The sequence below is a fragment of the Bubalus bubalis genome, chromosome 4, assembly GCF_019923935.1.
Source record: "Bubalus bubalis isolate 160015118507 breed Murrah chromosome 4, NDDB_SH_1, whole genome shotgun sequence".
Classification (NCBI taxonomy): domain Eukaryota; kingdom Metazoa; phylum Chordata; class Mammalia; order Artiodactyla; family Bovidae; genus Bubalus; species Bubalus bubalis.
Window position 1 is genome coordinate 16,606,710 of NC_059160.1, and position 139,693 is coordinate 16,746,402.

At 48.8% G+C, this 139,693-nt stretch overlaps 6 protein-coding genes and 1 pseudogene across 16 annotated transcripts in view; 3 read left to right on the forward strand and 4 right to left on the reverse strand.

The window, feature by feature from the left end:
- Nucleotides 1–1,119: 1,119 nt before the first annotated feature.
- Nucleotides 1,120–9,273, reverse strand: LOC102412971 (complement C1r subcomponent-like). The gene is given in 10 exon segments (XM_025283128.3): nt 1,120–1,203; nt 1,503–1,581; nt 4,233–4,255; nt 4,257–4,354; nt 4,462–4,609; nt 4,888–5,084; nt 5,174–5,320; nt 5,655–5,847; nt 8,220–8,448; nt 9,178–9,273. Coding segments are annotated over 10 exon segments (1,266 nt in total). The 5' UTR covers nt 9,261–9,273; the 3' UTR covers nt 1,120–1,134.
- A 24,571-nt stretch (nt 9,274–33,844) lies between these two features.
- LOC112584474 (complement C1r subcomponent-like) lies at nt 33,845–37,511 on the reverse strand. 2 transcript variants are annotated; one of them, XM_025283129.3, is made up of 4 exons: nt 36,967–37,511; nt 36,644–36,799; nt 35,150–35,224; nt 33,845–34,710 (listed from the first exon to the last, which is right to left on the reverse strand). In XM_025283129.3, the coding sequence occupies exons 1-4, from the start codon at nt 37,235–37,237 to the stop codon at nt 33,932–33,934; spliced, it is 1,281 nt and encodes a 426-aa protein (XP_025138914.3). In that variant the 5' UTR covers nt 37,238–37,511; the 3' UTR covers nt 33,845–33,931. The 2 variants fall into 2 exon arrangements, with proteins under 2 accessions (XP_025138914.3, XP_045021203.1); XM_045165268.1 differs by lacking the exon at nt 35,150–35,224.
- A 7,708-nt stretch (nt 37,512–45,219) lies between these two features.
- Nucleotides 45,220–55,341, reverse strand: C1RL (complement C1r subcomponent like). Of its 3 annotated transcripts, XM_025283134.3 has the most exons (8): nt 55,020–55,334; nt 54,766–54,900; nt 54,426–54,506; nt 54,002–54,281; nt 49,965–50,187; nt 48,294–48,419; nt 48,084–48,158; nt 45,220–46,460 (listed from the first exon to the last, which is right to left on the reverse strand). In XM_025283134.3, exons 1-8 carry the CDS (start codon nt 55,070–55,072, stop codon nt 45,688–45,690), a joined length of 1,746 nt encoding a protein of 581 aa, XP_025138919.3. In that variant the 5' UTR covers nt 55,073–55,334; the 3' UTR covers nt 45,220–45,687. The 3 variants fall into 3 exon arrangements, with proteins under 3 accessions (XP_025138919.3, XP_025138921.3, XP_025138920.3); XM_025283136.3 differs by lacking the exon at nt 49,965–50,187 and having other exon boundaries at nt 54,022–54,281; nt 55,020–55,341; XM_025283135.3 differs by lacking the exon at nt 54,426–54,506 and having other exon boundaries at nt 49,965–50,151; nt 55,020–55,317.
- On the forward strand, nt 48,015–108,024 carry CLSTN3 (calsyntenin 3). Of its 5 annotated transcripts, XM_025283131.3 has the most exons (20): nt 48,015–48,148; nt 53,773–53,862; nt 63,946–64,017; nt 80,817–80,939; nt 81,402–81,597; nt 83,034–83,242; nt 83,499–83,648; nt 84,114–84,299; nt 85,439–85,720; nt 86,513–86,625; nt 89,712–89,874; nt 90,743–90,799; nt 91,488–91,645; nt 91,770–91,918; nt 98,614–98,840; nt 99,122–99,292; nt 100,308–100,453; nt 100,723–100,858; nt 106,865–107,067; nt 107,161–108,024. In XM_025283131.3, exons 2-20 carry the CDS (start codon nt 53,847–53,849, stop codon nt 107,299–107,301), a joined length of 2,898 nt encoding a protein of 965 aa, XP_025138916.3. In that variant the 5' UTR covers nt 48,015–48,148; nt 53,773–53,846; the 3' UTR covers nt 107,302–108,024. The 5 variants fall into 5 exon arrangements, with proteins under 5 accessions (XP_025138916.3, XP_025138917.3, XP_025138915.3 ...); XM_025283132.3 differs by lacking the exon at nt 63,946–64,017; XM_025283130.3 differs by lacking the exons at nt 48,015–48,148; nt 53,773–53,862 and having other exon boundaries at nt 63,627–64,017.
- Nucleotides 65,013–76,992, reverse strand: RBP5 (retinol binding protein 5). Of its 2 annotated transcripts, XM_025283141.3 has the most exons (5): nt 76,865–76,992; nt 76,277–76,357; nt 75,793–75,971; nt 72,542–72,643; nt 71,259–72,087 (listed from the first exon to the last, which is right to left on the reverse strand). In XM_025283141.3, exons 2-5 carry the CDS (start codon nt 76,347–76,349, stop codon nt 72,034–72,036), a joined length of 408 nt encoding a protein of 135 aa, XP_025138926.1. In that variant the 5' UTR covers nt 76,350–76,357; nt 76,865–76,992; the 3' UTR covers nt 71,259–72,033. The 2 variants fall into 2 exon arrangements, with proteins under 2 accessions (XP_025138927.1, XP_025138926.1); XM_025283142.2 differs by lacking the exons at nt 71,259–72,087; nt 76,865–76,992 and adding an exon at nt 65,013–65,075 and having other exon boundaries at nt 76,277–76,477.
- Nucleotides 108,025–113,254: 5,230 nt separating the features above from the next.
- On the forward strand, nt 113,255–113,781 carry LOC102393641 (annotated as a pseudogene).
- Nucleotides 113,782–134,050: 20,269 nt separating this feature from the next.
- PEX5 (peroxisomal biogenesis factor 5) overlaps nt 134,051–139,693 on the forward strand; it is a 17,518-nt gene continuing 11,875 nt past the window's right edge. For 2 of the 3 annotated variants that reach the window (XM_006065864.4, XM_006065865.4), the window contains exons 1-5: nt 134,927–135,083; nt 135,705–135,867; nt 136,168–136,203; nt 136,518–136,650; nt 137,081–137,212. In XM_006065864.4, coding sequence (XP_006065926.3) covers nt 135,721–135,867; nt 136,168–136,203; nt 136,518–136,650; nt 137,081–137,212 — 448 coding nt within the window. In that variant the 5' untranslated portion in view covers nt 134,927–135,083; nt 135,705–135,720. Of the gene's footprint in view, nt 134,188–134,926; nt 135,084–135,704; nt 135,868–136,167; nt 136,204–136,517; nt 136,651–137,080; nt 137,213–139,693 lie in introns of those variants that run through there. The other variant, XM_025283143.3, reaches the window with a different exon arrangement.

Genomic DNA, 139,693 nt, shown 5'->3' on the forward strand with positions numbered 1-139,693 from the left:
TGGTGTCAGTGGGCATGGCGGTGGGGGTGGAGATGGAGGTGGCTGTGTGGGTATGAGTGGCGGTGGGGGTGGTGGTGGTGGTGGGCATGGAGGTGGGCGTGGAGATGGAGGTGGCTGTGTGGGTATGAGTGGCGGTGGGGGTGGAGGTGGCGGTGGGCATGGAGGTGGGGGTGGAGATGGAGGTGGCTGTGTGGGTATGAGTGGCATTGGCGGTGGCTGTGGCAGTGGGCATGGAGGTGGGGGTGGAGATGGAGGTGGCTGTGTGGGTATGAGTGGCGGTGGCGGTGGGCATGGAGGTGGGGGTGGAGATGGAGGTGGCCGTGTGGGTATGAGTGGTGGTGGGGGTGGCGGTGGCGGTAGCGGTGCCAGTTGAGCTGGGGGTAGGGGTGAATGTGGCTGTAGAGGTGGCAGTGGGGGTGGAGGTGGGGGTGGCGGTGCTTGTGGGAGTGGGCGTGGGGGTCGCTGTCAGAGTGATGGTTGCTGTCAGGGTGGCAGTGGAGGTGTTGAGTGGGGTTTGGGTGGCAGTGGCTATATGGGTGGGGGTGTAGGAGGTGGTGGAGGGGGTGGTCGTGATGGGGGTAGTCCGCGTGGTGGTGCGGGTGGTGGTGCGCTTTTGGGATTGGGATATCTTAATGGAGATTGGTGGGAATCCTAGTTGGATTATTGGTAGGTGTAGGGCCAGTCTTCGTGGTCTGCTGGTGGGAGTGGTGGCGGTGGTGATGGGGGTGTTCATGGGGGTGGCAGTGGAGGTAAAGGTGGAAGTAGGTGTGGGGGTGGTGGTTGTGGTGGCGGTGGGCGTGGAGGCAGGGGTGGGGGTGAGGCTAGGAGTGGGGGCGGCAGTGCGGGTGGGGGTCGCTGTGGGCGTGGCAGTGTAAGGGGTGGTGGGAGTGGGGGTCGTGGTGGCGGTGGGGGTGGTGATGGAGGTGTTCATGAGGGTGGTGCTGCTGGTGGCGGTGGGGGTGGAGGTGGCAGGAGCAATGGGAGTGGGGGTAGTGGTGGGCGTGGTGTTTGTTAGGGTGGCGGTGGCGGTGGCAGTGGCGGTGGAGGAGGTGGTGGGGGTGGGAGTGGGCGTTAGGTTGTCAGTGGGTTTGGGGGTGGGAGTGGGATTGGTGCAGGGCTCGCAGGTGAAGCTGCTCAGCTTGGTCTTCTGGCCTCCAATGTTGCCTGACCCCTGTTCCTGGCTGTGAACTGGCTCTTCACACCCTGGAAAGGAGAAGATGGGGGTGGAGAGGGAAGTCAGTGGGAGGAGTGGGAGCCCACAGAACAAGCTGAGAGCCTTCAGGAGACATGGCCAATGGGGGCTCTCCTGATGCACCAGAGTTGGATGGGATGAAACTCAGTTCTGGGCAGAGCTCCTCATCTGCAGAGATGAGGGCCGACTGGTTCCCAGTGGGCTGGAGCCTTCAAAGGACAAGTCAGGGGAATGGCTTCTGGGGGCAAAGCTTAGGCCTGACCCTCTTTTCCTTCTCATGGGGGAGACACATGCTTGAGTTGCAACTTACTCCTGCACCTGGGTATGGCACGGTGCCATGTGCCATCATCCTGGCAGACAGCTGTGAAGGACAGTAGCACCTGGTTCCCCTGTTGGAGCAGAGGTGGAGCAGCCATTAGTACAAGGAGGCCCTGAGGCTCCCTCCTGCCCTTGCCCACAGGGCAGCAGTAAGGATGCAAAGTCAGCTCTCAGCCTTTGAACCTCAACACCTGTGGTCGTGTCTCCTGGGCCCTTTTTCCTAGCCGGTCCTCTCAAACCAGACTGACAGATGGGTGCACTGAGCCACCCAGCAGGAAGTCAGAGCTGGGGACTTGCCTGGTGGTGCAGTGGTTAAGAATCCACCTTGCAGTGTAGGGGACCCTGGTTGGAGCCCTGGTTGGGGAACTAAGATCCCATATGCTGGAGAGCAACTAAGCGCAAATGCTGCAACGGTCGAGCCTGCATGCTGATGCAGCCAAATAAGTAAATAAATAAAAAGTTTTTTTAAAAAGCCAGAGTTAGGGCTAGTTGTTACATCCAATAATCCCCTCTGTAGACTCTTGAGGGGATTTCAGGAGTTTCCACTGAGGTTCAGTTGAACACCATAAATTTATTTTTTAAAATATTTATTTATTTTGGCGGTATCGGATCTTAGCCGTGGCACTCAGGATCTTTGATCTTCTTTGTAGGATCGTTAGTTGAGGTATGTGGGGTCAGGTTTTCTGACCAGGGATTGAACCCAGGCCCCCTGCATTGGGAGTGCAGAATCTCAAACACTGAAACACCAGGGAAGTCCCTGAACATCACAATTTTAAATTAAAAACGAACAAGTCACAAGCCCAGTTGTGTTTTCTGCATTGAAACAAAAGTCTCTGCCCTGAAGTAGGGCCATGTTTCTTCCCTCTGGACTGCCCTGCCAGGTAAGCCCCGTATCACCCCATTGCCCCCAAACTGCAGTCTCCTCAAGGCTAAGGGCCTTTCCTAAAATACTAGCGCAGCCCAGCCACTTTCAAGGGGGCTCAAGATGCTGACATATGCTAGGTGCTGTCCTAGGCCAGCAGATGGCAGGGACAGGACAGGAGATGGTACCCTCCGAAAGGAAAAGTAACTGGGCAACATGAATGAGTTTTATTAACACCAACAATCATCTCAGATTGTTAGCCCTGGAACAGACTGCAAGAGAATGTGTATAAGAACTGGGATATCTGAGCAAAATGCAAATAGTCGTATCGTCCCTCAGTCGTATCCAACTCTTTGTGACCCCATGGACTATAGCCCACCAGGCTCCTCTGTCTATGGGATTTCCCAGGCAAGAATACTGGAGTGGGTTGCCATTTCCTTCTCCAGGGAATCTTCCACTCCCAGGGATTGAACCCATGTCTCCTACATTGCTTGCAGAGTCTTTACTGCTGAGTCACTGGGGAAGCCCACATAAAAAGTAATGTGAGATAAACTGTGTGACTAGGTTTAAACTTGATGGTGTGAATGATAAATGACAAGGTAAGGGTGCTGATGGCATAAGATGGGGTGGGTTGTAACCTAAATGGTGGAGACGGGGGAGTGCCCAGGACACCCAGTTCTTCCTGGACTAACTAGCAGTGATCTGGCCGACTCATCTCCAGGCACCATTTAAGGGAAGCTCCATGAAGCCTGTGTGAACAAGTGCATTTCTTTTTACTGTACTTTTTACTGTACTGTACAGTACTTTGTACTGTACTCACCTCAAGAACACTGCCTGTCACTGAATCAACACTTAAAATGTTTGTTGGGTGAATTCACCACAACAAACTGAAGGTCTCTTCTCTGATTCAGGGTGGGTCTTCCAAGGGGACCTACTGGACACGGATGAGATGTCCAGTCCCAGGTCTCTGGCCAGGGCTAACTCCAACTGTATCTTTTTAAAATAGCATTTTATTTATCTTTAATTATTGTTATTATTAATTGCCTTCACTGGTTCCTCACTGCTTTCGGTAGTTGTGGCACACAGGCTTAGTTGCCCTGAGACATGTAGGATCTCAGTTCCCCAACCAGGGATCAAACCCATGCCCCCTGCACTGGAAGGTGGATTCTTAACCACTGGATCACGAGGCAGTCCCGAGAGAAGCATTTTAGTTTCTCAGCTTTTGTGAGATTAACCAATGGAGCAATGACCATTTGACCAATGGACCAAACCGCATTCTTTCCTGCAAAGCTCTGGACAGGGTGGTGGGTCTGGGGTAAGACCACTGGTGGACATAAACAGAGGCTCTTCTGATTGTTCGATTGGGAATGCTGCCCAGTTCATGAATCATCAAGTAAAGCCAGGTAGGACTTAAAAACAAAAACCGAGAGCCCTGGAGCGAGAGCCCTGGAGCAAGTGCCAGGGGATTTGTTGCTGGTCCCTGCTGCACACAATCCCAGTGATGTTGAGTGAGTGAGGCCTCACACTTCAACTCCACCCCCGCCTGTTTGGTTCCTCACTGCATAGTGAGTTATAGAGCGAGGTCCTGTGGTTCTTAGACTTGGCTGGGCATTAGAGTCACCGAGTAACTGTAGGTAATCCTCATACCCATGGTCCCCTCCAGATCCATGGACTAGTCTCTAGCAGGGGACATCAGTATTTAAAATCCTTAATGTTTCCAGTGTGCAGTCAAGTTGGAGCAGGCCGGGTAACCCTTCCAGCTCAAACATGCTTATGTTTCCATGTGGGGCTGAGCTACCATCTACTCTGGGCCTGAGCGTGTGATTTACTCCAGAAACCACCCTCAGCCCTGGGTCTTACCTCCATGAGCTGGTAGCCTTCTTTGCAGGTGGCAGTGAAACGGTCCTTGAAATGATATAGAGGCTGCAGGTCCTGAATGATGGTGCATGAGTCCAGGGTCTTGGGCTGGGGGCACGTGATGACTGTTGGGGAGACCAGAAGGCATGTTTATTTCCAAGACACTGTCCTTCTTTCTACCTGCCTTATCCTGCCCCCTTTCTGGCCTGTGAGGGGTCTCAGACAGCCTTACCTTCACTGGTGTAGTACAGCTTCCAGCCCCGGCTGTCCCCTGACTCATCTGTGAGGAAGAGCAGGTCCACTGAGTTGCTCTGGGTATCAATGTGCTCAGGCCTTTGCTTTCCACAGAACTCACCAATGTTCTTCCCGCTGACATAGATCTGTGGAGGCGGGGGAACGGAGGGAGTGTCATGTCTCCAATTCAGACACAGGGCCAGGGCGGTGGTGCTGGTGGTGTGGATCCTGCTTGGTGTATGTTTTCAGCTGGAGGGGGGGAAGCCTCCCAAGGACCCACCTGCCTGGTATGTAGGACAGCTCGTGTGTGATGTTGGCTGTTTCTGTACCTGAGGGCTAGACGGTCCAGTGGGGATGGGGGGTGGGAGGAACCATATGGGGATGGGAACAAGAGGATTTCTCTGTGTGGGTGGGTTGGCTGTACCTGCAGCTGGTCGTAGGGACAGTGTATTTGCTGGTGGTCATCGATTTCAAAAGGCTCCAGGAACTGGAGGTGGAGGGTGTGGCCTCGCTCTACTCGGATACTGTAGTTGCAGCGCAGGTCAGGGGGGTAGGGCCGGGGGTACTCCAAGCTGGAGATGTAGCCTGAGGGCTCCGTGAACAGCTCGCTGCTGCATTCGGCTGGGAGAGCAGAGCGGGAGCGGGTCACCCAGCGAGCCCCACCTTGCTCAGTCCCTGCCTCCTCTGAGACCACCCAGGCAAGACCTCACCCTGGCAGGAACGCCCATCCTGCTGGAGCTCATAGCCTGGACGGCAGGAGCAGAAATAGCCGCCGACGTAGTTGTGGCACAGGTGCTGGCACCGGGCCGGGGGGTCCTCCTCGACTGAGTTGAGCTGCAAGGCACATTCATCCAGGTCTGGAAGAGATTCCAGAAGGAAGGATTCAATTCCACAGAAGCCAGGGTGGGGGGCGGGGCAGGGACCTGTGGAGGCGCTGGTCTCAGCGAGGTCACTCATCAGAGGCCTAAGGACAAGGTTATCTCAGGCCACCTGGAACTGCCGGCCCCTCTGACCCTTTCTGGGACCTGCCCAGTGGGGACAGGGCCCTGGTGGATAGCTCTCTCCTAGAAAAAGCTCTCTTGGGAAAAAACAAGAAGGCCAGGCAGGCTTCCCAAATCTTTGGATTCAAGAATCCCCTTTTCCGGCTTCCATTCAGTATGAGCCCAGGAGACCAGCACAGGCACCACTCACCCACGGCTTGGTAGTACCCCAGGAAGCCCTTGTAGAACATGATGGTGCCATTTTCCTCATTGGAGAAGTCCGAGTGGAAGGTCAGCAGCATCTTGTTCCCTTGGGACATGAATTCCTTGCTTCCTGGGGGGTTGCCCAGGGGAGAACCCAGCTGCCCACAGAACCTCCCCATGGTCTTCTTATCAGCAGAAATCTGTGGAGGAGGGACAGGCGGACAAGCTGTTGAGGGGACATGTCCCATGTGGAAGGTTATGAAGATCATCCTTCTCTTGTCCCAGAGAGGGGATCCCGCCCCACTCCCGACCCCCCTGGATGGTCTCCAGCTGCTCTCTGCCTGCTGGGCTCTGGCTGTTCCAACTTCCCCAGAGGCCTTTCCTCTGTCCTGTATCCCCACCAACTGACCTTGCCCGTTATCCTGTGTCTGGGACTCGGCCCTCCCTTTCTATGACCCCCAGCTATGACAAACCTAGACAGCATATTAGAAAGCAAAGACATCACTTTGCTAGAAAGGTACATCTAGTCAAAGCTATGATGTAGTAGTCATGTATGGATGTGAGAGTTGGACCATAAAGAAGGTTGAGCGCTGAAAAACTGATGTTTTCAAATTGTGGTGCTGGAGAAGACTCTTGAGAGTCCCTTGGACAGCATATAGATCAAACCAGTCAATCCTAAAGGAAATCAACTCTGATTGTTCACTAGAAGGACTCATGCTACCTGATATGAAGAGCTGACTCATGGAAATGACCCTGATGCTGGGAAAGAGAGAAGGCAGGAAGAGAAGGGGATGACAGAGGATGAGATGGTTGGATGGCATCACTGACTCAATGGTTGAATTCAAGCAAACTCTGAGACATGCTGAAGGACAGGGAAGCCTGGGGTGCTGCAGTCCATGGGTTTGCAAAGAGTCTGACACGACTTAGTGACTGAACAACATGTGTCAGACCTTTCTTTACCCCCATCTCTTCCCGTGTCCACCTCCCACTGGAATCCTGGTTGCCTTTACCTGGTTTCTATCATTCCTTCATCCCTAGAGGCTGGATGGTCTGCTTTACCCTCTGTCCTGTCCTTCCACCTGTCTTGGTCAACCCATTCCTGTCCAGCCATGACTCCGGATATTCAGCTGAATGTAAGCATCTGGGACCTGCCAGCTTAGAAGGTATCACTGAGATCCCTTTACTTCTTCCTTCACAGACTCCTTCACTCCTGCAAACCAGAAGACGTCCCTCCTCCTATCTCATCCCCACTTTGCCTGCTACCAGGACCCTCCCTACCCACTCCAGTGTTCTTGCCTGGAGAATCCCAGGGACGGTGGGGCCTGGTGGGCTGCCGTCTATGGGGTCGCACAGAGTTGGACACGACTGAAGTGACTTAGCAGCAGCGGCAGCAGCAGAAGGACCCTCCCTACCAGCACTGCTGACATCCCAAGTCCTCTGGGCTGGGAAGATACGGCATTTTCATGGTGTGCTTTTATACCCTCCAGGGGATCTCCTGGAAATAGTAATTATGGGTTGTGTGTAGGCTCTATCTGAATCCCGAATCAAGAATCTCATTTTTTAATTTTTATTTTATTTTTAGGCTGTGCTGTGCAGCATGTGGAATCCTAGTTCCCCACCTAAGTTCCCCAGGAATCAAGCCTGGGCCCCCTGCCTTGGGAGCACAGAGTCTTAGCCACTGGACCACTGGGGAAGTCTCCAGGAATCTCATTTTTATAGGATGTAGAAAGAGGGACTGAGACGATGCCCTTGGTGGTGACAGAGGAGGGGACTGAGCCCACTGTCCTGGCTGGAGACCACCCTTGAGCCACCACCACACACATGCCGCTTGCCCACGTCCCTGTGTTCCTGGTGAGGAGGCAGCCACGGTGACACTCTCCATGGCAACAGGGAAACCGAGGCATGGAAGTTTCCAAAATCCTCCGGGCAAGTAAGCAGACAGGGAAGGTTTTTCTTTCTTTTTTTTTTTTTTCATTTCTTCCCAAATGTTTAATTAGAGTTCACATTTTTCACTGTGCTCCACCCTAAGGGGCCCTTCTGGAGGCAGCTGGAGATGGTCAAAACCAGACAGGCAGGCACTGGAGTCATGCAGGCTCTAGTTGAGAGACAGACTAGTCTCATCTCCTCTTCCAGCCTCAGTTTTGCACCCGTAGAGGGGGTATGTTATTGTTTAGTCGCTAAGTTGTGTCCAACTCTTTTGCGACCCCATGGACTGTAGCCTGCCAGGCCCCTCTGTCTGTGGGATTTCTCAGGCAAGAATACTGGAGTGAGTTGCCATTTCCTTCTCCAGGGAAGGTTTTTCTGACTCCTGTGGACAGTGCATTCCCCAAGAGCAGGGCCTGTCCCCTCCCTCTCTGTTTCTCCCCTCTGTGCTCCACGAGGGTCTCTCAGAGCAGTGGCCTCCCATCCTCGACACCCCTGGACTTCCAGAGCCCCACCTGGCCATCAGCTTTCACCGGCTTGAGGCTGTGTCCCCAGGCAGGGTGTCCTAGCCAGGCCGGTCAGAACCTGGGTCCCCCGGTTCCAGAGACACTCAGTTCTCCCTCTGCCCACCCCCCTAATCTTCCCCTACCTTGACATAGTCATAGAAACAACCTTGCGAAGGCTCCAGGTCAAACTGCCAGAAGACAAGCTTCACCTTGTACCCCGTGGGTACTGTGATCACAGTGGTCCTCTCAAAATTGTTAGGGTAAGGCTTGGGGAACAACGGGGACATCACCTCCCCGTAGAACCCCTGAGAGGTGGGTATGGCACCTCCCACCCTGTAGAACAGGACTGGCAGCAGGAGGTATAAGAGCCACCTGCCAAAAGGAAAAAGGTGTCTGTAGGGCAGGAGGGGTGAAGAACTTGCTGTCTGGTAGGGGATGGGATTGCCGTACCGCTGGGCATTTTCCTCTCGGTCCATTCTAGATCTCAGGGAGATGTCCTAGGGTGGATGGGGAGGATGCAGTGGGGAGGCTGGTCTCTGGAGCTGCTGCACTGGGTGCACCTCCCTGGGGCAGTGTCCAGTTCAGAGGTCATCACAATCCCCCCACCTCTCTCCCCAGCCTCCTCCCTGCCCTGTTGCATCACTCTGCTCCCCTTTTAGGAATCAGGCTGGCTTGGACCAGTAAACTGAGGGTGAGGGTTTCCAGTCATGGTCTCTGAAATGGCTCCCACATGCTCAGCAAGGCCTCTGGGAGAGACCACCTATGGAAGAGGGTCTCAGACATAGAGGCTGACTGTCTAGGCCGAGGGAGGGACCCCCCCAGGGACCCCCACCAACCCCCACCTTGCTGCTCCCTATGAGCTGGAGGAGGAAGGCAGTTGGCCTCACCTCCTAGGTCTGAGCCTCCTTTTTCCTTGGGAGGAGAGATGGGGCATGCATTTGTGAGCGTGCACGTGTGGGCACACTGGAGGGATAAGGTTTATGGGGAGGGTTAGGGTGCTCCCAGCTCCCTGAGTAAGTCTGGGCACAGGAGGCCCCCTGAGCACAGGATTGTCCCCTCTGGTTTCTCCCTCCTTCCTTGGTCCCCACCAGGCTTACTCACATTTCTCCAGGGGCCTGTTGTTGGATCCCTGACTCTCGTGATAGCATCTTCATCCACTCTGTGACCAGGGAGAGCAGGATCATGCAGAGGAGGGAAGGGGGTGGGAGGGACTCTGGAGGGGGAAGGGGTGACCTTTCCGGGAGGAAGATTGTACAGAATAAACTATTTGCATATAAAAACCCCAAATGGAAAATTCTGTTTGCACTTTAGGTTTCGTTTTGTAATGCCCGAAGCTGCTGCCACCTGCTAACTTGGAAATGTTCTAGAAAAAGTGCTAAAGGTTGCACAAATTGTGAACGTGCGAAAATGACTGAATTGTGCAGTTTAGTGATTTTTATGTTATATGAATTTTACATCACACACACACACCACTTTAAAATGCTAGGCTTTCAGGCACTATAGCATCAACGTAGGGAAATATTTGGGGGAAGAGAGCCTGTCTGTGTATCCTTAAAGCAGACCATGTCAATAGAGGGTTTTCTCTTATTTCAGCTCATCTGTTCCTTTTTCTCTTCCATTTTCCATGAACTGTGGTGTTGGAGAAGACTCTTGAGAGTCCCTTGGACTGCAAGGAGATCCAACCAGTCCATTCTAAAGGAGATCAGCCCTGGGATTTCTTTGGAAGGAATGATGCTAAAGCTGAAACTCCAGTACTTTGGCCACCTCATGTGAAGAGTTGACTCATTGGAAAAGACTCTGATGCTGGGAGGGATTGGGGGCAGGAGGAGAAGGGAATGACAGAGGATGAGATGGCTGGATGGCATCACTGACTCGATGGACGTGAGTCTGGGTGAACTCCAGGTGATGGTGAGGGACAGGGAGGCCTGGCGTGCTGCGATTCATGGGGTCGCAAAGAGTGGGACACGACTGAGCGACTGAACTGAATTGAAGTTCTGTCTGGCTTTTCCTTTCCGGGTGATCCCTTGACCCTCATGAAGAAGGGGTGGGCTCCTTGCTTCTCCTTTTCTGGGCCTTCTTGGTTCCCCTTTCCTTCCTCACTTTCTCCCTCTCCTTCCCCCTTTCTATTCTAAGGCTGCCGTCCGGCACCCACAGGCCCATTCGCAGCTGAGGCCCTTCTGGTCAGGAAACTAAAATCCCGCAAGCTACATGCTGTGGCCAATATCTATATATAATTTATGTATTTTTAATTGAATGAAAAATGCCAACTTTAAAACATTGTGACTATTATGCAACACCCCCCCTCCCCACAGTATTTATATTCTCGTGGCCTTGAATGTCTTAGGAAGAATACCCAGGAAATAGAGAACAGGGAAGGATGTGAGACTGGTGCACTGGTGCACTCAAGTAGTTATTCATTCCTCAGATACTCACAGGACTTACTTCTTTTATCCAAAAAATATTATTTTATTGATGTATAATTGATTTACAATGTTGTGTTAATTTCTGCTGTACAGCACAGTAATTCAGTTTTATATATATATTCTTTTTCATATTCTTTTCCATGACAGTATGATAGGATATTGAATATAGTTCCCTGTGCTACACTTTAGGACCTTGTTGTTTATCCACTGAGCACTGTACTTGATTGCAAGAGAGAGAAATCAACTCTGGTAGATTGTGGCAGAAGAGGAATCTATTAAAGGGGTCCTGGGATGCTTTTAGAAGTGCCAGGAGAGCTGGGGAGCCGGGTGTGGACACGTCACAGCAGGAGCAGTGGACACAGTGTGGCTGCCACTGCCCCTGCCATGTCCTGGTCACTTCACCTTGCGAGGCTCACCCACTGGGGCAGGCTGCTGGGTGCTGCCTGCAAGCCCCAGCTCCTCCTCCATCTTAGGGTGGCTACCACTGTCCCCAGAGGTTCTGTAGGGCCTGCTTCTTGGCGTTACTGCTTCTGGACTCAAAGTCTAGACAGTGCCTCTGATGAACAGAGCACGAGTGTATGGCTTCCTCCTGAGCTGACAGACTGCTGAGGGACCTGCTTCCTGCATGTGCATCTTCTCTCCGGGGAGATGGGCTCTGTTCCCAAGTCTCACAATGAGGAGCTCCCCAAATGTGGTAAAGATGTTTCGATGCTGGGCAGCCAGAGGAACACCTAAAGGTCCTTTTCCCATCAACTGCGTGAATGATGCAGCTAGACATGGAGCATGCAAAGGTGAGTCACACCTAGAACCTGCCTGCAGACACCTCACAGACTCAGAATTCCCTTCCTTTCAACTTGTAGGTATTTGCTACCACAGTTTGCAAAGCCCTCTCACTCTTTGTTTCCTTAGGTCGTTCTGACAGACAGGCCGTGTAAGGTAGACAGAACTGACATTCTCTCTATCTCATCCTTGAAGAAGCTAAGAAGTTCGATGATGAGCCCAAGGTGCCTCTGCTGGTGAGTGGCAGAGTGGAGACTTGGCTTGTCCTCTGATTCCAGGCCCAGTGTCAGCCAGAAGCAAGACGTGATCACAAATAGGGCATGTGGCTTTCCCTCTGCAGTTTTTTTTTTTTTTTTTAATGTGAACAGAACCAGCCTTCTTTATTTATTTTTAACTTTTCATCATACACATTTTCAAAGATACACTGAAAAAATAATATAATAAATTCCCACTACCCACCATTTCAATAATTATAACTGAAAGGTCGTGGCTACGAGATGTGAATGATGCTGGAATTCTTGGCCTCTGGAGAGGAGGAATTCAATCCGGGGCTAGTGATAAAGCTTGATCACTCAGAACTTTTTGTGTAATAAAGTTTTATTAAAGTATAAAAGAGATAGAGAAAGCTTCTGACACAGGCGTCAGAAGGGGACAGAAAGAGTGCCCCCTTGCTTGTTTTTAGCAATGAGTTATATACCTATTAGTTCAGTCGCTCAGTCGTGTCCGACTCTTTGTGACCCCATGAATCACAGCACACCAAGCCTCCCTGTCGATCACCAACTCCCGGAGTTCACCCAGACTCACGTCCATCGAGTCAGTGATGCCATCCAGCCATCTCATCCTCTGTCATCCCCTTCTCCTCCTGCCCTCAATCCCTCCCAGCATCAGAGTCTTTTCCAATGAGTCAACTCTTCACATGAGGTGGTCAAAGTACTGGAGTTTCAGCTTTAGCATCATTCCTTCCAAAGAAATCCCAGGGCTGATCTCCTTTAGAATGGACTGGTTGGATCTCCTTGCAGTCCAAGGGACTCTCAAGAGTCTTCTCCAACACCACAGTTCAAAATCATCAATTCTTCGGTGCTCAGCCTTCTTCACAGTCCAACTCTCACATCCATACATGACCACAGGAAAAACCATAGCCTTGACTAGATGAATCTTTGTTGGCAAAGTAATGTCTCTGCTTTTGAATATGCTATCTAGGTTGGTCATAACTTTCCTTCCAAGGAGTAAGCGTCTTTTAATTTCATGGCTGCAGTCACCATCTGCACTGATTTTGGAGCCCAAAAAAATAAAGTCTGACACTGTTTCCACTGTTTCCCCATCTATTTCCCGTGAAGTGATGGGATCGGATGCCATGATCTTTGTTTTCTGAATGTTGAGCTTTAAGCAAACTTTTTCACTCTCCACTTTCACTTTCATCAAAGGCTTTTTAGTTCCTCATTCACTTTCTGCCATATAGGTGGTGTCATCTGCATACAAATTTGGCCTTGGAATACGAAATGAAGCAGGGCAAAGACTAATAGAGTTTTGCCCAGAAAATGCACTGGTCATAACAAACACCCTCTTCCAACAACACAAGAGAAGACTCTATACATGGACATGACCAGATGGTCAACACTGAAATCAGATTGATTATATTCTTTGCAGCCAAAGATGGAGAAGCTCTATACAGTCAGCAAAAACGAGACCAGGAGCTGACTGTGGCTCAGATTATGAACTCCTTATTGCCAAATTCAGACTTAAATTGAAGAAAGTAGGGAAAACCACTAGACCATTCAGGTATGACCTAAATCAAATCCCTTATGATTATACAGTGGAAGTGAGAAATAGATTTAAGGGCCTAGATCTGATAGATAGAGTGTCTGATGAACTATGGAATGAGGTTCGTGACACTGTACAGGAGACAGGGATCAAGACCATCCCCATGGAAAAGAAATGTAAAAAAGCAAAATGGCTGTCTGGGGAGGCTTACAAATAGCTGTGAAAAGAAGAGAAGCGAAAAGCAATGGAGAAAAGGAAAGATATACCCATCTGAATGCAGAGTTCCAAAGAACAGCAAGAAGAGATAAGAAAGCCTTCTTTAGCGATCAATGCAAAGAAATAAAGGAAAACAACAGAATGGGAAATACTAGAGATCTCTTCAAGAAAATTAGAGATACCAAGGGAACATTTCATGCAAAGATGGGCTCGATAAAGGACAGAAATGGTATGGACCTAACAGTAGCAGAAGATACTAAGAAGAGATGGCAAGAATACATAGAAGAACTGTACAAAAAAGATCTTCACAACCCAGATAATCATGATGGTGTGATCACTGACCTAGAGCCAGACATCCTGGAATGTAAAGTCAAGTGGGCCTTAGAAAGCATCACTATGAACAAAGCTAGTGGAGGTGATGAAATTCCAGTTGAGCTATTTCAAATCCTGAAAGATGATGCTGTGAAAGTGCTGCACTCAATATGCCAGCAAATTTGGAAAACTCAGCAGTGGCCACAGGACTGGAAAAGGTCAGTTTTCATTCCAATCCCAAAGAAAGGCAATGCCAAAGAATGCTCAAACTACCGCACAGTTGCACTCATCTCACACGCTAGTAAAGTAATGCTCAAAATTCTCCAAGCCAGGCCTCAGCAATATGTGAACCATGAACTTCCAGATGTTCAAGCTGGTTTTAGAAAAGGCAGAGGAACCAGAGATCAAATTGCCAACATCCACTGGATCATGGAAAAAGCAAGAGAGTTCCAGAAAAACATCTATTTCTGCTTTATTGACTATGCCAAAGCCTTTGACTGTGTGGATCACAATAAACTGCGGAAAATTCTGAAAGAGATGGGAATACCAGACCACCTGACCTGCCTCTTGAGAAATCTGTATGCAGGTCAGGAAGCAACAGTTAAAACTGGACATGGAACAACAGACTGGTTCCAAATAGGAAAAGGAGTACGTCAAGCCTGTATATTGTCACCCTGCTTATTTAACTTATATGCAGAGGACATCATGAGAAACCCTGGGCTGGAAGAAGCAGAAGCTGGAATCAAGATTGCTGGGAGAAATATCAATAACCTCAGATATGCAGATTAGCAAGCTGCTAATTAGAGAAAGGAAATGCCTCAAAACTGAGAAAGTCGCACCAGGCCCCTCACCCACAACATGCATTTTGAGATAGCATTGGCACAAGGTGACTCATCCCTGGGCTATAAAACATTTGACATGAATCTTGAAGACAGGCAGATTTCCAAGAGTGTACATAGTTTATTTGTATTTGCTAAAACGCAGTGGTTAGCTCAAGGTTTGAGAGAAAGTTAAGTTCCAGAGGAATCAGGTGTCGCCATGACAACACAAAATTAGAAGAAAAAAAAATTGTCTGCCACTTGGAGTTTTATTTCCTCCTGCCACTTGGGGACCTCTGGCCTCCCTACCAAGGATATTAATGCTCTCATTTTCCCATTTTCTCTTAGGAGAATTATGTTGCCAAGGGAAAGGGGCGGTGTTCTCATTCCATAACTGCTTCTGAGCTGGTAAGGGGTGTTGTCCCTAAATTACTGAGGCAACATATTCTCCTATGGGGCTTCCCTCATAGCTCAGTTGGTAAAGAATCTGCCTGCAATGCAGCAGACCTGGGTTCGATTCCTGGGTCGGGAAGATCCCCTGGAGAAGGAAATGGTAACCCACTCCAGTATTGTTGCCTGGAGAATCCCATGGACAGAGGAGCCTGGCAGGCTACAGTCCATGGGGTTGCAAGAGTCAGACACGACTTAGCAACTAAAGAGATACTCCTAAGCCTTCTATTGAGGGTCTCTGATGCAGGGACCCAAAGTAATAGTTGGAGGAGGCTGTGGCACTCGCAGGAGACTGAGTAACCCTGACTTGATGCAGCTAGAAACAAATCCAGCTACACAGTTACAGGTGCAGGGAGCAAACAGCAAAAACAGGACGATCAGCAAAGTTAAAAGTCACACTATGTCCATAAAGGTACAAAGGGTTACACCAGTCCATTTTAGGACTGTTAGATGTCATTAGATTAAGAAGAGACATCACATATGATTGTTGTTGGCAAAGGTAGTCGTGGACTTGGAAAAAGTCCTTTCCCTGACGTGGAGATGTCTACCATGGGAAACCTTCCATTGATGAGGAGGGGAGCACTCTGCAGATCCAGCAATTGGACAGATTGTGGAATGCGGTGTAGGAATGAGCCCAGGACAGGAAGGCATTGTCTTGAGGGTCAAACGGCAAACTCAGGATTTTTGGAATCAGCAAAAGCAGGCCCACATAGATTACGAGGCCCATCTATTGCAGGAAGGGGGACCCCTTCCAGGGCCCGAAACTGGGCTCTTGTCTGACACACGGAAATGAATTTTCTGAGGAGACACATGTGCTGACAAAGCAAGAGATTTTATTGGGAAAGGGCACAGGGATGGACAGCAGTAGGGTACGGGAACCCAGGAGAACTGCTCTGCCGAGTGGCTCGCAGTCTCGGGTTTTATGGTGATGGGATTAGTTTCCGGGTGGTCTTTGGCCAATCATTCTAATTCAGAGTCTTTCCTGGTGGCACACGCATCGCTCAGCCAAGATGGATGCTAGCGAGAGGGATTCTGGGAAGTGGACGGACACGCAGTGTCTCCTGTCAACCTTTCCTGAACTCTTCCGGTTGGTGGTGGCTTCTTAGTTCCGTATTCCTTATCTGGATCTCCTGTCATAAAACAACTCATGCAAATGGTTACTATGGTGCCTGGCCAGGGTGGGCGGTTTCAATCAGTGTGCTTCCCCTAACACATCTGGTAAGGGCCTTCTCAGAGAGGCTTGAGAGATTGCCCCTCAGGTCCCAATGTCTTTATTATCAGAATCTTGGTTCCTGGCTCAAACAGCATTGTTTGACTCAGAGGCTGGGTCAAGAGTCACCTCCCAGAGTTCCTGTAATGTCTGTTGAAAAGCTAAAAGTTGAGTTACATAGTTAGTTAATTCGAAGGCTTTAGGAAAACTCTGGGTGTAAGCCTTTAAGAATTTTTCCATGAGCCTTTTCAGGAATTATTAATCTTCCATCCTCAGACTGTATCCATCCTTTTTCAGTAATCTTTGCTCCTCTTTTCTTTATCTTTTTAATTCTTCTTCTGTATATTGAGATTCTTCCTGTTCAACCAGACCTGTCCAGAACAAGGGTATCTGTAGTGAAAGGGGTTCCTTCATAAATGAGTTCAAAAGGGGTTCAGCAGGTAGCCAGCTGATTACCCTGGGCTACTTTACTTCCATCCTATTTGTGCCCTTTGCAATGCAGAACAGCTACTTTCTTAGGCCATCAAAAGTCTTTCAATCTGTTTGAAATGTTTGATAGGTTCTCCTGTTGCTTTTATTCCATATTGCAGCAGGAGCCTGTAAAGTCAAATAAGCAAATGCAGTCAGTGTAGATATTTACTCGCTAACCTTTGCTCAACTCTAGAGCTCAGGTCAGAGCCACAAGCTCCGCTAACTGAACATTCATCCCTGGGAGGTGGGGCGGGGGGAGAGAGACTTTGCTTCTAAAACCTGTTCAACTATCACCATGGCATAACCTGTTTTCCATTTCCCATCCCGCACAAAGGAACTGTCATCCAAACATTAACTTTAGAGCTTGAGATTTCACTCACATCAGAAGTCAGTACAGTGAGATTTCACCCATTAATAAACAGAAGAGCTTTAGGCATTAGCAAAACAATAGTAGCAATTACCCTTAAAAAACGTGGCCATAGCCTTTTTTTCCCCCAGTAATGGACTTAACTCTGATCCTGTGGGCATGCTCAAAGCCGGAGCCTGCAGAAGAGCAGCTTGAAGAGCCTTAAAAGCCTTTTGAGTCTCTGGAGCCAAGCCAGCTTGTTGGTTTGGGCCTGCTGAGTTTCAGTTATAAGTTTATATAAAGGGCGGACAAGTTCCCCATAACCCAGAATCCAAATGTGGCAACAGCCTGTGACGCCCCAAAATACTCTAAGTTGTCTTAAAGTCATAGGTCGTTGATGATTAATATAGGCTTAATTCTCTTGGGGCCTATGGCCCTCGTCCCTTCTAGAAAAGAAAGCATCTTTCACATCAATGACTGAAGAATATTTGGCTCATTTAGGAATTTCAGACAATGCAGTACAAAGATTAGGTACCTCGAGGTGTAAAGGAACCACAGCCCCATTTGTTATTGTGACTCTTGAACTAATCTCCATTTATCATTTGACATTTTTATAGCCAAGATAAAAGCGTGGCATGGACTGTTACAGGGAATTAATTGTCCCTGCTCCTTTAAATTCCAAGCGGTGGGTTGTAACCCTTTCTTCATCTTGGGTTTCAGTGACTACTGCTTTTGATGTGGAAATAGGTGAGGGTCTTTGGGCTTGACAATGACAGGAATAGCAGTCTGTGCTTGACCCACAGTTTTTCCATCAGCCCATACTCTAGGATTTACATTTTGTCCAATTAATGGGAGAGAAAGAGAGGGCTCCATATTCAGGAAAACAGAGGCATGGTGCTTGCTCAGTATATCCTTCTCCAAAGGGGTGAGGGACACTCTGGCACAATCAGAAATTTGTGTGGAAATAGCAGAGTTGCAGTTGCAGCTCAGAGGACAACTGAAATAACAATGTTTGACTCTTCCAGACAGCCCCATTACAGTAGTGGATCAGGGAGAAAGTGGGCCAGGGGCTTCAGTAAGCATGGAGTAAGTTGCCCCAGTGTCTAAAAGGAAATCGACTGATTTGCGCCTCCCCCCATCCCGACCCCAGCCCCCCACCCCCAGTTATTAATACCTGTGGTTCCTCATGTGTAATTAGGATAGGAGCTTGTGTGGGGACCACCAGGCACCTCCAGTCATGATTGTCTTTCGAGTCTGATCCCTGGGGCCCATGCCTCAGAGGGCAGTCTCCTCTCCAGTGTGGCCCTTTGAAGACCTGACATGGAGCTGGGGCGACTTAGACACCTGAGAGCAACCTCACTTGAGAGGCCTCTCCTTTCCACAGTAATAGCAAGTCCATCGCTTTTCACCTGGGTCCCTCTGGGCATTTTCCTCTGGCTGTTTTAGAGCAGATCTGAGAGCCATTGCTCAGGCTTCAGTCTTTCCTGGTCTTTTTCTGCCTCTTCTCCTCCTCCTACCTGCCATAACAGACTGAGCTACTTGCAACAGGTTATCAAAGGCTGATTTGGTTCATACGCCTGTTTTAGGAGCTTAGTGGATATCTGGAGCCAGCTGAGTGAGAAGTCTCTCTTTTAACATCATTCTTCCCTTTGCAATTTAGAGGTCAATCTCAGTGAATCTGTGAAGGGCTTCCTGAAGTCTATCTAGGAAGTTACCAGGAGCTTCCTTCTCTCCCTGTTCTGTGTTAGTCAATTTGGCAAAAAGTCTTAGCGTGCACCCACTTGAGTCCTGACAAGAACACATCTGACAAAGTGACTCTGGTCCCCATCTTTCTTTAGCCATGTTATAATCCCAGTCTGACTCTGTTCTGTTTTGGGGACCATCTGATTCCCAGTAGCGAAGGTGGCTGTCTTGCCCTCTCCTTTTTCTGCTGATTCATTACCAAGCCATTTATCTCCATAGGCAACAGCTTTTCCTCCAAACTCAAGTTTTGGAGTTGGGAGTTAGTGTCTGTACCAAGACACAGATTATGTCTCTCCAGGTAAGGTCATAAAGTAAATTCCATAAAGGCTTCTATATACTTTTTGGATCCTCTAAACAGTCTCAACTGCAATTGGAACTGTTTGAATTTCTACTGAGACTGAGGCAACCCCTCCTGGAAGGGTGTCCTGACTCTCAACTGGCTTAGTTAGGAGCCCCAGAAATGGGCAAAGTAAGAGGACAGGAGGGAGCTGAAGATTTCACACCCAAATCTGCGCCCTTAAGACACAAGTCTGGTATGTCTTGCAGAGAGAAAGAGCAATACATATGGCACTTCTGCCCATTTTTCTTGTTTTTTTACAGAGCCAGTCTAACTGTAAAACAGTTATTATAATTAAGAGACCCTTCAACTGGCCAGCATCCCCCATCTTCCAAAGGATACTGTGACCATTCAGTATCACAGAACATAAGGCATGTCTTTTTAAACTCTGGAGATCTAATTTGTTCCAGTTTTTTAAAAAATACATTTTAAAGCAGGTGGTTCTGGAACTGCTAGCTCCCATCTGTAAGAGAGAAAATAGTGGCATCTACAGCCTTGGCTTTTTTTTTTTTTTTACTGGAGCCATCCCTCCCTGCTCTAGATGGGGGTGGAGACTGACTTTACCCTGAAGCTTTCCTTCCCTGTCAGATTTAGTTTGTCCCTTACCAACACAGGCTCCTTCCTCGCCCCTCCTGGTTCTACCGTCAAGGTGGGGTGGAGATGCACAGGGGTAGACCTGATGGCATCCAAGATTGAAGTCCAGTTCCTCACCATTAAAACCTTTGCCTGATTTTTTTTTTCTTTCTCTGATGCCACCTGGCGTGCAACAGAGTAGCCTTCCAGAATGCCTCCCAAGCTGGGACTCCTGGGGGAAGTCTGCCCTCCGTGTGCAGGTGCACATTTCTGAGCGCATCCTGACTGCAGTAGAAGTGGTGAGTCATAAGGGAGTGAACAACAGCCAGGATGCTGAGTGTCACCACATCAGTACATGTGATAGCAAAAGAGGCGGTGATGGCCAGCCAGCGAGAAAAAAGTGATTTTTGTTCTCAAGCTATTAAGGCCAATCCTTCCAGTTCATTCCACAGATTCCACAGAAAGAATACTTAAGGAGTTGAGACAAAAGCCTCCAGAGAGCCTCCTCTGGTCCACTAAGAGCTAGCGCTATCAAAGGAAGAAGCCCATTGCACTTCCGAACCGACCAGACCCTGGGATTCCCGATCTGTGTCCTCCAAACCCCATGATCACCAGCAGTGATTCTATCCACATAGATTGGAGGGACAGCCATGGCAAAGATTCACTTTTAGGTCACTGGACCCCTAGGCAGGCAGCCAAAAGAGTGACCTCTAGCCTGAGGGACATTCCTGGAGCTAGAATTCTGCCTCGTTCCTTAATATGTTCTTGTAACTTACGGTTCCTAGCAAGGCTAGGTGCTTCCAAAGTTGGGATCTAAGTAAAAGTACATAGTAAGCATAGATCACAAGTCCCTTGAATGTCTATAATCTGACAGATTAGGTTAGTACTTCTAATTCCCAGGCAGTTATGAAATGGTCAAAGAGACCAGAAAGTTTGACCAAGAAAGGAGAGTTCAGTCGACATGCTTCATTCATCTCTGGCTGCTCCCCCGGAGGAGTCATTGGGTGCCTCTTGACATTAGCAGGTCAGTATAATCCTCCAATGATTCTGCCATAAAGCGTATGAGGTTGCCACAGAACCGCAGATTAGGACACAACTCTTGCTTCACATTTGTTTGTGCATTTCTTTCAATCAGTCACACACATGCACACTGTACGTTTAGCAAAGTAAAGCACAAAATGTGTTTACTAGGAGAATATAGAACTAGAGCTCTGAATGTCTTTACTTTGTCCTGAAACCAGACTAGACCCCAAGATAAAAGGTTGCTGCTATGAGCCGTGAACAAAGCCAGGATTCTTGGCCTCTGGAGGAGAGCAATTTGATCTGGGGCTATTTCCTCCTGCTGTTGGGGACCTCTGGCCTCCCTACAAAAGCGATTAAGACTCTCATAACCTATGGCCAATTTTGTTTCATTGATAATCCCCACTCACCCCACCTCCATCCCTAGTAATTTAATTTAATTTAATTTAATTTTGCAGAACGTCCCTGACCAGGCATTGAATTCATGCCCCTTAAAGTGGAAGAAAAACATCTATTTCTGCTTTATTGACTATGCCAAAGCCTTTGACTGTGTGGATAACAATAAACTGTTGAAAATTCTGAAAGAGATGGGAATACCAGACCACCTGACCTGCCTCTTGAGAAACCTATATGCAGGTCAGGAAGCAACAGTTAGAACTGGACATGGAACAACAGACTGGTTCCAAATAGGAAAAGGAGTTCATCAAGGCTGTATATTGTCACCTTGCTAATTTAACTTATATGCAGAGTACATCATGAGAACCGCTGGGCTGGAGGAAGCACAAGCTGGAATCAAGATTGCCGGGAGAAATATCAATAACCTCAGATATGCAGATGACACCACCCTTATGGCAGAAAGTGAATAGGAACTAAAGAGCCTCTTGATGAAAGTGAAAGAGGAGAGTGAAAAAGTTGGCTTAAAGCTCAACATTCAGAAAACTAAGATCATGGTATCTAGTCCATCACTTCATGGCAAATATATGGGGAAACAGTGGAAACAGTGTCAGACTTAATTTTTTTGGGCTCCAAAATCACTGCAGATGGTGACTGCAGCCATGAAATTAAAAGACGCTTAGTCCTTTGAAGTAAATTATGACCAACCTAGATAGCATATTGAAAAGCAGAGACATTACTTTGCCAACAAAAGTCCGTCTAGTCAAGGCTATGGTTTTTCCAGTACTCATGTATGGATGTGAGAGGTGGACTGTGAAGAAAGCTGAGCGCTAAAGAATTGATGCTTTTGAACTGTGGTGTTAGAGAAGACTCTTGAGAGTCCCTTGGACTGCAAGGAGATCCAACCAGTCCATTCTAAAGGAGATCAGTCCTGGGATTTCTTTGGAAGGAATGATGCTAAAGCTGAAACTCCAGTACTTTGGCCACCTCATGGGAAGAGTTGACTCACTGGAAAAGACTCTGATGCTGGGAGGGATTGGGGGCATGAGGAAAAGGGGACAGATGGCTGGATGGCATCACCGATTCGATGGACGTGAGTTTGAGTGAACTCCGGGAGATGGTGATGGACAGGGAGGCCTGGCGTGCTGCGATTCATGGGGTCGCAAAGAGTGGGACACGACTGAGCGACTGAACTGAACTGAACTGAAGTGGAAGCAATGAGTCTTAACCACTGGACCACTGAGAAAGTCCCATGTTCATCCCCAGTGTTTTAAAGTAAATAGAATTCCGTAAAAAATGGGACTGTAAACTTAATGATTACACACATCACATATTGTTTCTCTTTCATCACCTCACCAAGACACTAGATATGGTATGGCATCATTTTATGCCAGTTTGAAGTAGCACAACAAAGTCTCAGTTTAGATGCTAATTACAAATTATTTTTTAAATACCAAGAATTGTGTCATTATTAAAAATTGAATAATTTCAGAGTTGGTGAGCAAGTAAGTCTCTTTATGTTTTTGTCACCACAGCTGCTCAACAGAAATGCTGACCCAACTTCATGATCATTCCACTTGTATGGCTTGGAATGGAATAATTTTCGTGACTATTTTTCAGATTTACACTTGCCATTATTTTAATGTAAAACTGTTTTTAATAGCTCAAACCATCCATCAAGTACTGACATTTATATTTAAAAACTCTCTCCCGGGGACTTCCCAAGCTGTCCAGTGGTTAAGACTTCGCCTTCCAGGGAAGGAGCGTAGGTTCAATCCCTGGTTGAGGAGCTAAGATTCCAGATGCATTGTGGCTAAAAAAACCAAAACATAAAACAGAAGCAATATTGTAACAAATTCAATAAAGACTTAAAACGTGGTCCACATCAAAACAAACAAAAAAACCAAATGAACAGAAAAACACAACTCACTGCCATGTCAATAACTCTGGAATAGATGTTAATGTGATAAATTGCTCTGAAGAAGGCCAAGCCCCAGAATATCCAGCATTGTTTGTTTATAACACTTCTGAATTTGAATGCATCTTGGAATCAATGATATGGGACAGTTTATTTGGCAACTTAAAAAATTCCTAGGGGTATGTCAAATAAGGGGGCATTTTCAGTGGATGAAGTTGTAGATTCATTGGAATGCAGTCCCTAAGACAGGGGTAGAAAGTGACAAAGGACAGGAGGAGAGGTGGGGGAGTCAGGGAAGGCTCTGATGAGGAGGTGTACAGGTCCACCATCCCTTGTTCCCTTATCTGAAGCTCTAAATTCCAAAAGGCTCTGAAATCAAAGTGTTTCATTTTTGTTTTTGTTTTTTTCCCCCCATGTTTGGTATCAAAACCTAACCTAAACTGACTTAAAGTAATTTATAAATAGAATATGTAATGATAACTAATTGGTAACTTAATTCTACATATTGTGAGGATCAATCTGTTTAGCTGCAGAGATATTAATGTTTGATGACGGAGCATTATTCCAGCCCCTTGGGAGGAAGCGCAGGAGATGTTAGCTATTGGGTCTCTATACCTGGGGGAGTCTTTTTTTGGGGGGGGGGGCATGTTTTGAGGCTTGTGGAATCTTAAATCTCCAACCAGGGATTGAACCTGAGTTCTCAACAATGAGACCTGGGGTCCCTACAATGAACTGCCAAGGAATTCCCTGCACTGGTTTTTCCAAAAGCCACAAAATATTGAGTTTTGAAGCATATCTGGACCCAAGGGTTATGGGTAAAGAACACTAGATTGTATCTGAATCTCGCCTTGGTGGGTGGATATAATTTAGATGTGTAGCGACGTGGAGGGGATATCAGGAAGAGGACAAAGCATCATTTCACACAGTCTCAGTGTAAGTCAGTGTAAGTCAGTATCCAGTGTCCAGATCTCAGTGTGAGTCAGTATCCAGCCACTACATTTGCTTTAAAGGCGGAGATGGCCTGCATTTCTTTCTTTCTTTTTGTATTTCTAATTCTGTGTATTTTTATTTTTTGTGAAAACTATTTATTTTATTTGTGTATTATTTATTTCCTTGGCTGCTCGGGGTCTTGACTGTGGCAGGCAGGGTCTTCCATCTTCGTTGAGGCATGCAGGATATTTCACGTGGCATGCGAACTCTTAGTTGTGGCATGTGGGATCTAGTTCCCTGCCCAGGTATGGAACCCGGACACCCTGAATTGGGATCGAGATCCCAGGGAGATGTTCTAGGGGGGGGTGCGGTGGGTGGAAGGGGCAGCTGCTCTATGCAGCTGCTGCACTGGGTGCTCCTCCCCGGGGCGGTGTCCAGTCCAGAGGTCATCACACTCCACCCACCTCTCTCCCCAGCCTCCTCCCTGCTCTGTCCCCTCACTCCGTCCCCTTCTGGGATTGGGCTGGCTTGGGACCAGTTAACTGAGGGTAAGGGTCTCCAGTCATGGTCTCTGAAAGAGCTCCCACATGCTCAGCAAGGCCTCTGGGAGAGACCGCCTGTGGAAGAGGGTCTCAGGCACAGAGGCTGACCCTCCAGGCCAAGGGACTCCCCGCCCCCACCTTGCTGCTCCCTATGAGCTGGAGGAGGAAGGCAGTGTGGCCTCACCTCCTGAGTCTGAGTCTCCTTTCTCCCTGGGAAAAGGGATGGGGCAAGCGTTTGCGAGTGTGCATGCGTGTGCACACTGGAGGAATAAGGTGTATGGGGAGGGGCAGGGTGCTCCCACCTCCCTGAGTAAGTATGGGCACAGTGGTCCTCCAGTGCCCAGGATTCTTCCCTCTGGTGTCTCACTCGCTCCTTGGTCCCCATCAGGCTTACTCACATTTCTCAAGGCCTGTTGTTGGATCCCTGACTCTCGTGACAAGGTCTTCATCCACTCTGCATCCATGGAGAGCAGGGTCATGCAGAGGAGGGAAGGGGGAGGGACGGACTTTGGAGAAGGAAGGGGGAACCATTCTGGAAGGAAGATTGTAGGGAATGAACTATTTGCATACAGAACCCCCCCCCCCCCCCCCAAATTTTCCCCTTTTAATTTAGTTTTGAAATCCCTGATTGTGCTGCCACCTGCTGGCCCACAGAGGGAAGGGCTAGAGATGCTTCTGCATTTTTAGGGACAGAAAAGCATTGGGTTGGAGGCCCGGATGTCCCTTTCTAAATCTGATGGGAATCCGCCCCCTTCCTCAAGGCCTTTTCTGGTGACTGCGGCTGTGCTCAGGGCCAGACTATGTTCAGGGTTCCTACCCAAAGAGCAGTGGAGATGGCAGTCTCTTCTCCCTTAATCCCATTCTCCCTGTCCTTAGCTTGCCAGCAGCTCTGGTCCAGGAACGACCAGGGTTCAATGCCCAGGATAATGGGACAGGAACAAGGGCTAGAGACGGGGAGTGCGGGGAGTACAGGAGGGCGCAGAGGAGAGAGAAGCTTGGTTGACCTGGGGCCCTGCTCTGCTTCTCTCAACAATGTCAAGTTGAGGAAACTTACCTGGCAGTATAGTGGCTAAAAATCCATGTTTCCGATGCAGAGGGAACAGGTTCGATCCCTGGTCAGGGAACTAAGATCCCACATGTCATGTGGTGCTTCTAATAAAGAAATTTTAAAAAATGACATGTAGAACAGGGACTGCCATGACCCCAAAGCACCACTAGAGTCCATCTTAAAACAGGACTTCCCTGGTGGTCCAGTAAGAAAAGGCAGAGAGACATGACACTGAAAGATGAACTTCCCAGGTCAGTAAGGGCCCAATATGCTACTGGAGAAGAGCGAATGAACAGCTCCAGAAGGAATAAGAGGAAGAGCCAAAGTGGAAACAGTGTCTAGTTGTGCATGTGACTGGTGGTGAAAGTAAAGTTCAATGCTGTAAACAACAATATTGCACAGGAACCTGGAATGTTAGTTCTGTAAATCAAGGTAAATTCAGTTCAGTTCAGTTGCTTAGTCATGTCCAACTCTTTGCAACCCCATGAATGCAGCACGCCAGGCCTCCCTGTCCATCACCAACACCCGGAGTCCACCCAAACCCATGTCCATCGAGTCGGTGATGCCATCCAACCATCTCATCCTCTGTCATCCCCTTCTCCTCCTGCCCTCAATTTTTCCCAGCATCAGGGTCTTTTCAAATGAGTCACCTCATCATAGGGTACTGGAATGCAAAAGTAGAAAGTCAAGAGATACCTGGAGTAAGATGCAAGTTTGGCCTTGGAGTACAAAATGAAGCAGGGCAAAAGTTAACAGAGTTTTTCCAAGAGAAAGCACTGGTCTTAGTAAACACCTTCTTCCAACAGCACAACAGACGACTCTTGGATATCACCAGATGGTCAATAGTGAAATCAGATTGACTATATTCTTTGCAGCCGAAGATGGAGAAGCTCTATACAGTCAGCAAATCAAGACCAGAAGCTGAGTGTGGCTAAGATCAGGAAAGCCTTATTGCAAAATTCAGACTTAAATTGAAGAGAGTAGGGAAAACCACTAGGCCTTTCAGGTATGACCAAAATCAAATCACTTATGGTTGATTATATAGTGGAAGTGATAAATAGATTCAAGGGATGAGACCCGATAGAGTGCCTGAAGAACTATGGATGGAGATTCATGACATTGTACATCAAATCCATCCCCAAGAAAAAGAAATGTGAAAAGGCAAAATGGTTGTCTAAAGAGGCCCTACAATAGCTGAGAAAAGAGGAGAAGTGAAAGGCAAGGAAGAAAAGGAAAGATAAACCCATCTGAATGCAGAATTCTGAAGAATACCAAGGAGAGATAAGAAAGCCTTTCTCAGTGATCAATGCAAAGAAATAGAGGAAAACAATAGAATGGGAAAGACTAGAGATCTCTTCAAGAAAATTAGAGATACCATGGGAGCATTCCATGCAAAGATGGATACAATAAAGGACAGAAATTGTATGGACCTAACAGAAGCAGAAGATATTAAGAAGAGGTGGCACGATTACACAGAAGAACTATACAAAAAAGATCTTCACGACCCAGATAATCACGATGGTGTGATCACTCACCTAGAGCCAGACATCCTAAATGTGAAGTCAAGTGGGCCTTAGGAAGCATCACTATGAACAAAGCTAGTGGAGGTGATGGAATTCCAGTTGAGCTATTTCAAATCCTAAAAGATGATGCTGTGAAAGTGCTGCACTCAATATGTGAGCAAATTTGGAAAACTCAGCAGTGGCCATAGAACTGGAAAAGGTCAGTTTTCATTCCAATCCCTAAGAAAGGCAGTGCCAAAGAATATTCAAACTAACACACAATTGCATTCAATTCACATGCTAACAAAGTAATGCTCAAAATTCTCCAAGCTAGGCTTCAATAGTATGTGAACCGAGAACTTCCAGATGTTCAAGCTGGATTTAGAAAAGGCAGAGGAATCAGAAATCAAATTGCAAGCATCCGCTGGATCATAGAAAAAGCAAGAGAGTTCCAGAAAAACATATACTTCTGCTTTACTGACCACGCTCAAGCTTTCCACTGTGTGGATCACAATAAACTATGGAACATTCTTAAAGTTATGGGAATACCAGACCACCTTACCTGCCTCCTTAGAAACCTGTATGCAGGTCAAGAAGCAACAGTAAAAACTGGACATGGAACAACAGATTGGTTTCAACCTGGGAAAGATGTATGACAAGGCTGTATATTGTCACCCTGCTTATTTAACTTATATGCAGAGTATATCATGCGAAATGCTGGGCTGGATGAAGCATAAGCTGGAATCAAGATTGCTGGGAGAAATATCAATAACCTCAGATATACAGATGACACCACCCTTATGGCAGAAAGCAAAGAGGAACTGAAGAGCCTCTTGATGGAAGTGAGAGGAGAGTGAAAATGCTGGCTTAAAACTCAACACTTAGAAAACTAAAATCATGGCATCTGGTCCCATCACTTCATGGCAAATAGATGGGGAAACAATGACAGACTTTATTTTCTTGGGCTCCAAAATCACTGCAGATGGTGACTGCAGCATGAAATTAAAAGATGCTTGTTCCTTGGAAGAAAAGCTAAGACCAACCTAGACAGCGTATTAAAAAGCAGAGACATTACTTTGCCAACAAAGATCCATTTAATCAAAGCTATGATTTTTTCCAATAGTCATGTAAGGATGTGGGTTGGACCATAAAGAACATTGAGCACCAAAAATTGATGCTTTTGAACTGTGCTGTTGGAGAAGACTCTTGAGAGTCCCTTGGATTTCAAGAGATCAAACCAATCCATCCTAAAGGAAATCAATCCTGAAAATTCATTGGAAGGACTGATGCTGAAACTGAAGCTCCAATACTTTGGCCACCTGAAGAAGAGCTGACTCGTTAGAAAAGACCCTCATACTGGTAAAGACTAAAGGCAGGAGAAAAGGGGATAACAGAGGACGAGATGATTGGATAGCATCAGCGACTCAAGGTACATGAGTTTTAGCAAGATTGTAGATGGTGAAGCACAGGGAAGCCTTCCTTGCTTCAGTCCATGGGGTCGTGAAGAGTCAGACAGGACTGAGTGGCTGAACAAAAACCAGTGGTTAAGACTCTGAGGTTCCAATGCAGGGGGTATAGGTTTGATTCCTTGTCGGGGAAGTAAAATCCCACATGCAGTGCAACCGAAAAAAAAAGAAAGAAAGCTTTCCTTCTCATCATGATGGACTCTGGCCTGCTGATGAACTTGTCCCTTAGGGAAACAAGGGCAGCTGAGGACGGGTTGGAGACATCCTGTTATCCTCAGCATCTGGTCCAGAGTGTGAGCCCCTGAGGGTCGCGGCACCTGGGGCTGTGCAAACACTGACTGTGAACCACCATGACTTGGTCTTTTCCGAGCGGAAACCAGGCCCTGGGAGGAGAACGGGCTCCTGTCTCCCTTCCTCCAGGCCATCGTGTTCTGTATTAAATGTCTGCTCTTTGGGGAAGCCTTCCTTCAACTATCCAGGCCTCTGGGAGAGACCACCTATGGAAGAGGGTCTCAGGCACAGAGGCCGACCCTCCAGGCCAAGGGAACCCACCCCCCTCATCTTGCTGCTCAGTATGAGTTGGAGGAGGAAGGCAGTGTGGCCTCACCTGAGGTCTGAGTCTCCTTTCTCCCCAGGAGGAGGGATGGGGCTTGTGTTTGCGAGTGTCATGTGTGTGCACACTGGAGGGATCAGGTGTATGGGGAGGGGCAGGATGCTCCCACCTCTCTGAGTAACTCTGAGCACAGGGGGCATCCCATGTCCAGGATTGTCTCATCTGGTGTCTCCCTCCTTCCTTGGTCCCCACTAGGCTTACTCATATTTTTCAAGGCCTGTTGTTGTATCTTTGACTCTCATGACAGTGTCTTCATCTACTCTGTGTCCAGGGAGATCAGGGTCATGCAGAGGAAGGAAGGGGGAGGGAGGGACTGTGGAGGGGGAATGGGCACACCATTCTGCGAGGATGATTGTAGGGAATGAAATATTTTCAAAAAGAAAACCCACGAAAAAAAATTCTGTTTCCAGTTTAATTTAGTTTTGAAATTCCTGATTGTGCTGCCACCTGCTGGCCTGGATGGGGAACTGCTGTGATGTGCTTAGTCACTGGTGTCTTTGCAACCCCATGGACTGCAGCCCACAGGGCTCCTCTGTCCATGGGGATTCTGCAGGCAAGAATACTTGAGTGGGTTGCCATGCCCTCCTCCAGGGGATATCCCCAAACCTGGGATAGAACCTCTGTCTACCGCATTGCATGTGGCTTCTTTACCCTCTGAGCCACCCTGGTAGCCCAGGAAGGGCTAGAGATGGGCTTTTGGGGACAGAAAAGCCTTGGGTTGGAGGCCCAGATGTCCCTTTCTAAATCTCCTGGGAATCCCCCCTTCCTCAGGGCCTTCCTGGGGACTGTGGCTGTGTGTTCAGGGTTCCTACCCAAAGGACACTGGAAATTGCAGTTGAGGGGGGTTGTTTCCTGGCCTTCTCTTCTTCGTTAACCCTGTTCTTCCTGTTCTTAGTCAGCCAGCAGCTCTGTTCCAGGAACACCCAGGGTTCAATGCCCAGAATAATGGAACAGGAGCAAGGATTCGAGACAGGAAGTGCATGAGGGTGCAGATGAGAGAGAAGCTTGGTTGCCCTGGGGCCCCGCCCTGCCTCCTTCAGCACTGACATGTAGAGGAAACTAGCCTGAAGGTCCAGTGGTTGAAACACCATGTATCCAATGCAGGGGGTGTGGGTCGATCTCTGGCCAGGGAACTAAAATCCCACATGCTATGTGGTACAGCTAAGAAAGAAATTTACAAAAACGACCCATAGAGCAGAGGTTGCTGCGACCGCAAAGCACCACTAGGGTCTGTTTCAAGACCCTCCCAGGACTTCCCTGGTGGTCCAGGGGTTAGGACTCCCAGCTTCCAATGTAGGGGACATGGGTTTGATCCCGGGTCGGGGAACTAAGATCCCAGCAAGAAATAAAAAAAAAACACCCTTCCTCCCCCCTCAATGGACTCAGGCCTGCCGATGAACTTGTCCCTTAGGGAAACAAGGGCAGCTGAGGATGGGTTGGAGACATCCTCTTATCCTCAGCATCTGGTCCAGAGTGTGAGCCCCTGAAGGTCACAGTGTCAGGGGCTGGGCAAACAGGGTGGCTGTGGACCACTGGTGACTTGATCTTTTCCGAGCAGAAGCCAGGGCCCTGGAGGAGAAAGGGCTCCTGTCTCCCTTCCTCCAGGCCATCATGTTCTGTATTAAACATCTGCTCTTTAGGGAAGCCTTTTCTCCAGGGCTCAGAGACCCCACGACAATGTGTTCCCCCAGGAGGCTCAGATCCAGAACAGCCTCTGAGTGCTCAGGCCTCTGTCGTCTACCCTGCTTGTTTCCCCTATTGGATGAGTCCCTCCATCTGTCCACCTGCCCTCTCACTTATCCATTTGGAAGCTACCTATTTAACGTGGCAGGCGCATTCCCAGGCCCTGGGGCAGCTCCCTGTGAGGCAGTGAGCAGGTCGTCACTGAATGTAGTCTGAGAGCAGGAGCACTGAAGAGGCCAGGTGGGTCCAGGTTGGAGGGTTTCACTAGCAGGCTTGTATATCAGCACCAAGGAGGGAATCTGCTGGCAGGGCTGATCCATGACATGACCCATGACATGATCTGTGCCCTTGTCAGCTGAGGAAGGACAGATGATAGGGAAGAGTGGGTGAGGGCCAGACCCAAGGCAAAAAGAAGGGCCATCTAGGGACTTCCCTGGGGGTCCAGGGGTTAAGACTTCACCTTTCAATGCAGGGGCGAGGGTTTGATCCCTGTTTATGGATCTAGGATTTCACATTCCTTGCTGTCAAAAATCCGAAACATAAAACAGAAGCAATATTGTAAGAAATTCAATAGACTTTAAAAATGGTATACATAAAAAAAAATTCTTAAAAGAAAGAATGGGCATCTGGTCTAGCGAATTGCACATTAGTATCTGGATGGCAGTGTGTGTATATGTATGTGTGTGTGTGTTGTGTGTGTTTACCATGGAGGTAGGATGGCAAGCCTACAGGTAGGACAGGTGGTCCAAGAAGGTAAGTCTTGGCAGGAGCTCTCCCATCTGGCCTAGGGGATCTGAGTTCTGTCCTGATAGCATGTAGCATGACTGGACCTCATTAGCTCAGCCCCAGCCTGACCCCCACTCTGCCCAACCACACACGACAACCTTGACTTATACATAGTGTTGGGCTTCCCTGGTGGATCAAATGGTAAAGAATCTGCCTGCAGTGCACAAGACCCAGGTTCTATACCAGGGTTGGGAAGATCCCCTGGAGAAGGAAATGGCAACCCACTCCAGTATTCTTGCCTGGAGAATTCATGGACAGAGGAGCCTGGAGGGCTACAGTTCATAGGATTGCAAAAAGCTGGACATGACTGAGTGACTAACATTTTCACTTCCTTTATACTTTGTGGTATACCCTTGACTTACATCCTGGGAAGAAAGAAGAAATGGCTATGTGATGATTTCTCAGACACTTGTTTTGAAACCAGTATTAAAGACATTGTTACATTGATCATGACTTTTAAGATTTGATTCTTAAAGAGAATCTCTTTAAGAGATTTAAGAGAAAAAAGTATCTCTCTTAAGGCAATGGAAGTTTTCCTTCTGTGGATATATTTATATCTATACACCTGCACCTATATCTGTTTTTACCTCTATCTATATCTAGACATACAGATAGAGACATATAGATTCCACTATTTGCTAAATTTTATTTAATGAGTATACCTTATTTTTATCTTATTTATTTTTATTATTGAAAACAAGATGTAAGTTTCTCCCTGCCAAGGTAAAAAATATATATCTAGATGTGTGTCTAGACATAAAAATAAAGATAAATAAAACTAATATATTCTCATTAAATAAAATTTAGCAAATAATGCAGAATAGAGGAAAACAAACAGCCAAACTACCACTAAAAGTAACTCAGTTTAATATTTTGAGTGTTTGGTACTACGTATAGTTTTAAGCTATCTGTGGCTCTGGAGTAAAACCTGAGACATGAGTAAGACTGGGTTAGAAAGGCAATGTTTGACTCAAAAAACATGGGCTGTTTCATTCTCTAGGTCTGTGACTCCATTCCTGCCCTGTACCATTTTCTAGATTCCACATGTGTGTGTTAATATATGATATTTGTTTTTCTCTTTCCGACTTACTTCACTTATCTGTGTTCTTGCAGGGTGCCCTGGATGCTGCTTTAATACACTGATACTACATCACACAGACAGTATACTGCATTTCTGAAATCTGTAAAATGATGAACACTGAAAGCCACTTGGACTTGAGGGTATCAGATAAGGGATTGTGGACCTACATTTGGTCTTACATACCCATCATTTCTTGGGAATCTTTTAACTCTGCCTTGATATTCTTAATTTCAGGTCTGTGTGAGTCAACTTGAGTAAAGTTGTTCAGACAAGTCCAGCAGAGTTGGTTGTGCAATAATATCATGATAATATTCTGGCATAAATACTTATAATGCTTATCCCAAGCTTTGGGCCCTTCTCTGGCCTTTAAATATATCTTAAAGAATATGAATTATTTGAAAATATTGTTAATGCACTTCCCCAGCTGTCCAGTGGTTAAGACTCTGTACTTCCACTACAGGGGGTGCAGGTTCCACTCCTGGTTGGGGAACTAAGATCCCACATGCTGCCAGGAGTGGCCAAAAAATAAATACATACATATGTAAATACATGATTAAAAAGATAAAAGTCCTATTAGTGACTCAGTTTGGGGAAAAAATTTCATAGCATTCTTCTCTTAAGGAATATTTAGAGGTTGGAAAGTGAGCTGCTAAAAAAGCTCTTATATCTGCAACTGTGTATGCGGGAAAATAAGGATTTTCTTTGTAGTGTATAATCCAAACAAAATACAGAGATAAATTATCTACAATTCTAATGATAAATGTGGGCAGCACCTTAATTGTTCTCATTGCCTTCCTAAGTAAATATTTCACAGATACTCTCACTAAATATTTTTTTGAATTAATTAATTCATTTTGGGCTACGCTGGGTCTTTGTTGCTGCCTGGGCTTCTCACTGCGGTGGCTTCTCTTGTTGCCCAGCACAGGCTCTAGGGGACGCAGCTTCAGTAGTTGTGGCTGGAAGGCTGTAGAGCACAGGTGCGCGGGCTTAGTTGCTGTGCCACACGTGGGATCTTCCTGGATCAGGGATCAAACCCTGCATTGGCAGGTGGATTCTTTATGGCTGAGCCATCAGGGAAGTCCTGAACTCACTAAATAATTTATATTTATTAAACACTGCTTTTAATTCATTTTACACCATGGGCTTTCTCATAAAACTTCATCTGGGAGGTGTTCTATATTCAGTTACCCGATGGTATAAACACGGAAGAGGACAGGGATAACCAGAGGTTGTGGTATCTTCTGCAATCCTTGGGGGAAATAAAGGTGCCTTTTAAGTTGTTTCAGGTAAAGAATGTGGGTGGGATTATAGAGAAGAGAAATTATTTCACATGGTATCTTTCTGCATTAATGATTTTAATATGGATTCTTAGCAGTTATCAACAACGGGTCACTGCTCTCTGGATTCTGACCTAGGCAATCCTGAGCTCAGTCTTACACTTCCATCTCTTTCTTGATCCAGTCCACGTAGTTGAGGAGATTGGTGTAGAACCCGTACCCTTCACCACACCTGATGCCCCAGGACACGATGCCCGTGGCCACCCAGCAGTCATTTTTCTTATCCCTCACTGCAAAGATCCCTCCGGCATCCCCATGGCAGACATCGTGCTTTAAGGTTGGGCTCCCAGCACAGAAAATGTTTTCAGAAAACACATCATTCCTGTTTTTTTTTTTTTTTTTTTTTTGCCAGAGCCAGCACTCGCAAATCTCTCGCTTAGCTACTGGCAGATGGACAAACCCGAGGTCGTGAGAAATTCTCTCCTCCATGATCCCAAAGCCACTGACATAGCCTATGAGACCCAGGTCATAGAGGGTCTCATTGTCTAGGAGGCAGATGGGCAGGAGGTTGGGGCCCAGGGTGATGCTATTTTCCAGCTCCAGGAGGGCGATGTCCCCCTCGAAATTGTGGGACTCTTCCTGGTGGTAGTCTGGGTCGATTATGACCCTACGGACCGGGTGGTTGGACAGCTTGGTGATATCTTCCACAATGACGTGGCCCAGGAACACGTCTAAGCTGGGGCTGCCCTGTGCCTCGTGGTCCTTGGGGTTGATGGTGTGCGCGGCCGTGAGGATCCAGCGGTCCCCCAGCAGCGTGCCATCCCTGGGCCCGTGGGTGTTGGTGTAGGCCTGCCAGGGGAAGTTGCCCAGCTTGGCCTTCTGGCCTCCAATGATGCGCTGCCTCTGCTCGACAGGGTGGATTCGCTCCCCGCACACTGGGGAGGAGAAGATGGGTTCAGGGAGAGAAACGTCAGTGTCCGTCCACCCACCTCCCACCATGGCCTTTCCCTCCCCTTTGCCCCTCTTTTGGCTCAGGGCCCTTTCCTCTCCCTTCATCCTCCCCAACCCACCATCTTTGGCATATTTTCACCACCTCTCCTCGTTCTTGTTTATTCTTTCCTGGGGCTTTTCTTGCCCTTTTTATTTAATCTTGGTCTCCCATCTGCTCAGTGAAAAGTCTAGGACTGTCAGGACAGGGCCAGCTCTCTGGGTCCCTCTGCCCTTCTCCTGGGGCATCTCCTCTCCTTTCTTCAGATGCACCATGTCCATCTTCAGCTTCAGGCTGGACTGTCTCTCTCTTGTCTATGCCACCTCTCCTCTGAGGCCCTGCATGGCTGCCAAGGCCACAGAGGACAGTGGCGGGCTTCCACTCACCTGGCAAACACCGAGGCATCTTCTCTCCTACCAACTCGTTCTTCCAAATGCCCTGAGCCGTGCAGGTGTACAGCCCTGCACAGGGGAGAGGGGGCTGAGCTCAGGCTGGGGGGGTGTGGGCAGGGGCCAAGAGCACCAAAGCAAGGACAGAATGGAGGAGGAAAAAAGGGAAAGGTTGGAATGTCTGCAGGTGGGATACTGAAAGTCTAAGGGGCACCATGTGTATGCTTTTGTTTTGATGCTAAATGGAAAAATCAGAATACTGAACTCATATTCAGTGTGATCCCTGTGTTTGAAAGTTGACACAAAAACTGGAAGGAACTTCTCAGGAAGATCTCATCAATGATTGCATCTTGGTGCTGAGTTGTGGATGATAATGGGAGCTATTTTTTGTTTGTTTGTTTGGAGGGGGGAATTTGTTTGGCCGAGCAGTGTAGATCTTAGTTCCCCAACTAGGGATTGAACTTGAGTCCTCAGCAGTGAAAATGTGGAGTCCTACCTGCTGGACTGTCAGGGAATTCCCCATAGCTATGTCTTCTGATTGTGGACAACGAACCCTGCCTGATGCTCAACACTTTATCTGTGTTATGTCATTGAAGGACCATGGTGATGCTTTTCAGCTTCCCAGGCGGAGCTAGTGGAAAAGAACCCTGCCAATGCAAAACACGTAATAGACACAGGTTCAACCCCTGGGCTGGGAAGACCCCCTGGAGGGAGAAATGGCAACCCACTCCAGTATTCTTGCCTGGAGAATTCCATGGACAGAAGAGCCTGGTGGGCTATAATCCATGGGGTTGAAAAGAGTGTGACGCAACTGAGTGACTAACACTAGAGACGAGGAAACTGGGTTTAAATTTTTTTGCACAAGGTCATATAACTTCTAAGTGCTAGAACCAAGATGCAAAGGGATGATTGTCTGACTTCAAAGCCTAGTTCTTAAATAATACCCTATACAGCATATAAATAAGATTGTTTTTCTGTTTGGCACATTTCAAATCTACAAGGCATGTGATTTCTTTTATTTAAAAAAAGTTTTTAAGATAACCATAGATGAGTTTGAGAGTAATTTAGTAATGCAAAAAGTCACAACACAGCAACCTGAGAGGGGATGTGGGGAGAATGCTGAGGAAACCCCACTGATAAGCCTGCAGTACGGGTGCTGGTGAGGGTGGTGGTGGTGGTCGTGCTGGGATTGTGATTGATAGTGGGGTAATGGTGGTGCGAGTGGTGGTGTAATGCTGATGGCAGTGCTAGTGATGGTCGTGGTTTGGATGGTGATGGTGGTGATGAGAGAGAGCTGTTTATGAGATTCAGGGCTTTCTTTCTATCAGCTCAAGTGTCTCCATCTTCAACCTTAGTAGAAGCCTCTTGGCACCCCTGAAACCAGTTCCCTGGCTAAATATCTTAATATTCCCTCCTTGGAGATTCTGTTGGAAGAAATTGCAGAAGATTCCCAACAAGAGGGAGAAGACAGCCATTTGTGTGGGTCCCTACCTCGCTCAGACTCGCTTGTGCCCTCGTTGGTGTGCATCTTGTAGAAGGGCTCATGGCAGCAGTACTGGATACGTGCCTTGTAGGTGTTCACCCCCTCTCTGGTGGTGTAATTGAAGGCCCTGTTGAGCAGGCTTCGGGGCTGCCCGCAGTCCTTGACTTGGAGAGAACACAGGGCCATGTGAGAACTGAGAAGGACTCTACCGGAACTTCAGTGGGAGGGGTGGGAACCCGCAGGCCAGGCTTCCGGCTTCTTTGATTCAAGAATCCCAAATTCTATCTTTCATTCAGTATGAGGCCAGGAGCCCAGTACAGGCACCACTCACCCATGGCTTGGTAGTGGGCCTGGAAGCCCTTGTAGAATATGTCACTGCCGTTCTCCTTGTTGGAGAAGTCTGTATGGAAGGTCAGCAGTATCTTGTTTCCTTGGGACATGAATTCCATCCTTCCAGGGAGGTTGCCCAGGGGAGAGCCCAGCTGCCCACAGAACGTCCCTAGGGTCTTCTTATCAGCAGAGATCTGTGGAGGAGGGACAGGGGGACAAGCTGTGAAGGGACACATCCCACATGGAACATCATGAAGGTCAGTGATGGTCATCCTCCTGAACCACAGAAGTGATCCCGCCCCTTTCTGGACAGCCTCCAACTGCTCTCTACCTGATGGGCTCTGGCTGTTGCAACTTCCCCAGGGGCCTTTCCTCTGTCCTGCATCCCTATTGGCTGACTTTGCACATTATCCTGTGCATGGGACATCGGCCCTCCCTTTTATGTCCCCCATCTGTGACAAACCTAGGCAGCATATTAAAAAGCCGAGACATCACTTTGCCGACAAAGTAGTCAGACATATGGTGTTTCCAGTATTCATGTATGGATGTGGGAGCTGGACCATAATGAAGGCTGAGTGCTGAAAAATTGATGCCTTCAAGTTGTGATGCTGGAGAAGACTCTTGAGAATCCCCTGGACAACAGATAGATCAAACCAGTCAATCCTAAAGGAAATCAACCTTGAATATTCATTGGAAGGACTGAGATTGAAGCTGAATCCCCAATACTTTGGCCACCTGCTGCAAAGAGCTGACTCATTGGAAAAGACCCTGATGCTGGGAAAGATTGAGGGCAGGAGGAGAAGGGGACGACAGATGAATGATGGTTGAATAGTATCACCAACTCAATGGACATGAGTTTGAGCAAACTCTGGGAGACAGTGAAGGACAGGGGAGCCTGGTGTGCCGCAGTCCATGGGTTTGCAAAGAGTCAGATAGGACTTAGTGACTGAACAACAACGTGTGTCAGACCGTTCTTCACCCCCCACCTCCTCCTGTGTCCTCCTGCCACTGGAATCCTGGTTACCTCTTCCCGGTTTCTATCATTCCTTCATCCCTAGAGCCTGGATGGTCTGCTTAACCCTCTGTCCTGTCCTTCCACCTTGTTTTGGTCAACCCATTCCTGTCCAGCCATGACTCCTGATATTCAGCTGAATGTGAGCATCTGGGACCTGCCAGCTTAGAAGGCATCACTGAGCTCTCCTTACCTCTTCCTTCACAGATTCCTTAACTCCTGCAAAGCAGAAGACGTCCCTCCTCCTATCTCATCCCCACTTTGCCTGCTACCAGCACTGCTGACATCCCAAGTCCTCTGGGCTGGGAAGATACGGCATTTTCATGGTGTGCTTTTATACCCTCCAGGGGATCTCCTGGAAATAGTATTTATGGGTTGTGTGTAGGCTCTATCTGAATCCCGAATCAAGAATCTCATTTTTTAATTTTTATTTTATTTTTAGGTTGTGCTGTGCAGCATGTGGAATCCTAGTTCCCCACCTAAGTTCCCCAGGAATCAAGCCTGGCCCCCTGCCTTGGGAGCACAGAGTCTTAGCCACTGGACCACTGGGGAAGTCTCCAGGAATCTCATTTTTATAGGATGTAGAAAGAGGGACTGAGACGATGCCCTTGGTGGTGACAGAGGAGGGGACTGAGCCCACTGTCCTGGCTGGAGACCACCCTTGAGCCACCACCACACACATGCCGCTTGCCCACGTCCCTGTGTTCCTGGTGAGGAGGCAGCCACGGTGACACTCTCCATGGCAACAGGGAAACCGAGGCATGGAAGTTTCCAAAATCCTCCGGGCAAGTAAGCAGACAGGGAAGGTTTTTCTGACTCCTGTGGACAGTGCATTCCCCAAGAGCAGGGCTTGTCCCCTCCCTCTCTGTTTCTCCCCTCTGTGCTCCACGAGGGTCTCTCAGAGCAGTGGCCTTCCATCCTCGACACCCCTGGACTTCCAGAGCCCCACCTGGCCATCAGCTTTGACCAGCTTGGGGCTGTGTCCCCAGGCAGGGTGTCCTAGCCAGGCCGGTCAGAACTCGGGTCCCCCGGTTCCAGAGACACCCAGTTCTCCCTCTGCCCACCCCCCTAATCTGCCCCCTACCTTGACATAGTCATAGAAACAACCTTGTGAAGGCTTCAGGTCAAACTGCCAGAAGACAAGCTTCACCCTGTACCCCGTGGGTACTGTGACCACAGTGGTCCTCTCAATGCTTGGAGAACAGAGGGGATGTCACCTCCCCAGAGCCTCTGAGGGATGGGGATGGCGCCTCCCACCCCGTAGAACAGGACTGGTGGCAGAAGGTATAAGAGCCACCTGCCAAAAGGAAAAAGGTGTCTGTAGGGCAGGAGGGGTGCAGACACTTGCTGTCTGGTAGGGGTTGGAGAAGGCAACTCTTGCTTGGAAAATCCCAAGGACGGCAGAGCCTGGTAGGCTGCAGTCCATGGCGTTGCTAAGAGTCGGACACGACTGAGTGACTTCACTTTCACTTCTCACTTTCATTCACTGGAGAAGGAAATGGCAACCCACTCCAGTGTTCTTGCCTGGAGAATCCCAAGGACGGCGGAGCCTGGTGGGCTGCCATCTACGGGGTCGCACAGAGTTGGACACGACTGAAGCAACTTAGCAGCAGCAGCAGCAGGGGATGGGATTGCTGTACTGCCAGGCATTTTCCTCTCGGTCCATTCTAGATCTCAGGGAGATGTCCTAGGGTGGGTGGGGAGGGTGCAGGGGGGAGGCTGGTCTCTGCAGCTGCTGCATTGGGTGCTCCTCCCAGGGGCAGTGTCCAGTCCAGAGGTCATCACGCTCCCCCACCTCTCTCCCCAGCCTCCTCCCTGCCCTGTTGCATCACTCCGCTCCCCTTCCAGGAATCGTGTGGCTTGGGACCAGATAACTGAGGGTGAGGGTTTCCAGTCATGGTCTGAAATGGCTCCCACACATTCAGCAAGGCATCTGGGAGAGACCACCTATGGAAGAGGGCCTCAGGCACGGAGGCTGACCCTCCAGGCTGAGGGACTCCCCACCTCGCTGCTCCCTATGAGCTGGAGGAGGAAGGCAGTGTGGCCTCACCTCCTGAGTCTGAGTCTCCTTTCTCCTGAGGAGGAGGGATGGGGCATGTGTTTGAGTGTGTTCCTGTGTGTGCACACTGGAGGGATATGGCATATGGGGAGGGGCAGTGTGCTCCCACCTCCCTGAGTAATTATGGGCACAGTGGTCCTCCCGTGCCCAGGATTCTTCCCTCTGGTGTCTCCCTCCCTCCTTGGTCCCCACCAGGCTCACATTTCTCAAGGCCTGTTGTTGGATCCCTAGCTCTCATGACAAGGTTTTCATCCACTCTGTGACCAGGGAGAGCAGGGTCATGCGGAGAAGGGAAGGGGGCGGGAGGGTCTGTGGAGGGGGAAGTAGTGGCCATTCCGGGAAACCATTCCCCGGAGGAAGGTTGTAGGGAATGAACTATTTGCATAAGCAAAACCAGAAGAAAAAAAAAATTCTGTTTCCAGTTTAATTTGGTTTGGTTATGAAATGTCTGATGGTGCTCCCAACTGCTGGCCCACATGGGGAAGGGCTAGAGATGGTTCTGCATTTTTAGTAGCAGCAGTGAAAGTCGCTCAGTCGTGTCTGCCTCTTTGGGACCCCATGGACTAAAGAGTCCATGTAATTCTCCATGCCAGAATACTGGAGTGGGCAGCCTTTCCCTTCTCCAGGGGATCTTCACAACCCAGGGATCTAACCCAGGACTCCTGCACTGCAGGCGGATTCTTTACCAGCTGAGCCACAAGGGAAGCCCAAGAATACTGGAGTGGGTAGCCTATCCCTTCTCCAGCAGATCTTCCTGACCCAGGAATCGAGTTGGGCTCTCCTGCATTGCAGGCAGAGTCTGCATTTTTCGGAACAGAAAAGCCTTGGGTTCGAGGCCCAGATGCCACTTTCTAAGCCTGACGGGAATGCCCCCTTCCTCAGGGCCCTTCCTGGGGACTGCAGCTGTGTGTTCAGGGTTCCTACCCAAAGGGCAGTAGAAATCACAATTAAGGGCTTTTTTTTTTTCCTGGCCTTCTCTTCTCCATTAACCTGTTCTTCCTGTTTTTAGTCAGCCAGCAGCTCTGGTCCAGGAACGACCAGGGTTCAATGCCCAGAATAATGGAACAGGATCAAGAATTAGAGACGGGAAGTGCAGGAGGACACAGAGGAGAGAGAAGCTTGGTTGCCCTGGGGACCCACCCTGCTTCCCTCATCAGTGACACACAGAGGGAACTTACCTGATGGTCCAGTGGTTAAAACATCATGTATCCAATGCACGGTGTGTGGGTTTGATATCTGGTCAGGGAACTACGATACCACATGCCATGTGGTGCGGCTAATAAAGAAATCAAAAAAAGTAGAGCGGGGGTGGGGGGGGGTTGCTGCGACCGCAAAGCACCACTAGGGTCTGTTTCAAGACCCTCCCAGGACTTCCCTGGTGGCCCAGGGGTTAGGACTCCCAGCTTCCCATACAAGGAGCATATGTTTGATCCCTGGTTGGAGAACTAAGATCCCACACGCAGTGCAGCAACAAAACAAAACAAAACCAAACAACCCTTCCTCCCCCCTCAATGGACTCAGGCCTGCCAATGAACTTGTCCCTTAGAGGAACAAGGGCAATTGAGGACAGGATGGAGGCATCTTCTTATCCTCAGCATCTGGTCCAGAGTGTGAGCCCCTGAGGGTTACGGCACCTGGGGCTGGGCAAACAGAGTGGCTGTGGACCACCAGTGACTTGGCATTTTCCCAGCAGAAGTCAGGCCCCCAGAAGGAGAAAGGGCTCTTATATCTTCATCCTTCAGAAGGCCATTGTGTTCTGTATTAAACATCTGCTTTTTAGGGAAGCCTTCTCTCCAGGGCTCAGAAACCCCACGACAATGTGTTCCCCCAGGAGGCTCAGATCCAGAACAGCCTCTAAGTTCTCAGGCCTCTGTCGTCTACCCTGCTTGTTTCCCCTATTAGATGAGTCCCTCCATCTCTCTACCTGCCCACTCACTTATGCATTTGGAAGCTACCTATTTAATGTGCCAGGTGCTTTCCCAGCCCTGGGGCAGCTCCCTGTGAGGCAGTGAGCAGGTCGTCACTGAATGTAGTCTGAGAGCAGGAGCACTGAAGAGGCCAGGTGGGTCCAGGTTGGAGGGTTTCACTAGCAGGCTTGTATATCAGCACCAAGGAGGGAATCTGCTGGCAGGGCTGATCCATGACATGACCCATGACATGATCTGTGCCCTTGTCAGCTGAGGAAGGACAGATGATAGGGAAGAGGGTGAGGGCCAGATCAGGGGGCAAGAAAGAAGGGGCACCTAGGGACTTCCCTGGGGGTCCAGGGGTTAAGACTTCACCTTTCAATGCAGGGGATGAGGGTTTGATCCCTGGTTGGGGAGCTAGGATCTCACATGCCTTGTGGTCAAAAAGAATCAAAATATAAACAGAACCAATATTGTAACCAATTCAATAGACTTTAAAAATGGTCTAAATAAAAAAAGATCTTAAAAAAGAAAGGTGTATCTGGTCTAGTAAATTTCACATTAGTATCTGGATGGCAGTGTGTGTATGTGTGTGTGTGTGTGTGTGTGTGTGTTGTGTGTTTACCATGATGGTAGGATGGAAGACGTACAGGTAGAAGAGGTGGTCCAAGAAGGTAAGTCTTGGCAGGAGCTCTCCCATCTGGCCTAGGGGATCTGAGTTCTGTCCTGATAGCATGTAGCATGATTGGACCTCATTAGCTCAGCCCCAGCTTGACCCCCACTCTGCCCAACCACACACAACAAACTTGACTTACATGTAGTGTTGGGCTTTCCTGGTGGATCAAATGGTAAAGAATCTGCCCACAGTGCAGGAGACCAGGGTTTTTTCCAGGGTTGAGAAGATCCCCTGGAGAAGGAAATGGCAACCCAATCCAATATCCTTGCCCGGAGAATTCCATGGACAGAGGAGCCTGGCAGGCTGCAGTTCATAGTGTAGCAAAGAGTCAGACAGGACTGAACGACTAACATTCACTTCCTTCATATACTGTGTTATACCCTTGACTTACACCCTGGGCAGAAAGAATGAAGATTGCTCAGGCACTTGTTTTGAAACCAGTACTGAAGACATTGTTATACTGATCATGCCTTTTAAGATTTGATTCTGGGGAGAAAAAAGTTTCTCTCTTAAGTTAATAGATGTTATCCCTCTGTGGGTATATTTATATCTATATATCTATATACCTGTACCTATATCTACCTCTGGACATATCTGTCTAGATATAGATACAGAAGTATAGACTCCACTATTTGCTAAATTTTATTTAATGAGTACATGTCACTTTTATTTATCTTACTTGTTTTTATTATTGAAAATGTGGTATGAGTTTCTCCCTACCAAGGCAAAAGATATATTCCTACATATTTTAACATTGCTTTGGTAGGGGAAAAACTCATATCATGTTTTCAATAATAAAAAAAGTAAGATAAATAAAAGTAACATGTACTCATTAAATAAAGTTTAGCAAATAGTGGAGAATAAAGGAAAACAAAACTGCCACATTCACTCAAAGTAACTCACTTTAATATTTTGAATATTTTATACTATCTATAGGTTTAAAAATGGAACTAACCACATGTATGTATAACTCTGAATTCTGCTATTTTTCAAAGATAAATTCAACCTTTAACCATATAGCTAACTTGACCTTGAAGGCTAGCAAATTTGCTCTCTTCTGTTTTACAGTATTCATTTTCTATTTCCATGTGAAAAACTTCATTTTATTTGCTTCTTTTACTGTGCATCAGCTCAGTTCAGTTCAGTTCAGTTGCTCAGTCGTGTCCGACTCTTTGCGACCCTATGGACTGCAGCATGCCAGGCCTCGCTGTCCATCACCAACTCCTGGAGTTTAGTCAAACTCATGTCCATTGAGTCAGTGATGCCATGCAACCATCTCATCCTCTGTTGTCCCCTTCTCTTCCCACCTTCAATCTTTCCCAGCATCAGGGTATTTTCCAATGAGTCAGTTCTTCTCATCAGGTGGTCAAAGTATTGGAGTTTCAGTGTCAGTCCTTCCAATGAATATTCAGAATTGATTCCGTTTAGGATGGACTGGTTGGATCTTCTTGCAGTCCAAGGGACTCTCAAGAGTCTTCTCCAACACCACAGTTCAAAAGCATCGATTCTTTGGTGCTCAGCTTTCTTTATAGCCCAACCCTCACATCCATACAGGACCACTGGAAAAACCATAGCTTTGACTATGGACCTTTGTTGGCAAAGTAATGTCTCTGGTTTTTAATATGCTGTCTAAGTTGGTCATAACTGTTATTCCAAGGAGCAAGCATCTTTCATTTTCATGGCTGCAGTCACCATCTGCAGTGATTTTGAAGCCCCCCAAAATAAAGTCTCTCACTGTTTCCATTGTTTCCCCATCTATTTGCCATGAAGTGATGGGACCAGATGCCATGGTCTTGTTTTCTGAATGTTGAGTTTTAAGCCAACTTTTTCCACTCTCCTCTTTCACTTTCATCAAGAAGCTCTTTAGTTCTTCTTCGCTTTCTACCATAAGGATGGTGTCATCTGCATATCTGAGGTTATTGATATTTCTCCTGGCAATCTTGATTCCAGCTTGTGCTTCTTCCAGCCCAGCGTTTCTCATGATGTACTCTGCATATAAGTTAAATAAGCAGGGTGACAATATACAGCCTTGTTGTACTCCTTTTCCTATTTGGAACCAGCCTGTTGTTCCATGTCCAGTTCTAACTGTTGCTTCCTGACCTGCATACAGATTTCTCAGGAGGCAGGTCAGGTGGTCTGGTATTCCCATCTCTTTAAGATGAAAAAAAGCATCAGCTCAAGTCCTTATTAAAATTAAAGAGTTGGTCTTTTCAGGTGGAGCAGTGCTTGATGGTGGGGACAGGGCCCGGGGAGTCCAGCAGCACTGGGAATGCCTACAGGAACGTCCACCCAGGGCTGGGCTCACCAAGGACTCTGCAGTAGCGGGGCCAGCAGGAAGGTGTGAGCACCTGTTGTGATCTTCACCAAGGGAGTGCCTGAAAGGATGTGGGGACTAGGGAGTGGGCGATACAGCAGGTCTTTAGGACACCTAGAGGTGTTGAGGTGTGCTGAAAAGCACATGTCTTCACTGTCCTGTATCAGCTGTGGGGTTTGCAAAAGTCCCTTATCTCCCTGAGCTTCAGTTTCCTTTGTGGTAAAGCAGCGGATAATAATTCAACCTTTGCAAAGCTGGTGTGAGGAGTCAATGAAGTAACATGGGAAACGCCTGGTTATTTATTTATTTATTTTTTTTTCTGATTTAAAACAACAAAAAGAGCTATGACTCCAAATGCAGCCATGGGTTGTGCTTGGTGAAGCCAAGAGTTTGAGTATTTGAAGGTGGACTACAGGGGCTTTGGAATGTTCCAGAAATGAAATGAATTGTGACTACTCCTTCACGGCACTTGAACAGGGGGATGAGAAGGTGACTGTCTCTTAAGAGAGTACAGAAGAAGCTGCGTCCACAGGAGATGGAGTTCAGAGCAGAGATTAATGGGGCTTCCCGGGTGTGGCACAAGCCCCCTAGGAAGATGGAGGGTGAGGAGGAGGGGCTGTGGGAGGCAAGGATTTCTCTGGCTCTGTGGCCTAATTAGGTCTCCCTGCCTCCACCGGCCCAGGCCCAGGGCTCAGTCCTGAACCCAGCCCTCTCCCTGGGCTCTACAGTGGGCGCCCAGCTCAGCCCCTCGGGGTCAGTCCTTCTCACCCATCACTCCCCGGATCCAGTCCACATAGTCGAGCACTTTGGTGTAGAAGCCGTACCCCTCGCCACACCCAACGCCCCAGGACACGATGCCCGTGGCCACCCAGCGCCGGGTGCGATTGTCCCACACCACGAAGGCGCCGCCACTGTCCCCCTGGCAGACACTCTGCGGCCGCGTCTGGTCCCCGGCGCAGAACATGCCATCGGTGAATGCCTCGGGCCTCTGCCTCTCCCGGAGCCAGGCCTCGCAGGCTGCCCTCGGGGCCACGGGCAGCCGCGAGTACTTGAGCTTGGTGCTCAGCCAACCCATCTCCACGCCGAAGCCGCTGACGTAGCCCCACCGGCCGGGCCGGTACAGGGCCTCGCGGTCCGGCAGGCAGACTGGGAGGAGGTGGGGGCCCAGGGGGACGCTGCGCTCCAGCTCCAGGAGCGCGATGTCTCCGTGGAAGTCATGGGGCTCCTCCTGATGGTAGTCTGGGTGCACGACCACGCGGCGCACGGGGTGGCGGCCCAGCTCCAACATCTGGTCTGTGTCCGTGTGGCCCAGGAACACCTGGGCGCTCCGGTTCCTCCCGGGCAAGACGCTGTCCTTGGGGTAGATGGTGTGGGCTGCGGTGAGAACCCAGCGGTCGCCCAGCAGGGCCCCGCCGCCCCTGCCATAGATGCTGGTGAGGGCCTGCCAGGGGAAGCTGCCCAGCTCAGCTCTGGAGGCGCCAAGGGACTCCCAGGTCTGGGAGATGGGGACCACCGGCCGTCCACAGACTGAGAGGGAGGAGGGGTAAAGTCAGCGCTGTATCAAGAGATGCTTATTGAAAACCTGCTTCTGCAACTTCCTCTTCCTCCTCAGGCATTTTTAAAGCTGCTTTTTAATTTTCATCTTTATTTATTTACTTATTTGGCTTCACCATGCAGGCATGTAGGATCTTTGTTCCCTGACCAGGGATCGAACCCGTGCTCTGTGTAGTGGAAGTGCAGATTCTTAACCAGTTGCACCCCTTTTTTCCTAAGCCACTTTTTTAGACTTCCTGCCACCTTCTTTGAACAATATTGTGCAGCAAGGAGCATTTGTCTGTGGTGTCTCCTGTCTATTTGTGTGTCATTTCTGTATTTTTGACATCTCCCCCTCCCAGAGCACGAGGTCAGGCTGCCCCTAGAGCTTTCTGTGGCTCTGGAGTAAAACCTGACAAAGGTACTAAGATTAGGTTAGAAAGGCAATGTTTGACTGAGTTTCAAAAATGGTGGATCTGAGGGAATTCCCTGGTGGTCCACTGGTTAGGCCTCTGTGCTTTCATTGCCATGGCAATTCCATTCGGTCCCTGGTCATTGAACTAAGATCCCACAAGCTGAATGAGTCAAAAAATTAAAAACAAAACCAAATAGACGACCAGCCAACAATGCTAGATCTGAACCGTCCTCTATTGCTGGTAGGAATGTAAAATGGTTCAACTGCTGTGGGAAACTGTGTGGCCATTCCTCGAAAAGGCAAGCACAGAGTTAGTGTGTGAGCCCGCAATGCCACTCCTAGGTCTATACCCAAGAGAACTAAAGGTGTTCTCGCTGTGGCAATACCCATAAAAGGCAGAAAAGTGTGAATGACCCAAATGTCAACCCGCCGCTGAATGGATAAACAAAGTGGTTTGTCTGCACAGTGGAATTCTATTCAGCCATGAGGAGGAACGGGATACTGACACGTGCTGCAGTGTGGGTGAACCTGGAAAGCATCACACTAACTGAGAGAAGCCAGGCACAAAAGCCATTATAGGATTCCCTTGAGATGCCATGTCCAGAACAGGCAAGTCCACAGAGATAGAAAGTGGTTAGTGGTTGCCAGAGGACTGGGAGAAGGTAGAGTTGGAGTCTCTTTTGGGGATGATGGAAATGTTCTAGAATAAGTGCTAATGGTTGCACAAATCGTGAACATGCTAAAATGACTGAATTGTGTACTTTAGTGATTTTTATGTTATATGAACTTTACATTACACACACACAAAATGCTTTAAAACAATGCTAGGCTTTCAGGCACTATAGCATCAAGGTAGGGAGATATTTGGGGGAAGAGAGCCTGTCTGTATATCCTTAAAGCAGACCATGTCAATAGAGGGTTTTCTCTTATTTCAGCTCATCTGTTTCTCTTCCTCTTTCATTTTCCATCTGATTAGCTTATTTATGGCTTTTCCTTTCTGGGTTATCCCTTGACCCTCAAGAAGAAGGGATGAGCTCCTTGCTTCTCCTTTTCTGGGCCTTCTTGGTTTCCCTTTCCTTCCTCACTTTCTGCCTTTCCTTCCCCCTTTCTATTCTAAGGCTGTCTGGCACCCACAGGCCCATTCGCAGCTGAGGCCCTTCTGAGAAGTGGCTGTCTTCATGGCACCGCAGGTGCTCACTCACCAGGCACACAGCGGGCAGCCTCCTCCCTTTTCTGGGTCTGCTTCCAGGGCACCTGGGCAGTGCAGGTGAGTGTCTCTGAGGAGTGAAACGAGGGAGGCAGAGAATAGGCTCAGAGCTGGGAGGTAGGGGCTGAAAGAGGCCTCAGGTCTCTCGGGGGTGGGAGGGGAGTAAGACAGGTAGGAGCTGAATCCTCAGCAGATGGGGACTCACCTGAGGGCTTGGCCTCGTAATAGGGCTCCTGGCAGCAGCTCTGGATCTCAGTGGGGTTGTCTCCAGGTGTGGGGATGGCCTTGGGGCCCCCAGTGGCCTGGTTGATGGGCTGAGTATAATTCACAGCTATAGGAAAACAGCAGTCATTAGTACGGAGAACAGAATTGCAAACTGGCAACCCAGGGATTGAATCTAGTCTGTGGCCATATTTAGTTTGACCTGCACAGTCTTTTGGAAATTTTTATTTTTTTATTTATTTGGCATTGCATCACAGCTCGGAGGATCTTAGTTCCCTGACCTGGGATTAAACCCAGGTCCTCAACAGTGAAGGCATCAAGTCCTAACCACTGGATCACAGGGAATTCCCAGCACAGTCTTTTCTTTTTTTAAACATTTGAATTATTTGAATTGTTTTTCACCAATCAGATTGTTAATGCTAAAAAGTTTGAAAATAACTGTGAAATTAGGGAAGGGGAAACAGACATTTTTCATATGTGGTTAGTGGGAGTGTAAATTAGTAAAACTTTTGTAGGGAAATTTAGCAATATCAAAATTAAAATTGCATACATTTTTCAATTTTTTATTTCTAGGAATTTATCCTCATGCATGTGCTCAATAATGTATATAAGAAGATATTCAGAGCAGTACTGTTTGTAGGATCTATTAAATATACTATGATGTATCAATAAAGGAATATTGTATGGTCTTTATAAAGAATCAGGCAATGCTAATTGCCTACACCCTGGCGGTGCAGTGGTTCGGACTCAGCACTTTCACTGCCAGGGCCTGAGTTTGATCTCTGGTCAGGGAGCTAAGATCCTGCAAGCTACAAGTTATGGCATATATATATATATATATATATATATATATATATATATATGTTTAATTGAATGAAAAAGGGCAAATTTAAAACATCGTGACTAGTATGCAACACACACACCACAGTATTTGTATTCGAGGAGCCTAGAATGCCTTTGGAAGAATACCCAGGAAACAGAACAGGGTCATTTTTGGGCAAGGGAGCCAGGGACTAAGGGCCAGAGATCAGAGGACGATTATTTTTATTGAAAATTTTACTCACGGGCATGTCTTATCTTTCAAAAAGCCTGAGGTTACCATTTGTAAATCTAGAATTTCACTTAAAAATCTGGATTTTTAGCTTCTGTTAAAATATGAGATGATATTCCAGCACTGGGCCTGGCAATCTGCAGGGAAACAATGGAGCTGAGCTGGTGCCCCAGGTACCAGGCTACTCACCAGAGGGCAGGCTGGGCAGCAAGGGGCTAAGCCCCAGTGTCCCAAACCCCCAGTCTCAGCTTCCACTGGTCACTTCAAGATACCAGGGAGGGCTTCCCTAGTGTCCCAGTGGTTAAGAATCTGCCTTACAATGTAGGCAACATGAGTTTGATCCCTGGTTGAGGAAGATCCCACATACCACGGAGCAACTAAGCCAATGCACCACAACTATTAAGCCCATGTTCCACAATAAGAGAAGCCACCGCAGCAAGAAGCCCGAGCACCGCAACTAGAGAGTAGCCCCCCTCACTGCAACTAAAGAAAGCTGGCATGCATCGGTGAAGGCCCAGCACAGCTAAAAAAAAAAAAAAAAAGATACCGGGGCCAGGGCTGTGGGCAGGGACTTCCCTCCCTGCACCCTGGGGGCACCCTCACCCACGGCTTGGTAGAGAGCCAGGAAGCCCTTGTGGAGGCCTGGGGTCTTGTCTTCAGAGGCTGGTGCACTGAAGGTCAGCCGCAAACTGTTCCCTGAGGACACAAACTCCCTCTGACCCGGGGGCCTGCCCAGCAGGGAGCCCTGTTGCCCGCAGAACTGGCCGAGATCCATCCCACTGGCTGTGATCTGCAAGGGGAGGGGGTAGGCAGGTGTGGGGTAAACCTGACCACCCATGGTCATAGGGTCATGTCAGAGTGTGAACCCCAGCCCCACTTTGAAGGTTCTGTGCACTGTTGGGGTTTGGAAGCTGTATCACCTCCTGGAAACTTCCTTAACTCAGTTCCTGTTCCATTTCTGATTCCCAAGTTTCTTCAACCCATGATCAGATACCTAGCCGATTTCTTTAGCCTGCCATAATTACATCATACAGCCCACCTTATTTCAAGAATTGAAATGGAAACTTAATAACTGAATTGTACAATGTTATGGATGGAAGTTCATAACATTGTACCAGAGGCTGTGATCAAAATCATTCCCAAGAAAAAGAAATGCAAAAAGGCAAAATGGTTGTCTGAGGAGGCCTTACAAATAGCTGAGAAAAGAAGAGAAGCGAAAGGCAAAAGAGAAAAGGAAAGATATACCCATCTGAGTGCAGAATTTCAAAGAATAGCAAGGAGAGATAAGACAGCCTTCCTATGTGAAGAATGCAAAGAAATAGAGGAAAACAATAGAATGGGAAAGACTAGAAATCTCTTCAAGAAAATTAGAGATACCAAGGGAATATTTCATAAAAAGATGGGCACAATCAAGGACAGAAATGGTATGGACCTAACTGAAGCAGAAGATATTAAGATGAGGTGGAAAGAATGCACAGAAGAAATATACAAAAAAGATCTTCATGACCCAGATAACCATGATGGTGTGATTGCTCATCTAGAGCCAGACATCCTGGAATGTGAAGTCAAGTAGGCCTTAGGAATCATCACTATGAACAAAGCTAGTGGAAGTGATGGACTTCCAGTTGAGCTATTTCAAATTCTGAAAGATGATGCTGTGAAAGTGCTGCACTCAATATGCTAGCAAATTTGGAAAACTCAGCAGTGGCCACAGGACTGGAAAAGGTCAGTTTTCATTCCAATCCCAAAGAAAGGCAATGCCAAAGAATGCTCAAACTACCGCACAATTGCACTCATCTCACACACTAGTAAAGTAATCCAAGCCAGGCTTCAGCAGTATATGAACCGTGAACTTCCAAATGTTCAAGCTGGTTTTAGAAAAGGCAGAAGAACCAGAATTTGCTGGATCATCGAAAAAGCAAGAGAGTTCCAGAAAACATCTATTTCTGCTTTATTGACTATGCCAAAGCCTTTGACTGTGTGGATCACAATAAACTGTGGAAAATTCTGAAAGAGATGGGAATACCAGACCACCTGACCTGCCTCTTGAGAAACGTATATGCAGGTCAAGAAGCAACAGAACTGGACATGGAACAACAGACTGGTTCCAAATAGGAAAAGGAGTACGCCAAGGCTGTATATTATCACCCTGCTTATTTAACTTCTATGCAGAGTACATCATGAGAAACACTGGACTGGAAGAAGCACAAGCTGGAACCAAGATTGCTGGGAGAAATATCAATAACCTCAGATATGCAGATGACACCACCCTTATGGCAGAAAGTGAAGAGGGACTAAAAAGCCTCTTGATGAAAGTGAAAGAGGAGAGTGAAAAAGTTGGCTTAAAGCTCAACATTCAGAAAACGAAGATCATGGCATCTGGTCCCATCACTTCGTGGCAAATAGATGTGGAAACAGTGTCAGACTTTATCTTTTTGGGCTCCAAAATCACTGCAGATGGTGATTGCAGCCATGAAATTAAAAGATGCTTACTTCTTGGAAGGAAAGACTTTATCTTTTTGGGCTCCAAAATCACTGCAGATGGTGACTGCAGCCATGAAATTAAAAGACACTTACTCCTTGGAAGGAAACCTTGATAGCATATTGAAAAGCAGAGATATTACCTTGCCAACAAAGGTCCATCTAGTCAAGGCTATGGTTTTTCCAGTAGTCATGTATGGATGTGAGAGTTGGATTGCGAAGAAAGCTGAGCGCCGAAGAATTGATGCTTTTGAACTGTGGTGTTGGAGAAGACTCTTGAGAGTCCCTTGGATTGCAAGGAGATCCAACCAGTCCATCATAAAGGAGATCAGTCCTGGGATTTCTTTGGAAGGAATGATGCTAAATCTGAAACTCCAATACTTTGGCCACCTCATACGAAGAGTTGACTCATTGGAAAAGACCCTGATGCTGGGAGGGATTGGGGGCAGGGGAAGAAGGGGATTACAGAGGATGAAATGGCTGGATGGCATCACCAACTCAATGGACATGAGTTTGAGTGAACTCTGGGAGTTGGTGATGGACAGGGAGGCCTGGTGTGCTGTGATTCATGGGGTCACAAAGAGTCGGACATGACTGAGTGACTGAACTGAACTGAGGCATCAACAGAATGTGAACTGAGAACTTCCAGCTGTTCAAGGTGGAGTTAGAAAAGGCAGAGGAACCAGATATCAAATTGCCAACATCTGTTGGATCATAGAAAAAGTAAAAGAATTCCAGAAAACCATCTACTTCTTCTTTATTGACTATACCAAAGTCTTTGACTCTGTGGATCACAACAAACTCTGGAACATTCTTAAAGCAATGGGAATACCAGACCACCTTACCTGCCTCCTGAGAAACCTGTATGGAGGTCAAGAAGGAACAGTTAGAACTGGACATGGAACAACAGACTGGTTCCAAACTGGGAAAGGAGTAAGTCAAGGCTGTATATTGTCACCCTGCTTATTTAACTTCTAAGAGTACATCATGTGAAATGCCGGGCTGGATGAAGCACAAGCTGGAATCAAGATTGCCAGGAGAAATATCAATAACCTCAGATATGCAGATGACACCACCCTTATGGCAGAAAGCGAAAAGGAACAAAGAAGAACCTCTTTATGAAAGTGAAAGAGGAGAGTGAAAAATCTGGCTTAAAACTCAACATTTAAAAAACTAAGATCATGGCATCCGGTCCCACCACTTCATGGCAAATAGATGGAGAAACAATGGAAACAGTGACAGATTTTATTTTTTTGGGCTCCAAAATCACTGCAGATGGTAACTACAGGCATGAAATTAAAAGACACTTGCTCCTTGGAAGAAAAGCTATGACCAACCTAGACAGCATATTAAAAAGCTGAGACATTATCTTGCCAACAAAGATCTGTCTAGTCAAAGCTATGATTTTTTCCAGTAGTCATGTGTGGATGTGAGAGTCAGACCGTAAAGAAAGGCTGAGCACCGAAGAATTGATGCTTTTGAACTGTGTTGTTGGAGAAGACTCTTGAGAGTCCCTTGGACTGAAAGGAGATCAAACCAGTCAATCCTAAATGAAATCAAACCTGAATATTCATTGGAAGGACTGATGATGAAGCTCCAATATTTTGGCCACCTGATGTGAAGAACTGACTCATTGGATAAGATGCTGATGCTGGGAAAGGTTGAAGGCAGGAGAAGAAGGGGACAATAGAGGATGAGATGGTTGGAAGGGATCACTGACTCAATGGACATGAGTTTGAGAAAGCTGAGGGAGTTGGTGATGGACAGGGAGGCCTGGCGTGCTGCAGTCCATGGGGTCGCAGAGTCCGATGCGACTGAGCAATTTAACTGAACTAAACATCCAGTTCCTGAGCCCGACAGGGCAGGCACACAACATGCTTGATGATGCACTTTTAATGACTGATGTGTGACTTCTTGCTTTTGACTCTAGGGATTTGCAGTGTTTGTGTGTCCCTTGGTGAGGCTTCCTGACCTGTGGCCTTCTCTCTCATTGGTGGGGCCCAGATGGCAGGGTGCACAGGTAAGCATGGGCCCTCAGCTGGGAGACCCGGCCTCCCGGGTGAGCCTCGAGTTTCAGGCCCTGGCCCCCTCCCACTGCCCTGGGCCTCCAGCAGGGGCCCTCCCCATGTGGAGTCCCTCCAGAACCCCACCCAGCTCACTGTGACGGAGTCCCGCTCACAGTACGGGGATGGCTCCAGGTCAAAGTCCTGGAACAGGAGCCTCACAGCATAGCCGTCTGGAGCCTCGATGTCCGTGGAGCTCTCCTGGCCTTTGACGTACGGCTCCGGGTACCCAGGGGACGTCAGCTTCTGGGGCAGCCACTGGGCCAGGAGCACCACGGACCCCTGCGTGGGGAAAGCCTGGAGGACGCCCCAGAGGAGGAACCACCACCTGGGAGTGGGCCAGGGCAGATGTGGCTGCGTGCCTGTGACCTGCGGCCTGTGGAGACATGAGGGGGCAGGCGGTGCTAAGAGCTGAGAGGCCTGGGCACCTCTGTCCACACTCTTACAGCTCTTCCTGCCCCAATTCCTTCAGCCCCTGGTCGGCCTGTGCTTGGACTGTGGGTTTTCTACTACTGCCTACCTCCCTGGAGAGGCCCATCCAAGCAGGGGCTGCTTTCTGTCTGCTTCAGCCAACCCCAGCCCACCCTGGCGTCTGATGAGCCTGGAGGTTACAAATGAGAGACATTTAAATATGATAGTGTCCTGGCTGGAGCTTTAGCCAGCACACCCCAGGGCAGGTTGCTGGAGGCTATATGGGTGTGTGTGTGTGAGCATGCACATCTGTCCCGCGGTGCCTTTCCCATGTCCCCAAACTTCTCTCAGCCTCTCTGGCCTCCAATCTCCTCAGCCTCTCCAGCCTCCTCAGCCTCTCCAGCCTCCTCAGCCTCCCCAGTCTCTCCAGCCCCTCCAGGCACACTCACATGTTGCCTGGGCAGCGGGTGGAGTGAGGCTTCCCCAGAGACAGTTCCCGCAACTTTGAGACCAGGAACCCGACATCTGAGCCCTGAGAGGTCTTGGCCCGAGCCAGGGAACAGGAAGTGGGGCTTGAGAAGGCCCTGTGGGGGAGGAGGGAGAAGTTACTGGAAATGAGTTGAGTAATTCTCCTCAGTTCCCTTTTCTCTAGTTCTCTGGGTTGAGCGCCACCTTCCGTCTGATTCAAGAATAGCTCACCTACCCCAAAACAGAGGAAAAACAGCTCCACAAACCGCCCTGGCCCGGAGAGGCCATCAGGGGTGGGTGGGTGCACTCACTCTTGTCTTTTTCGCACTGTTTAATTTTTACCGTGTGCGTGTCTCACACTCGGTAGGATGGCTCCTTCTGAGTTAGCCTTTCGCCTTTAAGCAGCAAGACTTCTCCCTCCCTGACCTCCTGCTCATTCTGTAACCAGCCAGTCTCTTGTACACATTGAACTTTGTGACCACCCTACCTCCCGCCTCCCCAAACATGTCTGGGGGCGCGCACTGAGGCAGTCCTTGAATCCCGCCCACAGGCCCCTGACACTGCTTGTCCAGCAGGCTCAGGCTGACGCAGGGCACGGTCAGTTTCAGGCCAAAGTTTCTGAAGGGAGGTGGGGGCGGGGGTGGCAGGGGGCGTGTCTGTGGACAAAGGGCTGCCCTGTCTGAACGCCCAGGGCGTGCCATAAAGCTGATTCCTGGTAGGTCACCGCGCAGGGATTCTTCCTGTTAATTCAAGTACCTGCAGGCTCCAAAGCTCTTAAAAACTTTAGGGGGTGGGGCAAAAAAAAAAGTCTAGCAGAGTAATGGAATTTTACCTTTATGCTAGAAAGGAGAAGAGAGTCCCAAAAGTATCCGTCTGGTCTAACAAATAAACCACAGTCTCACAAATATTTGTGCTTTCTGGAAACGGAAGAGGTTAATTAGTTAATTTCCTATTATTTTATGGACCATTTTAAAAATCTTTATTGAATTTGTTACAATATTGCTTCTGTTTATGACTCAACCAGTAAAGAATCTGCCTGCAATGTGTAAGACCTGGGTTTGATCCCTGAGTAGTGAAGATCCCCTGGAGAAGGAGAAGGCTACCCACTCTGGGATTCTGGCCTGGAGAATTCCATGGACTGTATAATCCATGGGGTCACAAAGAATCGGACACGACTGAGCGACTTCCACTTTCACTTTTCTGTTTTCTGTTTTGGTTTTTTGGCTGCAAAGTATGTGGGACCTTAGCTTCTGGACCACGGGTTGAACATGCACCCCTTGCATTGGAAGGTGAAGTCTTAACCTCTGAACCACCAGGGAAGTTCCTGAAGAAGTTAATTTAAGTATCATTTTCAGAGGAATAAGTTATCAATGGCTGACCAGAGTTGCAGCCTTTTGTTTGTTTGTTTGTTTTGGGGCTGTGCTACACAGCAGACAGGATCTTATTACCCCAACCAAGGCTTGAACCTGTACCCCAAGCAGTGGAAGTCTGGCATCCTAACCACTGGATTTCCAGAGAATTCCTGAGTTGCTGCCCTTTAAAGTTTATAGATGCCATTGCACTGTTCCTATTGCAATCATCTCTGAAGTCTGAATATCTTAAAAAGATTCCTCCATACAAGTTACACTCCCAAAGATGACAGAAGTATAACAGAGAACAGGATTACCTATCTTCACTGAATGTTCTTGATTCACCCCTTTATCAGGATCAACTCTGTGAAGAAGAATCATGTCTGATTTTCTGCAACTCCAGGATAAGAAGGATTATACTTTCATCTTCCTGAGATTTATTTCATGAGCATTTGTGGGCTTGCTTTCTAAAACCAAGTACCAGCATTTCATTATAGACTATTTAGAGGGGAAAAAAAAGACAGCTTAATATGTTCAAAGGAAAAGAGAAAGTTAAATGGATATTGGACACATTGTGTTTTCCATCTTCAGGTGGGAGAATGGTCCTTTCCCTCCAAGCAGAGTGTGAGGGCTTGGGCCAAGCGAGGCTGTGGGACTGTGTCTGGGGAAGGCTAAAAGAACAGGTACAGTGGAAAGTTGAAATATAGTGATCGTCAGCATGACCTTAAAAAAGTCTCTAGAGTAGATACTACTGCTGTCTGACTCAGGGGTAAATATTGGAGATGGTTTATTTTTATTCTATTTTTTAGCCCTGCAGCATGCAAGATCTTAGTTCCCCAACCAAGAGTTGAATCCTGGCCTTCCTGGGTTGGAAGCTCAGAGTCTTAACTGCTGGAGCACCAGGAAAGTCCTGAAACCTGCCCTTTTATTGATATATAACTCTTAGGGTTACAAGGAGCACCTGGGAAGCCAGAGACACATCCACAGGCATGAACAACAGTACCGGTCCATGACCCATCTGGTGGGAAGAAACCAGCTGAGGCTCCCATGGGGGCTGGGGATCCTCCTCTAGTCTTCCTTTGGAGCCTCATTCCCTGTTCCCTTGGACAGTCTGTGTGGGCTGGGTTGTACTCTGCTCCTAAGCTTGTGCTCCCTTCCTAAGAGCAAGATTTAGTGGAGTACCTTGGTTAGCCCATCATTCCTGGAGACATTCTGGAGGAGAGGAGGATGAGGCCCTTGAAAGAAAACCCCAAAGCAGGCAGAACGCCAATTTGCATGGGACTAAAAAAGCCTTCTTGGGATGTAGGGCTTTCAGTTTTAAAACTGGGGAAATTCTGGATGAACCAGGACAGCTGGTCACTCTAAATGGACAGGGGGTCAAGTGCTGGGTGGAGACTGGGTGGGAAAGAGGGCAGGGGACCAAGAGGGTGGAGGGGAGTGACCTCTCCTGCAGCTGGAGTCTGGAGAGGCCCAGGGCCTGGACATAGTCCCCATTTTGGTGAATCTGACCCTTTGCACAGGAGAACCTGACCAGGGCCCACCTGGATAGTGCAGCGGTAGTGTGTGTTGGGGTCAGGGGAGAAAGCCACCAGGGACTGGGGACTGAGAAGGAGCCTCAGCTGGTGACTGCAGGCCCATGTGGGACTAGGGGGGCTAGTGAGGTAGGCCCGTATGGGGCTGTTGGGGGTCAGCAGTTCCCCAGTCCTGCTTCCAGGATCACCTCCCCTCTCTGGGGCCTCCTCTCCAGCTGGCAAGGAGATAGAAGCAGCTGTTGCTCTGCAGTTTGTAACCTGGGCAGAAGAAGCAGAAGTAGCTGTCCCATCGATTATAGCAGAGATTTAGGCATGGGGGGTCCTCAGGGCTGGGAGTGGGGAGGTAGGGGAGCCTTGGGAAAGGGAGCAGGTCTTAGGGAGAGCAAACATGTTTATCTTAATTTCTGCACTACTGGGTGCTTTTGCTCACCTTGACCTGCATGTGGGCACAGGCTGTGTGAGGATAAGAGGTGGGGGCCATAGCACTGAGCCTGACCCACCTTCCTGAGCTCCAAGCTCAAGTGCATCATTCTCTTGCTGTGTGATGCTTGGCTCATAATCTGGCTGTAAGCTACTTGAGTGTCTCAGATATTTCTACATCATTCCCCTCAACAATGGGTGCTTGGGGGCAGGCTCCAGGAAACCCAGCTAGGACTAAAAGAAGATGACTTAAATTTGGGCTGTTGCTCATCTCAGGATAGTCTACAGGTTGAGTGAACCAAGTTAACTGCCTACTTGAAAAAAAATCAGTAGTTTTTGGAGGAACATCACAGAACCCACAGACTTTTTAATGTCCAGTATATAATCCACTCCAAATAAGAAGAAACAGGAAAACACAAACCGCACTCTAGAGAAAGACAACAGACCAGCCAGTGAGATGACCCAGATGGTGGAGTCAGAGCCCAAGGACTTCAGCACACAGAGATGCAAAGCTACAGTCCATCGGGTAGCAAGCTATACTCCTTTGAAAGAAAAAAGACAGGAACACAAGCAGAGAAACAGAAACTTAAAATATACAGCCGCAGAGAGGCAGGATATGAAATTAAAAAAAAAAATCACTGGCTTAATAGAAAGATGGAGATGGTAGAAGATAGATAAATAGAAATTAACAGATCTGAAGGACAGAGAGGGAAAAAACTTTCAAAATGAGCAGAAACTCAGGGGGATGATATTAAAAAAAAACCCTTTAAGATATATATTCTTGGAGTCCCAGAAGGAGAGGAGAGTGAGAGAGTGAGGCAGCAAAAATATTCAAAGGAATAATGGCTGGAACTTCCCGGCTTTTGTGAAAGGCATATATCTTCAGGTTCAAGAAACTTCAGAAACTCCAATTGGAATTGAAAGTAAACAAAAAGGCACATCAGAGTCAAACTGCTAAAAACCAAAGATAAGAAGGGAATCTTGAAAGAGGCTGGACAGAGATAAAGGACACGCTGCAAACAGAGAACAACATTCTCAATGTCACTGCTTTCTCATCAAAAACCACATAGAAGCAAGCAGTGTTGCAGCATCTTCAGAACACCAAAAGAAAAAAAGTCCTCAGCTCCGAGTTACTTTGCGAGTGAAAATGTTCTTCAAGACTGAAGATGAAATGAAAGCATTTTCAGATAAAAGAAAACTTCAAGACTTTGTCATGAGCAGAGCTGCTGTAGGAGAGATGCTCCAGTTTGTAGAGTTATGGGCAGGAATCAAGGTGAATGAGCTACTGGAGGACAGATCAGGAGAGAGGGCACCCTGATGGCTCAGAGGGTAAAGAATCGGCCTGCAATTCGGGAGACCTGGGTTCGATCCCTGGGTCGGGAGGATCCCCTGGAGGAGGGCATGGCAACTCACTCCAGTATTCTTGCCCAGAGAATTCCGTGGACAGAGGAGCCTGGTGGGCTACAGTCCATGGGGTCGCAAAGAGTTGGACACAACTGAAGCAAGTTGGCGCATAGTTGATTTATAGTGTTATGCCAATCTCTGAAGAAATTAAGAAAGGCCATCGACAAGGAATGCTAGTACTGCAAAAAGAAACTAGAAACTAGAAGGAGGAGTCAAGGAAAATTAGAAAATTCATTTGCCGAGACAGAAGCTGAGTTAAAGACCCTGAATAGCAGAATGAATAATGCAGAAGAAAGACGAAATGATCGCAATACTTTTCAAGGGTACAGAGTTTGAGAAAAGTTGCCTAGAACAACCACCAAAAGTAAATTTAAAAATAAGATAAAAAAAAAAAGAAGGCAAAGAGGTAGAGGTGAGGCCAATCTATGGATTGAAATGAAACTCCGAACTCTAACTCCATTTAGTTTGGGAAGACTTGCTTCTAGTAGGGTGACCTATTAGAAATCATCCTGGTTTGTCTGGGACACGGGGCTTTCAATCCTAAAACGGATTCAGTCCCAGGCAGACTGGTAACTTCTTGTCTTTCAGTCATCTATTCTGTCCCCCTTCCCTTAGTCAAATGTGAGCCCCTAAAGAGTAGAAGCACATTTGCTCTGTGGAGGCCCCCTCCCTCAGCAGGAGAACTGAATAAAGAAAATAAACTATGAAATTCTAAGCATACTGTGTCCATAAAAATAGAAAACACAGGAACAGTCTAAAATAAATACCCTCTAATATACAGGAACAGTATATTAGAGAATAGGGCTATGGATGGTTTAAAAAAAATGTTACTCTGTTTAGTGAAATTCTTGTAATGTTACTAAATGACTTTGATAATTACAAAAGGACTTGGTAATTATGGAAGGACTGATGCTGAAGCTGCAGCTCCAATACTTTGGCTACCTGATGCAAAAAGCTGACTCACTGGTAAAGACCCTGATGCTGGGAAAGATTGAGGGCAGGAGAATAAGGGAGTGACAGAAGATGAGATGGTTGGATGGCATCACTGACTCAATGGACATGAGTTTGCGCAAGCTGCGGGAGTTGGCGATGGACAGGGAAGCCTGGCGTGTGGTAGTCCATGGGGTCGCAAAGATTCCGACACGACTGAACGACTAGACAACAAAAATGATCATTGTGACCAGACAGCCCTTTCTAAGCCAGATGAGATTAGAAGAATGAGGCCATGGATCCTGAAGACAATGATAGACCTTGGCTCTGGGGGCATCTTGAATCCATGGGATTAATGGAGAAGAACTTTTGGTCTTTGGCTACCAGCTCAGGCCACACAGATCCTTTCAGTCCTGGGAGCTTATGCGGTGTGCTCAGTTGCTTCAGTCGTGTCCTACTCTTTGCGACCCCGTGGACTGTAGTCTGCCGGGCTCTTCTAGGTTTCTCCAGGCAAGAATACAGGAGTGGATTGCCGTGCCCTCCTCCAGGAGTTCTTCCAGACCCAGGGATAGAACCTGGGTCTCCCGCATTGCAGGCAGACTCTTTATTGCTAAGACCACCAGGGAAGCTCCTGGGAGTTTATATCACAAGGCAAAGATCCTGCTGTCTTTACTCTGCCCTTATCTCCAGTTCTCACTTATACCTTCTGAGCCAACTTCTGGGTCTACTGAGCTGTGTTTCTCTTTAACTGAGGAAGACAGAGGGCTGAGGCAGGGATGGGGGCAGTCTTTAAAGCTGTGGTGGGGGATGGAGACAGAGCAGGGAGAGAACATGGCCACCAGGGCACTAAGTACAGAGACTCATTTTCAGTTTGGATTTTTATTTTTGCTTTTATTTTTTTAAGTAAATAAATAAATTTACTCATTTTTGGCTGTGCTGGTTCTTTGTAATAGTGCACGGGCTTCTCACTGCAGTAGCTTCTCTTGTTGCAGAACACGGGCTCTAGAGCATAGACTCAGTAGCTGTGGCACAGGGGCCTAATTGCTCTGAGGCGTGTGGGCTCTTCCTGGATCAAGGATCGAACCTGTGTCTCCTGCATTGGCAGGTGGATTCCTAACCACTAGACAACCCGGGAAGTCCTTTGGTTTTATTTTTGCAATTCCCATTGGTGCTGCCACCTGCTGTCCTGTGTGGGGAAGGGCCCATGGGGGCAGGGATGGCAGGGTGGTGGGTGGAGGTCGGGTGCTGGGTTTTCCAGATCAGGAAGGTTTTTCTGCAGCCTTCATTAGATCTCAGAATTTAAAGAGGGTTTTGCTGTCTCTTGGACTCCAAACAACCTCAGAACACCCTGGACTGAAAGGGTGGGGCAGTTTCCTGTCTTTAGACAGCTCGCCCTGGGTCAGGACAGGTTCCATGCCCAGAGTCAGGTGAGGAGAGGTACAGGAGTGAGGTGGAGAGCGGATGGGGCTAAGGAGGCTTGAGTCAGGGATCCTGGGCTTCTGTCCTTAATGGTCACTATAGATGTGAGCAGACCAGGGATTTAGAGGTAAGAGTGACTCTGCTGGACATGGCAAACCAACTTATGGACAAGGGTTGGGGGGAAGAAGGAGAGGATGAGATGAATGGAGAGAGCAGTGTGGAAGCATATATTCTACCATGTATAACATAGATAGCCAATGGGAATTTGCTGTATGACTCAGGGAACTTAAACCAGGGCTCTGTAATAATCTAGAGGGATGGGATAGGGTGGGAGGTGGAAGGTGGGAGGTAGGTCCAAAAGGGAGGGGACATATGTACAGTTCAGTTCAGTTGCTCAGCTGTGTCCAACTCTTTGCGACCCCATGGACTGCAGCACACCAGGCCTCCCTGTCCATCACCAACTCCTGGAGTTTACCCAAACTCATGCCCATTGAGTCAGTGATGCCATCCAACCATCTCATCCTCTGTCATCCCCTTCTCCTCCTGGCCTCAATCTTTCCCAACATCAGGGTCTTTTCAAATGAGTCAGCTATTCGCATGAAGTGGCCAAAGTAATGGAGTTTCAGCTTCAACATCAGTCCTTCCAATGAACATTCAGAACTGATCTCCTTTATGATGGACTGGTTGGATTTCCTTGCAGTCCAAGGGACTCTCAAGAGTCTTCTCCAACACCACAGTTCAAAAGCATCAATTCTTCTGTGCTCAGCTTTCTTTATAGTCCAACTTTGACATCCATTCATGACTACTGAAAAAACCATAGCCTTGACTAGATGGATCTTTGTTGGCAAAGTAATGTCTCTGCTTTTTAATATGTTGTCTAGGCTGGTCATAACTTTCCTGCCAAGGAGCAGGCATCTTTTAATTTCATGGCTGCAGTTACCATCTGCAGTGATTTTAGAGCCCCCCAAAATAAAGTCTGCCACTGTTTCCTCATCTATTTGCCATGAAATGATGGGACCGGGTGCCATGATCTTAGTTTTCTGAATGTTGAGCTTTAAGCCAACTTTTTCACTCTCCACTTTCACTTTCATCAAGAGGCTCTTTAGTTCTTCTTCACTTTCTGCCATATCTGAGGTTATTGATATTTCTCCCAGCAATCTTGATTCCAGCTTGTGTTTCATCCAGTCCAGCATTTCTCATGATGTACTCTGCATATACGTTAAATAAACAAGGTGACAATATCAGCCTTGACGTACTCCTTTTCCTATTTGGAACCAGTCTGTTGTTCCCTGTCCAGTTCTAACTGTTGTTTCCTGACCTGCATAGAGATTTCTCAAGAGGCAGGTCAGGTGGTCTGGTATTCCCATCTCTTTCAGAATTTTCCACAGTTTATTGTGATCCACACAGTCAAAGGCTTTGGCATAGTCAATAAAGCAGAAAGACATATGTACACTAATTCATGTTGATTAGCAGAAATGAAACCATTGGCAGAAATGAAACCAACATTGTAAAGAAATTATCCTTCAATTAAAAACAAATAAAAATTTAAAAAAGAGTGACTCTGTTGGAGTTGGATCTGTCCTTCTTGCTCCCCTACCCCTGAGTCATCTCTGGTTTCAAGCTAACTTCCATAGCCTAAGGGTCTTTGGGTGGGATTGAGTCAATCTGAGAGCTTCCCAGGTGGTGCTAGTGGTAAAGAACCAACCTGCCAATGCGGAAGACTTAAAGAGATGAGGGTTTGATCCCTGGGTCGGGAAGATCTCCTGGAGGAGGTCATGACAACCTACCCCAGGATTGTTACCTGGAGAATCCCATGGACAGATGAGCTTGGTGGGCTATAGTCTATAGGGTTGCAAAGACTTGGACATGACTGAAGTGACTTAGCACATGTGCACACACACACATACACACTCATGAAACAATCTGAAAGGCAGGTCTGCCACTAGCCTTGCCCCTCTTGTTCACCTTCCCTACTCTGTCAGCTGTCTGTCTACAGTATCCACTGATCACACTCCTCCCCAGTTTAAAACTTTTCAATGGCTTTTCTCTTGGATCCTCAAGATGGAGACCAAGCTCTTTCTTTATCAGGGCACCTTCTTCATTACAGGCCCGCCGAGGTACCCATCTATATGTGTGGATGAGCTCCTGCTGGGGGGCAGAACGGGAGAGCAGGCAACAGGTAGGTGTTGGAGTTTTCAAGGCAGGTGCCCAGGGAGGACGGGAGCCCATGGTAGACAGGGGCGTCCAGGAGCTGGGGTTGGCAGCAGGGGCAGATGGTCAGGGAGAAGGTGCCTGAGCATCCTTCCTGTTCTGACCCAGCGAGGAAGGCTCACCTCCAGTGTAACCCCACGCCCTTCATTGCTCTGAAGTGAGAGTCCCGGCCTTTGTCATGTGACCCCACTCCTTGAAGCTGTGTTGTTGTTGTTGTGTCTAACTCTTTGCGACCTCAATGACTGCAGCACACCAGGTTCCTCTGTCCTCTGCTGTCTCTCGGAGTTTGCTTAAATTCATGTCCATTGCGTCAGTGATGCTATCTAACCATCCTCTGCTGCCTGCTTCTCCTCCTGCCTTCAACCTCTCCCAGTACCAGTGTCTTTTCCAGTGAGTTGACTCTTTGCATCAGGTAGCCAAAGAACTGGAGCTTCAGCTTCAGCATCAGTCCTTCCAATGAATATTCAGGACTGATTTCCTTTAGGATTGACCGCTTTGATCTCCTTGCTGTCCAAGGGACTCTCAAGAGTCTTCTCCAACATTCCAGTTCAAAAGCATCAATTCTTCTGTGCTCAGCTTTCTTTATGGTCCGACTCTCATATCCATACATGACTGCTGGAAAAAACCATAGCTTTGACTAGATGGACCTTTGTCAACAAAGTGATATTTCAGCTTTTTAATATGCTGTCTAGGTTTGTCATAGCTTTTCTTTCAAGGAGAAAGCGTCTTTAATTTCATGGCTGCAGTGACAGTCTGCAGTGATTTTAGAGCCCGAGAAAATAAGATCTGTCACAGCTTCCACTTTTTCCCTTCCACTGCTGGGTACCTTGCCCTTTGTTAGAGAGAGCAGTATTGTGGATGGAGGGTGTCGTTGAGATGGCTCGGCAGGTCCTTACTTGGTGGCCTGGCTAATATCCACTCTGGTCTTCATTTGGTGGTAGGGCTCTGGCACCGTGGTGGATCTGGCCTGGTGAGTGCTCAGAAGTCACAGTGTGGCTGGCCAGGGGGCTGCCTGTAGTCTCTGACCTTTGGAGAGAATACAGGGAAACAGAGCCATTAAGACACATTCCCTAGTGGCCTCCTCTTTCCTGTCATCAGATTTGGCTAAACCCACTGGCATCTGCTTTGAGTCTTCTTCTGCTCATGTTTCTCCATCTCACCCTCCCTCTTTTCAGCAAAGAAGCATCTGGCTCTAGGGTCACTGTGCTGGCCCTTGTGGGCTGGGGAGGGTCCCAGAGATTCCCTACTCGGCGAGGTGTCCCGAGAGTCCAGGGGCAGCAATGGCTCTTCCCAGACACGTCTGCATGGATACCCCCCCCCCCCCCCACATTGCTGCTGGTCTTTGGGTCCTTGCCTCTCTGTCCTCTGCAGAATTTGTCAATAAGCTTCCCACCAGCACAGACGTGACTCTAGCTGAGACCCCCTCCCGGCCTCTGGACAGGCATGCTTTCTAATGACGTGAGACTTACCAAAGTGGACTGTGCTGTGTTATTGAAACCACAGAGTAAGGTCATACACCTGTCAAAGGGGCGGGGTATTACCTGAAGATGCTGGATGTTCTTTGTAACAATTACCTCTGGAAGAGGTGGGTTCTCAGTCGTCCAGCAGGTGGGCCTCTAAAAGGAAGAACAGAGGCCGCCTGCCTGTCTTTTTAGACAGGCAGTCCACCTACCTCCACTCTTTTTAGACTTCTGAGGACTGGACACTGAGATGTGGGCCCTGGTTCTGGGTGCTCAGGTGTCTGAGCTTAGGGCTAGGATGGAAGGGCCTATGACACTGGATATGGATATGGAGCCATAGCTTTTTGTGGATGGACAGGTTTTTATTGCCCTAAATCATCTTCCCCCAATTCTTAAAAATTTTTTTTTTATTTTTTAAATTATGAAAGTATGATAGCACATTTATAGGAGACTTGGAAAATACAGAACAATGTCACATGTGTTGTTGTTGTTCAGTTGCTAAGTTGTGTCTGACTCTTTGCGATCCCATGGACTGCAGCACACCAGGCTCCTTTGTCATGGGATTCTTCAGGCAAGAATACTGGAGTGTGTAGCCATTCCCTCCTCCAGGGGATTGTCTTGACCTAGGGATCGAACATGAGTCTCCTACATTACAGGTAAATTCTTTACCACTGAGCCACCAAGGAAGCCTGAGAAAGAGCAAAGCGGGGGCCCAAGTGGCTTAAATTAAAAAAAAAAAATTATTATGGAAGAGCTCTTGACCTTAGATGTACCCTCTTAACAAAATTTTAAGTGTACAAGGGTTAGCTATAGGCACAATGTCTTACAGAAAATCCGAAATGTCTTTTATAATCTGGCCTTGGAAGTAACAGAGTATCCCCATTGCCATGTTATATTGGGCCCACAGACCAACTCTGATACAATGTGGGAAGAGACAACTCCAGGAAGGGAATTCAGAGAAGCAGGGATCCTTGGGGGCCAGATTGGGGGCTGGCTATTACACAAGTAGACAGATTATTTCATTTTATGCTGTTTCTTTTTAAAAAATTAATTAATTAATTTTGGCTGTGCTGGGTCTTCATCGTTGTATGGGGGCTTTCTTTAGTTATGGTGCCAGAGGTCTACTCTTCTTTGTAATGCTTGGGCTTCTGCTTGCAGTGGCTTCTCTTGTTACAGAGAACGGGCTCTATGACGTGTGGGTGTCAGTAATTGGGGAGCATGGGCTTAGTTGCCCTGCAGCAAGTGGAATACTCCCCACCCAGGGATTGAACTTGTGTCCCCTGCATTGGCAGACAGATTCTTAACCACTGGACCACCAGAGAAGTCCAGAAGTAGACAGCTTATTTTAGTACAATAAATGCAGAGGATCACCTAGCAGGATGTCATTTTTGCTACATATGGTTGTCTTTTACATGCAGTAACCTGAAGTCAGAGTGCCTTTCAGGGCTCTGACCCTCTCCTTCTCACCCTTAACAACCAAAACACTCTTTCATCCACCGCATCAAGGACTGCAGAGATCAAAGTATGACCTTCCGGGACCAAACCTGAGAGGAGACGGGGCTTTGGGAAGACAGCCAAGGGTTAAAAAGGACCAAGAAGCTGTTTAAAAGGAAAGGGATGGGTAAGGAAAGAGGAGCCCCAGACAGGACGCCCTTTCCAACCTTGGGAGGGTAAACATAGCGAGAATCTAGGACTGCGGTCCCCCGCCAGCAGATCGTCCAAAGAGACGAGTTCAGAGGCTGGAGGTTTCAGTTCCAAAGCTCTTATCCCCTTGGGGGCTTTGTGCTGACTCTCAAGCCTGAAATAAAGTCCTTTAGTGAAGGACTCTTTAAACATAGTGTGTATGTGCCTGGGTTGCTAATGGGCAGGCGGTTCTGCTGTAGCCAGCGCCATCCCTTCCTTTGACAATAAGGAGTCTGTGGGCAAGGCTGCACTTGGACCTCAGATGATCCACTTCTGTCATACTCTCTGTCCTAGCTCCTTTTGTTTTCTCCAAGACTTTAACAAACCCTTATTCCAAACAGTGCTCCTTGTCGCATCTGTGCTGCTCACAAAGAAAGGAAGGGAGGGGAGTGGCAACAGAGGCAGGGGAGCCCTCCCCGGAGGAGTGGGGGAGTGCTCTGTGACCTAGCTGCCCTTCCCTTGTTGGGGTTCTCTCTCCATCTGGGACCTCACACATTAAGAATGACAACAGGTTCCTCACAGGTGGGTCAAAGACAGCAGTGGGCAAGGTTTGTCTGCAAACTGCTGGGAGGAGAGAGGAAACCAAGGGGAGAGGTGGGTGTGGAAGGCAGGATGGTAGATGTTACAGAGCATGGAGGCTGAGCGGACAGGTCCTGTGAAGAGACCAAGGCTCAGCAGTGAAATAGTTTGCCCAAGGTCACACAGAGAGGCAGTGACAGCACCTTGGAAAGCCGTGCTTTTAGGTTTGTCTTGCCCAGAACATGGAAGAGAGAAGGGCTGGCTCCCAGCAGTCCTCTAGAATGTGGGTGACAGGCCACACAGATGGGAGTTCCCTGGTGATCCAGCTGTTGAGAATCTGCCTTGCAATGCAGGAGATGTGGTTTCGATCCCTGGTCATGGAACTAAGATCCTACATGCCTCGAGGCAACATACCAAAGATACAGAAAACCCCCTGCCACAATGAAGAGCCTCACAGCCATCTCCCCCACCCCCCACCAATGGAATACACATATTCGTGGCTCGTCTGCTGGGCCTGAAGGACTGGGTAGGCCCAGCACAAATGGAGGGATGGCTGGAGCCTCCTTCCTGCAGAGGATAACATTTGAGGGGAGGGAATGGGGCTAGAACTCTGCTCTCTCTTTTGGGACTCCAGGGTTTGCAGTGGCCTCTAAGGGTCCCCTGACGAAGTAGGGGTCCTGCTGAGTTACGGGATCAGCTCCAGGTTGGGATGCCTTTGTGTTCTGCAGGTGAGGACTTTCCTGCTGCTCTTTAAACCTGCAAGTCTGGGCACATGGGGGTAGCTGCATGGAGATGGTGGCTAAGGTGATGGGGCAACTTGGGGGATACACAGCTTAGACTTTGTCATTCCTGCCCCCTGTGGAGCCCCAACCAGAAAGCAGAGTCTGATTTCTTGGGCAACATGGGATTGTCTGCTTCAGGGCACACGCCCACTCCTGACCTCTCATCCAGGTTGGTCAGTTTCTTCTGAGCACAGGGATCTGGACTGACCTAGGGTAGCTCAGCTGGTAAAGAATCCACCTGCAATGCAGGAGACCCTGGAGAAGGCATAGGCTACCCACTTCCTGGGTTCAATCCCTGGGTTAGGAAGATCCCTTGGAGGATGGCAAGGCAACCCACTCTAGTATTCTTGCCAGGAGAATTCCCATGGACAGAGGAGCCTGGCAGGCTATAGTCCATGGGGTCACAAAGAGTCAGACACAACTGAATGACTAAGCACACACAGAGAATCATTTGGGGTTCAGTTGCTTGTGACCATTCAGTGCTATCTGGGCCTGGTGGATGGGGAGGGGTCAGGGGCCTGGCATGGGGCTGGGTTAGAGGGGTGCAGTCACTCTATGTCACATGGAGATAAACATCCTTGATTCCTGATCATCTCCCTGGGCGCTAAGACTCTGGTCAACAAAATTAAGGCTGGTCTTGGGATCCACAACTTTGTGATCCTGGAAAGGCTGGGGTGGGACCACTTGTCCATAGCTGTTTTGCCTGCACCCCAACCCTTGCCTTTGCATTACTCACCCATCAGCGCCCCTGGTGACTAACTCCTCCATCTGAGAGTGAGTGGTTCAGCCTGATTTGAATGAGGGGTAGGGCCTTGGCATAGTGAGCCCATGTGACTGAGAACTGGACTGTGTGTGTGTGTCTGTCTGTCTGGCCAGAGCAGGGATGGAGTGTCTATCCAACAGGGTGTTGGAGGAGGGACTGAATTTGGTGGGTAACTGGCTCCCACTGCAGCAAGCAGCGCCCCCTGCTGCCCACAGGGGAAATAGCAGCCCGAATCTGGGTGTATCCACTTCTACTTGGAGGTACCCCGAAGCCGCTCAGTCCATCCTCTGGTGGCTCGTGTTCCTTTGGTGTCTATAGGCCTCTTGTTGCATTCTGGCTCCTGGAGGGGAGGATTCCAGGGAAGGCAACAGACCCGCGGGTGGGGCGGGTGTGGGTGCTTGCATCATAGGAGTCCTGGGGGACGAGGCTGCTTCTGCTGGGGTCCGGTGGTCACCGGGGAAGCCAACGTGCTCCCAGGTCAGGCCCTCTGGAGAGACCCCAGCCAGGGACCGACATGCAGAGCACAGCGGGCAGTCCTGTGCATAGAGACCTGGACATGCGCTGTGAGCTCCGAGTGGCCGGGACCTGGTGAATACACACCCAGAGCATTTTCCCCATGGCTTCCCTGCGCCCAGAAGGGAAAGGTAGGGTCCCCAGTTCTCGGAGGGCTCTCCCCTCCCCATTCTGCTGGAGGCCCTGCAAAGAGGCTGCGCAGGGAAGAAGAGGCTCAGGTCCGCTCTGAGTTCTTGTCCTTGTCTTTTCCAAATTTTGTTCCAGGCTGGTGCGGGGGTTGAGTGCTGCAATCCTAGTTTGTGGCCGAGCCCCAGAGACCGTCTCGAATGAGCAGGGGCCCAGCCATTGCAGGAAGAGGAGGCAGGGGTGGGCATCCAGTGAGCACCTGCCAGGGACTTTTCAGCAATCCCCTCCCCTGCTCCAGCCAGGCACTATCCTCACTCCACCTGAGCCTTCTCTCTGTGCTTTTGCCCCACGGGACTTTTATTCTGAAAGAGCCAAGGCCTCTGTAGGTAGGGAGGTGACCAGAGGCTGGAGCTGGCCTGACCTCTGGACAGGCCCTACCCTTCTGGGCTGTTTTTTAGGGCAGTGATTCTGGGCCCCTAGGAGGAGCCATGCTGTCTTCAGTTGTCCTTCTTACCTTCTGTCCCCAGCCTTGCTGGACTGTAGGCAGAGGGTCTTTGAGGCCTGTTGCCGTCACACCTACTATTGCCTTCACACCTTCATGTCCTTCATCTTTCAAGTCCTTGGCCTTGAACCCTCTGAGAAATGGAGTCGTAGTGCACGCCTGCTCAGTTGTGTCCAACTTTTTGCCACCCCATGGACTGCAGCCCACCAGGCTCCTCTGTCCATGGGATTCTCCAGGCAAGAATACTGGGGTGGGTTGCCATTCTTATCTCCAGGGGGACTTCCTGACCCAGGGATTGAACCTGGGTCTCCTGCAGCTCCTGCTTTGGCAGGTGGATTCTTTATTACCATGCCACCTGGGAAGCCCAGCCATATCACTAAACAAGGATGTCACGGCCAACATCGAGTCTGGCCCTTCAAAAGTGAATTTCTGAGCCCACAGGGCACCCAGGAAGAACAATGCCTGCAATCCAGCAGCTGTCAGGCTGCAGCCACTCCTTATGGTCCATCAACTGAGGAACTAAGGATGTGAAAATCAAATCAAATCAAATCAAATCAAATCAAATTGCAGGATGCTGCCCCCAGATAGCTGAGCTGCATATGAAAGGAATGCTTTCAGTAAGCCCAGGCTCTCGCATCTTCCCATACATATAAAAGCGCTAAATTCCTTAACTTGAGATATCTGGTTTTCCTTAATTAACAATAATCTTTTGATGTTCAGACTACCTGCCCCTTGTTGCAAAACTTCTACATAACCTGAATGACAACCCCCACACCCCAACAGTTCTCAGGGTCACCTGAGATGCTGTCTTTTGGGTCTGAAGTCTTAAGAATTCTCACCAAATAAAACATAACTCTGAACTTTCAGGTTGTGACTATTTTTAAGTGGACACCTTCATCTGTTTCCCTTTTCAGTCCTTTTTGACCCTCTTGTTGCCTGTCCTTCCCAAAGCAGACATGGAGACCAGCTCACTATTTAGAAACTTTCCTCCTCCCCTGGCACCAGATAAAGGTCTCACCCTGACCCATTCCTCTTCCCCAACATGTAGGATGCAAGTATATGATTGGCAAGGCTCATTAGGTGTCAGTCAACATGTCTGTTGAACTCTGTGTGGCTGGGGCCATGCCTTGGGCCTGGTTCTATTCAGCCCAGGGAATTTCTCAAGAAGAAGGACAAGGAACTGGACAAGAGCCCCAGTAGCTCCTGCTTAGATTCTTGAGAGTCCAGTCACTCTCAAAAGCTCCACCAGGATGGAGTTTCCACTAATGCTCCAGTACATGAAGCTGAGTGCTTTCTTAGATGGAAAATAAGAGGCCAAATGAATGAAAGAGAGTGGAAGTCCGTTATTCTCAAAGGCCCTTTCCCTTTGCGTGTTTCTCTCATCCAGGAGGCAGACCTTGAGCTGGATATGAGGTCACTATCGGGCAGTGGAATGTGAGAAGGAAAGGACTTTGGCCCAGGGGCTGCAAGTTATAGATTAACATGGTGCGGGGGAGGGGGACGCAGAGGCAGGGTGAGTGGACTGGGACAAGGACTGCTGACCTGGGACCATCTGGGCTTGAAGGGGACACAGGCAAGAGGAATCTGGGGACTCATGTGGTCCAGGAGGGGAGGGGGGCCCTCAGCTCCTCTCCGGCTATTTGACCTTCCTGAAGACACACTGGCACACTGCATCTCGTGCGGTCACTTCCTGGGGGCAGAGTAGGAATAATAAGGACAGAGAAGATTCTTACCAGCCACTCCCCTTTCTCAGTTTCTTGACCTCCACTGAATCCTTCAGGATACATCAGCTGGAGTGTTTGATATATGGGGAACTGTAACCTTTTTCCAAACCCTCAACTTTCCATCCCAGAGGAAGGAAGGGATCTGGTCAGGGAGCTGAAGTGGCTAAGTCTCCATGTCTCCGGTCATGATTTATGGACACGCATCTGACCTGCAGCCAGGGCCCACCATGGCCACTTGACTTCTTCCCCTCTCCACTCTTCCCAGGGCTCCCATGTTCCTTCCTTCCTTGCCTTCTTTGGCAGGGGGCGGGCTGGAGTAGTAGACTTACCTGATTTGGGCAAGGGAATGGGTCCTAGCTGGAGGCCCCCCTCCCAGACACACCCTCATGCATCTCCTCTCCCAGTCCCCACCCCGCTCACCTGATATAACATCTCTTCCTCCAGCCAGAGTCGCCAGCCCCGGTTAGGGACCTCTCCTTTCTGCACACAAACCAGCTGCTCCTCTTCCCAGGTGACTATGGTCTATGGAGAAAGCAGGAATAAAGGAAGACTGGGGGGGGTGTTGTAGGGTACCCCAAATGCATCGCCTTACTCTGCTGGGCTGCCCCCACGCCCTGCATCACAGCAGACACTGTCTTGCTCCAGCCCCTTCCTTCTGAGTGACTCAGCAAAACTCCCGTCCCCTCCCACTCCTAAAGGCCACTGGAAGGGGCCCCACACTGTGTGACAGTGCCCATTTGGGTAGAGGGGGATGAAGCAGGATAATCCCGGGGTTGGGGGAGATGAAATTGGGGGTTGGGTGATGAAGAATGGAGAATTTGTCCTCTGATACTTCTGGCTGACCTGGAGGAGACTTTGGGAAAGAAGGGAGATTGGTTGGGAGACAACCGGGGAATCTCTTTTCTCCTCTTTCTCAGTCTCAAGGGCAGCTGCAATGTCCTTGAGAATGAAGGGTCAACTCCCCAAATCAGAGCTGAGTGGACCAGAGCTAGGCATTCCAAGCAGCGTTATTTGGACCCTCAATAGTCTATGTGTGTGCTTAGTTGCTCAGTCATTTCCGATTCTTTGTGACCCCATGGGCTGTAGCCCGCCAGGCTCCTCTGTCCTTGGGACTTTTCAGGCAGGACTACTGGAGTGGGTTGCCATTTCCTCCTCCAGGGGATCTTCCCAACCCATGGATCGAAAGCCCATCTCTTGTGTCTCCTGCTTTGGCAGGTGGATTCTTTATCACTAGTGCCACCTGGGAAACCCCAATAGGATAGGCCCTACCCAAACCAGGAGTTCAGAATCTTATGCGTGTTTGTTTTTTGGTTCTTTTTTTTTTTTTTTTTTTGCCATACCACATGGCTTGTAGGATCTTAGTTCCCCAACAAGGGATGGAACCCAGGCCCTCAGCAGTGAAAGCTCAGAGTCCTAACCACTGGACCGCCTGGGAATTTCCAAGGAGCTCAGAATCTTGATCGGTTAGAGGAGAGGTCAGTAGGTATTATATCTGTGATACCAACAAGACTGTTGGTGATGGGAGCAGAGAGGGAAGAGCTGAGTCTTCAAGGAAAGAAGTTAATTAGATTGGAGATAATGGGAACTTTCTAGCAAGAAAAGAAACAGAGGTAAGGAAGACGAATAGATAGTTTTGAGGGGGCTCTAGCCTAGTGTTTTTGTGGGGAGGCCCTTGGATGCTACGTGGAGCATGTGAACCTTACCTGGAACATAGCAGGTTGTCTGAAAGGGTTTAAGTCAGGGAGTGACATGGTCACTTTTACATTTTAAAAGTACTGTGGTTATGGTAGGCAGAGTGGATTAGAGGAGAGTCAAGAATGGGAACCATTTTGGGGCACCAGATGAGAAATGAGGGCCTGAAATAAGGTGGTGTTAGAAAAGCTAGGAAGAAACAGATGACAGCCGTGTAAACAACTGATGCTCAATAGAAATGTAGTGAGTCCTAAATGCTAGCCACATATATAATTTTAGAAATTTCTAGTAGCCACATTAGAAAAGCAAAAAGAAACAGGTGAAATTAATTTTAGTATTATATTTTATTCAACCTAAAATATTATAATTTTATTACATGTAATATTATATTATATATATATTTCAACCTAAAATATTATAATATTTCAGCATGTAATCAATATACAATTTCTGAGGTGTCTTATACTCTTGTTTGGTATTATCTTAAAAATCCAGTGTGTATTTCATACTGATAGCACATGTCAAATTTGGACCAGTTACATTTCAAATATCTTTATATGGTTAGTAGCTGCCATATTGGACAGCACAGAACAGTTATAAAGGCTTCTTGACTAATTACATGTGGTGCACATGTGCACGCATGTGTGTGTGTGTGTGTGTGTGTGTATACACGCATGTGTTGGGAACACAGGGGTAAGGGAACATAAGGCAATAACTGTGACTCCCAGGCTTTGTTCCTGCTGGTTGTTGCCATTGATGGAGACAGTAAATATAAAGGCAGGAAGAGGTCTGTGTAGGAAGATAATGACTTTGGCTTTGACCTTGGGGCATCCAGATGGAAACATTTTGCAGGCAGATGAAACTTGGCCATGGAGCTCAGGTGGCACCTCTGACTGGAGAGTTTGTGTCTAGAGCAGTTTGTAGATTTCATTGAACACATGGGTGTATATGCTTTAGCCCATGGATAGTACACAGACAAGAGGGAGAAAGTCAAGACAAGATACTAGGGGATTGCAGCACTATTTGCAATAGCTAGGAAATAGAAGAAACGTAGATGGCCATCAACAGATGAATGGATAAGGAAGTTGTGGTACATATACACAATGGGATATGACTCCACTATAAAAAGGAACACATTTGAGTCAGTTCTAATGAGGTGGATGAACCTAGAACTTGTTATACAGAGTCAAGTAAGTCAGAAAGAGAAACACAAATATCGCATATTAATGCATATATAGAGAACCTAGAAAGATAGTACTGATGATCCTACTTGCAAGGCAGCAAAGGAGACACAGAGATTTTGGACACAGTGGGGGAAGGAGATGGTAGGATGATTTGAGAGAATAGCATTGAAATATATATATTGCCATAAGTAAAATAGATAGCCAGTGGGAGTTTAATGTGTGATGAAGGGAACCCAAAGCAAGTGCTCTGTGACAATCTAAAGGGGTGGGATGGTGAGGGAGGTGGGAAAGGGGCTCAAGAGGGAGGAGACATGTTTACCTAATGTCAATTCATGTTGATGTATGGCAAAAACCATCACAATATTGTAAAGTAATTATCCTCTAATTTTAAAAAAAGATACTAGGGGAAAATCTCAGTTTAAGGGATTAATAGGGGAATGAGGGTCTGCAGAGGAGGTCAAAAGGAACACGAAAGAAGCAGAAAGGACCGCCTAGGAGCGGAGTTACAGAGGTTGAGAGAAGGGACTGTGGTGTCCACAGGGTCACAGGCTAGAGGGTGAGCACAGGCTTGCTCATTGGCCTGAGGGTCACCTGTTCCTGTTGCCCTTTTGGCTGGTGCTCAGAGTGGGCAGAGGAGACGCTGGAGAGAGTCAGGGGTTGGTGGGTGACATCCCGGGGCAGGCTACTGTGGTCATCATTTTATCTTGCTGTGACAGGTCATTTTATTTCACCCCCAGTTGTTAAGAGCCCCCATGCCCATCCACAGCCCCTTCCCACAGGCCTGAGAAAAGACACCTGGCATTTTCGTCCATCCACGGTCCTCAGGTCCTCCTCAAACTCCACTCCCACCTCGAATTCCAGAACATAGTTTCGGAAGGTGCTGAGGGTTTTCACTGTCATGTGGTTGCCCCGCTGGTCAATCTCCTTGTCCGGCTTGAGCAGCAGGGCGATCTTCCGCAGAGCCATGTTGACATCTGTGGGGACCGTCTCTGAGCAAGGGTCTGAGTGAGGGTCCTTTTAGCGGGCCGGGGGCTTCCCCACCCACATCAGCAGCCCAGGGCTGGGAGCATCCCCTTGCCTGGGTCTAGGACTGTGGATTTACTCCCTCCTAGCAATGTCCCTGGCTAGTAAAGGGACCCAAGTCAGGTGCCAGCACCCCCTACCCCCTGCCTGTCTATAATGTCCAGACCCCAGCATCACCCCCTCCTCAATGGATTGGAGGCAGGAAGGGGGAGGGGAGGAGGGGAGTGAGAGGGTTGAGAGGGGGCGAGGACATTACTCAGAGCTTGCAGGTAGTTCTCCAAGTTCTTCTGGGAGACGAAGCGGTAGTAGCCGGTGAGGTTGGGAGGCATGGTCCAGGCTGGCCAAGGTGGAAGTCAAGATTTCAGGAGAATGTAAGAGACTGGGGGAGGATGAAGCGGGTGTCGTCTGACAGGTGGGGCTGGGAGTCTCCCAGCCAGGCTCTGCACACACTGAGGCAGCCTGTGTAAGGTCCTAGCTACCAGGGTTTTTATAGCGCTGGGGGCCCTGCTGCAATAAGAGCTCCTGCCAGACTTCCTCTCCCCTTCCCCCACGATGAGCGTGAGGCTGGTGTCCACAGCCCCAGAGATGGGCAGGGGACTTGGCAAGGCTGTGCTTGACCTCGGCTTTTCCTGAGGAAGGAACCTGGACCAGGACTGGGGGCTGTCAGTCAGGTAACACTTGAGCCTTTCCGAAGGTCAGTTTTGGCTTCCAGCCCAAGTGTGGAAGGCTTGGGAACTGTCCGGAGAACTCCGGAGCAGACTCCCCGGGGAGGGAGCCGACCTTACTGCATGGCGGGGAGGGACCTTTCGGACTCACCCAAGGATGAGTTCTAGCAATGTCTCACCAGGGATTCCAAAAGGTATGAAGGGGAAGAAGAGGTGGGGAAAGAAGTGCAGACAGCCAACTGGCCAGGAGCCCCAGTGAAGAAAATCCTCCTGCGCTGGCCCCCACAGCTTCGTCACACAGCTCTGCTGAGCTGGGGCCCCGACGCTGGAGCTCAGGACCCTGTCCTGCAGGACCGTGAGGAGGGAAGCAGAAAAACTGCAGAGGGGGCTGTCTGAGTTGCTGAGTTCAAAGTCTGGAGCAGAAGGTGAGGGAGGAGTTTGGCTGGCTGTTCTGGAGAATTCTACACTCTTTGGCTTGGGACCCAGGGATTTCCCCTCTCCCTCTGGAGTCGTGGATGGCACCATCAGCTACCCTCATTGCACAGTCCATGCTTCCCAGATGTGTTCCTTTGGAGGCTGAGGTGGTGTGCTCTCGCCTTACCCTCCCCTCTCCCCACCACACTACACCGCACTCTTCTCTGCCTCTCAGACCTACCAACTTTTCTGGCTTCTGAACCAACTAGGCTGGTTTGGGTCAACATGGTTTAAGATGAGAAATTTGGGGAGAGGGAGGCAGGCAGGGTAGACAGCAGGAAAAAATTCCACCTGGTGGTGAACTGTCCCGACAGGTGCCTGGGGGTGAGTGGGGGAGGTGGGGCACAGACATCTCGCTTTTCCTCGGGTCCTAGAGCTCGGTCCACCGACTTGCTGACCACCCCCTGGATTCCTCAGAGACTGGGGGCTGGGACCTGAAAGGCTAGCATCTCTGGGGCTCAGGTTGTGGGTTTTACTTGGCGGTTCCCAGGAGGCACCCAGCAGGGTCCTGCTGATGGAATGGGCTGTGAAAAGAGGTTAATGCAGAGTTGGTGGTGGTGGTGGTGGTGGTGGGGTGACGTGGATACTTGTCCCTCCTCGCCTCCTTCAGATCTCCGTTTGACGTCTCCTCTTCCCACCCCCGGGCTTCTAGCTGCGCGATCCTCTCCCTGTCCCTCTTTTCCCCCACCTCCTCTACGGCTTTCCAGCTTCCTCCCCAGCCCCCGCAGTTCCCTTGCTCCCCTAAATTGCAGTCAGGGGAAAAAGCCCTAACAAGTCCTCCCGCCCCTGCTCCCCAGTCCCATTGGCTCCCTCCCGCCCTGCAGCACCTGGCCCCCCCCAGCCACCCGATTGGCCAGCGGCCCCATCAATCCTCGCCTGGCCGTGCTGACGTCATCCTGCAGTAGAGGGGATGGGGTGGGAATGAGAGAGAGAGAGAGAGAGAGAGAGAGTGAGGACGCCCGGCTCCAGAAGGAAGGAGCAGCAGCCACTGCCGGTTCCCCCCTGCCCAGCCGCCCAGGTTGGGGTCTGCCCGGGTCTGCCCCATGGACTAGGTTGGGCGGCAGGCTCCTTTCCATCTCTGCCCTGCTCTCTGCCCTCTCCCCTCCCCTCTTCGGAGAGCCCCTGCATCCCTTGCCCAAGGTGGAACAAGCAGGGCTCCAGGCTCTGGGGGCGAGCAATCGGGGCCCTGCCCTGCCAACAACACGCCATGACCCCCTTGCTGTTTCCCCTCTTGCTGGCCTCCCTGATCCCCTCCAGCTTCTGTAACAAAGGTGAGTGTGGTGGTGGGGGGGTGGGGGCACAGAGGGAGGGGGTCTCAGGCCCCGCGATGTGGGGGTCGAGGCGGGCAGGCGCCCTTTAAGGCTCCCTGGGACACGACAGGTGGTTCTTCGCACCATCCCCCTTCCCATCCATTTTCTCAGACCTGTCCCCTTCTCTTCTCGCTGGCATCCCCAGAACCTCTCTCTGGTCCCTCCTCTCTGGTCCGTCTCTACCCATGTGCTTCTCTTGCTCCCAGGTTGGTCCCCATTACCATCCTGGGGTCTGTATCTCCTCCCCCACTCCCCCCGCCACCATTGCTCCCTGCTGGAGCGATCTCGGGTCTCAGAAGGACCTGTCCCTGAGGGGGGTGATGGACCTCTCTGGGCGGGTCCCCGTTTCACGGGGTGTGCCGGCGCTGAGGGTGTGTGGCCACATCCATCTGATCCCTCTCCATCTCATCCCGGGGAGGAACTGTTCCCACAGTTCAGCAATTCGGAGCACGTATGTGTTGGCGTGTTCCTCTGCATCCATCCCCTTCCGCCTGCATACACGGCTGGGCTGAGGGTTACCAGAGCTGCCCTCTCTGGCAGACGGCTGATAAATTTAGCTGGGTGAGGCTGTTAGAGGGGCCAGGAGAGAGGGAGGGGGTGAGGGCCAAGGGTTTAGGTAGGTGAAGACAGCAGGAAAGGGCAGAGGTGGGTGTGTGTGTGGGGGTGGGGGGCGGGCGGTGCTAAAGAGTGGGGAGAGGGGAAGGGAGAAGGAGAAGGGAGGTGAAGCGCGGGAGGGGATGAGCAGGGGATGGACCAGGGTCAAGGTGGAGGCAAAGGAGAGGGAGAGAAATCGGGAAGAACAGGTGAGGAGAGGGCGAGGGGAAGAGCTCAGGAGGGAGGAGGTAGGGAGTACAGGAGTCAGTGAGAGGAGATGGACACAAGGAGAGAGTTTAGGGGTCAAGAGGAAGGAAGTGGGAAGACCCAGGGAGAGGGTGCAGGGCGAGGGGTGGTGGTGAGCTGTGTGAAGCCTCTCCATCTTCAGCTCGGTCTCTGACCTCAGTGGGCTTCTTAGCCTCCCAACACATCCTGTGCTGCCTTTTAGGCATCATCTGTGGCTTTCTCCTCTGCTCCTAGAGAACGGGGTTGTGGTGGTCCTCAGCGAGGAAGGGGCAGGCATACCAGATACCAGAAGACTTTGGGGGTGTCACTGGAGGAAAGAATGGAACTCAGGATTTCTCGCTCACCATGACAAGCTGGGGATGAGTGTCCTTTGGGTGATTCAGTTTCTCTCTGATGATAAGTCTTCAGGTCTCAATGATGGGCCCTTGTGGATGTGCTTTGGGAGCTTGGTGCTTTGGCCTGATGGGATTCGATAGAGCAGGCAGTGGAAGTTGGGGTTGGGGGTGATGTAGAGGGGGATGGAGCCCACTGAGCCTTCCCCAGAGCCCCTCAGTGGCTAGTGGGCACTTGGTCCTGGGAGGAGACGGAATTGAGTTGAGTCTGGTAGTGGTTGAGGAGACATGGAGGCTGAGTGGGTTGCACTCCTGTCATGGATTGGCCGGTGGTTGAAGGGAACAGGGGTGGGATAGGTGAGAATTAGGATTCAGCCGTGACTCTATAAGAAGGGGGTTCAGGGTGTGTGGGGTTTGGTGGCCTTCTGGGGGACATAGGAGTCAGCTGGTTATGATTATGAGTGTGTTCTTCTGGGTGTGAGGGCGAGAAGCAGGGAGGGGATTTGTCGAATTTCTAGGCCAGTTCGATAATCCCTGAGGATGCCAGTTCTGCTGGGCCCCGTAGTTTGGCATTGATTCCTCTGCTCCATCCCTGCCCCTCTCTGTCCCCCTCCCTCTGTCCTATATATCTCCCTTCTTCCTTCTCTCCTCTTTCCTGTCCTCTGGGAGAATGGCCTTAGGATGGGGCTTAGCCAGGAAAAGAAGGGAACAGGACCAAAATGGGGTGGTGGTCATGGTGGAGAAGATCAACAACCAGGACCTCAGGAAACATCTAGTCTTCTTTTCCTAATCTCCACTCTGCCCTTAATCTATCCCTTCCCTTTCCCAGGGCCCTCTAATGGCCCATTGCTGCTCCCTGGAGGCCCAACGTCCACACCCCAGCACTTGAAATGCCTAAGAAAAGTCTCCATCCTCTGACCAGCTTTCCCAGGGGAGATGGCAGGACCTCTTCCTCCCCACAGGGCAGGCTGTTGCCATGGAAACTGTCTATCCAGTGACCTCTGACTCCTTTCATGGCTGATTTCTTGCCCTCAGCCCTTCCCGCTGCGGGCGCTTCTGCAGGGGCTGAAGAGGGTGGTGAGCCTGGCGTGTGCTGTCTAGGTCAACAAGGGTTGTGTGGCTGTGGAGGGCCAGCTCACAGGTGCTTCCTCTGCTCTCCCTGGGGGTGGGGTCAGCCAACAAGCACAAGCCATGGATTGAGGCAGAATACCAAGGCATCGTCATGGAGAATGACAACACGGTCCTGCTGAACCCACCGCTCTTTGCCTTGGACAAGGATGCTCCCTTGCGCTATGCAGGTAAGTTGGGCTGGGGCAGGGCAGGGTGGGTGGGACAGAGAGAAGTGGGCGGGAGGGCAGGGGCAAGGGAGGAGGGGGGAGGTCCTGGGAGGGAGAGCAGTGAGGACTTGGGCAAAGTGGAAGACTGAGGCTCCAGGAGGGAACCCGGCGATGGTGAAGAGCAGTGGCACAGTAAAGTGAGTCAGAGGAGGATGTGGGCAGGCAGGGGTTAACACATCCAGATTTTGCCAGCTCTCAGAGCTGGTGGCTCAGAGGTTGTGCTCAGGGAACCTGGGATTGGAGTGAATGTTGGATAATTGATGCTTTTCCATGTGCAAGAAAAAAGACTGGGTCTGGGAGGAGAGGTGAAGTGGGGGCCTGGGGGGAGGTTGGCGAGCGATGGAAGGAGACCCTGGAAGTGGTGCAGGAACCTCATCCTTGTCCCCCCCCCCGCCCCCCCACCCCACTCCTGCCCCCGGCCAGGTGAGATTTGTGGCTTCCGGCTCCATGGGTCCGGGGTGCCCTTTGAGGCCGTGATCCTGGACAAAGCGACAGGAGAAGGGCTGATCCGGGCCAAGGAGCCGGTGGACTGCGAGGCCCAGAAGGAGCACACCTTCACCATCCAGGCCTACGACTGCGGCGAGGGCCCAGACGGGGCCAACACCAAGAAGTCCCACAAGTGAGGACGCCCTGCCCCTGCCCTTGCCCTCTGCTGCAGGTCCCCCCGCCACGACCAGGCCCCTTACTTCCCTCTGTCCTCACCATCTTGACGATCTATCCCCTCCCCTCTCTGTTCATGGGGTTTAGGAGCCTTCAGCCAAGGGGGACAGGAGCATGTGGTGAAGCTCAGTGGGACCAGTCTGGGCTCTGTTTCTTTTGACCGTGGACAGCTTAGTCTTTCTGGATTTGCTTTCGCTTGTCTGTAAAATGGAGCAATGATGATGCCTGCTTCTTAAGGTCACTGTGAAGATGAAAGGAGATGGTTTGTGTCAAAAGCAGGCACCACAGTGCCTGCCAGTTGGGAGAGGATCCAATACACAGAGACAGGATGCTAAGAGAGTGAGGAGGAGGATGGCACTTCAGTACACACCTGGATTCCTTCCCACTGCCTGGCACCTGTGTGTACCACACTCACACACAGAACGTGCACTATGCACATGCACAGCAGTGGGTGAGAGTGGGCAGGAAGGAGGCTGGGACTCGGGACTCCTACCTCTGTCTGCTCCCAGCTCACTTCTCACTTGAGAATGGTGGGAAGGTGGGCGGTCTTGTCTCCCGGGCCACTGAGAGGCGCTGGATATAAACTGCTTTACGTGATGACTCAATTTCCCATTTGGAGATAGGACCTTTGCCTCTGGGCTTTGGGTGCCTGAATCTGGGCTGGGGGCAAGGCTCAGCATGAAGGGTTTAGCCCCACCCCCAGCTCCTCTGCTTGCCCCATGGGGGTCGGAGTGGGGAGAGGCCACAGCTCACTGCACACATCAGATGACTTGAGACTTTGGTACAAAAACACTTCCCTGAATATGTGTGTGTGCTCAGTTGCTCAGTTGTGGCCGGCTCTGCGACTTCATGCACTGTAGCCCCCCAGGCTCCTCTGTCTGTGGGGTTCTCCAGGCAAGAATACTGGAGTGGGTTGCCATGCCCTTCTCCAGGGGATCTTCCAGACCTAGGGATCGAATCTGTGTCTCCTGCTTCTCCTGCATTGCAGGCAGATTCTTTACTGCTTAGCCACTGGGGAAGCCACTTCCCTGAATATGGTTGGTTTTATTTTGGCTTTTACTCTGCATCTGCCTTGATTGGACCTGATTTCATGAAAAAACAACCTGCCGGATTCAGAATCCTGTCTCATGCATCTTGCCATCCTATCCTTTAATATTCTGTACAGAAGTCATCAAAACCAGCCACCGATGGCCCCCAGGGTCATTTTCACCCTGTACATCAGTCACCCTTTCTCCTGAGGTTCCTCTCCCTTTGTGGTACCTGGTACCCCTGAATGGGGGACGGATGAACGTGACCAGGCTCTGGGTCACACTGGTTCCATCTCCTTGGCTTCTGGTGTGGACTCCCATCTGTGGCTGACCCTTCCTTCTTCTCTTCTTGCTCTGGCACCTGCAGGGCCACCGTACATGTGCGGGTCAACGACGTGAACGAGTTTGCCCCAGTGTTTGTGGAGCGGCTGTACCGCGCGGCAGTGACCGAGGGGAAGCTGTATGACCGCATCCTTCGGGTGGAGGCCATTGATGGCGACTGCTCCCCCCAGTACAGCCAGATCTGCTATTACGAGATCCTCACGCCCAACACCCCCTTCCTCATTGACAATGACGGTGAGTCCAGCCCCTGCCACCCCAGCTGCTCAGCCCTGGGCGCTCACATCCTTTGTGATGCCCCGGGGCTGCGCCCTCCACTTGTTCTGTCCCTCACCTCCTCATTCCTCATCCTGCTTCCCAGACATGGAACTTCTTTCCCCAGATTCTTTCCTGCCTGCTTCCTGCTGCCTAATTCACCTACCCTAAAGTTAGCTCCTGAGTCCTCCCCCAGACTTCCTCTAGTGCCCCTGATCCTCTCTGTCCCCCACCCCAGGGAACATTGAGAACACGGAGAAGCTACAGTACAGTGGTGAGAAGCTCTACAAGTTCACGGTGACGGCTTATGACTGTGGGAAGAAGAGGGCGGCGGATGATGCCGAGGTGGAGATCCAGGTGAAGCCCACCTGTAAACCCAGCTGGCAAGGTGAGGAACTATGCTTTGGGGCCCATGATTCATCCTTCACCTTGGTTTCCTTCTTCCTCCCTTCTGACAACCACAGGGGCCAGTCTAGGAGCTCGGGAGGGATATATGGGGGGCCACCTGATGCGAAGAGTTGACTTATTGGAAAAGGCCCTGATGCTGGGAAAGATTGAGGGCAGGAGGAGGAGGGGATGACAGAAGATGAGATGGTTGGATGGCATCATCAATTCAATGGATATGAACTTGGGCAAACTCCGGGGGATGGTGAGGGACAGGGAAGCCTGGGGTGCTACAGTCCATGGGGGTGGACACGACTAAGCAACTGAATGACAACATTTGGGGGGCAGACTTGTAGCTGTCTCCCCTGGCTGGCCATTTTCAGAGGAACCCAAGACCATCAGCAGAATGGGTAGGAGGGGCTGCCTTAACCGACTCTGCTCCACTGCCTGCTCCCTCTCACCCCTGCAGGCTGGAACAAAAGGATTGAATATGCGCCAGGCGCTGGAAGCTTGGCTCTGTTCCCTGGTATCCGCCTGGAGACCTGTGATGAACCTCTCTGGAACATTCAGGCCACCATAGAGCTGCAGACCAGCCATGTGGCCAAGGGCTGTGACCGTGACAACTACTCAGAGCGTGCACTGCGGAAACTCTGCGGTGGGTGTGATTCCCTGTGGCCCTCCCCCCATCCTCCCTGCCTGTGCCCATCACCCATTCCCCCAGCCTTTTCCTGACCCTCCTCTACCTCTCTTAGGAATCTGTCTTGGGACTTCCCTAGCAGTGCAGTGGTTACGACTACATGCTTTTCATTGCAGAGGGTGCAGGTTCAATCCCTGGTTGGGGAACTAAGATCTTGCAAGTCATGCCGTGCCACCAAAAGTAAAAAGAACCTGTTTTACATCTTCCTTTGCCCATCCATAAGTGGAGTGAAAGTTGCTCAGTTGTGTCCAACTCTTTGCGACCCCATGGACTTTACAGTCCATGGAATTCTCCAGGCCAGAATACTGAGTGGGTAACCTTTCCCTTCTCCAAGGATCCTCCCAACCCAGGGATCGAACCCAGGTCTCCTGCAGGGCAGGAGGATTCTTTACTAGCTGAGTCACAAGGGAAGCCCAAGAATACTGGAATGGGTAGCCTATCCCTTCTCCAGCAGATCTTTCTGACCCAGAAATCAAACTGGGGTCTCCTGCATTGCAGGCGGATTCTTTACCAACTGAGCTATTAGGGAAGCCCATCCATAGATGTATATATATCAGAGCTTCCCAGGGAGCACTAGTGGTAAAGAGCCCACCTGCCAATGCAGGAGACATAAAAGAGACTCATGTTCGATCCCTGGGTGGGGAAGATCCCCTGGAGGAGGGCACGGCAACCCACTTCAGTATTCTTGCCTGGAGAATCCCATGGACAGAGGAGCCTGGTGGGCTGCAGTCCATGGGGTTGCAAAGAGTTGGATACGACTGAAGCGACTTAGCATAGCACACAGAGACGTCTATATCTATGGGGGTTGTGGCGTGTGGTTGTCTCTTGTGGCCCAAAGAGCACATAAACATGTGGTTGGCAAAGATGCATGATTATGGCCCAAGAAAATCACCAGATACAATACGGAACAATGGCAGGGAGTGATGACGAGCTGGAGGAGCTGAGGTCACTGGAGAGCTATTCCTAGCCCTTCCTTTCTAGTCTGAGAGGCCAGAGGAGGTGGTGGAAGTAGCTGTAGGGGGTCTTTTCCTGCCCACATCCCGTCCCCCATCTGCCGCCTCTCGGCTCCGACACCTGTGCTTCTGGGGCTCCTGCAGGCGCGGCCCCTGGGGAGGTGGATCTGCTGCCCATGCCCGGCCCCAATGCCAACTGGACGGCGGGCCTCTCGGTGCACTACAGCCAGGACAGCAGCCTCATCTACTGGTTCAATGGCACCCAGGCGGTGCAGGTGCCCCTGGGGGGAGCTGCAGGGCTGGGCTCCGGGCCCCCGGACAGCCTCAGTGACCACTTTACCCTGTCCTTCTGGATGAAGCATGGTGTCACTCCCAACAAGGGCAAGAAGGAAGAGGAAACCATCGTGTGTAACACTGTCCAGAACGGTGAGCCTTCCTCAGGGCACCCGTCTGAGCATGGGGAGGACTGGCTTTGTGTCCGGCCTCTGTCAGTGTCCAGTTGGTGGCTATGAGTGGGTCATTTCTCTTTCCCTTCGTATGTAAGATAGCAGTGCTGGTTTCACAGTCCCAGAGGATGAGCTGAGATCCTACTGCTCTCTGCGTGATGGAACTGCTCACTGCCCTTCTCACTGTAGCTGCCTGATCGCTTTGCATCCCCTGTGTAGTAGACTGCCCCCTCCCCTGAATCTGCTCCCTGTAAAGCCCCCTATCAAAATGGAAGAGCCAGAGTAATGCTGGGCCCCATTCTTTCCCTTCCACTACCACCCTGGCCTCCTCCTATAAGGGCTCGTGAGCTCCAGCCTCCAGGACCCCCTTCCCTCTATGGCAGGGGGATTCCCCTCTCAGGGGGGCTCAGCCTTGACCTATTCTTTCATTTCTGCCTCTTTTCAGAGCTCATTTCTCTTGATCTGAAAAGGATCACTACCCATGAAGTTTGTATTAACCAAAGGAACAGTAAAGATCTGGGTAGGGACAGGCTGGTCACTGTCTCCCCTCAGCCAATCAGAGTGCCTGAGAAAAACCCAACACTGGACTCTGTGTGTATGTGTGCGAGTCTCAGAGAGAGGGAGAGAGAGTGACAGATCCTGAAGAATTAGAGAGAGACAGAGAGAACCTGAAGGAATAAAGATAATCCAGGGAGCCCTCCCTTCTGGCACTTTGAATCTGTTCTTGCCTCCAGTGCTGTGTTTGACTCCTGTCCCCATCCTCTGCCCCCAGAGGACGGCTTCTCTCACTACTCACTGACTGTCCACGGCTGCAGAATTGCCTTCCTCTACTGGCCTCTACTTGAGAGTGCCCGGCCAGTCAAATTCCTCTGGAAGCTGGAGCAGGTGAGGCTGGAGCAAGGCTCCTGGGAAAGCTGGGTGGGTGTAACTTGCTTTCACGGGAGGAGGTCCTAGGGCAGGGCTGGGCATTTTCTGGGTTGCCCTGTGCCCCTTTTTTCAGTCTCCACTTTCAGTTCCTGACTATTCTTACATCCCTCTGCCCTCTGCCCCAGCTCCATTCTCTGGTTCTCTTTTCCCAAGGCTCGTCTCCTGCAGAAAGCACTCCTGGGTTGAAAGCAAATAGGGAACAAATTACTACTAGCACCAAACCAACCAACCATCCATCTCGCTTGTTTTATTTCATCTCTTTTTTATCTGGAAACTTAGCAGTGTGGATCCCAAACTCTCAAGCAGTTAGCATGTTGTAATCAAGGAAATAAGTAACCTAGGGTACGCAGATTGGGTTTTGGGCTTCCCTAGTGGCTCAGATGGTAAAGAATCTGCCTGCAATGCAGGAGACCTGGGTTTGATCCCTGGTTTGGGAAGATCCCTTGGAGAAGGGAACAGCTATCCATTCCGATATTCTTGCCTGGAAAATTCCACAGGCAGAGGAGCCTGGCAGGCTACAGTCCATGGCGCTGCAAAGAGTCAGACACAACTGACCAATTGAACACATATATGTACATAAATTCTCACTATTATTCATGATTATGAGGGATAAATAAAATGAGCAAAAAAAGAAAAAAGAAAAATCTTTTGAGCTAACAGTTGCAGCCTCTTCTTTATTCATCTCCAAGCTGACCACAGGGACCATAGGGACTAATTGAGTTTCCATCTCCTTCTGTTTTTCTTGTAAGCCCTGGTGGAGTGGCTGAGTAAGCAAATGGCTGAAAAAAGGCAGGAAGTGGAAGAGAGAGAAAGGGGAATGAAAACCCACAAACTCAATAATTGAGGGCTACCTACAAAAGCTTCTGTTTTCTGTGGCATTCTTTTAAAGAGATAGTCTGCCATCTGCTTCTTCTTGATCTTTCCCCCACATTGCTAATATTGGTAACATTCCTCTTCCTATTTTTATTTTATTTATCCTTATTTATTCAACAAAGATTTAGTAAATACAAGTACTCTGCCATTCTGCTAGGTTATGGGGATACAATGCGACCTAAGATGGAACGAAATCTCTGCCTTCATTGAGTTTACATTTTAGCTGGGGAGATAGATTTTTAAAAGTAAGAAGACATGTAGTAAGAGCTTCCATGGTGGCTTAGATGGTTAAGAATCCACCTGCAATGCAGGAGACCCAGGTTCGATCCCTAGGTTGGGAAGACCCCTTGGAGAAAGGAATGGCTACCCACTCCAGTATTCTGGCCTGGAAAACTCTATGGACAGGGAAGCCTGGTGGGCTACAGTCCATGGGGTCGTAAAGAGTCAGACATGACTGAACAACTAACGCTTTTGCTTTTCAGACATAATAAAAATGATAAGTTGCGCTAATGCTCTGAAAGAAGCAAGGAACTGAGGTAGAGAATAGGAGGCAAGCAGAGGGGAAGTCATCTCAGACTGGATGTTCAGGGAAGGCCTGATGGAAGCGAAATGTAAGCTCATCCTGAAGAATCCAGGCAGAGGGAAGAGCAGATGCAAAGGTCCTGAGGCAGAAAAGTGTCCAGCATGTTCCAAGCATGGGAAGAGGGCCAGGCAGTTAGAGCACAGTGAAAAGGGCAGACACCGGATTTGAGGCTGGTGAGTTGGGCAGGGATCAGGTGTACAATGGACTTTGTTAGCTAAAGTCGTTTGGATTTTGTGCTATGAGAGATGGGAAGTCTTTTGAAAGGTTTATAGCCGGGATGTGGCCTGATCAGACTCACATGTTAAGAAGATCCTTTTGTATATGTATAACTACTTTACTTTGCTGTACACCTGAAACTGGGGCTTCACTGGTGGCTCAGTGATAAGGAGCCTGCCTACCAGTGCAGGAGACGTGGGTCCAATCCCTGGGTGGGGAAGAACCCCTGGAGAAGGAAATGGCAACCCTCTACATTATTCCTGCCTGGAAAATCCCATGGACAGAGCAGACTGAAGGGCTGCAGTCCATGGGTCTGCAAAAGAGGTGGACACGACTTAGCGACTAAATAGCAACATCACCACCTGAAACGAATGCAACATTGTAAACCAACTATTCTCCATATAAAAAAAAGAGTTCTAAATTTTGAAGGTGTTGCTCCACCAAATTTGGGATGTATTTCTCAATTAAAGATAAATTTCTGTTGCAAAAATATTAATAATTTTTCTAATTATGTGTCTGAAAAGATTGGTTACAAGTAATGTATTTAATTTGCAATTAGCTGTGATTTTTCAATAATTGTCATTTATATTTGGGAACGTTTGTGAAGTGAGGAGAATCCAATCTTTTCAAGAATAATGACTTGTTAGTGAAAACTGTTTGACAACATTAAATTTGGTAGTGATTTAAACATTGGAAAAAGGAAGGCAATCCCTTTGGGAACTATGAGAGGAGGATATCAGAGAGAACTGAGTGTAAGTGCTCAGGTGAGGGTGTTGCAACAGTACACACGAAAAAGGTTGGGAGGACTTCCCTGGTGGCCGAGTGGTTAAGACTTTGCCTTCCAGCAGGTTCCATCCCTGGTGGAGAAGCTAACATCCCACATGCCTTGGGGCCAAAAAACCAAAACATAAAACAGAAACAATGTTGTAATAAATTCAATAAAGAGTTTAAAAATGATCTACATAAAAAATAGTCTAAAAAGGAAAAAAAAAAAAAAGAAAGACTGAGGATGGGAATGATGTGTGGACATGGAGACTGAAGAAAACTGCACAGAAACCCATAGCTTTTAGTTCTGCTGGACTCGGGATGGGCAGCACCTGCCAAAGGACACTGGTGCTCCTCTTAGGAATGTTGATGGAGTTAAGGGTTTAGGGAAAGAGTGGAATTTTAGGTAGTTTAGGTATGAGGTTGAGCCTGATCCATTCTGGGCAAGGATTCTTTGAGCTGGGTCTGCAGCAATTCACTGCAAGCCCTGTTGATAGACCAGGGAATATGAAGGACTGTCTCCTGCCCCCCAGGGGATGGGGCAGTGCTGGGGGTTCCTTCCTGGGGATGCAGTAACCAAGGGCTTCCTGCCTTTCCCTGTTCCCAGGTCTGCGATGACGAGTGGCACCACTATGCTTTGAATCTCGAGTTCCCCACGGTCACACTCTATGCAGATGGCATCTCCTTCGACCCCGCCCTCATCCATGACAATGGTCTCATTCACCCGCCTCGAAGGGAGCCTGCGCTCATGATTGGGGCCTGCTGGGCTGGTAAGTCCCCTTGCCTCAACCCCTAGCTTCTCCACGGAGGCACTCATGGTAGAGGTGCCCAGTGGTTGGTGGAGGAGCAAGGGCAGCTTGACCTTATGACCTCGTCTCCCTGAAGTTGGGCAGGGAGGCTGGGAAAGCTCTCCGCTGGAGGAGACCACCGCCCCTCTGGTCTCCTGCCTGCTGGACTAGTCATCCCCTCTGACTCGGCCATCACCAGCGTCTCACTTTCTGTACCTGCAGCTGCTTCATACTTTGATCTGTCCCCGTCATAATTTCACAGACTGTTCCTCTGCTGGAGGAGGAACCCTGCAGACAGTCAGCAACCTTCCAACTTTTAAGCTGTTTCTTTCATTTTTTCCTTCTGGGATGGGGTGTGTGTGTGTGTGTGTGTGTATGCGGTGTGTTTGTGTGTGTGGTGTATGTGTACATGTAGTGTGTGTATGTATGTAGTGCATATGGTTTGTGTGTATAGTGTGTGTGTGGTGTGAATGTAGTGTGTGTGTGGTGTGTCTGTATGTAGTATGTGGTACGTTTGTGTATATGGTGTGTCTAAGTGGTGTGTATGTAGTGTGTGTATGTGGTATGTTTTTGTGTGTGGTGTATGTATGTATGTAATAATGCATGTGGTTTGTAAGGTGTGTGTGTGTGGAGGGGGGGGTACCAGAGCCCTTGTTTCCTCAGCAGCATATTTGGGTTTTGTCTACAACAGAGGCCTGAGATAACCTCAGACAAGACAAAAGAAGGGTTGGGACTCAGTTAGAGGTTCAAGTCCTACATGGGCAGGGGCAGCCCCAGGAAGACCTCCCCAGCCTCTCTGTCAATCTGGCCCCGCATCCCTGAGCTCACTGGCACTCTCTTTCTCCCCTAGAGGAGAAGAACAAAGAGAAGGAAAAGGGAGGTGACAACAGTACGGACGCCACAGCAGGTACTTACGTGTGAGACCCGGAGGCTGAAGAGCTCGCATCTCAGCCTGGCGCTCTGGGCTCCGCATCCGCGCGGTCCTACCCGGCCTTGCGCTTCACTGCCTCGCGCGCCACCGGGGTTACAGCCTCCGAGTGGCGTGGCCAGGCGGAGAGAGTGCAGCCGCATGGAGCCGGCTGGGAGCCGGTGTCCTCTTCTGTCCACAGAGTGACATCCAGGGTTCCTGCGCTGGCTTTATGCGTGGCAGAGCACAGGGGGCAGGAGACGGCCACGCAGCCTGGAGAGCTGGGCATCCCTGAAGCTCCCACGCATCCCTGCCAGCGCCCCCCGCATGCACCGTGGAGACACCCTCACTTACTCTCCTCTTCCGCCTTGGGCCTCTTTCCTCCCTTTGGTCCTGCTTTGCTTCTTCTCTTTATCCTGGAAGCCTTTCTCATTCTGTGGCTTCTATTTTTCGCCTTCCCTCCCTCTCTTCCCCAGTTTTCATTCTGTCTTCTCCCTCTCCCATCTTCCCTTAGCCTCACTTGCCTCTCATCCATCCTTCTTTTAGCCCTACCTGGCTTCTTTCCATCTTCTTTCCCCAGCCTGCTGCTCTTTCTCTGTCTTGTTCTCAGCCTCTTCTACCTGGGGCCTCCTCCGCCCTCTCCTCTGACACCTCTTACCTCCTGTCCACCCCTGTGTTCCTGCCCTAGGAGACCCCTTGCCGATCCACCACTACTTCCACGGCTACCTGGCTGGTTTCAGCGTGCGCTCAGGCCGCCTGGAGAGCCGTGAGGTCATCGAGTGCCTCTATGCATGTCGGGAGGGGCTGGACTATAGGGATTTCGAGAGCCTGGGCAAAGGCATGAAGGTATCGCCCCTTCCTCTGGCCCCCTCCCTCCGGGCATGCTCCCTGCCCCCGCCCCGCCCCACCCCACCCCTTGGCTCCCTTCCTCTCCGTCCTGCTCTCAGCCCTGTCTGTGTCTGGGGCCCAGGTCCACGTGAACCCCTCGCAGTCCCTGCTCACCCTGGAGGGGGATGATGTGGAGACCTTCAACCATGCCCTGCAGCATGTGGCTTACATGAACACTCTGCGCTTTGCCACGCCTGGCGTCAGGCCCCTGCGCCTCACCACTGCTGTCAAGTGAGTGTCTGGTGGGTGGGCAAGTCACAGAACAGAGCCAGACAGTGTCAGAACTCCTTGGCCTTAGATGCCACAGACGGCTAGGCACATAATGCATCCCCTCCCCTCTGGTTTTAGGGATGGGACACTGACCTGCCCAGTTGACACAGCAACGCAGCAAGAAGAGTGTGGACTAGACTCAAATTTTTCAACAATGAGTTCATTACTCTTTCCACTTGTTAGCTCAGATGGTGAAGAATCTGCCTGCAATGCAGGAGACTTGGATTCAATCCCTGGGTCGGGAAAATCACCTGGAGTAGGAAATGGCAACTCACTCCAGTATTCTTGCCTGGAAAATCCCATGGACAGAGGAGCCTGGCGGGCTACAGTCCATGGGGTCATGAAGAGTCATACATGACTGAGCAGCTAACACATACTCTTCCCACCAAAGCACACTTCCAGCATTTAGGAGTTTTAATCTCTATACGTCTGTGCTGACATGTGAGAGGGGACAGAGGAAGGTCCTGGATTGGGCGCTAGGAGTGGTGGTTTGATTGCTCAGTTGTGTCTGACTCCTTTGCAACGCCATGGACTCAACTGCCATGTTCCTCTGTCCATGGGATTTTCCAGGCAAGAATACTGGAGTGGGTTACCATTTCCTTCTCCAAGGGATCTTCCCAACCCAAGGATTGAACCCATGTCTCCTGCATTGGCAGGCGATTCTTCACCACTGACTCACCAAGGAAGCCCTTAAGTATATTAGTTATTTAAGAATACAGATTGATTGAGGGGTCATGAAAACACAAGCATTATAGATACAGAGTTTTTACTTCCTAGCTTTTTTAGTACTGAGAAAGTGCCATCAAGCAGATATACAATAGAATCTAACTCATGGAATTGTGAGAGTAAGTGATACGAGTCCAGATCAAATGCCAGCAGAGTGTCTTTTCTGCACAGTTAATGAAAGTGAAAGTGAAATTGCTCAGTCATGTCTGACTCTTTGTGACCCCATGGACTGTAGCCTACCAAGTTCCTCCGTCCATGGGATTTTCCAGGCAAGAATACTGGAGTGGGTTGCCATTTCCTTCTCCACGAGGTCTTCCCCACCCAGGGATTGAACCCGGGTCTCCCACAATGTAGGCCTACGCTTTACAGTCTGAGCTACCAGGGAAGATTATTACCTGAAGACATTTTCACCACTTATTACCTGAAGGCATTTTCACCCTTTATGCTTGTAGGGAAGTTTTAAGAGCTACTGCCCTCTAGTGGCTGCATCACACAATGCAGGGGTCGGGGTTTCTGGGTTCCCTTCTCCACTGTTCTGCTGCTGCTGCTAAGTCGCTTCAGTCGAGTCCGACTCTGTGCGACCCCATAGACGGCAGCCCACCAGGCTCCCCCGTCCCTGGGATTCTCCAGGCAAGAACACTGGAGTGGGTTGCCATTTCCTTCTCCAATGCATGAAAGTGAAAAGTGAAAATGAAGTCGCTCAGTCGCGACCCCATGGACTGCAGCCCACCAGGCTCCTCTGTCCATGGGATTTTCCAGGCAAGAGTACTGGAGTGGGGTGCCATTGCCTTCTCCGCTCCACTGTTCTGCGTTTGTCCAAAAGCTGTCTGAAGAGAAGCATCTCTGACTTGCCCTTATCCTGGCAGGAACGGGTTTGGAGAGAAGGCTCTGAGCCCCCGAGAGTGATGGGCATGGTTGTCAAGCCTCCCAGTTAAAGCTGTGGAAGACGGGGTGGGTTTGGGGAATTGAGCTACTGGTCCATGGTATGGTCCTGGTGTGGAGCTGAAGGCTATGGGCAGATGAGTTCTCGTGGACAACGATCAGCGCTCAGGATGGGCCCTGCCAGGTTCCAGTGAGAGCTCTAGCTGTTAAAGGGCTCTCAAGGTGCCAAGGGCTTCATCCCTCAGGGACCAAGAACTGATCTTATCTCTTTCATAGGCTTAGGGGCCATGTCAGAGGGAGGGCTCTGTCTTCTGGCTTAGGATGGAGCTTTGCAAGGGGTAGCCCTACAAGGTGGGAGTTGATGCCCTCTTTGTTGACTGGCTCATCTGGATTCCTCTGACCTATTACCTGCCCAGGGAAGAGACTTATCTGAGGGTTGGGAACCTGAGCTCTTCCTTTAGTAGAGGGGAGGGGCCTTCTTCCTTTGTGAGGTGAAGAGGGAGGGAGGTCTCATTTTTCCGTTTCAGGGTTTCCATGTGGTTAGTGCTACACTAACACCTCACTGAGGGGCTTCCCTGGTTGCTCAGCTGGTAAAGAATCCTCTTGTGACCCTGGCTGCATCCTGGGTGGGGCAGATTCCCTGGAGAAGGGATAGGCTACCCACTCCAGTATTCTTGAGCTTCCCTAGTGGCTCAGACAGTAAAGACTCTGCCTGCAATGTGGGAGACCTGGGTTTGATCCCTGGGTTGGGAAGATTCCCTGAAAGAGGACATGGCAACCCACTCCAGTATTCTTGCCTGGAGAATCCCATGGACAGAGGAGCCTGGTGGGCTACAGTCCATGGGTCCAGAATCAGACATGACTGAACACTTTCACATGCAACTGTTCAGTCAATGCAGATTTTCCCTAAGGTTTTTTTTTTTTTTTTTTAATCTTTCTGGAATTCTTGGAAAGCCCATCTCCTCATGGCATTGACCACTGAACAGATGGGCACCACATCTTTTTCTCTAGCTCTGTTCGCTCTCCCTAGTTATTGAATTTCTACGTGCTTGCTGTAATCTCTGTCTGGGAAGTTCTGCCCACACCTCAAACAAATGAGCTAAAGCTTAATAATGAACTTCAGTGCCTGAACCAGCCCTGCCCCCGAATTTTCTGCCTCTGTGGCGGTGTCTCTGTCCTTGCAGTCACCCTGGCTTGCAGCCTCTGACCTGCCTTGGAGCCCTCCCTGTGTTTATGTGCCACACCCCGTCAGTCATCTGGTCACCCAGATACCTCTGCATCCGTGTCTGGTGTCTGCTTCCTCTTTCCCCATGTCTGTATTATGGCTCCAGCAGGCTGTCATGTCCACTCCTCTGGCCTCTTGAGATAGCCTCCAAATTAATGACTGTCTAGTATTCTAACTTCAGTTCCGCCTCGACCCAAAGGCTAGGTTAGTGATCTGAAATCCAAATGTCCATCCTCACACTTCCCAGCTGAAGAAGACATCTGTGGTTCCCTCCTGCGGCTCATAAAAATTGCACTCGGAGCCCTGAACCATCTGTCCCAGCCTTTCCTGCTTTGTGTTCCTCTACTCCCCTCTGTGTGCTCCTCACCATCCACTCTAGGGTCAACTTTCTACCTCCTTCAAAGGCTGGGTCGCTTGCTACTTTTTTCCAGTATTCTAACTCTCCCTGACCAAATACCCTACTCCCATCTTAGCCAGAATAACCTCTCCCACTTTGAACGCTCTTGGTTTTGTGTGTGCTCCATTTATGTGATGGTGATCACGTTGACTCTTGTTTGAAGGTTTGTGTAGAAATTCTAATTTCTCGACCAGATCATCAGTGCCAGGGCCAGCCCCCTGGTCCCCTTTGGGCCCCTTTTGGATCACCCATCACAGTGGAAATATCTGCTGGAGGCTGTGCTTCCAGAGTCAGCTGGACTTATTTTCCAGGAGGCTTTGATTGGGGTCTCTCTGGGACTGTGCAGACTGTCTCAGGCCCTGCTCCTTAGGGCACAGGAACTCAGCAGGTTGTGGGTTTGGTCCCTTCAGGGGGTCTGCATTCATGGTATCTGCTGAGGTTACGCCTTCTCCCTGTTGGCTCCAGTAGTCAAGCTGGACTCACTCAGTAACACAAATGACAATCCTTTTAGAAAAATAATTTCTCTTAGCTGAGGCAGGTGTACCACAAGCCCTGCTCTGGAATTACCACCTCCCCTGTGAAAACTGCATGTTCAAGGGGGCACTTTTTTTTTTGTTGTTGTTGCACCATGCAGCTTGTGAGATCTTAGTTCCTCAACCAGGGATTGAACCCAGGTCCACGGCAGTGAAAGTGCCAAGTCCTAACCACTGGATCGCCTGGGAATTCCAAGGAGACACTTCTTTATAAATAAATTTGATTTGTGCAAACCCGGGTTCCACATGGTGGCTGTGGGTTAGTGGGAAGGCGTGTACCTGGAATGAGAATAATGGGTTCAAGCCTGGACCGGGGTGCATATTTCTTATGTGGCCAAGATGCTTGACCCAGGAGCTTTGGCTTCTGCTGCTCCTTCCAACAGCAGTGAAAGAAGGTTAAGTGAACGCAAGTAGGCAAAATGCTTCACAAAGCAGCAAGTGCTCTGGGGATAACCCTCAGATTGGCTGGAGGAGATCCTGGGAGTGTGTTCTGGAGTGGCTGTGATGTTGGTTGGTCAGGACTTAGTCTTCTTGGGAGGGTTTGTCTGGCACCAAGGTCAGAGAGGCTTCATGGGATGGTGGATGTGGTCTGATATGGTCAGATTAGCTTGCCTACCGAAGAGTGTTTCTCTGGTACTGGACGAAATGAGTGGAAGATGCACCTGGGAGGAGGATGTCCTTTTTTTTTTTTTTTTTTAATTGTGGTTGATTTTCAGTGTTGTGTTAGTTTCTGCTGTACAGCAACGTAATTCAGTTATATGTATATATACATACCTTTTTAATATTCCTTTCCACTATGCTTTATCATAGGATATTGAATCTAGTTCTCTGTGCTATACAATAGGCCCTTGTTGTTTATCCATTGTGTATATAAAAGCTTACATCTGCTAATCCCAGCCTCCCACTCCATCCCTGCCCCAACCCCTCTCCCTTGGCAACCATCAGTCTGTTCTCTATGTCCGTGATTCTGCTTCTGTTTGATAGATGGGTTCATTTGTGTCATATTTTAGATTCCACATGTAAGTGATGTGCATGCGTGCATGCTCAGTCACTTCAGTCGTGTCCAACTCTGTGCAACCCTATGGACTATAGCCTTCCAGGCTCCTCTGTCCATGGGATTCTCCAGGCAAAAATACTGCAGTGGGTTCCCATTCCCTTCTCCAGGGAATCTTCCCGACCCAGGAGTCAAACCCAGGGCTCTTCCATCTCCTGCATTGGCAGGCAGGTTCTTTACCACTAGCGCCACCTGGAAGCCCATACATATGAGTGATATCATATGGTATTTGTCTTTCTCTTTCTGACTTACTTCACTTAGTATGATACTCTCTAGTTGCATCTGTGTTGCTGCAAATGGCATCATTTTGTTTTTTGATGACTGAGTAGTATTCCATTGTATATATGTACCACATCTAATTTATGCATTCATCTGTCAGTGGACATTCAGATTGTTTCCACATCTTGGTTATTGTGAATAGCGCTGCTATAACACAGGGGTGTATATATCTTTTGAATTATAGTTTTGTGGACATCCTTTGACACACTTCCCACTCCCACCCCACCTTTGTTGTTGAATATTTTTTGACACATATCTACCAGTCCAGTAGTTAAGACTCCGAGCTTCCACTGCAGGGGTCATGGATATTGAGGAACCAGGATCCCTGCATGACTTGGTGTGGCCAAAAATATAAAAAAGAAGGTGATAGATTCCACATATAAGTTATATATATGGTATTTGTCTTTATCTTATTTCACTTAGCATAACAGCTTCAAGGCCCTTCCATATCATCACAAAAGGCAGACTGAATAGTATTCCATTGTATGTATGTCATATCTTCTTGATCCATTCATCTATGGGCGGACACTCTGGTGGTCTCTGTGTCTGGGCAACTGTGAATAATGCTGTGGTGAACATGAGGGTGGAGCTAGTGCTCTGAGATAGTGATTTCATCTTTAGATATATACCCATATATACTCATACTTGTTTTCTTTAGATATATAACTGACTCATTGTGACCCCAAGGATTATACAGTCCATGGAATTCTCCAGGTCAGGATACTGAAGTGGGTAGCCTTTCTCTTCTCCAGGGGATCTTCCCAACCCAGTGATCGAACCCAGGTCTCCCGCATTGCAGGCAGATTCTTTACCAGCTGAGTCACAAGGGAAGCCCAAGAATACTGGAGTGGGTAACCTATCCTTTCTCCAGTGGATCTTCCCGACCTAGGAATTGAACCGGGGTCTCTTGCATTGCGGGAGGCGGGAGGATTCTTTACCAACTGAGCTATGAGGGAAGCCCTCACATCCCCAGGAAGGGAATTGCACTGAATGTGATCTCAATCACTCTGTCGTGTCCGGCTCTTTGTGACCCCATGGTCTATAGCCCACCAGGATCCTCTGTCCATGGGATTGTCCAGGCAAGACTATTGAAGCGGGTTGCAGTTTACTTCTCCATGAGACAGTGATTTCATTTTCTTTAGATATGTACCCAGGAAGGGAATTGTACTGAATACACTTTTTAAAAATCAAAGAAACAAAAAAGCTCTTAGATGAAGAGCTGTGTATGTATTTACATTTCTGTATGTTCAGTTTGTAAAATACAGTTCTATGGTCTTGGGATTGGGCATTGGTGATGTCATAGGTCAGGGTTGCCTGACCTTTTGCCCCTGCCCCTTCTCTGCAGTGGCCTCCTCCTGGGAAAGGGAATCTCCCCCTCCAGCTTTGCTGTGTGTGTGGTGGGGTGGTCTGCAGACACACTGTCCCCCTTTCCTCCCCTTTTTCTCCCTGACATGGGGTGCTCTCTGCAGAGGTGGGGGTCCAGAGTGATGGCCAGACTACAGATTATCAGGGAGTGGTTGCTGGGCTCACAGGCTGCCTCCCTCCCCTCTCCTGATGCAGGTGCTTCAGTGAAGAGTCCTGTGTCTCCATCCCTGAAGTGGAGGGCTATGTGGTGGTGCTACAGCCGGATGCCCCCCAGATCCTGCTGAGTGGCACTGCTCACTTTGCCCGCCCAGCTGTGGACTTCGAGGGACCCGAGGGGGTTCCTTTGTTCCCTGACCTCCAGATCACTTGCTCCATTTCGCACCAGGTGGAGGCCAAAAAGGATGAGAGTTGGCAAGGCACGGGTAAGCATGCCTCTCAGGGAGGGGTCGGTGTCTGGAACCAACGTGAAGGAGAAAATCTGGAGCTGGACATAACAATGTCACCCCACATTCGCTTTTCGAGAATACCTGGCTATTGGGAAGGAGGGCCAGTGGGAGGCCCCCAGGTATAAGGAGGTTGTCAGCTAGTGACCTTCTTGACAGCAATGCTGGCAGCTCTCAGGGGATGACCTGGGAAGGGGAGGAGGGGTGGCCAGGAGGTGGGCCCTTCAGCTCTGACCCGGACCCGACTCCCTCCCGTCCAGTGACAGACACTCGCATGTCAGACGAGATCGTGCACAACCTGGATGGCTGTGAGATCTCCCTGGTGGGGGATGACCTGGATCCCGAGCGGGAAAGTCTGCTCCTGGACATGGCATCCTTGCAGCAGCGAGGCCTGGAGCTCACCAACACATCTGCCTACCTCACCATTGCTGGTCAGTGGAGCCCAAGAGCTGGTCCTCTTTTCTTGGGACGCCCCCGTCCATGACCGAGTCTCTGGGGAGCCCAGAGGGTCCTCCTTCCAGGCCCAGGAATGTGACCAAGTGTCCCCTTGCACCTTCCCCACCTGGTGTCCTCTGGCTTCCAGATTGTCCCTAGAGGCAGGGGCTAGGGCTTAGAATCCTGATGGTTCTTTCTCAGCGTCTCTGTCCAGCCCGGCTCACCTCTGCTCTGGGCTCCACTCTTCTCTGGCTCAGTCTCGGACTAGCTTTCTTATTCTCTGGCCATTTGCTACTCACCATCTTCTCTGTCTTCCATCTCACTGATCCCTGGGATTCAGCATAGCTTTTCTTTTCTTCTAATATTTATTTATGTTGCTGTGCTGGGTCTTAGTTGGTGGCACGTGGGGTCTTTTTTAGTTGCGGCATGTGGGGTCTTTAGCTGTGGCATGCAGACTCTTTAGTTGTGGCATGCGAACCCTTAGTTGAGGCATGTGGGACCTAGTTCCCTGACCAGGGATGGAACCCGGTCCCCTTCATTGGGAGTATGGGGCCTTAGCCACTGGACCCCCAGGGAAGTTCCTAAGTGCTCATCTCTTAACGTTTGGTGGTAATGACTTGGGAAGCCTGCTCCTCTCCAAAGGACCCTCTGTTGGGGAGAATAGAAGATGGGGTGGCCGGTCCCCTCCTGTTTCCATTCCCTTCCAGAGCCTCATGGAGGGCTTCTGTGTTTGCCCCTCACCATCTCCCAGTTGCTGCCTCCTCTCTCTGTCCTGCATGCGTCCCTGTTTTCCTTCTCTCCATCCCTCCTCAGCTTGCAGAGGAGGGCAAATGGAGCCTCAGTTTCTCTGTCCCAGTCAGGCAGAGCTGGTGGGGTGCTGGGGAGCCTCTCTCCCTCTGAGGACTCGGGTCACGCTCCTGTTGAGTTGAGGGGCGTCAACAGGTGGGAGTCTGGGAGAGAGACCCCGGGCCTCCTTGCTGGCTCCTGCTCTGAGCCGCCTCCGGTTCCCAGGGGTGGAGAGCATCACCGTGTACGAAGAGATCCTGAGGCAGGCGCGTTATCGCCTGCGACATGGAGCAGCCCTCTACGCCAGGAAGTTCCGGCTCTCCTGCTCAGAAATGAATGGGCGTTACTCCAGCAATGAATTCATCGTGGAGGTAACCCGAGCCCCCTCCCTTCCAACCCCCCCGCCCCCTCCCCGAGCGAGGAGCCGGGATGAGGGGGAGGACTGAGCCCCCTGGTGGTTGGGGATGGAAACTGCAGCCCAGGCAGGGGACTCCTGGATCCGGGCTGTGGGTAGAGAAGGAGGGGAAGCTGAGGGGGGTGGGAGGGTGGTGAGGGAGCAGGGGTGAAGAGATGGGCCTCCGAGGGCTGGAAGAGGACTGGGGAGAAGCGAGCGTGCCCACTGAGCCCGTCCTCGCCCCAGGTCAGCGTCCTGCACAGCGTGAACCGGGTGGCCCACCCCAGCCACATGCTCAGCTCCCAGCAGTTCCTGCACCGCGGTCACCAGCAACCGCCTGAGATGGCTGGACACAGCCTGGCCAGCTCCCACCGCAACTCCAGTACGTAAGGCTGGATGGGGCAGCGGGCGGGTGGGCACAAGCATCCTCCCCCCACCTCTGGGGGTGGTGGGTGAGGAGGAAGGGATGGAGCCATGGATTCTGTGAAACCTGGCTTGGTTGACGGTTCCAATCCCTTCACCCCTGGCTCATTCACTTTCCCTAGTGGAGAGTGTGAGCCCTGGGTCATCACAGGGTCACTCATATCCTGGCTGGTGGTCAGTGCAGGTTTAGTCTTTGTTGTTGGTGCTGCCAACAATATCAAGTCAGCCCCGGACTTCGGGATCCTCAGTAGTAAGCTATCACGTATTAAGCACCTGCTGCTGCTGCTAAGTCGCTTCAGTCGTGTCCGACTCTGTGCGACCCCATAGACAGCAGCCCACCAGGCTCCCCCGTCCCTGGGATTCTCCAGGCAAGAACACTGGAGTGGGCTGCCATTTCCCTCTCCAATGCATGAAAGTGAAAAGTGAAAGTGAAGTCGCTCAGTCCTGTCCGACTCTTAGTGACCCCATGGACTGCAGCCCACCAGGCTCCTCTGTCCATGGGATTTTCCAGGCATTAAGCACCTACTGTATACTAATGCTGTCGACAATACCATTAAGAATACAAACAGTTATAAGGTAGATACAGTTTCTCTTCTAAATAAGGTTGGTGCTATTGCCTGTCAAATTATGTGCTATCTATAAAGTCATAAGGCTATTTCTGAAACAAAATGTGCAAACATGTGAAGTGTTACATCCAAATGGACTCATGCCTTTCAGAGCCATCTTGTTCTGTGGCCAGGGTTGCTTACTAGTGATGCAATTTTTAATTCATAATTTGAGCTGCTTAATTATAGAAAAATTAGAAACTATAAGTGTAAAGAAGAGAAGTCATCCATAATTCCACCACAGTTGACCCATTGTTAATAGGGTCTCAACCCAGTTTTTGCCTATGTGACTGTTTTCTTTTCTTCTTTTAACAAACATGAGATCAAACTATTTTGTAACCTAATATTTACACCTAATATTATAAACTGAGTCTTCACATTGTTAAAAACTGCAATGATTCTGATGTTGCTGGAAATGATTTTTGGAATGCCTTTTTTAGAATTGCTTTCAAAGTCAGTTCATGAGATGCATTTATTTTTGTTACTTTCAGGACATACCTTGCTTTTGGCCTAGTTCAATATTACCCAACATCAGAATCCACTTTTGTCAGAGTTGGCTCTGGATAGCATTTTGCGTTTGTACATGTAAAACCCACTCTGGAAAGGCAGAGGTGTGTCACGTATTAGAAAAAGTCAGGGACTTCCTTGGAGGTCCAGTGGTTAAGACTTTGTGCTTCCACTGCAAGGGGCACAGGTTCGAGCCCTGGTCGGGGAACTAAGATTCCACATACCACATGGCATAGCCAAAATAAAAGAGATTAAAAAAAAAGTCAAAAGGCGAGTTGCAGGCGCTGAAGGCAATTCCCTAAGGAGTTCCAAACACGCTTTCTTGGAACAAGGTCATGGTCACTCACTGAGCCCTACCCTGAAAGGACAGTTCTCTTGTCAACCATGTAATTATTAAGAATAGTGAGCACATTGGTGTGCCAAGCACTTTGCCCATGAATTTTACACCTATTAACCCAGTGAGTCATTACAGACAACAGATGAAATAGGCACTAGAATGATCCCCTCTAAAGGCAAGGAAACAGAGACCAGAGCGGTTAAGTACCTTATCCAAGATCACACAGCAAAAATATGGTGGAGCCAGGATTCGAGTCCAGCCAGCAGAATTCCAGAACCCGTGCTCTAGCCATCACACTTCATATCCTCTCCATGTTAGATGCTTAAACAAAAGTCTCATCACTTTATAGTTGCACCTAATTTGGGGGAGCCCTTGAGGGCTTCCCAGGATGTCTCTGACTGAGACTGGCTCCTGGGTACCCCTCAGAATTCAGTCTGGTTTCCTCTCCTTGGGTAGCGGCCTCCACTGCACTGTCTCTTGTGTTTGCTTTTGCCTGGGACTGGCTCCCCTCATCCTTGCTCTCCCTGAAAACAACTGCAGACACCTTTTGTTTTCCTGTGATGCCTACAGCAGAACAGATGGAAGTAGGGGTGAGGAGGGAGTGTAAGGCATAAGCAAGAAGCAAGGTTCTAGGAAGCTTCACACAATCTTTAGAGACATGTGAGTGAACTCGACCTGCTTTTGTTAAATAGACTTTTGGGGCCATGACTCCCTAGCTCTTCTTCCAGTTCTTTCCTTGGCAATCATTCCACTCTGCCTTGTTGGGGTTGGATACTGGGTCTACCACTCAGATTAGGCTCAAAGTGGGTCTTGGTTGGCATTGCTGTTGGGCTCAGTAACTCTCATCCTTGTTTTCTCTGCTTGCTCTGAGATCCCAATTGAGAGCAGTAGCCTGCTTTTCCTTTCCCCTGATTTTGGCCTGAGTAGGGTACAAAGTTCATAGTTCACCTGAGGGCCTTGGTGATTGACATCTCCTGAACTTATCAGGAGATCCATTTTGTCCGTGTATCTTTCCTGACTCTTCAAAGTGTCCCCTTTCTCTCCCTTCCCTCCAGCCCTGAGTGTGGAGTTACAGAATTGTGGTTTAGCAATTTCAAATTACTCTGACCATGCGAAAGAGGAAGAGATAGAATTCTCTCCAATTGGATGGGAGGTTCATTTCTCTGTAGTGCCTAAGTGCACCAGGAAAGAGCTCAGTGTGAACTGGCACAGTCAGTCAAGGAAGGTCTGCTGGCACATTCAGACCTTGACCTTGAACCTGGAGAGTAGAAGGGAGTCTGGATGGACATGAGAGAGAACAAGAGTGTGAGAACTGGGGGTGGGTAGGTGGCTCCAGGTGTTGTTTGGAGAGAACGAGGCTACCTGAGAAGGGTAAGATGAGCGATGAAGCCAAGATTTATCCAGTCCTGCCAAATTTTGATGCATATCAGAATCGCCTGGGAGCAGTAAAAACCCTTAGTGCCTCGGCCACATCCCATACCAATTCAATCAGAAGGTCTGGGGTGGGGAGCCAGGCTTCAGTGGGTTTTTAAAGATCCTCAGGTGATTCCAATGCGCAGTCAGGTTAGGAATTATTTCCTTGCTTTGTTAGCTACAAGTATTTGAGACTTTGTGGAGAGACCCAGTGCAGTAGGATGAGAATAGAAAATGAAGTTGGACGTGAGGCAGAAAGGACAATGATGGAAGAAGATGAAGCCAGGGAATAAGTCAGTTCATAAAACACATGCTGTGAGATACTGCACAATTGCTTGAGTGGCCAGAATTTGGACCTGAGCTTCCTTGGAGCTGAAACAGAAGAAAAACTGAGCAGTTAGGAAAGTCATATGATAGGACCCACCAGTGCTTCCGGTTGGAGGTTTCTCCCCAGACTCTTCAGAAAGGGAGATCCATGCAGGGCTGTGGACAGGGCATCCACGGTGCCTTACACGAAGCCAGGAATTTCAGATGGGCTACTGGCTAGAACTCAAACACTCTTTTCTGTTGGCCTTGGAGGTCACTCGAGGCCAGAGTCAACTACTTGGAGCTAATGCAGTAAGAAAGGTTGATGATGTTCCCTAAACTCTTGGTTTCTGTCTGTAGCTAACTTAAAAATCCTCCCATCTCCCGGGCCTCCTGGCTCAGTTTAAACTAATTAACTGTACTTGTTTGCCTGCACATGCCGTGTCTGCACTTTGTCTTTCCTGTGGTCATTTCTGATGGCCGGCAGTCAGCTGGTCACTTCCTTCACCAGGCCAGGGGCTTGGAGAGACAAATGCATTTGATTAAGGCACAGAGCAGAAGCTCTGGCTTGTCATCATTGTGGCTGTGGAGCCAGTTCATCCGCTGTGGCCTCCACCCCAAGGAGGGGTTTCTACTTCTACAGCCTGGGGCTTGACTACGGGGGCATTCTGCTGGTGGGGGTCACTGTTCTGGGATCCTGGCCCACCGACCTGGAGACCCAAGAGGGGCTTTTTCCTGCAGAGGAGCCGACAGGACGGCTGGGCCTCCCCTCTCCTCCTCCTCCATCCCTGGCAGTTGAGAAACACTCATCCAGCCAGGCCCATCTCTCCCCAGAGCCGGCGCCCAGGGAGCCTGCCTCCCTTGCTCTGCAGAGTCAGTTGTCATTGGCCCCAAATGGGCTATGGGTTGGGTTAGACTGGGGACCGACTTGGCAGAGCACCACCAAGGCGGCCTTGGGGAGGCGTGAGGCCAGTGCGGCTGCTCCCACACCTGCTTGTGTTTCCACACCTGGCTGGCTCTGGAGCGTGTGGCAGCGTGTGCGTGCACTCTCTGCTGGAGGACAGGTGTGCACCAGGGTGTACCCCACGCTGTGTGCTTCCCTGTGCTCTGCTCCATCTCTGGCCATGTGAGTCTTGGAGGCTGTGGGTAAATTCGTGTGTGTGTGCGTGTGTGTGCGTGTGAGTGAGACGCATATACTAACAGCCCCTCAGCAACGGGACTGCCCAGGGTGTGGGTCCCACACAGCCTCTCTGGTCAGTGAGGCACTGCTCCTACGTGGCTGGCAGGAGTGGGCACCCATGTGGGGTGTAGTCACCCAGCTGCCCGTGAGGGCACTGGGCCTGGGGGCGCGCCTGTGGGGTCTCTACCTCCGTTTGCTGTCCGTGGGGCTGTGGGCTCCTCTGTTTTGCCTCCTCCTGCTTCTCCGCGTGCTGTCCGTGTGTGTGCAGGAGGTGGGCAAGGCTGTGCTCACGGCTGCTGCCTCCGTGGCCGTCTGGGTCCAGGTCTGTGGAGGGTACATTGTCCTGAAGGGGCTTGCCTGGACTGCCCAGCTGGCGGGGAGCTGGGTGGAGCTGCACGTGTGGCTCTGTTGTGCCTTGCTGGAGACTCTCAGGCGCGTCCTTTCCATCCTGCCATGTGAGAAGGCTGTTGGGTGGCTGATGCGGGCAGGCGTGCTGGCCAGCAGAGGCCTGGCGCGGGTGCGGAGCGTGGTGACCCTGGTCCAGGTGTGCACCCACACACTCTTCCTGGGCGTGTACCTGTGTCTGCACGTGTGCTTTGCCGCCATCAGCTCCAAGGTCCGAGTGAGGGTGCACGCCCCGCTCTGGGTCTCGCTGCCCTTTAGGGTCCACGCCCCGCTGAGCCTGGGCTTCAGAGTGAGGCTGCAGGCCCAGAGGCATGACAGGGCCCAGGGGACAGGGGGTGCATCCCAAGGGGAGCAGAGCCCCCCAGTGTCCAGGACGCCCCCAGTGTCCAGGAGGCTTGAGCCCACAAGGAGACGGGAGGCATCACAGAGCAGGGGTGAGCTCTGTCCAGGTGGGTACTTGAAGGGGCTGCTTTCTACCTCTTGGTCCTGTCCCCAGCCTTGGGTGTCAGGCCACGCTTGGAGCCCACTTCTCCTCTTCAAATGAAGGAGAACATTCTCTCCTTTTGTATCATCAAGCCTGTGTGGCCACCTCTCTCCTTTCCCCTCTGGGCTCCCGGGACCTCCTTCCTGGACTGCATGGTGCCCGGGGAAGGCGCAGGCAGAGGACCTGGGCAGAGTCCAGGCCTTGCCCTCTGTCTGCGGAGCACAGAACTGCTCAGGGCAACGTTGGGCTGAGGGCCCTTTTCCCCCTGCCCTTCCTCCTGTGCAGACCTCCTCCCTCCCTCGGGCTCTCAGTCCCTCCAGCCGCCCCCTTCCCTCCCCATCTCTGCCCTTCTCTGGGTGAAAGTGAAAAGAGAAAGTGATAGTCGCTTAGTTGAGTCTGACTCTTTGTGACCTCTTGGACTGTAGCCCGCCAGGCTCCTCTGTCCATGGGACTTCCCAGGTAACAATACTGGAGTGGGTTGCCAGTTCCTCCTCCAGGGGATCTTCCCGACCCAGGGACTGAACCCTGGTCTCCTGCATTGAGGGCAGATTCTGTACCCTTGGGACTCTGCTTCTCTTCCAGCTTCTACAGTGGAGACCTCTATTCTGGGCCATCATGGACCCTCTCTTTTGCTCAGGGATGCCCTCTTCCCAGGCCCCTGACCCCCTCCTGCCATCCCCCTCCCCCGCCAGCAGAGTTGGCTCAGGTGTGCCTGGCTCTCTCTGCAGTGGTCCCCAGTGCGGCGACCCTCATCATCGTGGTGTGCGTGGGCTTCCTGGTGCTCATGGTTGTCCTGGGTCTCGTGCGCATTCACTCACTGCACCGCCGCGTCTCGGGGGCCAGTGGGCCTCCTGGGGCCTCCAGCGACCCCAAGGATCCCGATCTCTTCTGGGATGACTCAGCTCTCACCATTATCGTGAACCCCATGGAGGTGAGTGGGGGGCCTTGCAGAGTCAGGGTGCATATGGGGCACACTCCCAGCAGGAAGACTCCCAATGAGCACCCCCTCGCCACCCTTCTCCAGTCCTACCAGAGCCGGCAGGTCTGCGTGGCGGGCGCTGCAGGCGGCCAGCAGGACGACGAGGACAGCAGCGACTCAGAGGCGGCCGACTCACCGAGCAGCGACGAGAGACGCATCATCGAGACCCCCCCTCACCGCTACTGAGGCCTCCGCCCCTCCCCAGACAGAGAATTCCATCCCGGTGAGACAGACACACCGAAGATACAGAAGGACCTTCTTAGAGGAGAGAGACCCGGTGGGGTGGAGGAGAGAGCTCTTAGAAGAGTCCTCTCCTAATCTCAGAATCGGGGGGCCCACCAGAGCCCGACCCTCCCCCTCAGCTCCCAGCCCACCCCTGCTCCATGCCTCTGGGCTCCTACTCCCAGGTGGGGGAGATTCTGGCTGCCTTCTCTGTCGCCAGGCAGCCACCCCCTTTGCTGACCCACATCTGTCTCTTCCCCCACCAGCCATGTGCTATATGGTGGGGGGGTACTGAAGGAAACCTGGTCCCCTGCCCTTACCTTCTCTCCTGTCCACGGAGCCCCCTGGCCAGGCATTCTCTGCTTCTCTTAACGAGCCCCCTCTTTCCATTTCACTCCGGGGATCCCCTCCTCTCCTGGCCCCCTTCCCTCCTCTTCCTCTCCTGTCCCCCCCCTCTCTGAGGCCTGGCTGTGGCTGGGTTGTAGGGGTGGGAGTGGGATGGGGGCCCCGGCTGGATTATATATAATGTATATTTTTTCATGTCGTCGTGAGCGCAGCCCCTGTGTTCCGTGTGCAGCTCACAACCTTGTGTGCGTGTGGCATTGTCACGTCCTGGGGTGGGAGTGGGGGTCGGGTGGTGGGTGTGTGAGGGAGGGGACACACCCTAGGGTTTTCAAATAAAACAACTGGAAAAAAGCCTGGTCAGCTGCCTCTGGCCTGCTTGATCCCCGGTGGGTGCTCTGTGGGTGGCCGCTCTGGGGTCTCCGAGCTGAACTGAGGGGCAGGGCTGGTTTTCTGGGTGCTGTCGCCAGGATCAGATGGCTCCCACTGCACCCCGGGAAGAGTACAAACAATTGAGGGGATGCTGCATACGCCAGGGCTTTGTGGAGGACATTGTCATCACCCCCATCTCTTGAAATTTTTCACCTGGGGTGCCTGTGTGCCCAGCCCCAGGGGAGTCGAGGGGGAGAGGGCAGGCAACTCTGCTATTTGTTTTTTAAAAAGGGGGTTTCCTTTTAAAAATTAATTAATTGATTAATTATCGGCCATACCTTGCGGGATGTGGGCTCTTAGTTCCCCCACCAGGGATTGAGCCTGCCACCTGCAGTGGAAGCACAGAGTCTTAACCACTGGACCAGCAGAGAAGTCCCAGTCCTGCTGTTTGTAATAAGAGAGAACGGGCTCCGAGAGGTGTCCCCCAGGTACAAGGGGCAGGAACCAGATGGGGTTATTTCAGAAGAGTACGCTGTAGACGGAGCATCCTTCCTATGGTGTCCTGGCCCCAGGGAAGACCAGGGACCCGGGTCTTAATTACTGTGTGTGAGATGAGGGGCTTAGAGTATCAGTTATGTTACCCCAGGTGGCACAGTCAGTAAGGAATCCACCTGCCAACGCTCTCGGGTTTGATCCCTGGGTTGGGAAGATCCCTTGGAGAAGGAAATGGCAACCTACTCCAGTATTCTTGCCTGGGAAATCTCATGGACAGAGGAACCTGACAGGCTATAGTCCATGGTGTCACAAAGAGTCAGACATGACTGAACACACATACGTGTATGCACACACACACACACACACACACACACACACATTATCCCTACTTCTCTGTGGTCCTTGCAGACGCAGTGGGGTTTGGGTGGAGCTTACTGGCCCACTGCTCGGCCACCCATGCCTGGTCTTACCTCTGCCAGGCACCCATCCTGGGCCCTGGCTTCAGCTACTGGCCATGTGTTAATGTCCATGTAGACCTCCTGCCCAACTACCTATTGGCAGCTCCACTAGGGCGTCCTGTATTTCAGATGCAACCTTGGCCCAGATTTTGCTCTGTCCATTTCGCCTTTCTCCCAGTTACCTGAGCCAGAGACCTGGGAGTGGGTTGGGATTTCTCCCTCTCCCTTAACCTTATGTCCACATGGTGACTAACCCTCTCATTTTTACTTTTTACCCCTTAAAATCTCTCAAATGTCTTTTTCTCCCCGGCACCCCATTGCTGGTGCTGCCTTGGCTTATATCTTCAGTATGTGCCTGGTCTGTTGCAAGAGCCTCTTACGTGTCGCCTACCTGTTGCCTACCTGTCACCTACCTGCCTCCTACCTCTCCTCCTTGCCCCCAGTGTTTTACTCCACTCCACTCACCTCTGGGTCGGAGTAGCTTTTCTAAAGTTCAGGTTCTCCTCCTGGAACCTTCCCCACTTCCAAATCACTGTCAGGGTCAAGTTTGAACACCTTGAGAGGCCCCCTCAACCTACCTCCCCCACCTCCCTGGTCCTCCCTGCCACCACCCCTGCACACCTAGGTACCAGTCACACAAACCACTAGTCTTTCCCCAAACCTGCCCTGCTGCTTCTTGCCTCTGTCTTTGCACATACCGTTTGCTCTGTCTAGTGTGCCTAGCCATCTTGTCCTTATCACTCAAGACGCAGCGTTGCCTCTTCCAGGAAGTCTTCTGTGCCCTGGCACCTCTTGTTCACGCCTCCATGACAGCCCTCTTCACTACCTGATGGTTCACATCTGTCTCCACCACCAGACTCTCTGTGTCCTCAGAACTCACACAGGGTCTGGTGCGCAGTAGGGGCTCTGAAGGATGAATGAGCTGCGTGTGGCTCTCAGATTGATTCTATGAGAAAAGATGAATTGGTAGGAGGGGAGAGGGGAGCTTCTCTGGTGGCCCTCTGGCCTGGGGGCGTCAGTGCACAAAGGACAGATTTGACCCAGCAGGTGCCTGCAGAACCCTCTCCTGGAGGGGCCCTTGTGGATGCCAAGGTCATGTTTCCATGTCTGTGGCAATAACACGTGGGAGGCAGCCTGCCTGTTCTCCCTGGAGCTGCTCAGAGCAATGGCTCAATGGGCAGAGCCTTCAGATATCGAAGCCTCAGTGCTAACAAGGTGTGAGAGTAAGATTTTAGTCTTTGGTCTTAAGCTTCAGGGAGCTCACCCCCTCTCCTCTTACTGTCCCTCCTAGTCCTCACGCACTCCTGGCCTCAGGGTCCACAGCTTCCCACACAGAGCAGTGGGGTCAAGTGTTTGCCCTTGTGCTCAGTCACTCAGTCGTTTCTGACTCTTTGTGACCCCATGGACTGTAGCCTGCCAGGATCCTCTGCATGGAATACTTCAGGCAAGAATACTGGAGTGGGTTGCCATTTCCTACTCCAGGGGGTCTTCCCAACCCAGGGATCAAACTCGCATCTCCAGATTTTCTGCACTGGCAGGTGGATTATTTACCATTAGTGCCACCAAATGGGAAGCCCATTTGCCCCTGGAACCCCCACAGTGTGGCCAAGACTCAGGACCCGGGGTCTTCATTCAAGTTCAAGCCCCAGCTCTTGGGAGCAGGTGGGGCAAGTAAACACGTCGGCAGCACAGAGTCCATCTCTTAGCATTTGCCCAGTCCTGGCCTCCCTGGATCATCCGTCTCTGGGACCAACCGGGGTTTCCTCTGAAATGCACTTTTCTGCATTCGTTTCCTGGGGACTCTCCAGGGTCATGGATCACTGATTGTGTCTTACTGGTGCAGTCTTTCCTGTCCCTCCTGTTCATCCCTAGTGCTGACACCCCAGATGCCAGCCCATGGCTGCCAGAACCTCCTGACATGACAGCTGGGCAGGTGGTCATGTCACCATGGGGTGGGTGGGTGCCTGGAGAAGACTTTGAAGCCCAAGTGCCCCCACATTGCCCCAAGTGACCACTCTTGCTTGTGGACTCATTCTTCTCTCTCAGTCTCTCTCTCTTTCTCTCTCTCTCTCTCACACACACACTGGAAATGGGAATCAGGAGTGAGGCAAGATGCCGACTCCATTGTGCAGAGAAGGGGTGGCAGGCAGGAGTCCAAATGGGTTTCTATTTTGTTGCTCAAGATCTCCTGGAAAGTTCCCCAACCTCCCTCACAGAACCTCCCAAAGCCTCAGGACGCCAGGACTTGGGCAGGGCTTCCCATTTCTCTCCTCATGTAATTTGACACAGCAAACATCTCCTTTGGCCTCATTTGGACCTTCTCTTTCACACAGAAAGCTTGTTTTCCTCTTAAGTCCATTCTCTGCAGTGAAAACTGATGAGCTTCCTGGAAAGTGCATGATGGAGAGCCAGACCCTTGAGAGAAGCTGTAGAGGCAGAGACGGTAACCAAGTGATCAAGAACCAAGTGTCTGCATCCTATTACTAGACCAGAGACCTGAATGCTCACCTTTGTGTCTTCTGGGAAGGTGGACATGCACACACACACACACACCAGGGCTCTGACCACATCAGGATTCCACCACACTGCAACCTTTCCACGATCCTAAAACCTGCATTTCGGCAGCTGCCAGCCCCTGCCTTGGGGGCTTTGCTGGGACAGGTCAGGCATGACATGTCTGCTCCCAGTCTCCTAGCACCCGTGAAAGAGCTCATATTACCTTCTCTGCATGTTGTCCCCCCAAAATATGTCCTCTGGTTCCCCTCGGGGTTCCTCTAGACCAGTCGACTGGTGAATCACCTAGACCCTGGCCTTTCCTGGTAGCTCAGATGGTAAAGAATCTGCCTGCAATGCATTAGACCTGGGTTGGATCCCTGGGTTGGGAAGACCCCTTGGAGGAGGGAATGGCAACCCACTCCAGTATTCTTGTTTGGAGAATCCCATGAACAGAGGAGCCTGGTGGGCTACAGTCCATGGGGCTGCAAAGAGTTGGAGACGACTGAACGACCAACACACACACACCCCCAGACCCTAGGACCTTTCCAGGGTGCCTGTAGCATGAGCTGAGCTTGCATCCTTAGTGCTCCTCGGAGCACTGTGGGCTCCGGGCGTCTTGGACTCTGCCTCCCCGGAGGCCCGCTTCTCACCCAGTGACCTGCTGAGGCCTCCCGCTCCGGGGCGCCCCCTCCTGGAAAGACAAGGAGCGGCAGGAAGGGAGCCGGTGCGGAGGGAGATGGGTGAGTCCAGGCCGGCAGGCAGGCGCATCTGAGAGACCGGAGGAACTGGCACGCTTATTTTCATCGCGCTGGTGTCGCTGCGTCTCCCGCGGCACCACGCTGCTGTCGCTCCCTAAAATAACCTCGTTCTACAGGAAAAGGACAGATGAGGTTTAAATTTAGCAACGGTGGGTGGGAGGGGGTGGGGGAATGCAGACTCTGGGATGTGATGGGGCTGGCTTTCTCATTGAAGGAATTGGAAGCCGGTGATGCCTGCCTGAGGATTCTCACCCACAGGATAAGGGAACGTCCAGCCTGAATGTAATGTCCAGTCTCGAAGACCTGCCCTAAATATCCGAGGTTCTCACCCCAAGTCTTCAGTCCCACCCACCTCCCCAACAGACGTGATCTTTTCCCTTAAACAGCTGAGTTGGGGTTACGCTGCCATTTCTCCATGGGCTTCTGCGTGGCTGGTTCTTTGGGAAGAGGCTAAGGGCAAAAGCAGAAGTTGAGAAAACCCCTGATTTTCAGTTAGCCTAATAAAGGGAGAGGAGTCTTCCTGGCCTCAGGGCGCCACAGACAGGGAGAAGTCCAAACGGCACAGGAGCTGTGGAGAGACGGTGACGTCACTTGCAAACGACAGAAGGGCAAAGGCCCAGGGTACCAGGCCCAGGCGACTCAGCTGCCTAGTCCCCCTGCAAGTCCGGCGGCCCCCCACAGACCACCCAGCCAATGACCCTCCACCTCGGGGCCCTGCTCTTCCTGCATCATCTTGCTGTTTTGAGGAAATTCCAAAGCACAGGGGGCACTCCTGCCAGGGATTGGATGGGGAGGAGGAGTAAGGGAGGAGGGAAGAGGGATTGAGGAGCCCCCACCCCCACCCCCACCTCCCACCCCCATGTTTACATCTCAGCAACTTAGTGTTCAGTCTTGGTCTTCAGCTTCTCTAAGTGATGGCTCATTGGCTGTCAAATGAATTGCTTACTCCAAGGGTTCAGTGAGGCTTCAATAGGATCACTTTTTCTGACCCACGCCATGAACAGCCTAGGGGAGGCTTGCACCAACATGAATCGCGTGCACCCACCAGTACTTCAGTCACTGGTTTGCCAAGAAGTTCCTCAGGGCGCACTGCTCCAGGGACCCATGCATTGACCTCTTCAAGCACTACCATCAGTGTGTTCAGATCAGAAAGCAATAAAGGAGAAGGAGATTCCTGCTGAAGGACTGGAGTTCATGGGTCATGGCAAAGAAAAGCCTGAAAGCTCTTCTTAACCTTGACAGTCACCTTGAAAATGGACATCTCAAATCAGGAAATTGAGGACTCTGGTTCTTGTCGGTTAGAACTGAAGATGGCATTGATTTGATTAATTTGGGAGGGAAGAGTTTCCTTCCCTCCTTGATATTTTTCTCTCACTTGTAAAAGATGATAAACTGTCACTCTTTGCTTTGAGATTTCTGGCTTTGGCATCTCAGCAGGAACTCGGTGTTCTAAATAATGGGATTTTGGGGGATTATGGTTGTAATACTTGGTCTGGGGTCAGTTTTAAATGTGTCTTGTATGAAAACACTCGTAACCTTGTCAGGATGTCTAAGATTGCCTGACCTTGAGTCATTCTTTGAAGGACATTACAAACACTCTCCTGGGGTTATTTTTTCTTGGAAGACACTGGTTAAGATCTCTTTTCTCTGAGGGAACTAGTGCTCCAGTAACGGTTCCCAGCATAACAGTTGTAGTCAATGCTTGGGAGCGCAGTTTTATTTTTATGTACTAATTTAACTGTTAAGGTTTCTGGTGGACTGGGTTAGCCAAGAGGAAGATGGATTTCAGTCTTCCTGTTAAGACAGTTCCCTATCTTAACAAGAGGTGTCAGAGCTCATATTAAGATGCAAAAGCTTCATGAATGCTGCATTTCACAGTTCATGGTGTAGTTCAGGAATTAAAATTCTTGAAGTGGCTATGGAGAAAGATCCTCAATTACAAAGATTTGGTGCTGCCAGCTTCCAACCTATGTCAATGAATTAAGTCAAGCCGTATATCGTAAAAATGCCAAAATGCTGCCTATGATTAAATGGGGGTGGGGTGGGATGGAAAAGAGGTTGCTTTATTTGCCTTGTTTATTCACCCTGCCCTGTGATGCCTGTAATCATGAAAATGGAATAAATTGTAATATTTAGTTTAAAAAAAAAATCACTTTTTCTGACGCAACTCAGAATCGGCATAATATACGTGAGCTATCATTATCGTTAATTATTGGGAGATGGGCAGGCGATGAAGGGGTCTTTAAAACATGGCCTCTAGGGGATGGCAGGATCGCTGAAATTCCTTGCCCCTCCGCCACTGCCCCCAGACTCTGGCAGCATGGCTTGTAGAAAAAAAACAAATGGTGATTGTATTTATTTCTAATGTGTATTTATTTATTTTTTTGACTGTGCTACTCAGCATGTGAGATCTTAGTTCCCCCGATTATGGATGGAACTCTCAACCCCTGCATTGGAAGCTCAGGGTCCTAACCACTGGACTGCCAGGGAAGTCCCCGGGCTTGTGGTTTTGAACAGGTGCTTTGGAGCTAGACAAGCCTGGGTTTTTCTTCACTTGGCAGCTTACAGAAGGTTATTGTGGCCAATGCCCATGGGAGAGTGGCTATTTTCATAGTTTTCAGGCTGATTTAAATAAGCACAGAGTTTTTTTTAAATAGGCGGCGGATCTTAGCCACAGGAGTGGCTAAGATCTCTATAAGCAAGAGCTCACTGGCTTTCAGGTGCTGACTTCATGGTCAGAGGTGACCTGGTACTATAGATAAGGCAAAAACAGAGGTTAGTTCACCAATAGATGGTCTTTGCTCAAAATGAGCAGGATCTTAGCTATAAATGCTTTCCAGGTAAGACTCTGGTGGATGGAATAGCTTTTTGTTCTGTAGTGGTTTTCAGTCAGAATTTAGGTTGAGCTCAGACCTCAAAAGGAGCTGAGTTTCATGTTTCACTCCTGACTGTGTGTCCGTGAGCCTTATGCAGGCCCAGGTAGGCCATACCTGTCCTTGTGAACTGTGTAAGTGAGGGACAAGGGAATGAAATGTGGAGAGTTCAATATCTCAGGTCATTAGGCTTATCCACAAGCTCTCAAGAGATACCCACAACTATCTCCAGGTAGCTCTGGAATTGTAACCTTTATCATCCTTTGGTCAAGTATATAGTCCTTGGCTAAGAATTTGAATTTTGGACTGTGGTTTTAGCTACCAAGGGTGGTATGTTTTTTTCCAATGAAGATATCAAAAGGAGTGAAGATCGCTTATTTAACAGAGGATATGCCATTTTCATGGAGAATGTGGCTCAGATGATAAAGCGTCTGTCTACAATGTGGGAGATCTGGGTTCGATTCCTGGGTTGGGAAGATCCCCTGGAGAAGGAAATGGCAATCCACTCCAGGACTAGTGCCTGGAAAAGCCCATGGACAGAGGAGCCTGGTAGGCTACAGTCCATGAGATCGTAAAGAGTCGGACACGACTGAGCAACTTCACTCACTCACTCACTCATGCCATTTTCATGTGAACATAGAAAAATAATTGAACTTATTACCCTTATATACAAGGGCTTGTGAAGGCAATTCAAGAGGGCAGTGTCTGGAATATTCTGAGTCTAAGAAGCATGCTTGCTCAAGGAGTCAAGAAAGAACTGCTTAAAAACAGCAACAACAAAATAACAATATAGGATTTGACCTTTCTCCTGGAATAAGAAAGGTGAAACTTTTGAAGGAAAAATATTGGGTTGGCCAAAAAGTTTATTCAGAGTTTTTGTATAATGTTACAGAAAAAATTCGAATGAACTCTTTGGCCAATGCAATGCAAGGCTGATTGAGCTGGAGGAAGATGTCGATTTCTTTGGAAGAAAGGTCTGTGGTCTTTAAAGACAGGCTAGGCACATATGGGAGGAGTGTGAGGTCTTAGAGGTCAGGCAGGTTTGAAAAGGAATAGGAGGTTTATGCGGGTGGGTCTGATGACCCTTAATTAGAGGCTTAGAGAAAAGAGGCCATTGACAGGATCAGGTTAAAAAAAAGGGTGCTCAGTTGCATCTGACTTTGCAACTCCATGGACCTCAGCCTTCCAGGCTCCTCTGTCTATGGAATTTTCTAGGCAAGAATCTTCCCCACCCAGGGATCAAACTCATGTCTCCTGCATTGCAGGCAGATTCTTTATTGCTGAGTGACTGGGAAAGCCCCCAAAAGAAAAATACAGTGGATTTAATAAGTGAAGGAAATTCGCTGACCTCTAGGTGGGAGTGTGGTAGCAGTCCATCTACCCAAGGTGGGATAAAGATGCCCTGCTGCTGTGAATGGAGAAGGCAATGGCACCCCACTCCAGTACTCTTGCCTGGAAAATCCCATGGATGGGGGAGCCTGGTAGGCTGCAGTCCATGAGGTTGCAAAGAGTCGGACACGACTGAGCGACTTCACTTTCACTTTTCACTTTCATGCATTGGAGAAGGAAATGGCAACCCACTCCAGTATTCTTGCCTGGAGAATTCCAGTGACGGGGGAACCTGGTGGGCTGCCGTCTATGGGGTCGCACAGAGTCGGACACGACTGAAGTGACTTAGCAGCAGCAGCTGTGAACTGTGAGCTAGTCCAGCTAAAAGCTCACCCTGCGGTCAGCAGAGGTAACTCCACCTGGAGAAGTCTCAGTAAGTTCACGGGGGTGGAGGTAGGGGGTTACTGTGACTGCCTGTAGCCCCGGAGCTCTCCTGCTCTGCTCTTCAATCTGACAGCCAATTGTTTACGGCACTAGTTTTTTGACCTACTAACCTCAGCCTTTCCAACAAGGTCAAACTGGTCTCCTGAGGAGGTGTAGAATTTAGTATAGAGACTGTGAAGTAATTGTAATATCTTGATGTTAAGGTAAGCTTTGTGTTTCCAACTTGAAATATCTGTTAATTTCAGAATTATGATTTTTAGTTGAAAGGTATAAGACACTGCTCAAGTTTATAAACAAATAAATAAATAAACAAATTTAAACAAACAAAAAAAACAAATAAAGTATTAGAACATTTAAGAGAAATCAAACAGTAGAACATAGTGAATTAAGTACTTAGATTTACAAGAGCTGCATATGTTATAAGAATGATTTTGTGAGTATTTTTAAGTCTACCTTGTCATGCAATTGAAGTGCACAAGGGGGGAAAAATCAGATATATCAAGCATATGAATATGGTGTAAAACAGTTATGGAAATTTTACTAACTTTGTAGATGAAACTAATTGCTAAAGAAGTGTAAATCTGTTCAAGTTGATTTAAACATCAATCAAAGAACAAGTAGAAGCAATTAAAAAAAATTAGTACATTTAGAAATAGAATTTCAAGATTTGTAAGTTGAATGTCAAGGTTTGAGCAAAACTGTGTTTTATACTCACAATTTTAATAAATTAAACATTAATTTAAACCCCAGGTAACTGGTAATAGACTTTTCTATGCACATCAGACATCACAAATATTCACAATTAGGGGGTATTTGTGGAGCTGGTATTAGTGATTGGGTCAGAAACTGATTGGAGAAGGCAACGGCACCCCACTCCAGTACTTTTGCCTAGAAAATCCCATGGACGGAGGAGCCTGGTAGGCTGCAGTTCATGGGGTTGCTAGAGTTGGACACGACTGAACGACTTCATTTTCACTTTTCACTTTCCTGCATTGGAGAAGGAAATGGCAACCCACTCCACTGTTCTTGCCTGGAGAATCCCAGGGACGGGGGAGCCTGGTGGCCTGCCGTCTATGGGGTCGCACAGAGTCGGACACGACTGAAGCGACGCAGCAGCAGCAGCAGCAGAAACTGATGGACCCAAAGAAATCTTTGGAGATGGAGAAGGCATGGCCCAGACAAGACAGGGTGTGCCAGAAGGGCACTCCCATCCAGGACACAACTGAGTGCTGTGCTGTGCTAAGTCGCTTTAGTCGTGTCTGACTGCAACTTTATGGACTGTAGCCTACCAGGCTCCTCTGTCCATGGCTGTCTCCAGGCAAGAATACTGGAGTGGGTTGCCATTTCCTTCTCCAGGGGATCTTTCCCATCCAGGAGAGGGTCCCTCAGATCTGCAGTACAATTCACAAGAGAAAAACTGAAAACTAGATGATCGAAACAGCCCTACCAACCTCTTGGTTGGAAAATCCTTTCAATGGAGTTTAATTTCATCATCTCTGGTACAGCCTCACAATGGTAACCAGAAGCGTGGACTGTTGTAGAGATCGTCAGCTTCTCACCAAACCTTAGTCCAACCCACTGTAGGCATCAGCTAAATTATATTTCCCAGCCTCCTCTGCTACTAAGGTGGTCAAAAGGCTGAGCCAATGGAGTGTGGGCTTGACATCACATCAGCCTCCTGATTGGAGAATCCCTTCAACAAAGTTTAATTTCATTGTCACTGGCATAGCCTGACCCTGAAATCAATATTTCCCCCATTATTTATTTTCTCTAATTACTTCTAAACCTTTATTTTACTATGGGATTTGGCTGCATAGCCACAGAGTCTCTCACCTGCAATCCTGAAATCCACAAAATTTTGAAAACCAAAAGTGTTTTTAGGTAGTCTAATGCCAAAATTCATCCTGCCCTGAACAGGTGAAACTATTTATAGACTTCCTTTCAAAGTAAATATTCATATTTTTCCAAAGAAGTATTTTAATTAATTAATTTGATGCTTTTGAACTGTGGTATTGAAGAAGACTCTTGAGAGTCCCTTGGACTGCAAGGAGATCCAACCAGTCCATCCTAAAGGAGAGTCCTGGGTGTTCATTGGAAGGACTGATGCTGAAGCTGAAACTCCAATACTTTGGCCACCAGATGCAAAGAACTGACTCATTGGAAAAAGACCCAGATGTTGGGAAAGATTGAAACCAGGAAGAGAAGGGGATGACAAAGGATGAGATGGTTGGATGGCATCACTGACTCAATGGACATGAATTTGAGCAAACTCTGGGAGATGGTGAAGGACAGGGAGGCCTGGCGTGCTGCAGTCCATGGGGTCGAAAAGAGGACACAACTGAGCGGCTGAATTAATTTGACTGTGCCAGGTCTTAGTTGTGGCAAATGTGATCTTTAGTGTTGGCATGTGGGATCTGTTTTTTTTTTTTTTCTTCAGTTGAGGCATGGAAACTCTTAGTTGCCGCATGTGGGATCTAGTTCCCTGAAGGGATCAAACCTGGGCCCCCTGCATTGAGAATGAGAAGTCTTAGCCCCTGGACCACCAGGGAAGTCCCCAGAAGAAATATTAATGTGCTTGATTCTGAGAGGCTGTCCCAGAGCTGGTCAGGGAAGGTATGTAATTCACATAGACTGGTGTATAATACATAGCCTATGTTTACCTCAATAAAATCTCCAGAGATCGGGATACTGAAACATGTGCTGTGCTGTGCTTAGTCGCTCAGTCATGGCTGACTCTTTGCGACCTCATGGACTGTAGACCGCCAGGCTCCTCTGTCCGTGGGATTCTCCAGGCAAAAATATTGGAGTGGATTGCCATTCCCTCCTCCAGGGGATCTTCCCAATCCAGGAATCGAACCAAGGTCTCCCGAATTGCAGGCAGATTCTTTACCATCTGAGCCACCAGGGAAGCCCTACTGAAACATAACTGGACCCAAGAGTTTAAGATGAAGGAATGTGGACCTGAGCAAATATACGTATCTGGATTGTATTATGTATTATTCCAAATTCTGAAACACTGCTTTGCTTGGTCCAGTCATTTTGAATTAGAGACCCAGGCTGTATCCATCTGTGCCTCAGCCGTTTCCAACACAGGATTTCCAAGATCACCGTGTACGGTTGGCTGTACCAAGCTGGAAAGAGCAAGTATCAGAGGATGGCATGTTGGGGGATTTCACAGACCAGGCCTGGAAGGGGTGATTATCATTCTGCTCAGTTTCCATTAGCGACTGTCCAGTCATTTGGCCACCTACACAGCTGGGGAGGCTGGGAAATGTAGTTCAGCTGTGTGGCCAGGATGAGGTGGAGTGTTTCAGTAATCAGCTGGCAGTCTCTGCAGCAGTCCATCCTCCTGGTGTTTTGGGTGCAATATCCATTTCACCCTTCTTCCCACATGGAGAATACACACCCCTCCTTCCCAAGAGACACATTCGAGTCCCATCCAGGATTTCTAGATGGTGAATAGTCTTCTCCATATGACTCTTCATTGTCTGGTGACTTATGAGCTGAAGACACAAGTGATCTGAACACTGTCTCTTCCCCACAATCTTTGCCATGACTGCACTGGAGTTCAATTTTTTTGTTTGTTTGTTTCCAATTTGGGAATATTATGGCCTTCCCAGGTGGTGCTAGTGGTAAAGAATGCACCTGCCAAGGGAGGAGATGCAAGAGACTTGGGTATGATCCCTGGGTCAGGAAGATCCCTTGGAGGAGGAAATGGCAACCCCCTCCAATATTCTTACCTGGAAAATTCCATGGACAGAGGAGCCTGGTGGGTTACAGTCTATGCGACCACAAAAAGCCAGACATGACTGAGGGACTGAGCACTACTTGGGAATACTATAGGCAATGCCATTGTGTACATTTTTATACCTGTGTACCACCAGACATATATGTGTAAGAGTGTTCCTAGGTAAGCATGATAGAAGTTTGGTCATGTATGCCTTACTGTGTAATGATAAACTGACTTTTTTTTTGTTTGTTTTTTGGCCACACCATGTGGTATACAGGATCTTAGTTCCCTGACCAGGGACTGAACCTGTGCCCCTTGCAGTGGAAGTGTGGAGTTTTAACAACTGGACCACCAGAGAAGTCCCTTGACAAACTGATTTCTGCTCAGTAAATCAATTTATCTGTTTGTCAGTACATTAATTTATCTGTTCTTGTATCAAATACCATATTGTTTATAACTCTTAATATCTGGTGAAGCAAATTCTCTCACCTTGTTCTTCCTTGTGTGTATCTTTATTACTGGTTCACAGGGTTAGAGTATGCTTAATTTTGTCTTCCAAAGTGACTATACCATTTTGCATTTCTACCAGCTATGAATGAGAGTTCTTTTTGCTCCACTACCTCAGCAGCATTTGGTGTTCTCAGAATTTTAGATGTTGGCCATTCTAATAAGTGTGTCAGTTCAGTTCAGTTCAGTTGCTCAGTCGTGTCTGACTCTTTGCGACCCCATGAATTGCAGCACACCAGGCCTCCCTGTCCATCACCAACTCCCAGAGTTTACCCAAACTCATGTCCATCGAGTCAGTGATGCCATCCAGCCATCTCATCCTCTGTTGTCCCCTTCGCCTGCCCCCAATCCCTTCCAGCATCAGAGTCTTTTCCAATGAGTCAACTCTTTGCATGAGGTGGCCAAAGTACTGGAGTTTCATAAGTGTGTAGTAGTGTATTATTGTTTCAATTTGCATTTCCCTAATGACATTTGATGTTGAGCATCTTTTCACATGCTTATATTCCATCTGTATATCATCTTTGGTAAGGTGTCTCTTCAGATCTTTTGCTCATTTTAAAATTGGGTTGTCATCTTCCTATTGAGTTTTGAGTGTTCTCATATCTTAGATGCTTCTGTTCTGCAGCTTAGTCCTGTCTGACTCTTTGAGACCCCATGGACTGTAGCCCACCAGGCTTCCCTGTCTGTAGGATTTCCCAGGCAGGAATACTGGAGTGGGTTGCCGTTTCCTTCTCCAGGGGATCTTCCTGACCCAGGGATCGAACTCAAATCTCCTGCATTGACAGGGGGGTTCTTTACCACCGGATGCCACTCCTTTATCAGACATGTGTTTTGCAAATCTTTTGTTCTAGTCTGTGGCTCATCTTCTCATTTTCTTGAAGTGATACTTTTTACAATCAGTGAATGCCTTAGGGGCCTCGATGGAAGTCAGGTTGGGAAGCTGGGTGGGAGCAGACTCTTTTAGGATGCTTCTAAGGGCAGGAAGTGTTGTATGTGGTGCTGGTGGTGGGATAGGAAAGGTTAAGGCCCGGGAGCAGGATTTAAAGGTGATGTAAGTATCTGGTCAAGGCTTTTTACCAGTGTAAATAGTAAGGAATTAGGGAATTAGCATAGGGGCTTGTGTTTGATGCATATTTACTGAAGTACTGAATTAAAATGGACGATGACACTGGTTTTTACATAGGACATTTGACATTATTCACTGAATGACAGTCACAGCCTAACATCACAGATTTTCTAGATGGAGGCCTTTTAGATATCTAACGAGTTCTATCTCCCCCAGGCTGTAAATGAGAAAATGAGGGGTCAGGTCAAAGTTACTGCAGCTCATAGACAGTGAATATAACCAACCAGCAGGAGAATTGTGATTCAAATCCAGGTTTCATACTTTTAGCTAGTGCTTATTCCAAACAGCAGTGCTATAATTTTGTTTCAACTGTCAAGCACATTTTAGAAAACCCAAGCCTATTGTATTGATCCGTATTTTTGCTTAGTGTATTCTTTCTTCTTTTATGATGTTCCAAGAGTTTTTCTTAGAGAACTCCTTTTAGCCCTTCATTTAAGGCAGGTCTGTGGTGACAGATTCTCTGTAGTTTTCCTTTATTGAGGTTGTCTTGATTTTCCCTTCTTTAGAAAAAGAATGTATGTATTTATTTAGCTGCTCTGGGTCTCGGTTGTGGCCATGTGGGTCCCTTCACTGTGCTTCATGGACTCTCTAGTGGTGCCTTGGCTCAGTAGTTGCAGCACGTTGGGCTCAGCTACTCCATGGCATGTGGGATCTTAGTTTCCCGACCAAGGGATCAATCCCACGTTCCCTACACTGCAAGGTGGATTCTTAACCTCTGGATCACCAGGGAAGTCCTGATTTTCCCTTCATTTCTGAAGGATATTTTCAATAGTGTGGTGCAGAATCATGTCTCCTGAAAGATGTCTGTGTCATAATCCCTGGAACCTATGGATATTTTAGGCAAAAGGGGAATTAAGTTTGCAGAATCATTAAAGTTGATAATCAGCTGATCCTAATATGGGGAGATTATCCTGGATTATCCAAATGAGCCCATGGCATTCACAGAGGTCTTTATAATTAGAAGAAGGAGGCAGAAAGGAGAGAAAGAGGGGTGGTAGTGTGAGAAGAACTTGGCATGAGCTTGCTGGCTGAATGGAGGATGGAGGGAGGAGGCCATGAAACAAATAATATGGGTAGCCTCTAGTGTCTTGAGAGACAGGAAACAGGCTTTCCCAAGAAGGACTAGAGCTCTGTTGCTTTTGGCTTAGTGGTAAAGAAAACACCTCCAAGGCAGGAAATACACAGAAGATGCGGGTTCTATCCCTGGGTCTGGAAGATCCTCTGGAACAGGAAATGGCAACCCACTCCAGAATTCTTGTTTGGAAAAATCCATGGATAGAGCAGCCTGGTAGGCTGCAGCCCATAGAGTCTCAAAGAGTCGGACATGACTGAGGATGCACGCACAAACATTCAGATTACCTTAATTTGATCCTGAAAAGACCCATTTCAGGCTTTTGACCTCTAGGATAGTAAGATAATTAATTTCTCGTATAGGCAAGATGTCATTTTCCTCTGGTAGTTTTTGAATAATTTTTCTTTGTCTTTGATTTTCTGAAGGTTAATTTTGATGTATCTTGGTATATTCCTGTGGGTTAATCCTGTCAGGGCTTTGCTTAGTTTCATAATCTGTAGGATTATGTTTCTTGGCAAATTTGAGTTTTCAGCCATTATTACGTTGACTATTTTTTTCAGCCCTGCCCTCTTTATCTTCTGGGACGGTGATGATACAAACATACAAACATTAAATCTTTTGTTATAGGCTCAAAGATCCCTGAGGCTCTGGTTCTTTTGTTTTTTCTTTCTTTTATTTTCTTTTTGGTCTGATTTTTTTCTGTTGTAATTTCTATGTTTTATCTTCCAGTTAACTGATTTTTTTCCCCCTGTGTCCTATCCATTCTACCATTGAGCTCATTTGCTCAGCTTTTAATTTGGTTACTGTATTTTTAAGTTATAAAAGTTTTCATTTGTAATTTTTATGTATTTGCTTGTTTGAGCATATTTATTATGGCTGCCTGAAAATAACTCTAATATCTCTATCATCTCAGTGTTGGCATCTATTGGTTGACATTTTTCATTCAGTTTGAGATCTGCCTGGTTCTGGATATGATGAGTGATTTCTTATTGAAACCTGGATAATTTTTGCCGTTTGTTATAGACTCTGGATCTTCACTTTTTAAAGACTGATTCATTCATTTTTAGCTGCAATGGGCCTTCATTGCTGCTCACTGGTTCTAGCTGTGCTACTCTTCTTTGCGATGTGCTGTCTTCTCACTGCAGTGGTTTCTCGTGTTGTGGAGCACAGGCTCTGGGTGTGTGAGCTTCAGTAGTTGTGGCACATCAGCTCAGTAGTTGTGGTGCAAGGGCTTAGTTGCTCTGTGGCATGTGGGGTCTTCCTGGACCAGGGATTGAACTTGTGTCCCCTACATTGGCAGGCAAATCCCCAACATTTAGTCCACCAGGGAAACCCTGTGTCTTCTGTTTGACTGGGTTTGAATGGGTTATTTTTACACCACTTTTGCAGGGAGAGGAGGGGCACTGCCTTATCATTACTGCTTGGAGATTGAAGTCCAGAGTCCCCATTTGGCCTTTGTTGACACCTGAAGGGCTGGGGCTTCTCCTACTGCTGGGCAGACCATCCCACTGGTCCCCACTGACACTGCATGGAATGGGGAAGAGCCTAATGACTGGTCTGTGGGAACAGGCTCCCCACCTGGCCTCTCTGGCATACTCCAGCATGGGCTGTCTTGTTGCAGTCTCATGAAGTTGGGAGTCTAGGTTTCCCTCTTGGCTTTTGCTGGTGTGGATGTGAGTGGCTCCACAGTTTTTCAGTGGGCATTTGGCTGGAACAGAGTGTTTGTTTTCTGTTTATTTATTTATTTATTTTTTTGTGTGTGTATGTGTGTAGACTACCCCTTTTCTGGTTTTTTGACTAGATGGCAGACTTTATCAGAGCTTATTTTTTGGTCTATGCATGCTGGTGTTTCCAGGTTGCTGACCCCCCTAGCATCGAGTCTGGGATGCACAAGGTAAAAAAAAAAACCCATGGAATTCACTACCATCTTGTTTGTTAGGTCCTAGACAGTCTGCTTTCTTTTTTCCACCTTTCAGAATTCTTCTTATGTTTGTTCTACATATAATATCCAGGGTTTTCAGTTGTATTGAATGGGAGAAATAGAGAAAAGTATGTCTATGTCATCTTCTCCCAAACAGAACTCATCCTCCAAACAAACAAGTCAACATACAAACATATTATGTATTTGTGTATGCTATAGATGTTTAGGAAAAATCCTGAAAAAGGAGCAAAACCACTAATTTGGGGAAATACTCCTAAGTCAAAAAACCTTGAATTGTTTTTTCCTTCCTTCCATTCTTTGGGGGAAAAAGGATCAAAGATTTTCTAATTGGATTTTGGCAAGGGTGACAGACCTCTTGCCTGGTGGCTCAGATTATAAAGAATCTGCCTGCAATGTGGGAGACCCAGGTTCAATCTCTGGATTGGGAAGATCCTCTGGAGAAGGGAATGGAAACCCACTCCAGTATTCTTGCTTGGGAAATTCCATGGACAAAGAAACCTGGTGGGCTACGGTTTATGAGGTCACAAAGAGTTGGACATGACTGAGCAACTAACACACACACACACGGGTGACAGATTGAATCCTCCCTGTTTTGCTAAAAATCATGATTCTGCTCCAAGGAGAGATAAAGGGAATATGCACAGTCCTTATTGCTGTCTGAGAGGAATTCCCGGCTATATGTCCAGGCGATAGAGTTAGGTATCCAAATGTGCATTGGGTTTATACCCAAACTTAAATTGGTAGTGCTGGCTATATCTAGATTTCATTACTCGGAACACTTTTAAAGCAAACTGAGCTTTGTCCAGGTATATTAGATTGAGACAGATAAAGCTTAGATGAATCCAGGTTTTTGATGGCTCCATCTACACAAACAGCTTTCTTCCCTTGCCCAGTTGTCTCTACCAGTGATGTCAACTGAGGGAGAAAGGATCATGGGTAAACACACTCAATAAGCCCTTCCAACTGTACATATGTGAAGGCTGTACCTTGATTTGCAACTTCCAGAGCATGGACATTTCCATTACACTGCATCTTATGTCATCAAGCTGGTTTTAGTAAAGGTAGAGGAACCAGAGTTCAAATTGCCAACATCCGCTGGATCATCAAAAAAGCAAGAGAGTTCCAGAAAAACATCTATTTCTGCTTTATTGACTATGCCAAAGCCTTTGACTGTGTGGATCACAATAAACTGTGGGAAATTCTTCAAGAGATGGGAATACCAGACCACCTGACCTGCCTCTTGAGGAACTTGTATGGAGGTCAGGAAGCAACAGTTAGAACTGGACATGGAACAACAGACTGGTTCCAAATAGGAAAAGAAGTACGTCAAGCCTGTATATTGTCACTGCTTATTTAACTTATATGCAGAGGACATCATGAGAAACGCTGGGCTGGTTGAAGCACAAGCTGGAATCAAGATTGCTGGGAGAAATATCAATAACCTCAGATATGCAGATGACTGCCCTTATGGCAGAAAGTGAAGAAGTACTAAAGAGCCTCCTGATGAAAGTGAAAGAGGAGAGTGAAAAAGTTGGCTTAAAGCTCAACATTCAGAAAACTAAGATCATGGCATCCGGTCCCATCACTTCATGGGAAATAGATGGGGAAACAGTGTCAGACTTTATTTTTCTGGGCTCCAGAATCACTGCAAATGGTGATTGCAGTCATGAAATTAAAAGACACTTGCTTCTCCTTGGAAGGAAAGTTATGACCAACCTAGACAGCATATTAAAAAGCTGAGACATTACTTTGCCAACAAAGATCCGTCTAGTCAAGGCTATGGCTTTTCCAGTGTCATGTATGGGTGTGAGAGTTGGACTAAAAAGAAAACCGAGAGCCGAAGAATTGATCCTTTTGAACTGTGGTGTTGGAGAAGACTCTTGAGAGTTCCTTGGACTGCAAGGAGATCCAACCAGTCCATCCTAAAGGAAATCAGTCCTGGGTGTTCATTGGAAGGACTGATGTTGAAGCTGAAACTCCAATACTTTGGCCACCTGATGTGAAAGCATCATTTGACGGTCATTTGAAAAGACCCTGATGCTGGGAAAGATTGAGGGCAGGAGGAGAAGGGGACGACAGAGGATGAGATGGTTGGATGGCATCACTGACTCGATGGAAATGGGTTTGGGTGGACTCTGGGAGTTGGTGATGGACAGGAAGGCCTGGCGTGCTGCGATTCATGGGGTCGAAAAGAGTTGGACATGACTGAGCAACTGAACTGAAGTGAACTATGTCATCAAAAAACCAAAGAATCAAACCAGATAAGGAAATTCCTCTTTTCCAACTTTTCTCTCAACAAAAAGCTACAAAGTAACTCAACATCTACAAAGTAAGGACATTCATATACCCAAGTGAAGTTGTGAAAGAAATTAGTTGCACAGTGAATGAGACAATAAAAACTAGATAAGAGTGTAACTTGTAACATTATCAGTCGAAGCAAATGGCCTTGGGGAATCCATGACACAGGAGACAACTTCATCTTTAAAAATGGGTTGAGAGTGTTCACTTGTGACTGAAACAGCATCATCTTGGGAGTATGCAGGTCCTAAGTTTTGTCTCATCCTCTGTCGTCCCCTTATCCTTCTGCCCTCAATCTTTCCCAGCATCAGGGTCTTTTCAAATGAGTCAGCTCTTCCTATCAGGTGGCCAAAGTATTGGAGTTTCAGCTTCAACATCAGTCCTTCCAAAGAATATTCAGGATTGATTTCCTTTAGGAAGGACTGGTTGGATCTTCTTGCAGTCCAAGGGACTCTCAAGAGTCTTCTCCAACACCACAGTTCAAAAGCATCAATTCTTTGGCACTCAGCTTTCTTTATAGTCCAGCCCTCACATCCATACATGACTACTGGAAAAACCATGCCTTAACTAGACAGACCTTTGTTGGCAAAGTAATGTTTCTGCTTTTCAATATGCTGTCTAGGTTGGTCATAACTTTTCTACCAAGGAGTAAGCATCTTTTAATTTCATGGCTGCAATCACCATCTGCAGTGATTTTGGAGGCCCCCCCCTCAAAATCTGACACTGTTTCTCCATCTATTTGCCATGAAGTGTGGGACTGGATGCCATGATCTTTGTTTTCTGCATGTTGAGCTTTAAGCCAACTTTTTCACTCTCCTCTTTCACTTTCATCAAGAGGCTCTTTAGTACTTCTTCACTTTCTGCCATAAGGGTGTGTCATCTGCATATCTGAGGTTATTGATATTTCTCCCAGCAATCTTGATTCCAGCTTGTGCTTCAACCAGCCCAGCGTTTCTCATGATGTCCTCTGCATATAAATTAAATAAGCACAGTGACAATATATAGCCTTGACGTACTCCTTTTCCTATTTGGAACCAGTCTGTTGTTCCATGTCCAGTTCTAACTTGCTTCCTGACCTCCGTACAGGTTTCTCAAGAGGCAGGTCAGGTGGTCTGGTATTCCCATCTCTTGAAGAATTTCCCACAGTTTATTGTGATCCACACAGTCGAAGGCTTTGGCATAGTCAATAAAGCAGAAATAGATGTTTTTCTGGAACTCTCTTGCTTTTTCGATGATCCAGCGGATGTTCGCAATTTGAACTCTGGTTCCTCTGCCTTTTCTAAAACCAGCTTGTACATCTGGAAGTTCACGATTCACGTATTGCTGAAGCCTGGCTTGGAGAATTTTGAGCAGTACTTTACTAGTGTGTGAGACGAGTGCAACTGTGCAGTAGTTTGAGCATTCTTTGGCATTGCCTTTCTTTGGGATTGGAATGAAAACGGACCTTTTCCAGTCCTGTGGCCACTGCTGAGTTTTCCAAATTTGCTAGCATATTGAGTGCAGCACTTTCAAAGCATCATCTTTTAGGATTTGAAATAGCTCCACTGGAATTCCATCACCTCCACTAGCTTTGTTCATAGGGACGCTTTCTAAGGCCCACTTGACTTTACATTCCAGGATGTCTGGCTCTAGGTGAGTGATCATACCTTTGTGATTATCTTGGTCGTGAAGATCTTTTTTGTACAGTTCTTCTGTGTATTCTTGCCACCTCTTCTTAATATCTTCTGCTTCCGTTAGGCCTATACCATTTCTGTCCTTTATTGACCCCATCTTTGCATGAAATGTTCCCTTGGTATCTTCTGATTTTCTTGAAGAGATCCTTAGTCTTTCCCATTCTATTGTTTTCCTCTATTTCTTTGCACTGATCACTGAGGAAGGCTTTCTTATCTCTCCTAGCTATTCTTTGGAACTCTGCATTCAAATGGGTATATCTTTCCTTTTCTCCTTCGCTTTTCACTTGTCTTCTTTTCACAGCTATTTGTAAGGCCTCCTCAGACAGCCATTTTGCTTTTTTTCATTTCTTTTTTTTTGGGGGGATGGTCTTGCTCCCTGTTTCTTGTACAATATCATGAACCTCCATCCATAGTTCATCAGGCACTCTGTCTATCAGATCTAGTCCCTTAAATCTATTTTTCATTTCCACTGTATAATCGTTAGCAATTTGATTTAGGTCATACCTGAATGATCTAGTGATTTTCCCTACTTTCTTCAATTTAAGTCTGAATTTGCCAATAAGGAGTTCATGATCTGTGCCACAGTCAGCTCCCAGTCTTGTTTTTGCTGACTGTATAGAGCTTCTCCATCTTTGGCTGCAAAGAATATAATCAATCTGATTTCGGTGTTGGCCATCTGGTGATGTCCATGTGTAGGGTCTTCTCTTGTGTTGTTGGAAGAGGGTGTTTGCTATGATCAGTGTGTTCTCTTGGCAGAACTCTATTAGCCTTTGCCCTGCTTCATTCTGTACTCCAAGGCCAAATTTACCTGTTACTGCAGGTGTTTCTTGACTTCCTACTTTTGCATCCCAGTCCCCTATAATGAAAAGGATATCTTTTTTGGGTGTTAGTTCTAGAAGGTCTTGTAGGTCTTAATAGAAACATTCAACTTCAGCTTCTTCAGCATTACTGGTTGGGGCATAGACTTGGATTACCATGCTATTGAATGGTAATAGAGATCATTCTGTCACTTTTGAGACTGCATCCAAGTACTGCATCTTGGACTTTTTGTTGACTGTGATGGCTACTCCATTTCTTCTAAGGGATTCTTGCCCACAGTAGTAGGTATAATGCCATCTGAGTTAAATTCACTCATTCCAGTCAGTTTTAATTTGCTGATTCCTAAAATGTCAACGTTCACTCTTGCCATCTCCTGTTTGACCACTTCCAATTTGCCTTGAATCATGGACCTAATATTCCAGGTTCCTATGCAATATTGCTGTTTACAGCATTGGACCTTGCTTCCATCACCAGTCACATCCACAGCTGGGTATTGTTTTTCCTTTGGCTCCATCCCTTCATTCTTTCTGGAGTTGTTTCTCCACTGATCTCCAGTAGCATATTGGGTACCTACTGACCTGGGGAGTTCCTCTTTCAGTGTCCTATCTTTTTGCCTTTTCATACTGTTCATTGGTTTGTCAAGGAAAGAGTACTGAAGTGGTTTGCCATTCCTTTCTCCAGTGGACCACATTCTGTCAGACCTCTCCACCATGATTTGTCCATCTTGGGTGGCCCTACATGGCAGAGGATGAAATCGCTGGATGGTATCACTGACTCAATGGCCATGAGTTTAAGTAAACTCCAGAGTTGGTGATGGACAGGGAGGCCTGGCATGCTGCAGTCCAGGGGGTTGCAAAGAGTCGGACACGACTTAGCGACTGAACTGAACTGACTGAATGGAACTGAAGTTTTGTCTTGGTCTCAAATCTCTGACCTTTAAGTACCTGTACAATGGTTAAAATTTAACCCAGTAATTTTGACCTACCTAAACCAGTAAATTTGCTTTACAGATATATGTATGTGACATTATGAATTTAAGTGTTTGATGTATAAGAGAAGCTAATGTATTAACCTTCAATGTGGGAAGTAAAGTTTTAGACTTGAGATTTTAAGATGACTAAGATAATTTGAAAAATGTTTATATGTGATCTATTAGACTTACAAGGTTGACTATGGATTTAGAAATTTTGCCTATAGGGTTGTGTGAGCTGTCAGGCATTTAAAGTGCTTAAAAGGGACTTGCTTGGTGGTTAAGAATCTGCCTGCTAATGCAAGGGACATTGTTTTGATACCTGGTCCAGGAAGATTTCTCATGCCTCGGGGCAACTTGGCCTTCGTGGCACAACTACTGAAGCCTTCACACCCTAGAGCCTGTACTCCGCAACAGGAGAAGCCACTGCAGTGAGAAGCCCATGCAACGCCAACTAGAGAGTAACTCCCACTTGCTGAAATTGGAGAAAGCCTGTGAGCAGCAACAAAGACCCAGAACAGCCAAAATTAAATACAAATTTTAAAAAAGTGCTTTAAAATATGTATATTAAATGCCATGTAATTTAAAATATTTAAGGAAACAATTGAATTTTTTTTCGAAAGGGTAAGTCTAGTCTAATGCTTAATAGCAGGGATTCTGGCAGGTTTGTAGGTCAGGGATCATCAAACTGTGTCCTATTGTCTGTTTCTGTACAGTCTGTAGGCTAAGAATGGTTTTGACATTTTTAAATGGTTGAGAAAAATCAAAAGAAGACTAATATCTTGTGACATTAAAAAATAATATAAAACTCAAACTTCAGTGTCCATAACAAATTTTATGGGATTATAGCCACTTGTTGTTCAGTTGCTAAGTCATGTCCAACTCTTTGCCACCCCATGAACTGCAGCACTCCAGGCCTCCCTGTCCCTCACCATCTCCCAGAGTTTGCCCAAGTTCATGTCCATTGAATCGGTGATGTCATCCAACCATCTCATCCTCTGTTGCCCTCTTCTCCTTCTGCCCTCAATCTTTCCGAGCATCAGGGTCTTTTCCAATGAGTTGGGTGTTTGCGTCAGGTGGCCGAAGTATTGGAGCTTCAGCTTCAGCATCAGTCCTACCAGAGTATTCAGGGTTGATTTCCTTTAAGATTGATTGGTTTGATCTTCTTGCAGTCCAAGGGACTCTCAAGAGTCTTCTCCAACACCACAGTTCAAAATCAATTCTTTGGTTCTCTGCCTTTGTGATGGTCCAGCTCTCATACCTGTACATGACTACTGGAAAGACTAGATGGACATTTGTCAGCACAGTGATGTCTTGGCTTTTTAATACACTGTCTGGGTTTGTCATAGCTTTCCTGCCAAGAAACAATAGTCTTTTAATTTCATGGTTGTCACCATCCATAGCCATTCCTTTATGTACTGTCAATGGCTGCTTTCATGCTACAACTGAAGAACTGAATAGCTGTGACAGAGACATACCTGCCAAGACGAATGTATTTTCTGCTTGGCCCTTTACAGATAAACTTTGATGACCCTGGTGTAGGTTCAAAGTACAGCTTTGCTGCTTACTAGTACAAGCTTGGCAGGTCACCTAACTTCTCTGTGCCTCAGTTTCCTCATCTGTAAAATGAGGATGATAATAGTCATTATTATAAGAATTAAATCAATCAGTATTTGAAAAATGCTTCAGAATAATGCCTGGTGCATAGTAAATACAATGTAAGTGTTTAAAAATTGGAGAAAATTTAGCTGTGTGTTTTTGGCCAAGTCTTATTTGTGAAGTGAGGCCACAATTCTTACTTCATAGGGGTATTATGCAGATTAGAAGTGTTAATGCACATAAAATGTTTAGTGGGATGCCTGGATTTTAGTAGACATTCAGTAAACATCAGTAATTATCATTGTTACCATTCTCCTGCAAGTGGCATACATAGTGAGTTATTGCTAATTGGTTACTAAATGCCTAGCAGAGCTCAAGGTTATGTGTGTGCTATGCTTTGAATGGTACTGGGGTCTGGTTGCCTTGATTTTCTGACATTCTACTGTATCAATGTGCTTTCAGTTAAACATTGCTCTGTCCAGGGATCCTCTTTTTTTTTTTTTCTTATTTATTTTTATTGAAGTATGATGGCCTTTCCTGGTGGCTCAGTGGTAAAGAATCCACCTGCCAATGCAGGAGACATGGGTTTGATCCCTGGGTCGAGAAGATACGCTGGAGAAGGAAATGGCAACCCATTCCAGTATTCTTGCCTGGGAAATCCTGTGGACAGAGGAGCCTGGTGGGCTGCAGTCCATGTGGTCACAAAGTGTCAGACACGACTTAGTGACTAAACAACAACAGCAAGATTGAAGTATAGTTGATTTACAATGCTGTTAATTCCTGAGTGATCCTCTTTTTAAAGTATGCACTTTTCAAAGGGGCATCCCTTCCTCCTTGGCATGGTTTAGTTTATTTAGGTACAGGTATTTGCTTTACAGTGGCAGCCTGAGAACAGAGTCCAGGCAAGGGTTGGAATCTCTGGTAAAAAGGTAAGGAAAAGGAGAAATTTCTCAGTCTCAGATTTTCCCTGCCATTCTGTTTCCCTGAGGTGTCAGAGCAGCTTCTCTACCATCAGGGCCATGTTTACACAGCCTTGCCCTTACGGTCCCTTGGGACTTCCACCTTTGAAATCTACGGAGAAGGCAATGGCACCCCACTCCAGTACTCTTGCCTGGAGAGTCCCATGGACGGAGGAGCCTGGTGGGCTGCAGTCCCTGGGGTCGCTAAAAGTCGGACACGACTGAGTGACTTCACTTTCACTTTTCACTTTCATGCATTGGAGAAAGCAATAGCAACCCACTCCAGTGTTCTTGCCTGGAGAATCCCGGGGACGGGGGAGCCTGGTGGGCTGCCGTCTATGGGATCGCACAGAGTCGGACACGACTGAAGCGACTTAGCAGCAGCAGCAGCACAGCCAGGAAGCAAGCCTGGCCCAGGGCGCCACCTGCTGATAACCTTCCTCTCCTGCACCCTAAGCTGGGATGGTACTCTTTTTTTCCTTTTGGCACAAACTTGTCCTTGCTCAACTGCCCACAGCCCTGAGCACCTCCTGCCCTTCTTCATGACGTCAGGACACCCTGGGACTTGGAAGCCGGTGAGATTTCAAGGTTTGTCTTCCAGTGTCCTTGAGGTTTTGACACCAGGGTCAATTTTGTGGCAGATGGTGGGACCTAAGGTTTATTCTGTGATTAAAAATCGTTTCTTGCATTGATAGTTGTGCTTTCCCAGTCTGGGACCGTGGGAATAGGGTCACCACGGCGACCTTGACAGGTGGCGACGGAGGAAGGAGGGGAGAGAAGTGACTCACTGTGCACCTTCCCTGTAGGTTACCAGCTTGAAGTCTCAGGATGTGTTGGACCCTATTTTAATCACCGGAATTTGTCATTTTGTGCTATTTTCCCCAATACGTAGATGTGGCTGAGGGATTCGGGAGCAGGCCTCTGTCACCATGGAAACTGTGACGCTGTCCTGCTAGGGGCAGTTTGGAAGCGGGGAGGCCTGGAAGGCTGGGGAAGGCCTGGAAAGCTGGGGAAGGCCCCGGATTTGACCTCAACTATTCCTGCGTTAGGGCCTTTCTCTAAAACCGAGACCTAGAAAGGGAGGGAACATGTCGGGGTCACAGTGCGCCCCCCGGGAAGAGGCAGAACGATCTGAGTCCACGATCCGCGTGCTCGGCTTCCCCACAAAGACCAGGAAGCCCGCCTAGCTCCATTCTTCTTTGAGATTTACATCAAATATGTCCTAGCGTCCACGATCTTTTCGAACGCTCGCCTAGTCGACGCTCCAAGACTTCCCCTTTAAGACCCATGACTCCGCCCATTACGCTGCGCCGCATACTTAAAGCCCCGCCCACTCCAACAGCTTCCGCAGGGCAGCGGCAGCCGCGCGACGGTCACTGCCCCTTTAAGCCCTAGTCCCGCCCTTGGCTCCCCGCCCCCTCCGCTCCAGTCCTCTCCGGCCAGCACCCGGTGCCGGGCCTGATCGTGCGGCTCCGCGCGCGGCGGTGAGCTCTGGGCCCCGAGGGGCGCGAGGACACCTTCCTGGTCTTCCCCCCGCCCTTGCGGTGTCCTCGCAGGGAGCGGGGGCGGGGCTTGAGCTGCTACCGGGGCGGGAGAGATGGGGTGCTAGGAGCGCTGGAGGGGTGGGCCACGACCGGCCGAACAGGGGGTGGGGCCCAGGTGACTTAAGGGGCGGGAATGGGCCCCCTGTGGTGCTCGCCGGGCGACAGGGGTGTGGGGGCCTGGACTGACTGCCCCGCGGCGTGCCCCCTCTTCCTTCCCCGGCCAGTGTCCGCGTACAGCTCAGCTGCGGAATGGTCCCCCTTGGTTCCTTGGGGTCCCGGCCCGTCTGTGGGGGGCGGTCGCCGTCTGTCCCGCTGCCTGAGACCGCAGTCGTGGAGGCCGCTGGAGAGGCCCCGGCGGAGCGCGGTAGCCTTTGAGGGGGGCGGCAGGAGGGCACCGGCCCCCCGACTCCTGGCAGAGGTGGGGGCAAGCCGAGAAGGCGCAGTGGCCCGCGGCCAATCACCTGGGACGGACGTCTGCCTGCCTCCCCCAGATCTGGGCAGAGTTGTGGGTTGGGGAAGGGTTTGGCTCTTGGACCTCAGTTCCAAACCTCTGCCCATCAGAGAGCCGGCGGTCACCATGGCAATGCGGGAGCTGGTGGAGGCGGAATGTGGGGGTGCTAACCCACTCATGAAGCTGGCCGGGCACTTCACCCAGGACAAGGCCCTTCGACAGGAGGGCTTGAGGCCCGGCCCCTGGCCTCCAGGAGCCCCAGCCTCGGAAGCGGTGAGTGCTTTTGAGGTGGAAACCTGGGATGGAGGGTCCAGATGCACGCTTTGGGATAACTGCTTGCTTTATTGTGTTTCAAATAATAGCAGTTTCTGATGAGTCAGCTTTACTGTATTAGGCATTGAACGACTTTGTATAGAGGAAGGCTGTGGATGTGAATGAAGAAACTGAGGCTCAGAGAAGTTCTGTCACTTGCCCAAGGTCATGTGAATGGAAGAGCTGGAATTTTTACCCAGGGCTGAGTTAGGGTCTGTGGTTTTCACTACTTTACCATATCATCTCTTTCTTTTGTCTTAGGTCTCTAAGCCTTTGGGGGTAGCTTCTGAAGATGAGGTAAATATACCAGTCTCTCCTGTCTCATTTTTTGTTTGCTCATACTTTAAACTCGGCTCACGCATTTTTCAGTCTGCAGACTTCCCTGATCCAATGAGAGTTGCCTCAGCTTTCTTGTTTGTTTTTTTTTTAATTTATGTATTTTTTAATTGAAGGATAATTGCTTTACAGAATTTTGTTGCTTTACGTATTCTTTGAGCGTTTCCAAATCTATGGGTTCTGGGTTTCCCTTTCCTTGTGTTTGACGTTTGTGTCCCTCATGGAATGGGCCCCTGTTTCTTGCTGGGTTCGCTTTACCATCTCTCTTCTGACAGTTGGTGGCTGAGTTCCTCCAGGACCAGAATGCACCTCTTGTGTCCCGTGCCCCTCAGACCTTCAAGATGGATGACCTCCTGGCCGAGATGCAGGAGATTGAACAGTCAAACTTCCGCCAGGCACCCCAGAGAGGTGGGTCCAGGGTCTGGTGTTAGGGAGGGGAATCACCGTTTTCTGGGCAGATGGAGACAAGGGGATTTTGTATTTGGAAGCCGCTGATATTGGGGAACTGAGTTATAGAAGGAGACAAATAGAGTAGAGTGTTTTCACATGTACTCAGGGCTTCCCTGGTGGCTCAGACAGTTAAGAATGTGCCTGCCAATGCAGGAGACGCGGGTTTGATTCCTGAATCTGGAAGATCCCCTGGAGGAGGAAATGGCAACCCACTCCAATATTCTTGCCTGGAGAATCCCATGGACAGAGGAGCCTTGCGGGCTACAGTCCACGGGGTTGCAAAGAGTTGGACATGACCTAGAGACTAAACAAGAGCAGCAACAGGGTTCCTGAGGCCTGATGGAATGATGTATATTTTCCTCAGTTCTCTCTCTCTCTCTCTCTGAAGCCCCTGGTGTGGCAGACTTGGCCTTGTCCGAGAACTGGGCCCAGGAGTTTCTCGCAGCTGGAGATGCTGTGGATGTCACTCAGGAGTATAATGAGACTGACTGGTCCCAAGAGTTCATCTCTGAGGTTACAGGTGAGGCTTGTCATGGGAAAATCTAAAATGGTTCCTATGGGGCAGAGTTCTACACTGTTATCCTCATTCATGTTTTTTTTTTTTTTTAAACCCTCATCTATATAGAGTGATTTCAGCTGCTTATGACCTTTCTGAACTCTTGACTCTCTTCTATAGGGCACTGAACCAGGTTTCTCTTAGATGGTAAAAGGGAATTGAAACTTATATTATGCAGAGGAGTGGGTTTGAACTGGTTAAGAGACTGGGAGGAGAGAGAGAACATGAGGAGTTAGGTTTTCTTCTTTGTTACCTGGAACTTTATTATTGTAGTTTGGTGGAGAGGATCCACGGATTGGATGGGTGGCAGCGTTGCCTAGGAAGAAAGAGCTGCTCACGGCATCCCTGGGGATTCTGGCATTAAGTCGTCCTGAGCAGGGTTGGAGCCTTGGAAAGTGGAATTGTAGAGTTCAAAGGCTTGAAGTATACGGTCTTGGTGATGATAATAAAAATTAATAATATGAGCTAATGTTTACTTCACCATGAGCTAGGCTTTGTTTTAGTGCTTTAAATGCATTGTCCATTTAATCTCCCTGAAAACCCTTGAGGTTGTTACTGTTTTTATTCTTAGTACATAGATAAGAAAACTGAGGCTGAGGGATTAAGTAGTTTGCCCAGGGAATCATGGCTTTGTAAGTGGTGGAGTTGGAATTTGACTCTGGGTTTGAATGATTCCAGAGTTGGTGGGCTTAGCCATTATGCTGTACTGCCAGGCCTGCATCTTAAGCTCTTCAGGGTCCCAGCCTAACTTTCCATCTTTGAGTTGTCCAAGGTCATCGCACCCTGTGGGACTGCTGCTTCTCCCCTCAGCCTGTCTGAGGACAGGCCTGAGCAAGGGCCTTCTCTTCAGCTTTGCTTTTCCTGATTGCTCTCAAAGTGAGCACTCTTAGGCTATTTCCACTTAAGAAATCAAGATAACAAGAGAGATAAAGGGAGAAAGTCACAAAGATTCTGGCCTCTCAGGGTCCTCCTGTCATCATAGTTACTGAATTTTCATGACATGATTAATGACCTAATGGGTACGTCCCACCCCCAATCATTTTTATTGTCCTAAAGATAGGCCTTCCTCTACACACAGGAGAAAACCCCCAAAATCTAGCAACTAAAATAAAATAAAGCTGCTGGTCTCTTTTATCATGACTCCCTTTCCCTCTTTTAAATTGGAGTTTAAGGAAGAACAGTGAGTGTTCTTGGTTTCTGGGCACTTCATATTCTCAAAGCCAGTTGAGCTTCAGTGACAAAAGGTAGATATTCTGCCCGCATTTTATAGACACGGAAATTGAGTTTTGTCTGATTATCATTCAGTAACAGAGATGATATTCAAACTTATGTCTGACTCCAGGCTCCGTACTTAAAACCATTACACTATCATTGAGAATCTTCTTTGAAATTGCCTCAACTGGAAAATCTGAGCTTTAACCACAAAGTTCCCTCCACCAGACTAGTACTCACCTTTTTGTACAAACTTTAGCTTTAAGTGCTCTTATTACAGAGATACTTCTGTTATAACTCATGAGCATCAGTCATTTTTGATAACTCAGGATGAGTTTTTAGTTATTATTGATGAGATTTTTGTTATTACAATTACTCAAGTGCTTGGAGCCATTGAAATCTTCCTTATCCTGTAAATGAAGAGCTACTTTAGAAAAATGTACTGGACCTGTCTTACATGTTAAATTCTCTTTGGGAGATCTCTCTCTTCCTCCTCTTGTTTCCTGGAGGCAAGGATGTGGAAAACTGGAAAGGAAAGTTGAGCTGTGTGGGATCTATCTTCGTATAAATGCTCTGTTGCAGTAATATATTGCTTTGTATGTAGTGGCCCTTCAGGATTTATTGAATGAAAGAGTTGAGATCTGGCAGAAAGAACTAGAGGGAACTGACTTCCTAGTACAGTCCTTTGTGGTATCTGCAGAGATTTGGTTTCAGGACCCCTGTGGATGCTCAAGTCCTTTATTATAAAATTGCGTCATATTTGCATAGAACCTAACCTCCCATATGCTTTAAATCTCTGGATTAATTATAATATCTAATACAGTGCCAATGCTTTGTAAATAGTCGCCAGCATGCTCACAAACTCACGTTTTGCTTTTTGGAACTTTTTGGAATTCCCCTCCCCCACCCCTTCTGAATATTTTCCATCTGTAATTGGTTGAATCCGTGGACATGGAATCCCTGGACACTAACCTCATAGCATTTATGGCTGATATTTTCAGAGTAGTGACATAGCCTGTTTCTTTGTGGATAAGTAGACTTCAAGTTGAGAGAAGGTTATATTCTTTAAATCTTTAATATTTTTAAGTCTCCATTGTAAGGATTCCAGAATCTAGTAAGAAACCATTTTTTCTTGTTTTAATGTTGTATTTGGAAATATAGTTCCTATGGAAGTTGCAAAAAACATGTACAGAAAGTTTCTATGTGTCTTTCCCTCTGTTTTCACCATTGGTC

Coding starts and splice junctions, on each gene's coding strand:
- LOC112584474 (XM_025283129.3), bottom strand. CDS start 37,237: ATGACCATCACTGACCTTCATGATGTTCCATGTGGGATGTGTCCCTTC. Junction 35,225..36,643: donor CACAAGCGAGTCTGAGCGAG/GTAGGGACCCAC, acceptor TCCCCTGTGCAG/GGCTGTACACCTGCACGGCT. Junction 34,711..35,149: donor GATGCCTCGGTGTTTGCCAG/GTGAGTGGAAGC, acceptor TCTCCTCCCCAG/TGTGCGGGGAGCGAATCCAC.
- C1RL (XM_025283134.3), bottom strand. CDS start 55,072: ATGGCCTCTCCGGGCCAGGGCGGTTTGTGGAGCTGTTTTTCCTCTGTT. Junction 54,507..54,765: donor ACCCGCTGCCCAGGCAACAT/GTGAGTGTGCCT, acceptor TGTAACCTCCAG/GCTCATCAGACGCCAGGGTG. Junction 48,159..48,293: donor TTACGAGGCCAAGCCCTCAG/GTGAGTCCCCAT, acceptor TTCACTCCTCAG/AGACACTCACCTGCACTGCC.
- CLSTN3 (XM_025283130.3), top strand. CDS start 63,900: ATGGAGACCAAGCTCTTTCTTTATCAGGGCACCTTCTTCATTACAGGC. Junction 83,649..84,113: donor CTGTAAACCCAGCTGGCAAG/GTGAGGAACTAT, acceptor TCACCCCTGCAG/GCTGGAACAAAAGGATTGAA. Junction 85,721..86,512: donor GTGTAACACTGTCCAGAACG/GTGAGCCTTCCT, acceptor CTCTGCCCCCAG/AGGACGGCTTCTCTCACTAC.
- RBP5 (XM_025283141.3), bottom strand. CDS start 76,349: ATGCCTCCCAACCTCACCGGCTACTACCGCTTCGTCTCCCAGAAGAAC. Junction 75,972..76,276: donor GAACTACCTGCAAGCTCTGA/GTAATGTCCTCG, acceptor CGGTCCCCACAG/ATGTCAACATGGCTCTGCGG. Junction 72,644..75,792: donor TGGATGGACGAAAATGCCAG/GTGTCTTTTCTC, acceptor CTTTCTCCATAG/ACCATAGTCACCTGGGAAGA.